The following is a 133561-nucleotide window of genomic DNA, read 5'->3' on the forward strand; positions in this document are numbered from 1 at the left end:
TCCAACTGGGCCCACAACATCTCTGGGGTCTGAAGAGTGGAGAGGAGGCAGCAGACAGACTGGTAAGAGTGGCAAGACCCCAGGAGTGAAACGGTGGGCATCAAAGGGGACCGGGTAGGGTACCTGGACTGCCCCATCCACCAGGCAGGAATGAGTCATACCCCAGCGATGCGTCAGGTAAGCCCTTTATAACAAAAGATTTTCATAAGACCCAGACCCTCACAACATAATAGCCAAAATGTCCAGGTCTCAGTTTGAAAACTCATTCATCAACACGAGAACCAGGAAAATCTCATCTTGAGTACTTTGGCCACCTGATGCGAAGAGCCATACACTGGAAAAGCCCCTGATGCTGGGAAAGACTGAAGGCCGGAGGAGAGGGGGCGACAGACGACGAGATGGTTGGACGGCATCACTGACTCTATGGACATGAGTTTGGGCAAAGTCCGGGAGATGGTGATGGACAGGGAAGCCTGGCGTGCTGCAGTCCCTGGGGTCGCAAAGGGTCGGACACGACTGAGTGGCTGAACAACAACAGCTGCTATCACTGAGATGACAGAGGTGTTGAAATTATCTGACAAGCACTGTAAAACAGTCTTGCTAAAAATGCTGAGGAGCAATTATACATGTGCTTCCAGTAAATCTAAAAAAGCTAGAAAGTCTCAGCAAAGAAACAGAAGACATAAAGAACTAGTGGATATTTCAGATCTGAAAGATGCAATAATTAAAACAGTCCCCGTGGATGAACGGGCTCAACGGCACAGTGGAGGTGGCCGGGGACAGGGGACGGAGGAGGCAGCAACAGGAACGCCAGTCTGAACACCAGGGAGCACAGACCCCGGAAGGGCATGGGAACAGAGTCCCAACAGTCTCTGGTCCCGGGGATCTGATTCCTAGAAGGAGAAGAGAGAGAGGATGAGACTGGAAAGCAATTCAAGAAAGAGTGGCTGGAATTTCCCCAAACTTGGCAGAAGTCGTGAGTCTACAGATTCATGAAACTCAGAAAAACCCAAACAGGATGAGCCCCAGAAATCCTTGCCAAGATGCATCACAATCCAACAAAAGAGGAAGACGCTCCCTGGACGCCGTGAGATCGAAGTGCCACCCACTCACATGACGGTGCACTTATCAGAAACTCAAGGGCAGGAAGGAAATGGTGCAACAGTTTCAAGAGCTGAAAGAAAACTGCCGATCCCGATTCTATAGTCGTGTCCACGTCTCAGCAACCCCACGGACTGTAGTCTGCTGGGTTCCTCTGTCCATGGGATTTCCAGGCAAGAAGCCTGGAGTGGGTTACCATTTCCTCCTCCCTTCCTTCAGAAATGAAGGGGGGAAAAGACACTCTCAGGTACAGGAAAACCGACAGGACTCTCAGAAGCACGGCGGGCCTAGATCAGGGGCCAAGGGAAGTTCTGGCCCCAGAAAAGGGCGGACTCTTGGGACATCAGGAAGCAAGAAGTAAGACTGGGAAAACAGAAACGTGGACGGGCAGACAGCAATGAGGACAGAAGGTCCACACCGCCCTGCTGTCTCCCCTCCGTGAGCACTAGTCTCAAATTCTGCGGCAGCAAAACCCAATTCACACTCGTTGTCCCCCAATGATATTGTCATCTTTCGTTTATCTACTAATGTTTTAAGAAATGTTGATAAATTAACATTGTGTTTCAATTCCTGGAGCCTGTACGGGGATGGGAGATGTTTGAATTCCAGGTAGTATAAAGAACTTATGCGGGTTTCCCTCGTGGCTCACCAGTAAGGAATCCGCCTGCCAATGCAGGAGACACGGGTTCAATCCCTGGTCTGGGAAGATCCCTCGTGCCACGGAGCAACGGAGCCCGTGTGCCACAACCGCTGAGCCTGCGCTCGAGAGCCCGGGGACCCGCAGCTACTGAGGCGCGCGCCCGAGAGCCTGTGCTCTCAGCGAGAGGGGCCCCCGCGCCACAGCCCCGGAGAAGCCCGTGCGGCCACGAGGGCCCCGCGCAGCCAGAAAGAGACACACGCAGAGAAGCCACACCTTCAGGGTAAAGCCAAACGAGCTCTAGAATATTCCCAAACAGGGGTCATTTTTAGGCCTTGAAAGGGTAGGCGGAACCAGTCATTTTATCCACCTCCAAAACATAGTTAGTTTCACTTTAAAGACAGGAAGCAGACTCTGTATACTCAACAGTATAACTTTGAGGACTTCCCTGGCAGTCGCGGGGCTAGGACTCTGTCCTTTCATGGCCCAGGGCGTGAGTTCACTCCCTGCTCGGGGAACAAAGATCCTGCAAGCTGACTGGCTGGAATGAAAAAGCGAAAAACGATGTAACTTTCCTATCACAGAGTGCATGGGCAATCAGAAGCAACGCCACAGGCAGGTGGAACGGCGCCGCCCGCAAAGACTCAGGTGGGTGGTGGGGCTGCCGCACCGCGCTCCTGCTCGGCCCCAGCCTGGCCTCTGCAGGCCTGACGGGTGAAGGTTGGTTGGCGGGTCGCAGACTTCTCGCAGCGCTAGCTCCCATCGCACCTGCTGTACGGGATGGGTACTTCCCCCAAACAGAACCCGGCAGCCTTGGCTCACTTTTACATAGGTGTGGATCTGGTAGCCAAGAAGCAGTTCGTGTTCACCCAGGCTGGACTGCAGTTCGCGTCCACACCTTGGCCAGACCCAAATTAACGCTCCCCACCTCGCAGCGCCGTCCAAAGGGACCCTCGGCTCCCTGACGTCGGGCAGAACACCCCGTCTGTCCGCAGCGCCGATGGCGCCCTGTTAGCTGGGCCTGCTGGGTGGGGGCGGCCAGTACTCTGGTAACCCGCGTACACACTATGACGGGTGGCAGCTGTCGTTTTGTTTCTGCTTTTTAAGATAAAAGAAATTCAGCGATCCAGAGCGTCCCAAAGCAGGGAGGTGAACAGAGGTCCTGTTCTCGGAGGCTGTCGAGACACTCTGTGTAGTAAGCCGCGGGTCACACCCCACCCAGAGAGAGAGGCACGGTTCTGGGTGGGCACCCTTGGCTTGCAGAAGCAGCATATGTCATCCTTGGGAAAACGAGTGACTTCTCATGTGACTGAGAAGCTGGCGGATCTGAGTGGAGCCCCAAGGCGGGGCTCTGCAGTGGCTTCACTCCCGGCACCCCCATATCCGCGTGTAGTGGAGGCCTCATGAATTTCGGCGAGCCCCAGCGGCAGAGGTGAGGTTTAGTCCTGTGGGCTCACACCATCACACCCACCATCTGCAACTGAGAGCCAGAGGCTACTTAAAGAATGGCCCCTGGGGCTTCCCAGGTGGCTCAGTGGTAAAGAACACGCCTGCCCACACAGGAGATGCAAGAGGTACAGGTCCCATCCTTGGGTCGGGACGATCCCCTGCAGCAGGAAATTGCAACCCAGTCCACTGCTCTTGCCTGGAGAATCCCAGGGACAGAGGAGCCTGGTGGGCTACAGTCCAGGGAGTCACAGAAGAGTCAGACACGACTGAGCGACTTAGCACCACCAAACGTAGACCCAGATGCTCTCAGTCTGATTAAAGGGCTTCCCTTCCCTCCCTACAAAGCTGGGCACTTTATTAATTCTATCAAACGGTTCTGATGCCCAAACCTATGTAATGATGTTAGTCTGTTAACATGGTGGACTAACCTTACTGGTTTTCAAATGCTGAACCAGCCTAGCATCTGATGATAAACCACACCTCGTTGTGATGTGCTATCCTTTTCAGACTTGTTTGGCTTTATCAATATTTTGGTGAGAATTTTTGTATCTATCATCCTGAGGTGTACTGTCTGCAGCTCTCTTCCCCTTTCCTGATTTGAGTTTGGAGTAACACTTACCTCATAAAATTGCTGCACAGTGATTTCTTTCCCTTCTATTTTCTGGAAGAAATTGTATAAAATTGTATTATTTCTTCCCTAAATGTTTAGTAGTACATGCCAGTAAACCCATTCTGCCCTGGAGTCTTTCTTCTTTCTTGGAAAGTTACTACAAAATTAATTTCTTTAATATTTTTAAGGAATATTCAGATTATTTCTTCTCAAGTGAGTTTTGGCAGCCTGTGTCTCTTAAGAGTTGCCAAGATTATGGGCACAGAATTGTTCGTTATCTTCTTCTTACGATCCTATTTATGTCCGTGGGGTCTGTAGTGATGACCTGTCATTCATTACAAATACTGGCAAATGGTGTCTTCCCTCTTTCTTCCACGGTTTCCCTGACTAGTGGTTTGTCAACTTCACTGACCTTTCTAAAGAACTGGCTCTGGGTCTCATTCATCCCTATTACTGCTTTTCTGTTTTCAGTTTCACGGAGCCCAGCCCTTTACTGTTTTTAAAGTGTTGTTTATTTCGTCATGGCTGCGCTGGGTCTGCATTGCCGTGCAGGCTTCTCTAGCTGCCGTGAGCAGGGCGACTCTCTACTTGCGGTGCGAGGGCTGCCCCTCACGGCGGCTTCCCTTGTTGCAGAGCAGGGGTGCCAGGGTGCACGGGCTCAGCGGCCCTGCGGCACGTGGAGGCTTCCCGGACCAGGGATCCAACCTGTGCCCCCTGTGTAAGCGGGTGGGCTCTTAACCACTGGGCCACCAGGGAATTCTTCATTATTCATTATGCTTAATTTGTGGTGAGTGTGCTATTTTTCTTGTGTCTTAAAATGGAAAGTTAGGCTCGTGATTAGAGACCATTCTTTTTTACAATATGAACACTTGCTGGTCTTACTTTCCTTCTGAACACTGCTTCACCTGCATCCCACAAGGATAGTGTACTTTCACTTTCATCCAGTTCAAAATATTTTTTCAATTTTCCTTGAGTTCCTCTTTGTGCCCTGGATTATTTAGAAGTGTGTTGTTTAATTTCCAAAGAGTTGAAGATTTACCAGATAGCTTTCTGGTGACAGATTTTAACTGAAATCCCAATAAGGTCAGAAGAGAAGTCATGAGTGACAGCAATTCTTTTAAATCTGCTAAGCTGTTTAACAACCAAGAATAAAGACTACCTTGGCCAATATTCCATGTACTCTTGGAAAAAAGTGCATTTCGCTACTGGTTGAATGTGTTCTGTGTGCCAGTTAGGTCAAGTCGGCTGGTAGTATGGTTAAGGTTTTCTATATCCTTGCCGATTGGCCATCTACTTACTCTAACAAGAGAGTATTAAGGTCCCTGACGATACCCGTTGACTTATCTATCTGTCTTTTCATCTCTGTCAGTTTCTGCTTTCAGTATTTTGAAGCTCTGCGGTTTTGTGTGCAGACGTTTGGGATTACTATGTCTTCCTGATAAATTGACCTTTTTATCTCCACCCCCAATAGTCTTCTTGCTCTAAAGTCTCTGGTGTGTTTTTTATTGTAGTCTCTCGCACAGCATAGCCACTGAGGAAGGTAATGACACCTCCTAGCTGTCCCAAAGATATCCAAGCCTTAGTCCCTGCGAACTATGAATATATTACCGTACATGGCAGAAGGGGCTCTGCAGACATGACTGAAGCAAGTATCTTGAGATGGGGACATTATCCTAGGTGACCTGGGGGAGCCCAGTGCATTCACAAGGCTTTGTGTAAGAGGGAGGCGAGAGGGTCAGAGTCAGGGGTAGGAAACCAATGGCAGAGGTTGAGTGATGGAAGGAAGGGCCCACAAGCCAGGCACTGCAGGCTGACTCTGGAAGACGAGAAAGGCAAGGAACAGAGCCTCACTGCAGAGCCACTAGAGCAACTAGCCCTGCAGACACCTCGGTTGTAGCCCAGCGGGGCTGGCTTTGTACTTATGACTGCCAGAACAGGAAGACACCACATTTGTGTTGTTTAAAGCCCCTAAATTCATGGCAATTTGTTACAACACCAATAGGAAACTAATGCAGCCACATAAGCTTTCTTTTGATGAATGTTTGCATAATACATTCTTTCACCCTTTTAACCTATTTACACCACTGTATTAAGGGAACCTCATGAGGTTAACTTGTTGGGTCTTCCTTATTGTTAATCCAATTTTACAATCTCTGCACTTAATTGTATTTTTGCCATTTATATTTAGTGTAATTACTGACAAGGTTCTATTTAGGTTTCAGTTCAGTTCAGTCACTCAGTCGTGTCCGACTCTTTGTGACCCCATGGACCACAGCACTCCAGGCCTCCCTGTCCATCACCAACTCCCGGAGTTTACTCAAACTCATGTCCATTGCGTCAGTGATGCCTTTGGTCATTTCCTTCTCCTCCTGTCCTCAATCTTTCCCAGCATCAGGGTCTTTTCAAATAAGTCAGCTCTTTGCATCAAGTGGTCAAAGGACTGGAGTTTCAGCTTCAACATCAGTTCTTCCAATGAACACCCAGGACTGATCTCCTTTAGGATGGACTGGTTGGATCTCCTTGCAGTCCAAGGGACTCTCAAGAGTCTTCTCCAACACCACAGTTCAAAAGCATCCATTCTTTGGTGCTCAGCTTTCTTTATAGTCCAATTCTCACATCCATGCATGAACACTGGAAAAACCATAGACTTGACTAGATGGACCTTTGTTGGCAAAGTAATGTCTCTGCTTTTCAATATACTGTCTAGGTTGGTCATAACTTTCCTTCCAAGGAGTAACAGTCTTTTAATTTCATGGCTGCAGTCACCATCTGCAGTGATTTTGGAGCCCCCAAAAAATAAAGTCTCTCACTGTTTCCACTGTTTCCCATCTATTTCCCATGAAGTGATGGGACCAGATGCCATGATCTTAGTTTTCTGAATGTTGAGCTTTAAGCCAACTTTTTCACTCTCCTCTTTCACTTTCATCAAGAGGTTCTTTAGTTCCTCTTCACTCTCTGCCATAAGGGTGGTGTCATCTGCATATCTGAGGTTATTGATATTTCTCCAGGCAATCTTGATTCCAGCTTGTGCTTCATCCAGCCCAGTGCTTCTCATGATGTACTCTGCATATAAGTTAAATAAGCAGGGTGACAATATACAGCCTTGACGTACTCCTTTTCCTATTTGGAACGAGTCTGTTGTTCGATGTCCAGTTCTAACTGTTGCTTCCTGACCTGCATACAGGTTTCTCAAGAGGCAGGTCAGGTGGTCTGGTATTCCCATCTCTTTCAGAATTTTCCACAGTTTACTGTGATCCACAGAGTCAAAGGCTTTGGCATAGTCAATAAAACAGAAATAGATGTTTTTCTGGAACTCTCTTGTTTTTTTCAATGATCAGAAGGCAATGGTAACCCACTCCAGTACTCTTGCCTGGAAAATCCCATGGGCAGAGGAGCCTGGTGGGCTGCAGTCCATGGGGTCGCGAAGAGTCGGACACAACTGAGCGACTTCACTTTCACTTTCAGTGGATGTTGGTGATTTGATCTCTGGTTCCAGCCTTTTCTAAAACCAGCTTGAACATCTGGAAGTTCACGGTTCACGTATTGCTGAAGACTGGCTCAAAGAATTTTGAGCATTACTTTACTAGCGTGTGAGATAAGTACAGTTGTGCGGTAGTTTGAACATTCTTTGGCATTGCCTTTTTTAGGGATTGGATTGAAAATTGACCTTTTCCAGTCCTGTGGCCACTGCTGAGTTTTCCAAATTTGCTGACATATTGAGTGCAGCACTTTCACAGCATCATCTTTTAGCATCATCTTCATCAGCTTTTGAAATAGCTCAACTGGAATTCCATCACCTCCACTAGCTTTGTTCGTAGTGATGCTTCCTAAGGCCCACTTGACTTCAGATTCCAGGATGTCTGGCTCTAGGTGAGTGATCACACCTTTGTGAGTATCTGGGTCGTGAAGTTCTCTTTTGTACAGTTCTTCTGTGTATTCTTGCCACTTCTTCTTAATATCTTCTGCTTCTGTTAGGGCCATACCATTTCTGTCCTTTATTGAGCCCATCTTTGCATAAAATATTCCCTTGGTATCTCTAATTTTCTGGAAGAGATCTCTAGTCTTTCCCATTCTATTGTTTTCCTCTATTTCTTTGCATTGATCACTGAGGAAGGCTTTCTTTTCTCTCCTGGATATTCTTTGGAACTCTGCATTCAAATGGGAATATCTTTCCTTTCCTCCTTTGCTTTTCACTTCTCTTCTTTTCACAGCTATTTGTAAGGCCTCCTCAGACAGCCACTTGGCTTTTTTGTGTTTCTTTTTCTTGGGGATGGTCTTGATCCCTGTCTCCTATACAATGTCATGAACCTCTGTCCCTAGTTCATCAGGCACTCTGTCTATCAGATCTAGTCCCTTAAATCTATTTCTCACTTCTGCTGTATAATCATAAGGGATTTGATTTAGGTCATACCTGAATGGTTTAGTGGTTTTCCCCACTTTCTTCAATTTCAGTCTGAATTTGGCAATAAGGAGTTCATGATCTGAGCCACAGTCAGCTCCTGGTCTTGTTTTTGCTGACTGTATAGAGCTTCTCCATCTTTGGCTGCAAAGAATATAATCAATCTGATTTTGGTGTTGATCATCTGGTGATGTTCACATGTGGAGTCTTCTCTTGTGCTGTTGGAAGAGGGTGTTTGCTATGACCAGTGCGTTCTCTTGGCAAAACTCTATTAGCCTTTGCCCTGCTTCATTCTGCACTCCAAGGCCAAATTTGCCTGCTACTCCAGGTGTTTCTTGACTTCCTGCTTTTGCATTCCAGTCCCCTATAATGAAAAAGACATCTTTTGGGGGGTGTTAGTTCTAAAAGGTCTTGTAGGTCTTCATAGAACCATTCAACTTCAGCTTCTTCAGCATTACTGGTCGGGGCATAGACTTGGATTACTGTGATATTGAATGGTTTGCCTTGGAGATGAGCAGAGATCATTCTGTCGTTTTTGAGACTGCATCCAAGTACTGCATTTCAGACTCTCTTGTTGACTATGATGGCTACTCCATTTCTTCTAAGGGACTCTTGCCCACAGTAGCAGATATAATGGTCATCTGAGTTAAAACTCACCCAGTCCAGTCCATTTTAGTTCGTTGATTCCTAAAACATCGATGTTCACTCTTGCCATCTCCTGTTTGACCACTTCCAATTTGCCTTGATTCATGGACCTAACATTCCAGGTTCCTATGCGATATTGCTCCTTATAGCATTGGACCTTGCTTCTATCACCTGGGTGTTGTTTTTGCTTTGGCTCCATCTCTTCATTCTTTCTGGAGTTATTTCTCCAGTAGCATATTGGGCACCTACCGACCTGGGGAGTTCATCTTTCCATGTCCTATCTTTTTGCCTTTTCATACTGTTCAGGTTTAACCTATTATTTGTCTTCTCTTTGTCCCCTCTAGTGTTTGCTCTTCACGTTTCCCTTTCCTGTCTTCTTTTGGCTTTTTGGAATTTTTTTTAGTACTCTGTTACATCTAACTGTACTCTAACTGTACTCTAACTGTAAATCTTCACATGTTGTTTTTTTAGTGGCAACTGCGGGCATTATAATGTATACACCTAATTCCACAGTGTCCACACATAGCTAATATTTGATCTCCTCAAGAGAAACATGGAAACCTTATAACACAGGTCCTTTAACCCTCACCTTCCATCATGCTGTAGCTGTTATATGTATTCATCTATTATATATATTAAAAACTCCACCAAGCATTGTTATTTTTGCTTTCAACAGTCACATATACAGGAAATGAGAAAAATGTGCTATTACATTTACCTAGATATTTACCACTTTTTGTTCTTCCTTTATTGTTGAATTCCCAAGTTTCCCTTGAGAATTATTTCCTTTCTGCCTGAAGAACTAGCCTTATCATTCCTTTAAAGGTCTACAGGCAGCACATTCTCTCAAGTGTTCTTTCCTCTCAGAATGACTATTTTGCTTTCACTCCTGAAGAATATACCCAGAAGAACTCCACGTTGGTTCTTCTCGTCTCTCAGAACTATCAATCTTAGACCATAGTGGCTTCTGGCTGTTCAGATTTCATAGTGGCATATGAAATCTGAAATCATTCAAATCATTTTTCCTCTGTATGTAACCTGGTCCTTTTATCTGGATGCTTTCAATTTTTTCCCACTGATTCCATTTTGACTGTGATGTGTGTGGACATGGTTTTAAAAAACTTTTCCCCACTGATTTGAATATGATTGTGTTGTTTGGGCATCGTTTTTGAAGGTTATCTGATGAGCATCTTGGACGTGTAAATTTATGGCTTTCATCAAATCTGTAAAATGATCAGTATTCCTCAAAATTATTTTTCTTCATTGATATCATTCTCCTTTGGCCGGGTGATCAATGACTGTCTCAGAGATCCTGGGTCTGTGTTCATTTTTAAAAACCTTTTTTTGCCTCCAGCCTGTGTCCTTCCCCTTTGCCTAGAGAAAGAATTCACAGAATGAGATGAAAAGTTCTGCTCAGGGTAAGAAGGGGCACTGAGGAGGCAGCAACGATGCAGGGGTTTAGAAGACGGGCAATGAGAAAAGATGGTGCTGAATTATAGAAACAAGTCAGTCAGTGCAGAGGAAAAGAGAATCCACCATCCCAGGTCAGGAGGGAGGGCTGCACTTTATGCTAAAGAACAGGGATCAGTGTTCCAAGCATCTCCCATGCACCTCTCTCTCCTGGGGTCATCCTATTTATGACTGCCCCATTGGCTCCTCTGGGCAACCGAGACAGACAGGGGAAGCACCTTCAGTTCCCCAGCCTCCCGCACTTCACACCCAACCCCCAGCTCCACACCCCTGTGCCCCTGGAGCCCTTGAACGAGGTCCCTGATCCGCCCCCAGACGTCCTGTCTGTGTTTTCCCATCAGCCTCCTTCCTGGTCCTCCAGTCCAGGCCCCGCCCCTTACTCCCGTTCATCTCTCACCACCTCCAAAACGACTCTTCCATCATCGTATCAGGTCTGAGCCTGCCCCGTTCAAAATCCTTTCAACAGTTTCCACCTTCAAAATCGTGGTCCAGGTGCACCACCCCATATTCCAGGCTGTGGCAGGTTAGCCCCACTAAACAGTTCTCCCTCCTAGACCAGACTCATCACACTTAACCACACATCCCCAAGCACCCATGTACACAGACCTGCTTAACAACTCTGTGCCTCCACAGACCGTCCCCTCAGCCAGTCTGAACAGGGCCCAGTCCCTTCCAACCTGCCAGACCAAGAAGCCTTCCTTTTTCATTCCACTGTAAATACGTGAAGTCACTCGGTCACGGCCAACTCTTTGTGACCCTGTGTACTGTAGCCTGCCAGGTTCCTCTGTCCAAGGGATTCTCCAGGCAAGAACATTGGAGTGGGTTGCCAGTTCCTTCTCCAGGGTATCTTCTTGACCCAGGGATCAAACCTGGGTCTCCCACACAGCAGGTAGACTTTACCATCTGAACTACCAAGGAAGCCCAGTGTAAATATATTTCGAATTATAGGTTCATGTAAGGTTTTTCTTCGTGAACGACTTAAAACACTGGTCAACACGCCATGCAGGAGCCGGATCAACGTTGGTGTTTTACTGTGAATGGGGTTCATCATCAATAGAGCCCTCCTGCGTTACACTCTCCACATGGTGGCAATCTTTCTAAACTAGAAATCAATTCATACTGTGTGCTACTGAAAACCTTCCCACTGCTTTAAAGATAAAACCCGAAACACATGGCGCTCAAGACTCAGTGTGGCAACGCCCCCGCCTTCGCCCTCATTGCTCTCAATTCTGAGAGCAGCTCAAGGTCTGTCTGGTTGGGATGCCGCCGCCTCCACCACCGCCCCTGAGTTAGTAGCTCCTGCTTGTTCACCCATCAGACACACGTCCCAGTCAGGACCCAGGCTTCATGATGTCTATCTATTAAAGATACTCATGGTTCCCTGTTTTCTTCCAACTCCTAACAGTCTCTCAAGAGTTAACTGAACTGTTTGCCGTGTAAATGCTTGTCATATCTGTTTTTATTCATCTGAGCCCCACGAGTCCAGGGAAGGAATTTGCTGGCCTCACCAAGGAAACTCCAGACTCTGTCACCACGGCTGAACATGGCCATTGCCCAACAAATACTGACGAACTGGACTAGCTGATGGAAGAAAGGAAGAATTTTGCAGAAGCTCAGGAAAGGGAAGCTACTTGCCCAAGATCACACAACCCTTGTGGGAGGCAGAGTAAGAACCAGGACAGGACTCAGACGGCTCCAGGGCCTGCCCAGCTTCTTGCAGACTCGCACTCTGGGGCGTGAGGTCACTCTCCGGATCTGTACTTGGCACAAGGAGGCGGCAGAACAGGCAGGCAGAGTGGTGGAGGGGAGCAGGTGTGCGGGCGGGTGTCAGCAAGTCTGATCTGGTCAGAAAGGCCCCCAGAGGCCACGGTCGCCTCAGCCCCACCCTTCAGTGAGAGCAGAGCGAGGCTCAGGAGGAACCCGGGACGTGGGCCACCGAGCCTGGACTTTCACGCCCAGTGCGTCTGTCCGGCCTGCGGGCTCTGAGCTCTCTGTAAGTCACCTGCTCTGCTGGGGACCATGAGAGGCAGCGCCATGACCCTGACCTTCATCGCCCTTCTCTGCCTCGGTGAGCTTCGGGGTAGGGAGAGTGTGGGGACCCCCTCCTCCCACATCTGGTCCCTGAGAGGCCCCAGGATGCAGGCGACTTGGTGGGGACAGACTTCCTTGGGGGAGAGGGGAATGTCCTCAGCCAGGATCTGACTCCAGCCCTCAGGGCAAGAGCAGACCTGGAGCGTCCAGGACATGTGGTGGAGCTGGGTGCTCACAGAGAGCTCTCTTCCAGGGCTGTGCTGGGGCCCGGGGAACCAGGGACAGCCAGGTGAGCCCCCAGACCTCCTGCTTCCACCCACCACCCCTGGTCACTGGGGAGCACAGCAGGCCGGGGCCGCTGGTGGCCCGTCTGGGAGGGGCGGGTGACAGCTGGGGAACCTGGGGGAGAAGGCGCCCTGACTCCTCAGGTCTGATTCCTTTCCAGAGGTTCTCCCCAAACCCTCCATCTGGGCTGACCCAGGCATCTTGGTCGCCCAGGGGAGCCCGGTGACCATCTGGTGTCAGGGGTCTCTGCTGGTAGATGTCTACCGTCTGTATAAAGAGAGCGGCTCTGGATCCTGGCAGGCTCAGGCCCCTCAGGGCTCCAGGAACAAGGCCGGGTTCCACTTCGGATCCTTGAGCTCAAGTGACGCCGGGCAGTATCAGTGTGCGTATCGTAGCAGGAACCGCTGGTCAGGCTGGAGTGACCCCCTGCCCCTGGTGGTGACAGGTAAGGGGGGGGGGAGCCTCCCCCGGGCAGAGGAGCAGAGTGTGGGCTCGGGGGGCCCCTGCCCTCCCGGCCCACACCTGGGGTCACTGGGGTGGAGGTCCCCCCTTAACACACCCCTCGCCCCCAGGAGTGTACAGGGCGCCCTCCCTGTCCGCCCAGCCCAGCCCCGTGGTGGCCGCAGGAGGCAGCGTGTCCCTCACGTGCAGTTCACAGTATGCAGCGGGCACGCTGCACCTGCTGAAGGAGGGAGGCGCTGACCTGCCCCGATACCAGACGTCGAGGAACTACGGGAACCAAGGGCGGGAAGAGGCTGTGTTCCCTGTGGGCCCCGTGACCAGCTCCCACGGGGGGACCTATAGGTGCTATGATGCTCCCAGCGCCCTGCCCTATCTGTGGTCACGACCCAGTGACCCTCTGCATCTCCAGGTCACAGGTGAGGCCCCAGGCCCCTCTATTTCCGAGACAGAGCCCTGACCTAAGCCTTGTGCCCATGAGCCCTGGGGGAGACGGGGGCAGGGACACTGGGCTCCTGGGGCAGGACGTGGGCGGTAGCCTCGGGAGGGAGCAGGGAGAGCTGTCTCTGCAGCCCCGGACGCAGTGCGGGCGTGCAGCCGCGAGCCTCCGCCCCATCTGCAGGCCTGTCCAGGGCGCCCTCCCTCTCCGCCCAGCCCGGCTCGCTCGTGCTCCCCGGAGACAACCTGACCCTCCGGTGTGGTTCAGAGGCCGGCTTTGGCAGCTTCGCTCTAACCAAGGATGAGTGGCTCAGCCCGCCCCGCCGCCTAGAAGGGCAGCAGAGCCCCGACTTCCCCCTGGGCCGCGTGAGCCGCGCCCACGGGGGCCGGTACAGATGCTACAGCGGGCACAACGTCTCCCATGCGTGGTCGGCCCCCAGCGCCCCCCTGGACATCCTGATCGCGGGTGAGGAGCCCCTGTCCCGGCCCAGGTCCCAACTGTCTGCTCAGGGTGCTGGACCAGGGTTGGCCCTGGTGGTGACGGGTCCAGGGTGAGGGTCCTGGAGCAGAGGCCAGGTGGGGCAGGGGTCTAGGGGAGCAACGTGAAAACAGGAGTGAGAGGCACGAAGACTATGGAGACCCACACAGACGGGCTGAGAGGAGCTGGGAGGGCTCACAGGGAGGCCCCACAGCTCAGGGTCCGGGGTGTGGGGAGGGGCTCTCTGCTCATCACCCCGTCCTCCCCCAGGAATGCACAGGAAACCCTCCCTCTCCGCCCGCCCGGGGGCCTCAGTGCCCCAGGGAGAGAACGTGACCCTGCAGTGTCGCTCTGAGGTCCACTCAGACACCTTCCATCTGTCCAAGGAGGGCTCGCTCGCTCCTCCCCAGCACCTGCGTCTGCAGGACACGGCTCCGCCCGTCCGGGCCAACTTCACCCTGAGAGCTGTGACCTCGGCCCACGGGGGGACCTACAGGTGCTACAGCTCACAGAGCACCGCCCCCCACCTGCTGTCGCTCCCCAGCGACCCCCTGGAGCTCCTGGTCTCAGGTGAGGGCCCAGCCCTGGTCCTCTGTGTCCTCCGGGGCAGGCCAGGGCCCTGTCCCCAGGGCAGCTCTGGGCTGAGTGGGAGTGGGGGGTCACAGAAGGGGGTATTCACCCTGAAGGGGCCGCAAAGAGCCAGAGGCCTCCCTTCCCTGCCCGTCCTCGCCCTCATCCCGGGTGTCCAGACCCGCTCCTGGTGATGGAGCAGAGCTAGAGAGGCCTCGGGGCCGACCAGCAGGACTCAAGGCCAGCGCCCCTGGGCCCATCCTCCTCTGGTCTCCAGTCCTCGTGGCCCCTCGCCCAGAGGGAGCACAAGAGAGGGGCTAGCAGAGCCCGCGGCCCCCAAGGAGCGAGCAGACAGGCCCTGGCTCAGCTGGTGTCCCGGGGGACCGACGCGGATGAAGGGTGGGGGTCATGCAGAGGGAGATGCTGGGGCCCAGCTGGGGGAGGGCAGCAGGGCTGATAAGGGGGAAGCAGGCCGCCGCTCATCTCCACCCTGACCCCCAGGAGGCTCCGGGAATCAGCTCCTCCCTGCCTTGGAATCAGGCCCGGGTGAGTCAGGCTCTGTGCGGGGCGGTGGGGGTGGGAGCAGCTCTGTCGGGGCTCCGTCGCTTCCCAAGGTAATGGCCTCAGGACAGCCCCTTCTCACTGGCATCAGCCTCAACGGCAAGGACAGGGACGCAGCGACACTGGATGGGACAATGTCTGAGCTCTCTGGCCCCCCAAGGAGCAGCCATGGTGCCAGGCAAAGAGTCAGGCGTGGGAGTCACACGGCTCCGCTACTTCCAGCCTTGGGATCGTGGACCCGTCATGCTCCTCTCAGGGTCCGAGGCCCACCCTCCACGGAGGGGGCCTCCCACCTCCTTCCTCAGCACGACAGCCCGCAGCGCAGGGCCTGTTTAGGCCTCAGGAAGGCCAGAGCCCTCCCTGCTGCCCCTCCCATACATACACTCCACATCCATGCAGGCCCCATGGTGGGGGCAGGCGAGGGGACGGGGAAGGGGGAGGCAGGCCTCTGCAGGGTGGGAGACAGATCTGGCTGGGCTGGCAGAGAGCTGGGCTTGATGCACGTGTCTCTGAACTGGTGTTCTGCCTGGAAGTGAAAGCACGAAAACTAACTCTAAAAAATACGAGGGAACCCTGGGTTCCAGTCCCAGCTCCGCCACCTCCAGGTTGGGAGACTTGGGGCCCGTGATCTCCGTCTCTGTGCCTGTTTCCTCGCCTGTAAAACGGGTGGGATGGGTTGGAGATGGAGGCACAGACCCCAGCACGAGTCTGCACACAGTAGGTGCTCAGTTAAACGGCATACCTGGCTCACTCAGACGTCTCTGGTGCCCCAGGCCTCGCCTGGTACCTGAGTGTCCTCATCGGGGTCTCGGTGACCTTCGTCCTGCTGCTCCTCGTCCTCCTCTTCCTCCGACACCGGGGTCAGGACAGACACAGGAAGTCAGGTGAGTAGTGAACGGGGTGACCAGGACCCCTGGAGGCGGCGGGCTTAGGGCACCAGCCAAAGGGAAACCTAAGAGAGGGGTGAGGTCCGGTCAGAACTGCTCTAGTGTCCCCCGCTGAGAGAAATCTAGAGACTAAATCTGAGTGCATGTGAGCATTCTAGAGTATCTGTTGATGTTTTCAAACTTACACAACGCTTGAGAGTACATGCAAGATTTGTATTTTATGGCTTAGAGCTCTCGGATTTTTAAACAATCTTTGAATCTCATTTATTGGCTGCTCTGGGTCTTGGTTGCTGTGCGTGGGCTTTCTCTGGTTGCCGGGCTCGGGCTTCTCGTTGCGATGGCTTCTCTTGCTGCGGCTCCTGGGCTCTGGGGTGCTCGGGTTTCAGCAGTCGTGGCTCCCAGGCTCCAGAGCACAAGCTCAGTAGTTGTGGCTTAATTGCTCCGTGGAATGTGGAGTCCCCCAAGACCAGGGATCAAACCCATGTCCCCTGCATAGGCAAGCAGATTCTTTACCACTGAGGCACCAGAGAGGCCCTTCTCTTGGATTCTTCATGGAGGAGGGAAGATATAATTTTTTCAGCCCGGAGACCCTTGCATATCTTCCTGTAACCCTAGAGAAGGGCTCTGGGGTGGGCTGGAGGCTGACTCCCGTCTTCCCGCAGCAGCCGCAGCATCAGTGCTTGAGGACAGAGGCCGGCAGAAGAGGTGAGACCTCTCCCACAGACTCCCACCCCACCGCCTGCCCAGGGCTCCCTCCACCCCAACACTGCTCTCTCCTCCCCAGCTCCAGCCCGGCTGCTGACGCCCCAGAGGAGAGCTTGTACTGTAAGAGGAAGGGGGGTGCTGTCCTGGGGGCAGGGCGGGCAGGCAGTGCACGCCAGGGATCGGTTGGCCGTGGTTCTGGGCTGGGGAGGAGAGAGCGCGAGTCTGACGCTGGGGGGCAGTGGCCCCATCACCTAGCCACTCTGGACATCTACTGTGGGAGGTGTGAGGGGATCTAAGCAGGAGCTGGGCCCCCCTTGTCCTGCCCCACCAGGTGCCATCACGGAAGACGCATGGCCAGAGCACGGCAGAGCGAGGGCCAGCCAGGTGAGACCCCCGCCTCCTCACTCACGCACGGAGGGCAGAGAACAGACCCCGAGGCCAGGTGGCCCCTTCTGCGAGCACCTGCTCCCTGGGCTGCCGCGCCCCACACCCAGCTCCTCGGACCAGCACGCTATTGAACGCTCAGGTTGGGCTGGCAGGGCTGAACAGTCTGTGCCCCCGAAAGGGGGCTACATGTAAGCCCTGGACCTGAGATCCTTGCTCAGCCCTCAGCCATCTGCCCCGGGTCGGGTGAACCTTGTCTGTTCACCACAGTGAGGACCAGCTCCCGTGGCCACCCTGGTGACCCCTAGCTCTCCTGCAGGGCGCAGTGGGGTCTGACTGTGAGGACTACCCCCAGCTCCCACCTCCAGCCCCGTCCTCCCCCAGCATCAAATTTAGCAACCCGTCACAGGATTTCAACTGGCTTCACTTCCCTCCTTCCCGAGGGCTGGAGCTACAGGGACTGGAGGACAGGGTTCAGAGACCGCCCCTCACTGTCTCTAGCAAAGCCCTAAGACCCCAAGGAGTGCATCCTGAGCTCCCAGGCCCCCAGGCTTTGCCCACCTCACACCCCTGCCCTCTCTTTACACCCCCCAAAGGCTGCCACACCTGAAGCCCCCCAGGATGTGACCTATGCCCAACTGGACCACTCAATCAAACAGGGGGCAACCGCGCCCTCCAACCAGCAGCCAGGGGAGCGCCCAGCAGAGCCCAGCGTGTATGCCACTCTCGCCTTGTACTAGCCCAGGACCCAGACCCCACCTCCAGGGGCCCCAGGAGCTGCCCACACGGACACTCAGTTCAGCCCCAGCCAGCCTGGACTCCTGACACCAGCAGCTCTGGGACCTCCCAGGTAGGCTAGGCTGCGAGCACAATGCTGCCGGCTTCACAGAACTTGGCAAATCCTGAGCTGTAACCCGCAGATTGGCAGAAGAGCCCCAGGCCCCCAGAGCATGCCTGCAGCTGCTGGGCTTGCTCAACCACTATCTCTCATTTCCTGAGACCAAGACAGAGAAAAGGGAAGCCTGCCTCCTGCCTGACCATGAGGTCTTCAGCAGGGGGGGGTTGGTGGCAGGGCTCCCCCTTCCTGTCTGGGAAATGGCCCCTCTCCGAGAACTGGTTTTGGCTGTTGGGTGTTCACTGGGAAGCAGGGGCTTACTTCCTCCACCAGGGGCTGACCGTGAACCCGCATCACAGCAGGGCAGGCGGGTTCACTGGGACCACCAGTGAATCTCCAATTTTGTCTTTGCCCGTACTGTGGGTCCCCTGGAAGTGTGACGGAGCGATGTGTAGATGTGTGTCAGGATACAGTAAACCCAGGCCTGAGGGGAACAAAGACCACCATCCAGCAACGGCTCCACGGGCGGGAACGAAGCTCAGCCGCCCCAACCAGCGCAAGGCGGCGGCTGCTGCCGAAGGGTGTGTGTCAGAGGGGGAAGGAGACAGCAGTAAAGACCAGCCCCACAGCGTGGATCTCCTGCTTTATTATCTGAGGCCCGCCAGCCGCTCCGCCAGCCCAGGGCGCTGCCCCAGCTCAGTCCTCCTCCTCATCGTCGCCGGCTCCCGCCCCGCCCTGGCCCTTCTTGGCGTTCTTCCTCTTCACGCGGCCCGGGCGGCCCCCGCCGTACGGGGAGCGCAGGGAGAAGTCGATGTGCTTCTGGGAGTCCAGGCGCACGATGAAGGACGGGATGTTCACCACCTGCTTGCGGACCCTGGGGGGGAGCGGTGGGTGAGGGCCGGGCCGCGGCCAGCAGGGCACTCCAGGTGCGGCGCGCGCTCCTGGTCCTCGTGTCCTGGACACTTGCCCACCACTCATGGAGGGCGGGGGAATCCCGGCCCAGAACGAACGCGGGGGTGGCAGCATGTTAACACTGAGGCCTGATTTTCAAACACTGAAGTGTGCCAGACAGCTCTGAACTGTGTGCCTCCCACTGAGCTTTCGTCTCCACCAGGGGTCCTCTGTCTCTCAAGCGGCACCCCACGAAGACCGGGGCAGTTTCATTTCAGATAAGCAGCATGAGAGGCTCCTGCCCATGAGTCACGGGGGCTCCTGAGAGATTACACAGCCCCCGTGACCGGGGCCTTATGTCCATGGGGTAAACTGAGCACCCAGATAGATCCATCTGGCCTCTGCTCTTCACCACGGCAGCTGCCAGGAGTGCGCGCTGTGTGATCACAAGGGCCCAACCCACCCAAGTCAGCTGAGCTCCCGGGATAGCTCTCCACGGGGCACCAAGAGCTGTTACCTGCCAGCTCCCGGCTCGCCGGCTGGAGCCTTCGCAAGGTGTACGGCTCCGGCCGCAGTGACCCTTGCGCAGGGCTCTGGGGGGTGAGGCTGCCCCCAGCCCCCCATGAGCTGTCTGTAGGGATCGCTATCCCCTTAAGGTGAGCTCCCACCATCACCTCCGAGGGCTGCACAGAAGAGGGGCAGTGGGCTCAGCGAGGGCGTCCCTTCAGGGGGCAGGGCGGGGGAGGCTCCGGGAGCCCTGAGGCGGTACCTGATGTGGCGCTGGCGGATGAGCACGCGGGCGTGGTGGATGGACTTGGCCAGGCCCAGCTTGAAGACCTGGGTCTGCAGGCGTCTCTCCAAGAAATCCTCAATCTTCAGGCCCAGGATGTAATCCAGCTTCATCTTGCCTTCGTCCAGCACCCCGATACGGACGAGCCGCCGCAACAGGGCGTTACCTGGTGAGGGGGCAGAGGCTTGTCTCAGCCTTCCAGTTCAAATCCAGCACCTCCACACCACGGCAGTGAGACCCAGCACGAAGGAGGGTTAGTTCTGATACAGGACTCAACACACTACTGCATGAGCCGCCGTGACTCCCGGAACCCTCACTACCCTGAGGCAGACGACAACCCACAACTCGTGTAACCCTCCAAGGCTCTGAGAAGAGCGCGAGTCCACGCGCCGCTGTGCCTCCACTAGCCCTCCCGTAACACAGCGTGGGGCTATGGGCTAACATGCTGGAGTCCAAAGCCCTACCAACCAAACGCACTCAAACCACCTCCCTCATCTGACACTGGAACAGCATCAGTACCCATCTGTTCAGCCTGGAAGAGACTCGGCATACCTAAGAACTGAGTACTTGTCATCCATTTCATCACTGAGATTTTCTACTAAGATGGTGAGGATAACCTCAATGCCTGGTAAAGTAAACTAGTAATGACTGTCACCTTATCCCTGGCACGCAACAACTCCAGGTTCAGGAGGCCTTGCCTGTGGGCGTCCAAAGCTCCACTCAGGTGAGCTCCTGGGATGCTGCCGGCTCGCACTCCCTGGGCTGGTTATCATCACAGAGGATTATAATTTATTAGCACCTAAAAGCACCATTACCACCACCCCGCTTCTTGCCCCCAGACAAAGCCTGAAGGAAAGCTGGCTGACTTGGTGACGACAGTCTTCCTAGCAGACTAGGAGCCAAGGAGAATCTAAATGGAGAAACATACTATACCTTTTCCAACACCCCAGGTACTAATTCGCACTGAAGAAATACTGAACACAAGTCAAGGATATTCTCCCATTTACAACTGCATAAAAATTTTAGTGAAAAGCCTGCACAATGAAAACTTCAAGACATTAATCAAAGAAATTAAAGACACAAACAGAAAGAAATTCAGTGCTCACAGACTGAAACAGCTGTTTAAAAAATGCCCATACTACCTATAGCAATATACAGATTTGAGGCAATCCCTATTAAAATTCCAACGCCATTTTTCACGGAAAAAGAACAAGCAATCCTAAAATTTTTATGGAACCAGAAAAGACCCTGAATAGCTAAAGCCAATCTTGAGGAAAAACGAAGTGGTAAAAAAGACAAAAACAAAAAGTAAAGAGAAAAAAAACCCCACAAAGTTGTACACATTATAGTAATCAAAATAGTATGACACTGGCATAAAAACAGAGCAAGGGAATAGAATAGAGACTAGAAATAAACCCATATATATAAATGGTCAATTAATTTACAACAGAGGAGCGAGAAATATACAATAAAGAAAAGTCTCTCAATAACGGTGTCTGGAAAACTGGACAGTCACATGCAAGAACAAGACTGAACCCCTATCTTATCCTGTACATCAAAGTTAACTCAAAATCATGAATTTCCAAAAGATCCAGCAGTGAGGACTCGGGGATGGGTGATTTCACTGCAGTGGCCGGGGCTGCTCCACTGGCTCAGTGGTAAAGAATCTGCCTGCAACACAGGAAATTCGTGTTCAATCCCTGGGAAGGGAAGATCTCAGGGAGAAGGAAATGGCAACCTACTCTATTATTCTTGCCTGGGAAATCCCATGGACAGAGGAGCCTGGTGGGCTACGGTCCATGGGGTCCACTGGGAGTTGGACATGACTTAGCGGCTAAACAACTGGCAAAGAAGATCCCTTAAGCTGTACAGCAGAGGGGAAAAAACTCCAAATGGATTAAAATCATGAATGTAAGACCCGAAACCATGAAACTCCAAGAAGAAAACTAGGCAGTAACCTCCCTGACCTAAGTCTTGGAGATGACTTTTTGGATCTGATTCTGAAGTAAAGGTAACAAAACCAAAAATCAACAAGTTGGACCACATCAAACTAAAAAGCTTCTGCAGAGCATAACAAAATTAAAAACAACCTACAGAACGGGAGAAAATATTTACAAATCACGTATTTCATAATGGTTTAACACCCCAAATATATAAGGAAATCATCCAACTCAACAGCAAAAACAACAAAAAACACTTCAATTGAAAAATGGGAAGATGATCTGATGTTAGCTAGACTTACCGTGGAGGTCATTTCACAATATACAAATATATCATTCTGTTCTGTACTAATGTCAAATTATAAAATTATACAATTTAAAAACTGAACATAATAATCAATTATTATTACAAATCATATCCAAAGGTAAACAAAAGTGAGTGTGGAATTATCTACCAGTTTGGACACTTCATGTCTTTTTGTCCTTACATTAGAAAATAGACACCTGACAATCACTCAACCTGTATTACTTCAAAAACATTTCACTTACTATTATTAGCCCACCTACATCCTTTAACAGTGGGGAGGGCCATCAATACAGGAAAAATCTTACTGGATATGAAGACAAAAATAAAACTGATAAACTTGCAACCTTCAACAACAGGAGTGTGTCCAACTACTAAAAATTGATAAATGGCTTTCATTTGGCCAAAAAATGAAATAACAATCAGAATCACCCAAATCAAAGTTTGTTTTTTAGAAAAAAACAAAACACTGTATGCCAGTGGGCATCTCAATGGCCAAGGGGCCCTAGTCTCATGGCATGAGGCAAGCATTTAAGTGGCTTGGTTTCTAATATGATGTATTACTCACTCAGTGTCCCAACTCTTTGCCAGGCCCCTCTGTCCATGGAATTCTCCAGCTAAGAACAGGCTGGAGTGGGTTGCCATTCCTACTCCAGGGATCAAACTCCCACTAAGGTGTGAGTCTTATCTGACAAAGAGTTACTGGTTCATTTCAGTTATTCACAGGTATCAACTCTCACCTCACACCAGCACAGGGTAAAGAATCTGCCTGCAATGGAGGAGACCCAGGATTGGTCTTTACCCTGTGCTGGTGTGAGGTTCGAGTTGATACCTGTTAATAACTGAATGAAATGAACCAGTAACTCTTTTTGTCAGATAAGACTCACACCTTAGCGGGAAAAGCTGGACCTCAAACAAGGCCAAGCTGCAGCAGGAGCAAATACCTTGGAGCTCCCAGGCTTCTCCTCTCCATCCCAGCAATCTGGCTTCACTCACCAAATCCCTGGACACCCGCTGCTCAACCCTGCCCTGTGCCATCTCTGTCACATGACTGCTTGCACCTAAGTTTCTCTGTGATTAACTCTTCAGCAAGTTCCTGAGACCAGAACAAGCTGAGGTCTGTCCCCCAAACTCTGGGACAGAGTTCCACCCAATACCAACATCCACCAGGGAGATTCCCAAATTCTCATGAGTGTCAAAAGAGCTTCCAAACTAAGAAAGGTTAAAAATGAAAACCTCTCACACCCTTGGAACTGGGATAGATCAAAGTGATGAACCTGTGTTAGTTCAACACCTCTCCAAACCTCTCTCAACCTCTCCTATGGATGACCACTCATGCTTAACAGAAGTATAAGAGCACTTCCATCCTTAACCATGGTTTGGGAGAAAAATCAGACTAGCCACTTCAATTGAACATAAAAAGCCAGCTGCCCAAGTGAGCCCAGTCCCTCCTAACTTTCACTAGCATCAAGATTTCCTAGGGTCAAACCAAAAGCAGCATCAAGATAATACCGAAGAAATGGCCAATTTTAGAGGTAACTAAAAACAAATTTTAGATACTGTGAGCACACTTCTTGTTGTGTAAAGTTTATCCTAATAAAAAGTGCTACAAAAAACAGAGAATCACCTACAGCCAGACTAACATCTGTTAGAATCACAAACTGTATATTAAGCTCTTCCACACCCAGGATACAATGTAGCACAAATGCTAACCAAGTTTACTGACTACTCTTACATTTAGGAATGGTTTCAACTTTTGGCATGTTACCTAAACATCATCTAAGAAGCCTCCTTCAACTCCCAACCCTGAGCTCACATGCACTCCAGTCCCATCTATTGCGGGAAGTCTCCGATCACTTGCTCATTTGAAGATTATGATCAATCAGTACCCCCGCCAATCTACTTGTGCTATAATGTACACCAAGAGCTTAGAAAAAGATATTCACTCAACCTTATAAAGTACCAGCTTTCTTAATATTTTCAACATCTTACAACCTGAGAGGTCCTACTAAAATATGAGTGATATCGTCCCTTCCAAAAGCCAATCAACGTCACATCTTACAGCAGACATTTAGACCTTGAGAGTCAAAAAGATGGCAGTTTGTAAAGTATACTGCACCATAATTTTTAAAATTTTAAACCATATGGTATCATCTGTATTCCCTCTAAGATCACCTGGAACCGTTCTTTCCTGTGAAACCCACAAGTCCTCTACTGTTCAGACCCTGAGTAAATGTCCTTCACCATCGTGTTAAAGAAGGTAAATAAATATACACACTCAAGTTCCACCCTGGGTGGAACTTCTCAAATTTCACTGTCTAGTCCCACCAGCAGGAAACAATAACAAGGAGCAATACTGTTCTGTTATAGATATATCCAGGAGCCCAATGCTTGGCATTGTTAGTTCTGATCCACTGGAAATCGACTCTCAGTGTTTGAATAAACCAGTCATAGATCAGAAAAAAGGTAGGTACTCGGATTCAGACTTATTTTCCTACTCCATAACTCCTATTAAAGGCTGGATACAATGTTGTGCTCCATGTCTCGCACAACCCTAAGAAGGAAGAACAGCAGCAGCTCTCCTGGGGGCTCACATACACACCTTCGAACAGACGCCGCGGGTCTTTCTCATCCAGCGTCAGCAGCTCCCGGGCAGCCTTTCGGATCTTGGCCAGAGTGAATTTGACCCTCCAGACCTCACGTTTGTTCCGGAGCCCATACTCGCCTGTAGAATGAGTGAAAACACTCAGTCCCCTGGACTAGTGAAAAAGGATTAGTGATTTCGGGATACAGAAAAAAAACAGACGATCCCGAAACTGGGTGAAGAGGGTGAACACACTGGAGATTCTTAAACAGAACGAGCACGTGGGGGGCCTCACCCATGTGTCAGCTTCCCCAGCCCGGGAAACAGAAACCTAGCTTTAGCCACTCACCGATCAGCTTCAGCTCTTGGTCGAGGCGGGACTTCTCGAAGGGTCTCCGCGGGGTCACATAGGTTTTGCGACAAACCCAGCTCCGGGCGACCGGCATGCTGGCTCTGTTTGCCCGTCTGCGCCTGCGCGGGAGGGAGAGAGAGGCCTGTGAGGACGGCGCCTGCGCAGTCCCAGAACTACGCTATGAACCTCGCGGCACCTAGGAAAGATATCGCGAGAACCGTCCCTGAAGAGTTTTATAACCGACTATCATTTCTACCACTTTCCAGTTACGCTCATTTCACCTCCAACTGCTTTAGCGTATTCATTAAAGGTCGAATAGCCCGCAAGATTTTACGACCCACACCCAAAATACAAAACACGGCCGCAGAGCTCACCTGAGCGAACGCTCTGGAAACCAAGAAAGAGGCGCACGCGTTCGCCGGCCGCGTTCTTATAGCAACGTCGCCCTCATGTGACGTCAGCACGCACAGCGCAAGTCTGCACCAATCAGGAAAGGCCTTTGGCGGGCGGCCAAAACTTTCCAGAGGAGAGGTTGGACTAGAGTGGCGTGCTAAACTGGGAGAACTGATGAGGGATTAGTGCTACGTCTGGTGCGACGTGAGGCCTCCTCTCCGCCCTCGGGTAGTGACTTACGTCACCACTCAGTTAACCTCTGAGTCGAGGTATAAAGTTGGAGTAGTCACTGCCACCGCCGCTAGACTTCAGCATGCTCCGTCTCTCTGAAAAGATCTCCAGAGGATTGGACCTATGCAAATTCAAAGCTCCTTCCAAGATGCTGTGTTATATCCATGAATAATAAAAAAAAATCATTTTTCATATCAGAATGTCTACCCTAGGCACAGCCAGAAGCCAATCTGCCCTTTTGAACCCATCAACAGCCCCTGTATTAGTGAAACTTTGAGCCTAAGGGAAGAGGGGGGAAAATAATAACAAGATCATTTCAGATTGCTGGTGTGAAGAAAATAAATTACTGATAATGACTGAGCTTCCCTGATGACTCAGTCGGTAAAGAATCCGCCTGCAATGCGGGAGACCTGGGTTCAATCCCTGGGTTGGGAAGATCCCCTGGAGAAGGGAACGACTACCCACTTCAGTATCCTGGCCTGGAGAGTCCATGGACAGAGGAGCCTGGCAGGCTACCGTCCACGGGGTCGCAAAGAATCGGACAGGATTGAGCGACTAAGCACATCTCTCAATGACTGAGGGAAAATGGTATTTCAGAAAGGATGGTCAGGGAAGCCTCCTTAAGAAGGTGACTGACGAAAACTGCGTGTGTGTGTGTATACGTAAAGGTAACTGACTTTTTTTAAAACTTGAGATCCAATGATTGAAAGACTTTGTGCCTCTTTGTGAAAGACAGCAGTTTATATCCTGAGGTTTCCTTTGGGTTTCCAGAACAGAGGAAATGTTCTGAAACCTCTTGCTATAAACCTGGAACAGTTTATATATATATATATATATATATATATATATATATCCTCTCAGACAGCCCCAGGATTATTTCCTCTAGTGCTTTTCTGTCTGGGATAATCCCATTCATACCAATGACTTTATCGTGGTTAGATAATATTTAACAAGCACTCTAAATGTCCTAGGCTTTGGGCTAAACACCTTACGGTTTGGGGGGGTTTTTGTTGTTGTTTATGTTTTAATTCGTGTGACCCATTATTTCTATCACTAAAAGTAGTAATAGGTGGCATTCTAGAATACTTAAGTACTATACATCAGGCCCCGTTCAAAGAATTGTACCCATGTTAATTTACTTAATCCTGGGCTTCCCAGTGGCGCTAGTGGACAGAGAAGCCAGTCAGGCTACAGTGGTGTGCATACTAAGTTGCTTCAATCGTATCCAACTCTTTGCAACCCCGTGAACTGTAGCCCACCAGACCCCTCTGTTCATGGTTTTCTTCAGACAAGATACTGAAGTAGGTTGCCATGCCCTCCTCCAGGGAATCTTCCCAGCCCAGGGATCAAACCCATGTCTCTTGTCCCTTATATTATCAGGCTGGTTCTTTGCCCCTAGTGACACCTGGGAAGCCCTATAGTTCCCTGTGCTATCTAGTAAATTCTTGTCTTTTACCTACTTTACATATTGTAGTGTGTATATATTAATCCCAAACTTATAATTTATCTTTCCTCCCCTCACTGTTCCCTTTGGTGACCATAAGTTTGTTTTCTATGTCTGTGAGTCTGATTGTTTTGTAAATAAGTTCATTTTTATCTATTTTTTTTAAGATTCCACATAAAAGTCATTACCATATAATACTTGTCATTGCCTGACTTCATTTAGTTATCATTACCTGTGATAATCTCTAGGTCCACTCATTTTGCTGCAAATGGCAATATTTCATTCTTTTTTATGGCTGAGTAATATTCCATTGCATATATGTACCAAATCTTTATCCATTCATCTGTTGATGGACACTTAGGTTGCTTCCATGTCTTGGTTATTGTAAATAGTGCTGCATGCATCTTTTCAAAGTATGGTTTTCTCAGTATACATGCCCAGTAGTGTGATTGCTGGGTCATTTGGTAGTTCTATTTTTAGTTTTTTAAGGAACCTCCATACTGTTCTCCCAAGTGGTTACACCAATTTACATTGCCACCAATAGTGTAAGAGGGTTCCCTTTTCTCCACACCCTCTCCAGCATTTATTACCTGTCGGGGTCTCGAGTTCTATCCCTGGTTGGGAACTAGATCCCACATGCCACAACTAAGACCTGGTGCAGCCAAATAAATAGATAAAAATTTTTTTAAAAATCAAGTTTCTTAAATATTGGACGTTGGTACTGGTAATGTTCTATTAATTTGTTAAGCAGAAAGGCAGCTCTGCAAATTGTTTTACAAGTGCATATTTCATACGTATGTGTTTTAGCTTTTGTAAAAAATTGTGGAATACAGCGTACATATAAAGGAGGATCTAGAATATAAACATACGGTGTAAAAAGTAATTCTCCCAACACCTGGATAAACAACACCCAATCCAAGAGGAAGGCCACCGCATGGATATTCCTCTCCCTACTCCTTAAAACTGCAACAGTTGCCCCTTTTTTTCATGAGTTATTTTTTATTTATGCCTTTGTATGCATCTGAAATGTCTTAAAGCTTTTCCAAAGTAAGTGTAGTGCAGTGGAAGAGCTGGGACTTCAGAGTCAGAAAGACCAGGTTTTAAACCCCAGCTCAGATGGTAAAGAATCTGACTGCAATGCAGGAGACCTGGATTTGATTCCTGGGTCCAGAAAATCCCCTGCAGAAGAAAATGGCTTCCCACTCCAATATTCTTGCCTGGAGAATCCCATGGACAGAGGAACCTGCGTTTAGTTCTCAGTCGTGTCCGACTCTGTGTGCCCCCATGGACTGTAGCCCATCAGGCTCTTCTGTCCATGGAGATTCTCCAGGCAGGAATACTGGAGTGGGTTGCCATGCCCTCCTCCAGGGGATCTTCCCAACCCAGGGATCAAACCCAGGTCTACCACATTGGAGGCATACTCTTTACCATTTGATCCACCAGGGAAGCCCATGGTCACAAAGAGTTGGACACAACTCAGTGACTAACACACCTGCTCCTTACTAGAGGTGGGACCTGGGGCAAGTCATTTCCCCTCCCCCAGGCTTTTCTTCATCTGCCCAAACACCTGCAGCAAATGCCCACATCTCCCAGGATTGTCTTAAGGATTCAAACCACAAACTCCACACTGATTCAACAAATTTATTGAGACCTCTTGGGACCTAAGCCCTGTAGAAAAGAGAGATGAATCAGCTTTCACACTCAGGAAGTTCATGGTTGGAAACTGGTAACTATAAAAACAACACAGCCACTAAGTGCTTTGGATTGGGAAGGGATATAAGGAGGATGTAGTGTTTATAAATCTGGAATCGAACACTAACCGCCAAGAGAGGCAGGAGGTTGGGCGGGACCTCCCATGAAGAGATGAACTTGGAACCATCTAGAAAGGGTCTTGCCACGGACATAGCCGAGTGCCCACAGGTCTCTGGAGCTCACTGCAGGCTGGCCCACTGCAGGGACGTGTAGACCACCTTACCATCGGGCTGCGGGGAGCAAAGCAGCAGTGTCTTTCTGACACTGGTGCCCAGGCGGCCAGCCGAAACCAGGTCCTGGAGTGGGATGGGGTCCCCGGGAGCCCAGCACTGGGCGATGTAGTGAGCGTGGAAACGCAGCGGGTCGCCTGGGTGAAGGAGAGAGGCAGGTAGCAGTTTCCACTGGTGGAGAACTGGAAGACCCTGGGACCTCCAACTCGGAGGGGATCTCAATGCATCCAGCCATCACTACCAATATTGCAAAAGACACCCTTGGGCCTGGGGGGCGGAGCAAGTTGACACATGATGCATATCTTATTTAAAAACAAGTAACTGAATATATCACTGTCAGTCAAAGCCATGAGGAACTCAAAGGGTATTATGTATATCGTATCATAAATATTCAATGAGAAGTGACTCAGACTAAAAGAAGAGAACGATTTACAACAGGAGGGCATAATAAAATAGAATTAAGGAGTCAACCAAATTTTTCTGAAAAGGGCCAGATAGTCAATGTTTTCAGTTTTGTGGGCCATGCTGCAAATACTCAATTCTGCCAATCTAGCACCATAGCATCCACTGACCATATGTAAACAAACAGAGCTGTGTTCCAATAAAACTTTATTAAAAAAAAAAAAAACCTGTCTGTGCCTCATTTGATGGGCTGGGGGGAGGGGGGCTACAATACTTTGCTCCCAGGTTAGATGAATCTGACCAAGTAGAGTAGGACCCTGAGTAAGGCACTATACAGAAAACTAACAGGTAACATAAATCTAAAAGAGCAAGTCTTCCAGCAATTCTACTCCTGGGTATTTATCTGAAAAAAAGTGAAAACACTAATTCAAGAAGATAAACTCACCCCTATGTACATTGCAGCATTATTTACAATAGCCAAGATATGGAAGGGCTTCCCAAGTGGCTCAGTGGTAAAGAATCTGCAATGTATATGTATTATTAAATATAGTAATGTACATAACACTACAAAATATGATTTACATTTTATTCTATATGTCTTCTGTGAGAGTTTTTTTCTCCCTCTTTGTTCATTTACTAAACTGCTCTCCAAAAAAGCTTGGGTTCCCAAGTGTTTCCTGTTTTTCCATGGTTTCAGAGGCTGAGAAAAGGAGACCAAAAAAGGGGGGAAATGCAGACCGTGGTGAGATTGTGAAGAAAAATGTCACCAGAGGTCCCAACACAAACTCACCGGGATAGACCAGGAAGTCGCCCCCAAACTTGCCAGCGGCACTGAGGAAGAAGCCTCGTTCCCACAGGTCTCTGTAGATGCTATAGCGAAGCTCGTGGGCAGGGCGGCCAGCATGGGGCCAGTCTTTGGACTGGACACGCCAGTCCAGGGGCCTAGCCTTGATGGGCCGCGGCCGAGCAGTGGCCAACTGGATAAGCAGAGCAGACCTCGGTAAAGGGGCCACTCCATTTGAAGGCCCTGGCTGGGGAGAGGAGCCTGGTGGGGAAGAATCCAAGAGAGTCTGATGAATCCAAGGGGCAAGGCTTTTTTCTCAGGCCCCAGGGAGGATCAGCTAAAAATCCCCCAAGGATCTCTTCCCTCTTTCCCCTGGTCCGTGGACTCCAACCCCCACCTTCACAAGCTTCCTCATGCTCTCCAGCAGCCTGGCCGGCACTGGCCTCATTCTCTTTGGCAGCTTGCTTCCCACCGGCCTCCTGGCTCCCACTGGTCCCTGATTCCTGTTCCAGCTTTAGCTTCTTCGCAGTCTGGCCCTCTGTAATCTTCTCTAGGAGCTCCTGACGACGGGTCTCTCGGGCCTCAGCTGCCAGAGCGCTTTGCTCCTGGAAACCCTGCTCTTGCTGGCGCTTGAAGGACGCCAGTGCCTGAGAAGTAAACTTTGCTGTAATATCAGGATTCAGACATGCCCTGCCTTAGAAATCCTAACTCTGGCCCCTCCAAACCTCGGGGAGTGAACCCAGGAATCCTACTATCCTACTCTCACAGAATTCCAGAATCCAGGACTCTCAGAGCCCTCCCACCCAGGAATCAGTCGTCCCCAGCCTCTCCTCCCGCAGGTCCCCGGGAGGGGCGCCCCTAGCCTGCCCCCACTTACCAGGCTGTGTTGGCGGGGGTCCGGGCGCGGGGCGCTGACTAGGGTCACTGCGCCGATCTCGGCCAGCAGTCGCGCCTCCTCAGGCATCAGCAGCAGTGGGAGGCCCAGGCGCGAGTTCTGGCGGGGCCCGCGGGGCAGGGCGCCCACCGTGCGGCCCCCCACGCCCAGGCGCTCCCGCAGCGCCTGCACCGCCTCGGCCCCCCACACCAGGGAGCGGCCGTTAGCCACCTCCACCACCAGCATCCTCCTGCGGGAAGCCAGGGGCACAACAGTCACCCACCGGGCAGCACGCCTCTCGCCGCGGAATTCGCGCCGCTGGGAGGGTGCCCACCGCCAAGCTGGGGGTCTCGGCGAGGCCCCGCCCCTGAGGCTCGTGGGGCGGAGCCTCGCTCCGAGCCGCGTTCGCCACCTGCTGAGCGGGAGCGCCAGTCCAGCTCCCTGGGCGCCGAGCTCCGCCCCCGGGCGATCCCGCCAGGCCCCGGGACTGACCCAGACGAGGCCCCGCCCCGAAAGGAGCGCCGGGGCCCCGCCGGGGCGCCTCGGACCCTGCGGTCAACATTCTGGCCAGGGGCGAGACTGGCCGCGCGGGCCCCCGCCCCTGGCGGCAAAGCCTGCCGTAGGGCGGACCACGCCCCCTCCGAAAGGTCCTTTCCGGCGTCGCCCTCCGGTGTTCCCGTCAGGTGTCGGGACCTCCGGAGGCCAAAGCCCCCCGAGGCCACGCCCCCTTGGGGGTTCCTCGGGGACCCTTCTTTCTGAGCCCTCGAGGTCCAGCCCCAGGTCCCCGATCTGAGTCCAGCTCGCAGAATGCGAAGCCCCGCCCCCGCCCGAGCGCGGCCGCTTCGTACGTTCGGAAGTCCTCGGCTCAGCCCGTCGCGGCCCCGCCCCCTCCCGAAGACTAGGCGTCAGGCGTTAGGACGGCCTCTGCTCACGTCAAGCCCACAGCCTGAGGCCCCGCCCCCTTCGGCCGCGGGCTCTCTCCCCGGTTGGAGTTCCCGCCACACGACCGAACCCACAGCCGGAAGCCCAGTGCGTTCTCCGCTCGGGCGGGCTCAGGCCGCTCGTGAGCGCTCCCTTCAGAATGTGGCACCGTCCTCTGACGGAACCAGCTATTCACCTCGTAAACACCAGATCGCAGTCCCGGCGGAGCCACCCCCTACGTAGCGCGCCACGCGGGGTTTCCTCCACCCCCCATGCCGACCCCCTGCGTCGGTGTCGTCACGCCGCCACCTCAGCGGAGCGGGAAGGCTGGGGCCCGCCCCGCAGGGCCAAAGCCCTGCCTTCCCCCTAAAGTGTAAATCCCTCGAGCCCGCCCCTCGAAGCGCACCTCCCGCCTCGGTTCCGGGACTAGGAAACCGGCAGCTCGCCACGCTGGCCCGCCCCTTGAGGTCGGACGCTGTTTGCCCCACCCTCTAGGGGGGCTTCTGGGCCCCGCCTCTTTCGTGTGGCCAAAGCCCGTGGTTCTGCCTCGGTCCTAAACCTGAGACTCCGCCTATGAGCCACCCAAGGTCGCATCTACCCGACTACCTCCGAAGGGAGCCGAGACTGTGGCCCCGCCCACTTCCGGCCGAAGCTCTTGGCTCCTCCCACAACCGAACCTACTCGACCACCTCCGAAAAAATCCGAAGCTTGTGGCCCCGCCTCCAAATCGCCCCCGGATTCTGGCTGAAGGAACCTGGAGCGGAGGCCCCGCCTCCCTCTGACAGCTCAGCTCCAGGCCCCGCCTCTTTCCGGGGTCCCGCGGCGCCCTCGGAGCCCGAAGCTTCTGGCCCCACCCCTTCCCGAGCCGAAGCCCCGCCCTTTGCGTGCTCGCAGCGGGGTAGATCCGAGCCTGGCCGGGTCCCGCCGCCGGGTAGTGCTCTCGGCGCCGCGTCCGCGCTCCTTCCCCGCCCAGCCCGGACACCGCTAGGCGCTGCGCGCACGACCCCGGACCGCGCAGCTCTGCAGGCCCCCCGAAAGAGGCTAGGGGGTGCGGGGGCGTGCTGGGCGGGGTAGGCGTGGCCGGACCCACGATAGCCCGCGGGCCAGGACTGCTCGGCCGCCTCTTGCCCTGCGGGCGGCTCAGAGCCGCGGGTCCAGGTGGGCCGGGGTGTGGAGGCGCCCAGGAGACCGGGAGGGGTCTGGACAGTGTGGGGTCGCTACGGATCGGCGGACTGATGGGGTGCGGGGGCGGCGCCGGGAGCGCGGCCGAGCTCCGGGGTGGCATGGTCGAGCTCCCGGGTGGCGTAACCGCCTGTGGCTTTGCCCAGAGCGGATATGAGCCGCGCTTGGTGATATGAGCCCCGGGACTCGGGCTGGTACTGGGGAGCGGGCCGGTTCTCCAGCTTCAGACAGGAGAAGGAACCCGAGCTCGGAGAAAGGTGGAGGCTGGAGACCTGGACTCCTGAGGCCGCCTCGAAGAACGGCAGGGGCTTTGGAGAGCAGTGTTTTCGGAGGAGGGGGGTGCCCAGGGATAAGAAGAGAGGGGCTGGTGTTGCTTGATCGTCTACGGAGAAGGGGGCCGCCAGGTTTGGATTCCTGAGTTCTCAAAGGAGAAGAGATCTGGGGGACCTGGATTCTCAAAAGAGAGGTCCTGGGGGTGACTTCCTCTATCCTCAAAGGAGGAAGGGCCTGGAGGTCGGGATTCCTGTGTTCTCGGAGGAGAGGAGCTGAGGGTAGGACTCCTTGATCTTTGACAACTGGGGATTCGGACGGGGGCAGATTCCTAAATCCTCTAAGAATGAGGGACTGGCGGCTGGACTTCTGGGTTCTCACTGTGAACGTCTGCCCCTTCCCTAGAACATGTCGCCCGAAGAATGGACATATCTAGTGGTTCTTCTTATCTCCATCCCAATCGGCTTCCTCTTTAAGAAAGCTGGTGAGTCAGGTTCCCTCCTCAGCGGAAAATAAGGGGGGCGGGCAGAATGGGGGACCCCGTGGAAAGTTCTACACTGATGCTGTGCCTTCTCCCTGCAGGACCTGGGCTGAAGAGATGGGGTGCGGCAGCCGTGGGCCTGGGACTCACCTTGTTCACCTGTGGCCCCCACACTTTGCATTCTCTGGTCACCATCCTTGGGACCTGGGCGCTCATTCAGGCCCAGCCCTGGTGAGGATTTGGTGGGAGGAGGAGGGGGAGCACAGAGCGGGTGGAGGATGCAACCTGTTTCCTCTTGGGGTCTTTCTCTGTTTCCGCCTCGGTCTCTGGATGTCTCTTGTGTGCCTCGAGATTCTCTGTGTCATGGGTCTGGTCTGTTCCTCCTCTCCTGCCTTTTTCTGGGTCTCATCCCTGTGTGTTTGGCCTGGCCCTTGACGTCCATGTCATGGATTCAGGAGAGAGGAGGGCATTACTGGTCTGCTGGCCTTGGTATTCTCTCTCGTTCTCCCTCCCTTCTCTCCCTCCCTCCCAGAAACAAATGGAGACGTGAAGGGTCTTCACCCCACAGCCTCTCTCTCCATCTCCTCCTTGTTCTCTGTTGCTGTGCGCTTCTCTGCAGCTCTTTCAGTCATGTTCATTCCATACAACCCCCTCTCCTGTCTCTGAAGGTGGGTGGAGGGGGGTGGGATCTGCAGCTGGAATCCAGGGGGGACAGAGGCAAGACCTCTGGCACCCAGCGCAACAGACCTCCTGTCTTGTCTCAGCTCCTGCCACGCCCTGGCCCTCGCCTGGACCTTCTCCTACCTGCTTTTCTTCCGTGCGCTCAGCCTGCTGGGCCTGCCCACTCCCACGCCCTTCACCAACGCCGTCCAACTGCTGCTGACGCTGAAGGTCAGGCTACCCCCACACCCCCAGCCCTCCCTGGGTGCCCAGTGAACCAGCCCAGCTTTACCTTCTCCTCCCTGGGGAGGCAGAGGAGGCGGGTCGGTCTCTCCCACGCACTCCGCTGAGGGCAGGACTTCACCTCTCAGCTCAGAGTAAAAAAAGTACCCAAAGCTATATAACTGTGGGTGTCAGTGGGTGGCTGGGCTAAAGTGCATCTTTGTAGCAAGCCACGTTGCAAAGGAGAAAAAAGAAAAAACAGCTTTGGGCGGAGAGCACTGAGCTGAGGGCACAAAAGCAGAACACCACTTCTGGCTTCCCATGACCTGGGAAGATGAGAGAAAACAGGTCTGCAGGCCCCACCGAGGGAGAAGCGGTCTCGCGCTCCTCCCAGGTGCATCCTCTCAGTGATCGGAAGGGTCAGGCGGCAGTGGCGGCAGGGTTCTTCCAGCATTCCGTATTCCTGGGCGGGAGCTGAAGGGTGGGCAGGAGTGGGTCAGGACTTGGAGGAAACCAGAGCCTCTCGGGACGCAGGGAGCAGCATGCTTGGAAGGGAGCCGGCCGCGTGCCGCCAGCCGTGTGCCAGCCACATGGACTGTCCATCAAGGGGAGACTGCAGCGCGGGCCAAGCCGGGCAGGGCCTGGCTGGCCCCAGTGAGGAGTTCCGACTTCTTCCTGTGGGGGCCCAAGAGCCACTACAAGAGGTTTTTCTGAAAACCTGTGAACAGGTTTACAGGTTTAAAAATACCTCCTCCAGACGGCTGAAAAAACTGCAGCAGGAAGGGTAAGGTGAGGTGACCTGGGACTCCTTTATCTAAGTCCAACTGACAAACTGGCAGCTTGAGACAGGCCTGGGGCAGCTAATCAGGGCCCCACCAGGAGGCCTGGCATGTAGGATAACCTGGGGCGAGTTTTTGTTGATGTTTACCTCGGCCAGGTCGGGATGAGGAAGGGTCCTGGGCCCAAGGGGCCGAGAGGAGGGAGCCCGGAAGGAAAAGGACTTGGGTAGATTCGAGAAGGTCGGTCAAGGGTCACGGCCAGGCCCCAGGCGGTCTTATCAATAAAGGGATTAAAAACACGGGAATACAAACCCAAGGTTCACTCCTGCGTGCCTTCGCCTTCTGCCAGCTGAACCCCGGCTGAAGCTGGAAGACACATGTCGGGGCAGCCTGGGGTCTGTGTGCAGAAGGCTAGAGAGCAGGCTGGGGGGCCAGGCTCAGCCTACTCAGCCCAGTGGTGGAGGCAAAGCGAAAGGGACAGACTCAGAGACTTCAGGGACTCGACCTGGGGAGCGAGGAAGGTTTCCAGTCTAAGCAGTTTATTGGATGCTGATTGGCGTTTGGTGGGGCTTCCCCCGTGGCTCAGCTGGTAAACAATCCGCCTGCAATGTGGGAGACCTGGGTTCGATCCCTGGGTTGGGAAGATCCCCTGGGGAAGGGAAAGGCTACCCACTCCAGCATTCTGGCCTGGAGAATCCCAAGGACTGGCATTTGACGAGGGGAGAGACCAGATGAACACCCACTTCGGGGAATGGCTAAAGCCGTTTTACACTTGGGATGTGTTAAATTCGAGGTGCCCGGAAGTCATCCATCCATGTATTAATGACAAGAGGCAGCTGCTTTTTTTTTTAATTTATTTTGGCCATGCCACATGGCTTGTGGGATCTTGTTTCCCAAGCAAGCATCATCAAGCCCGGGCCCTGGTAGTGAAAGCTACAGGTCCTAACCCCTGGACCCCCGGGGAATTCCCTGGAGGCAGCTTGGTGGACAGGCTTGGAGCTTGGAGAAGTCCCACCACGGTACAGCATGGGTGGTACCTAAAGCCATGAACTGCGGGGGAACATGGAAAGATGGAACTTAGAGAAAAAAAGACAGAAGGGCCCAGGAGGGAGCCCTTACTCGTCATTAGATGCTCAGAGCGCCCGAGGAGTAGCGCCTTGGCATCCAGCCCCACGGGGCCGCCCAGCACGGTCGTGAACGGGAGGTCTGTGTGAGGAGGCCGGGGTCTGAGCTGTCCTCCGCACGCCCCTTCCTCCCAGCTGGTGAGTCTGGCCAGTGAAGTTCAGGACCTGCACGTGGCCCAGAGGAAGGAAATGGCCTCGGGCTTCAGCAAGGGGCCCCCCTTGGGGCTGCTGCCGGACGTGCCCTCGCTGATGGAGACCCTCAGCTACAGCTACTGCTACGTGGGAATCATGACAGGTGAGCGTGCCCGCCCCGGGCCTGCCTCTGCCCGGACTCTGCTGTCTGTCCTGTGTTCCTGCCCCCCGCCCCCGGCCCCCGTTCCAGCCTCTGCTGCTCTGAGCGTGAGCCTCTGAGCCCCAGTCCATGTCTCCCTCTCCCACTGGCCCCAGGGCCCCTCCAGAGTAGACACAGATTGTTCTCAGCCTCAGTGATTCCTTGTAACTTACTGGGAGCACACAGGAGATTAAGGAGAAAGATGGATGTCACCCTAATGTGTCTGCCGCCCAGGCCACAAGGATTCACAGCGTATGATCCCATTTTTAGTTTCAGGACGTATTTTTCATTACCGTTGACCTCGTAGAAGGTTTTGACGTCTGTAACAACTGTATCGAGCTGTGATTACCATATTCACCCATTCACAACCACATCCAGTTTGCTGGGTTTGAGTCTCTCTATGGAGAAAGAAATGGCAACCCACTCCAGTGTTCTTGCCTGGAAAATCCCATGGACGGAGGAGCCTGGTAGGCTACAGTCCATGGGGTCGCAAAGAGTCGGACACAACTGAGTGACTTCACTTTCACAGAGTTTTGCAACATGACTACTGTGCAATTTCGTCACCTCAGAAAGAACCCCTGCACCCTTTACCATCGTCTGCCCAGCCTCCAGCTGCCTCCATTCCCTGGAAGCACTAACTGACTTTCTCTCTCTGTGTTTGCCTACCCTGAACATCTATAAATGGAATCATACAGCGTGTGGGCCTCTGTTAGACTTTCAGCACTTCTGTTAAAGCCCTCTGCTCCCTCCCCAGGCCAAGCCATCATTTTATCTAAAGTGTAGCAGTCCCCTCTTTTCCCTCTGCAGCCCCTCCCCGCTCAGTGACTGAGGGGTCTCCTGAAAAAGCAAAATAATAATCTAGCCCTTCCCTGGTGGGAGAGGCCTTCAGTGGTTACCCTAGCGCTGAGAAAAAAACCCCAGAGTCCTTGGAGAAGGAAATGGCTACCCATGCCAGTACTCTTTCCTCGGAAATCCCACGGACAGAGGAGCCTGGCAGGCTACAGTCCATGGGTTCGCCGAGAGTTAGATGTGACTGAGTGCATACACATGCATGCTCAACAAATACAAACAAGTTGGTGGTTTTACAGAAACGGAAACCATGCTTACAGTCAGCATCCCATCAGGTAATCTTCCCAGCACACCACTGGTCCCTCCTGCTCCCTTCTAGTTGCTGCCGCCCGAGAGCAACCACTCTCTGGACTAGTAAGAGCATAGGTTAGTGTTGTCTGCTTGGGGACATTATGTGAATAGAATCAAATACAGTATGTATTCTTCTGTACTGGCTTACTTGCTCAATGGTATGCAGGACTTGCTGCATGGACTTGTACCTGGTTTGTTTTCATGGCTGGATAGTATTCCATTGAGTGGATAAACCACAAGTTATCCAAAAATATACATATATATATATAAAGCCAAAGCCAAAGCCCTGGTCAGATCCCCCCGGGGTCTTGCCCCTGACACCCTCTGATTTCTTCTCAGGCCCGTCTTCCTCAAGGGATGCGCTGGTGCGCCTCCTGTTCTCCCTGGCCCCCAGGGCCCCTGCCCGCCTCCCTCCAAGTGTGCCGGGACCCCCTGGTTCTCGGACTCCTCTGTCCGAGACGCTCCCTAAGTGTCTGTTCCTCTTTCCCGCCGGGTCCCCTGTCTCCCCTTTGTCCGCGCTCCCTTGCTCTCCGCTCTCCTCCCTCCCTGGTTCCCCCGGGCTCCCTGGTCCCTGGCCCATCTCCCCCGCCCCTAGACCGGCGCTCTGCCCGCCATCCCCACGCGCACATGCGCCTGACCGCGGCCCGCCCTCCCGCCACAGGCCCGTTCTTCCGCTACCGCACCTACCTGGACTGGCTGGAGCAGCCCTTCCCGGGGGCCGTGCCCAGCCTGCGGCCCCTACTGCGCCGCGCCTGGCCGGCCCCGCTCTTCGGCCTGCTCTTCCTGCTCTCATCACACCTCTTCCCGCTGGAGGCCGTGCGCGAGGACGCCTTCTACGCCCGCCCGCTGGCCGCCCGCCTCTTCTACATGATCCCCGTATTCTTCGCCTTCCGCATGCGCTTCTACGTGGCCTGGATTGCCGCCGAGTGCGGCTGCATTGCCGCCGGCTTCGGGGCCTACCCCGTGGCCGCCAAAGCCCGGGCCGGGGGCGGCCCCACCCTCCAATGCCCACCCCCCAGCAGGTCAGGCGGCGGGAGGGAGGTGTCCCAAGACCCGGCCGGCCCCATCACCGAGGGCTGGCCCTGCCCCTAGCAGGGAGGAGAGTGGGGAGCAGCGGCGGGAGGGGGGGGGCTGGTCTCCCACCGGTTGTCAACAGTGTCACCCTTGGCCAGCACAGCCCGCCTCCCCTGTCCTCGGAAAATTCCTGAAACCTACAGATCGCCCCCTGTTGTGTGCTTGTCAGCCCCTGGGGTAGAGAATTGCTCTCTGTTGCTAGGAAAAGGAAGGTGTATTCTAGCAACCACCCTGCTGCCCCTCTGTTGCCATGGAAGTGTCAGCCCGGTAACCTGGTTGTTCCTGGTTGCTCAGGATGCCATCGCTGGGCAGTGAGGAGCAGCCCCTTGTTGCTAGGGAAACCATTCCCTAGCAACAGAACTGCCCCTTCTTGCCTTTGTTGCTATGGGAACGGCGTCCCCTAAACTGCCTCCTTCTTTGCTGGGAGCAAGCAGGCCCTCCCCCTGAGGCATCATCGCATAACGTTTAAATGGCATTCGCTTTATTTATTTCTGGCTGCTGGGCGCAGGCTTTCTCTGGTTGGGGCGAGCGGGGGCTACTCTTCGTCTGGGAGGCAAGGTTCTCCTTCCCGTGGCTTCTCTCCTTGCGGAGCGCAGGCTCAGGAGCTGTTGCCCACCACCTCAGCTGCTCCAGGACATGTGGGGTCTTCCTAGACCAGCGATGGAACCCGTGTCAGCCCCCTGCATTAGCAGGCAGATCCTTACCCACCTGGGAAGTCCCAGAAATGGCATTCTCCACCATGCTGTCCTCTGGCCTGGGGGTGGGGGGGCGGTGGTGGCAGCGGACACCATTCTTAGTAACCACCAGAAGCCCCAGTAACTGTGGATTAAGCTTGTTGCTGGCGAAGCTACTAGCCTAGTCCCTTCACCACGAGGCGGAGCACACTGCTAGTAGCCAGGACTCGCTTGTTGCTAAGGATATGTAGCTCCTGTGTTGCTGGGGAAGTGGCGCCCTGGCAGCCAGGAGTGGGCCCGCCCTCGGTTGCCTGCAGCTGTCCTCTGGCATTCAGGCTGGGGCTGGAAAAGCAGCCCCTTGATGTAAATTTTGAGTGACTCCTTACTAGGGTTGGGCCATCCCCTCGTAGTCACAACAGCCATTCCCTTGTTGGGGAAGTGGCGCCCCCAGGCAACATTTCCTCCTTCTGCCAGAGTAACCAAAGGCAGGCCTCCAGTTGCTAGCGGGTATCCCGCAGAAGACGTCAAGCAGGAGCTGAAAGCTTTTCTAAACCTTCTGGGCCCTGCTCTTAATGGAAGCCCCGCTTCCGTTATCAGAAGCAGCCAGTGGTTCAGGCAGCTCAGTGATAATCCCCCACTGCTCTGAGCGTTGGCCCTGGTGACCCCAGAACCGCTGTATTGCTGGAGCTGATCCTTCTAGAACAGTCCTACAGACTGATAGCCAGCAAAGGCCTCTTCAGGACGCTTTTTTTAAACATCCTAGGCTTGTTGCTAAGAAATGCCCTTTCCCTAGCAACAGAGACCATCTAGGTGACAGGCGGGCCTAGAACATCTCCCTAGCAACCATGGACCACCTCGCTGTTAGGGCTGCTGTTTCCCCAACCACGGAAGGGTCCGAGGAATTTAGAAAGGACTACTTGGAGGCTTCTCTGGATGTGCTGAACTTGGTTGCTAAGGAACGGCCTTACCCTAGCATCTGAGACCATTGGCAGGTCAGGTTGCTAAGGACTCATAGCTTAGCAACCGTCACGCTTGCAGACTTTTCTGGCTGTTGCAGGCCCCCTTCCTAAGAGAAGGAGAATCCTATTGCTGTGGATCTGTGCACGTCCCACCCCACCCCCCAAAAATGCACCCTCTGGACCCCCCCTCCCCTGTTGCCCTAGCAAATGCGACAGCCTGGGAGCTGTTGCCTGGCCAGACTCCCCTGCTTAGCGTCCGGGGCTGGGACAGGAGCCCGCGTCGGGAGGGGGCCCGGCTGAGCTGCATGTCTGTCCCCACCCTCGTCCTCCACCCCTCCCCCAGTCCGGAGACGGCGGCGTCCGTGGAGTACGACTATGAGACCATCCGCAACATCGACTGCTACGGCACGGACTTCTGCGTGAGCGTGCGCGACGGCATGCGCCACTGGAACATGACGGTGCAGTGGTGGCTGGCGCAGTACGTCTACAAGAGCGCGCCCGCCCGCTCCTACGTCCTCAGGTGAGCCCGGCGCGGGGCGGCACCAGCCACACCTCCCCGCTGCCCCGGGGCGCCCTGCGGCTCCCCGCGGGCCTCCGCCCTGAGCGCCACGGGAGCTGTAGTTCCCTGGCCTCCGGCTGCGGCTCGGACTGCGCTGCCGGGGTAAGCTCGTTCCTCTTTCCCTGGCCTCCGCTTCTGCTTCTGGCACGCCGGCCGCGTGGCGCAGCCGCAGTGTGCAGAGTCCGCTGGCCTCGACGGCTAGACCTTCCGGAATCGTCACGCTGCCCGTGCCTAAGAAACGTTAGGCAGGTGGTTGACCTCTGTTCCCTCACCTCTTTTTTTTCTCTCAAAAAATTGCCCTACATGCTTTTCTTTTTCTAGTTTTTTTTTTAATTGAAGTATAGTTTATTTACAATGTTGTATTCGTTTCGGATCACAGCAAAGTGATTTAGTTTTATATATATATTTATTTATTTATTTAAATTTTTCTTTTCTTTTTCTTTTTTTCTTTTTGCTTTTTCCCGCTGTGCTTTGCAACCTGCAGGATCTTAGTTCCCCAACCAGGATCTGAACCCACCCCAGCAGTGAAAGGGCAGAGTCCTAACCACTGGACTGCCAGGGAGTTCCGATCTATTCTTTTTCAGATTATTTTCCCTTATAAGTTATTACAGAGTATTGAGTAGAATTCCCTATACACAGTAACCAATACATTAAGTCCTGGTTGGTTATGTATTTTATATAGTGTGTGTATGTTAACCTGAAACTCCCAATTTTTCCCTCCCCACGACCCAGTGTCCCCAACTCTTAAATGGGAGTAATGCTGTTAACCTGTGTCATAGGTTGACGCGAGGAATAAGTGAGAGAAAGTGTTAAATGCACTTACTGTGAGGCCTGAGCAGCTTTTACTATCCTTCACTCACCTGGTAATTCCTGAGTGGAGACTTTCTGTAAACATAAGATAAACTGACAAATTTAGGAAGTAGGAAATCTTAAAGATGAAAAGATCTAGCCTCAGAGAGGTCAGGCCACCTGCCGAGTATCCTTCCGTCTTCCCCTCGACTCCAGGAGAGGTCAGGATACACCATAACGCGTCCTCGTGATGAAGCAGTTAATCCCGGCACCCCTGGAGCTAGACCTGCCTGGGTGTGCTGTCTAGTTTGGATTTAAAGACCCGCTCTGACTTTGTATGGGGAATGGAATAAAGGTGGGGAGGGGAGCAGGAGGTGAGGCAGGGACTGGCCCGGTGGGCACTGATGGTGGCCTAGAGTAGGGACCGGTGGCCTAGAAGTGGATGAACTGGAGAGGTGAAGTCAGGGCTCGGCCCCCACCTGGATGGGGGTCGTGAGAGGAAATGCAGCGGGGTGCCCAGGTGGTGGGCGTGGGTGATGAAGGAGAGGAAGTCTGCGCAGGAGGAGGTTTCAGAAGCCGGCAGGCCAAGGAAGCCAGACTTGGGTTTAGTCTCGTTGAGTTTGAGGTAACGGTTGGATTTCCAGTCGGGATGATTGGATAGACACCGAGTTGTGTGATTCTGGTGTGTTAGGGAGAGGTTGGTGTAAGTGGACCCGTGAGCATCGTCAGCTGTGGATGGTGCTTAAAGCTCTGGGGTCAAAGCACAGAGTGGACCCACATTTAGACCAGGGATTTTCAATGTCTGAGCTGCTCACTGGTATCTGACTCTCTCTGACCCTGTGGACTGTAGCCCGCCAGGCTCCTCTGTCTATGGGATTCTCCAGGCAAGAATACTGGAGTGGGTTGCCATTCCCTTCTCCAGGGCATCTTCCCGACCCAGGAATTGAACCCAGGTCTCCTGCATTGCAGGTGAATTCTTTACCGTCAGAATCACCAGGGAAGCTCCGGGACACTCTCAATGGGGGGTGGGGGGGTGGGCAACTGTGCTGCACCCCCAGGGGCATTTGGCGTGTCTGGAGATGCTTTATCATAAGTAGGCGGAGGCCTAAACGCCCACCCCCACCCATCCTGAGGAATGACCCAGCCCCAGATGTCTGTAGCACCAACAATGAGGGGCCCTGGTGTAGACTGGGGGCCAGAGGAGGGACCGGTGCAGACGCAGCCAGGGAGATAGGACAATGGCAAAGGGTCCTTCGTTCCCTTCAAACGAGCAAGGGTGTCAAGGAGGAGGGGCAGGAGGGAGGGTGTGTAGGAGGGAGGGTGTGTCTGCCCGTGCCAGGAGCTCCTGGGGGCGAGGGCAAGTGTGACCCTGGGTGGGGGGGGGGGGCATGGTGGGAGGAAGTCCCCCGCATCCTTGCAAGGTGAAGTGAAAGCAAGATTGGAGTGGGTTCAAGAGAGGATGGAATTGGGAGGCTAGAAGATTCTCAGGAGAGTGTTCACTGCATGGGGGAGGGCGGCGGAGAAACCGGGAGAGACAGTAGCTGAGGGAGGGGCCAAGAGCTGGCTGTGCACACACGGAGTTGGAGATGCTGGGCTCACAGTCACGTGCGTCCTCCTGTAAAGTCCTGTCAGTTCTGGCAGCGCACAGCATCGTCTCTCCGCCAGAGGTAAAAGAGAAAGGAAACAGTATTGGTCCTGAGTGAGCATTAAACCAGATTTCAATGCACAGCACAAGTAACCTCTTGCTGAGAAGTATCAGGATGGAAAGAAATCTCACCCTTTTAAAAAAAAAAGTTCATCCATTTTATTTTTAAGTTGGAGTAGAGTTGTGTTCGTTTCAGGGGTACAGCAGAGTGAATCAGTTATATACATATACACGTATCCATTCTTTTTTGGTTTCTTTTCCCATACAGGTCATCACAAAGTATTGAGCAGAGTTCCCTGTGATATACTGTAGGTCCTTACTGAAAGGGAAAGTGTTCGTCACTCAGTCATGTCTGACTCTTTGCAACCCCATGGTCTGGCCATGGAATTCTCTAGGCGAGAATACTGGAGTGGGTTGCCAATTCCCTTCTCCAGGGGGATCTTCCCCACCTAGGAACTGAACTCTGGTCTCTTGAATTTATTCACCAGCTGAACCACCAGGGAAGCCAGAAGAATACTGGAGTGGGCAGCCATTCCCTTCTCCAGGGCATCTTCCTGACTCAGGGGTCAAACCCAGGTCTCCCACACTGCAGGCAGATTCTTTAGCATCTGAGCCATCAAGGAAACCCGTGGTCCTTATTAGTTGTCTAGAAACCTCTCTTTTTTTACTATCCACTGCCACTTACAGCCCTTTACATAGCATGTTCTCAAGAGACACAGCACTGTGCCTGCTTCCAGGTTCATCTGAAGTTCACCTGGCAATTTCTTTGCCACCTGTGCTAGTTAAGGGTCTTTATCAACAAACCTCCTATCTCTGTCACCAGTGGGATAAAGCCCCACAGCTGCAGGGAAATGGCTCCCAGGCCCTCAAGGAAAACATTCCTGGACAGTAACAATTTCTCGAGGCCTCTTTCACCTTTTCAGAGATTGATATCTGCATCCAAAGAACAAAGGAAAGATGCTCAAACAGTAGATTTTTTTTTTTTTTTAATTCAAGGAACTGGCCTAAGGAAAGAAAAGGAGGGAAACATCTCCCCTGTCAACAACAGGGAGAATTTAGCCTTTTTATGGACATTGCGCCCTCCCCCACCTACCCCCACACAGTTCCCTTCACTGAGTTTTTTGTTGTTATTCAGTCACTAAGTCGTGTCCGATTCTTTGCCATCCCATGGACTGCGGCACATCAGGCTTCTCTGTCCTTCACTATCTCCTGGAGCTTTCTCAAACCCATGTCCATCGAGTCGGTGATGCCATCCAACCATCTCGTTCTCTGCCGCCCCCTTCTCCTCCTGCCTTCAGTCTTCCCCAGCATGGGGTCATATTTGTACTTTAAGCACCCAGACATGCCAGAGGCAAACCTTGGTGCCCGTGGGCAGGAACTCAGACCACAGTCCTTGGCCGACCCTGCTGTGATTTGTGGGCACCCCGTGGAAGTGGGGGTTGGAGCCTGAATCTGTGGGTCTTCAAGGGCTAGCATTTTTGGAATCAATAAGGAGAAGGGACCGTGGCTGGAAATGTCTGAGTCTTCGTGGATCAGTAATTATACTCCTGGATCCTCAAATCCTTAGAGAGGAAGTGGCTGGGACTTGATTCCTAGGTCCTGAGGGAAGAGTGTTGGGAGGGGGTTGCTGAGAAGACAGTAGAGACTCCTAGTTCTGAGGGAGGAGGCTGGGGCCTGGACCCCTAAATCTGAGGGAGGAGAGGCTGGGGGTCTGCACCCCTGGGTTTCAGGGAGAAAGGGCTGAGGATCTGGAAGTCTTGGGTCTGAGGGAGGAGGGGCGGGGGTCTGGACCCCCGGGTCTGGAGGAGGGGTGGGGGGCCTGGACCCCCGGGTCTGAGGAGGGGCGTGGCGTCTGGACCCCCGGGTCTGAGGGGGGAGGCCGGGCTCTGCACCCCAGGCCCTGATTCCCGTCCCCCCCTCCGCCCCCCCGCAGGAGTGCGTGGACCATGCTATTGAGCGCCTACTGGCACGGCCTGCATCCTGGTTACTACCTGAGCTTCCTCACCATCCCGCTGTGCCTGGCAGCCGAGGGCCAGCTGGAGTCGGCCCTTCGGTGGCGGCTGGGTCCCCGGGGCCAGAAGGCCTGGGACTGGGTGCACTGGTTCCTGAAGATGCGGGCCTACGACTACATGTGCATGGGCTTCGTGCTGCTGTCGCTGCGCGACACCCTCCGCTACTGGGCCTCGGTCTACTTCTGCGTGCACGTCCTGGCCCTGGCGGCCCTGGCGCTGGGGCTGGCCCTGGGCCGCGGCGGCCCCGGGCGGCGGAAGTCGGCGGCCCCGGCCCCCAGCCCGGCCTCGGGAAAGCTCCGGGAAGAGTGAGCCCTCGCCACACGCCCTCTGCCGCTCGTCCGGCCCCGGCGCTTTGGTCTGGGAATCCCGTGAGCCAGGCTGCCGCCGCCCTTCCCAGGAAGAGATTGGAATTTGGCCAGGGGCCTGGAGAGGATTCCCCGGCTCAGCGGCCTGCCTGGCAGACCAAGGCGGGGGCGCGCCTGCTTCCCTGGCTGCCACCACCCCCGCCCCGGTGATCAGTTTTCCCTCCCGTAAAAATCAAGATAAATGCCCAGAGAGAGTCTCCGTTGTCCCTGCCCAGGGCCTGCTGTTCAGAGAGCTGTCTCCCGCCCCACCGGGGCCGACGGGCCACAGGGCTTCTTGGGCAGACGGCTGCACGGTGTGGGGGTCGGAGCCTCAGGGCGGGTCCGGGAATCGGGTGGGGGGAGGTGGGCGCTTTCTGGCCGCTTTCGCTCCACGTCCTCTCGGTAGACCCGCACGGAGTGTGACCCTCTTGGAAGGGAGAAGCCGCGGTGCGGACGTCCTGGCCTTCCTGGGCTCCATCTGAGCCAGCCAAGGGTCCCCGCGCTCCTGTAGCCTCCTGTCAGCCTCGGGCCTGGGACAGGGTCAGAATGTGTAAATCTTTCCCAATAAAGTGTCACGCGGAGACTGTGGGATGTCTGTGGACGGTCAGCCAGGGTGGGGGGGCCGCATACCTCCAGCATCCCGCCGCGAGGTGTCACCGCCCGGGCCTCCGTGGGCCCCGGCTCCCAGGAGGCCTGCCAGCAGCGGCCCTGAAGTTTCCGGGAAGGAGCGGGCGCTGCCTCCGGGCCACCTGGCGGCCAGGTGCGCGCCCGCCTCAGGCCCCGCCCTCGCCCGGGGCGGTCCCCGCTCGGGGGGGCCCTGGAGACGGAAACGGATCGGCGGCCGGGCCATGGAGGAGCGCCCGCAGTGGGACCCGGAGGCCTGGGGCTCCGCGGAGGGGCGGCCGGCACCCCGGGCGGCCAGAGCAGGTGGGGGGCCTGGAGAAGGTCGGGTCCGGTCCGTCTGGCGGGGAGACGGCCTGGGGGAGGCGGAGAACCGGGGCCCCGCCCGGGGCAGAGGGGACCCAGGGGCCGGGACTTCGAGCTCCCCGGAGGAGTGCGCAGACCCAGAGCCTGGGAGGCGGAGAGCGCTAGGGGCGGGAGAGGCCCGACGAGTCACGGGGAAGGAAGTCCGGAGCCCACCCCTCAGCCCGAGGTGGGAGCGGCCTCGCTTGGGTGCTTCGAGAGCGGGAGGCGGGAAGGGGCGGTGTCTGGGGCTGGGGGTCCAAACTCCCGGGTCTGAGGGAGGAGCAGATGGGGGCCTGGACCCCGGGTCTGAGGGGGGAGGCCTGGGGCTGGACCCCCGGGTCTGAGGGGGAGGCATGGGGCTGGACCCCCGGGTCTGAGGGGGAAAGCCTGGGGCCTGGACCCCCGGGTCTGAGGGGGGAGGCGTGGGACTGGACCCCCGGGTCTGAGGGGGAAAGCCTGGGGCCTGGACCCCCGGGTCTGAGGGAGGAGGCGTGGGGCCTGGACCTCCTGGTCTGCGGGAGGATGGGCGTGGGGCTGGACCCCTAGGTCTGAGGGGGGAGGCGTGGGGCTGGACCCCCGGGTCTGAGGGGGGAGGCGTGGGGCCTGGACCCCCAGGTCTGAGGGAGGAGGGGCATGGGGCTGGACCCCCGGGTCTGAGGGGGGAGGCCTGGGGCTGGACCCCCGGGTCTGAGGGGGAAGGCCTGGGGCCTGGACCCCCGGGTCTGAGGGGGGAGGCGTGGGGCTGGACCCCCGGGTCTGAGGGGGAGGCGTGGGGCTGGACCCCCGGGTCTGAGGGGGGAGGCCTGGGGCTGGACCCCCGGGTCTGAGGGGGAAGGCCTGGGGCCTGAACCCCCGGGTCTGAGGGGGAAGGCGTGGGGCTGGACCCCCGGGTCTGAGGGGGAAGGCGTGGGGCTGGACCCCCGGGTCTGAGGGGGAGGCATGGGGCTGGACCCCTGGGTCTGAGGGAGGAGGGGCGTGGGGCTGGACCCCCGGGTCTGAGGGGGAAGGTCTGGGGCCTGGACCCCCGGGTCTGAGGGGGGAGGCGTGGGGCTGGACCCCCGGGTCTGAGGGGGGAGGCGTGGGGCCTGGACCCCCGGGTCTGAGGGAGGAGGGGCGTGGGGCTGGACCCCCGGGTCTCAGGGGGGAGGCCTGGGGCTGGACCCCCGGGTCTGAGGGGGGAGGCGTGGGACTGGACCCCGGGTCTGAGGGGGGAGGCCTGGGGCTGGACCCCCGGGTCTGAGGGGGGAGGCGTGGGGCTGGACCCCCGGGTCTGAGGGGGAGGCATGGGGCTGGACCCCTAGGTCTGAGGGAGGAGGGGCGTGGGGCTGGACCCCCGGGTCTGAGGGGGGAGGCGTGGGGCCTGGACCCCCGGGTCTGAGGGAGGAGGGGCGTGGGCCTGGACCCCCGGGTCTGAGGGGGAAGATCTGGGGCCTGGACCCCCGGGTCTGAGGGGGGAGGCGTGGGGCTGGACCCCCGGGTCTGAGGGGGGAGGTGTGGGGCCTGGACCTCCTGGTCTGCGGGAGGATGGGCGTGGGGCTGGACCCCTAGGTCTGAGGGGGGAGGCGTGGGGCTGGACCCCTGGGTCTGAGGGGGAAGGCCTGGGGCCTGGACCCCCGGGTCTGAGGGGGGAGGCGTGGGGCTGGACCCCCGGGTCTGAGGGGGGAGGCCTGGGGCTGGACCCCCGGGTCTGAGGGGGAAAGCCTGGGGCCTGGACCCCCGGGTCTGAGGGGGAGGCATGGGGCTGGACCCCCGGGTCTGAGGGGGAGGCCTGGGGCCTGGACCCCGGGCCCTCCCAGCACCCCGTCCTTGCCCAGGCCCGTCGCTGTCCTCTGTGCTGAATGAGCTGCCCAGTGCTGCCACCCTTCGGTACCGAGGCCCTGGGGTGCTGCCCTGGGGGGCTGAGGAGGGTGAGGATGAGGAGGCAAGGAAGAGCATGCAGACCTCCGCCGACGCCGCACATCAGGAGCTGCCGGAGCCCGGCCCCTCCCGGGAACTGCCGTGGCCCATGCAGGCCAGGCGGGCACACAGGTGAGGTCACCTTCCCGTCCCCGCCAGGCCTGGGTCTCCTGCCCCCCGGCTGGCCGCTCCTCCCCCTGCTCCGGCCCTCCGTCGGTCCCTGCCGCTCACCCAGCCGCCCCTCTGGGTCTCCTTGCCCCCCCGGCTGTGTTGGAGCTTCTCGGGCTCCAAGGAGTCCTGTCTGCAGGATCCTGGTGCTCTCTCCCAGCTTCCAGTGTCTTGTGTCTTTTTCCCTCCAAGCCTGACTGCCTCTGTCTGAAATCTGTGGTTCACTTTTTCTTTCTCTCTCTCTGAGCTTCATGTCGGTCTCTGCCTCCTGCCACTCTGTTAACGTCTTTCTCTCCCCTCTCCGGCTGCATAATTGGCAGGACCCAGTGAAAGCCGGGTCTCTCGTTCCACAGTTACTATGCCTATGGCACAGCAGTGCAAGTCAGCCCGAGGCCCTTCTGAGAACAGGGGCCTGGCTGCTCCTCAGGTGACCCTTGACACCGATCCTTGCTCCTTATATAATCTGGGCGCAGTCCCGAGGTGTGGGGAGGTTCCCTCATGCCAGGCAGTGCTCTGACTCCGGCTGGGTGTCCAACAATGCAGCTCAAGTATGACACTATCTACCTGGGGACATAAAAAGGACACCTTCATCACTCTCGCCACTTAGGAAATTCTAGGCTTTAGGAGCCCTGTGCCAATAGGACAAAGCCCAAATAATATAGTTCTTTTTATTTTATCTTAACCACTGGGCCTCCAGGGAAGTCCTCCTTGCCCCCTGCTTTATTTCGATACAGTTGACAGATAGCATCTTATAAGTTTAAGGTGTACAGTGTTACATAAACACTTATATGTTGTAAAATGATTACCAAAGTGGTGCTAGCTGACATCTCCACCGCTCACATAATTACTGTTTGTTTTTCTGTGATGAGAACAGTTACTCTGTTGGCAAACCTCAAGTATACAGCGCAGCATTATGAGCTATGATCACCCAGCTCTACATTAGATTCCCAGAATTCATTCATCTTTTAACTGGAAGTTCGTACTCCTTGACCAACATCAGCATTTACCTACTCTACCCCCTGGTTACCACCATCCTACTCTCTTCTGAGCTCGGTTTTTTATTTTACTTCATTTCATTTTTTGACCGTTCAGTGCAGCTTCTGGGATTTTTAGTTCCCCGACCGGGGATTGAACCTCCGCCCTCAGCAGTGAGAGCGCAGAGTCCTAACCACTGGACCGACAGGGAACTCTCAGTTCAATTTTTTTAGATTCCACATGGGATATCATACACTAGAAAATATGTTTCTTAAGTCACAATATCACACCTCCCTCTTTTTTAACTTTATGATGATATTTGCTGACAGAAAAGTGCATGAGACATCATGCAGAGGCTTACAGAGTTTTCCCAAAGCAAGGATCCAGATAACTTCCACCTGGGGCACCCCCATCTCCCTCCCAGACTTTTGCAGAGGATCACTTCCTTGCTTTTCTTCACAGCTTCGCCATCTGTGTGTGCATCCCTGAACACTTTGTGCTTGCTCTGGGTCCTTAAACTGAACCCTGCAGTCTGTATTTTCTGTCTTATGCTTAGCATTAGATGTGTTTCTTTTTGTTGCTGTGGAGTATCCCCTGTTAGGGATACACAGAAACCTACCTCCTCCTGCAACCACTGGGTTGCCTCTCCCTGTCGATGGCTTCCATCTGGGGCGGCTGGGCCCCTGCTTTTCTCTCTCTGACTCTGTCCCCGCCCCCCCACCCCCCCAGACAGAGACTAGCCAGGGACCGAGTGGCCCGGGGCGCAGGGTCCACAGGGGCCCAGTGGACTCGGCTGATTCGGAGGTCCAAGGAGAAGGTGCGGGAAGGCCTGCGCTCCCTGCAGCCCTGGGCGTGGACGCTGAAGAGGATCGGGGGTACGGGGGATGGGGCTAGGCTGGCGACTTGGGGCAGAACTGGACTCCTGGCCTGAGGGAGGCGGGGCTGGACCCCCGGGTCTGGGGAGGAGAGACTGGGGGCCTGGACCCCCGGGTCTGGGGAGGAGAGGCTGGGGGCCTGGACCCCCGGGTCTGGGGAGGAGAGGGTGGGGGCTGGACCCCCGGGTCTGAGGGAGGCGGGGCTGGACCCCCGGGTCTGAGGGAGGCGGGGCTGGGGGCTGGACCCCCGGGTCTGGGGAGGAGGGGCTGGGCCCCCGGGTCTGAGGGAGGCGGGGCTGGACCGGACCGGGAGCGGAGCCCGCGGCCTCTCTGCTGCCCCCTGCAGGACAGTTTGGCGCCGGCACCGAGTCCTACTTCTCGCTGCTGCGCTTCCTGCTGCTTCTCAACGTGCTGGCCTCGGTGCTGACGGCCTGCATGGTTCTGCTGCCCACCTGGTTGGAGGGGACTCCCCCGGGCCCCCCTGCCCTGAACGCCTCCTCACCCTGCGGCTCCTACAACCCCGGCTCCCACGGCCTGGTCACCTTCGCCACCGAGCTCTTCAACTTGCTCTCCGGAGAGGTGCGTGCCTGGGTCCCGGGACCCTCAGGGACCCCCGACCCTGGTGGCCCCGCTCCCTGAGCCCCCTCGTCCTGCCTTTCCTTCCGCAGGGTTTTCTAGAATGGTCTCCTCTCTTCTACGGGTTCTACCCGCCCCGCCCACACCTGACCATCACCTACCTATGTGCCGCCTTTGCCATTGGCCTCCTCTACCTGCTGCTCATCCTTCACCGGTCAGTGACAGCCCTGCACCCAGACCCCCTGGACCGTGGCGGGGAGGAGCGATGGGAGAAGCGGTGGGAGGAGCGCCCTCCCCCATAGGCCTGAGTCTCGCTCCAGGGTCCCTTTCTCTCTGCTTGAATTGCAGTCAGATTTTAAAATGCTTCATGACTGGCTCCAGGCCAAGGATAAAGATGGGAGATGTCTCCCTGCTGCGACTTAGTCTAGTGGGGAGGGTAAGATATTAAATAAACAAGGAAATTAATTGCATCTTTTCTGGAGGGGAGAGTGGCTGAATAGGAAACAAACGGGTGATTCATTCACTCAGGGATAGATATTAACTGAGCAGGTACTATGTTTCAAGCATTGTTCTAGGCATTTGACAAAACATAGCCAAAAAAAAAAAAAAATTCAACAGTCTGGTTGGCCCTGGTGGAGCTGACATTTTAGCAGGAGAGACAAGTAATAAGCAATAGACCATAAAGAGTGGATTGTATGGCATGTTAGAAGGTGATCATCCGAGCTGCCCAGCCCCCAACCACTGTCATTTGTATTAACACTATAGCTTGCTTTTGGCCCATTTTCTTCTTTATATAAAGGGAGACTACATATGTTGAGACTAAAGCCCACAGGACTCCCTAATAATTGGATGCGGGGTGTGGTGAATGATGGAAGTTCAGAATGACTCCAGGTGTTGGGACTTCCCTGGTGGTCCAGTGGTTAAGACTCTGCCTTCCACTGCAGGGGGCGCAGGTTCAACTCCTGGTCAGGGAACTAAGATCCTGTATGCCTCAGGGTACAGCCAAAAATTAAAGAAAATAATAAAGAATGACTCCAGGTGTTTGCCATTTGAGATTGGGGGGGGGGGCTGTAGAAAGAGCAGGCTTTGAGCGAGGAATATCCTGGGTGCAGTCTTGGATCGGTAGATTATGAGGGAATATTGAGTAGGCATTTGCATACGTGGGTTCTGCAGAGGAGTCTGCTCTGAAATTACAAATCTGAGACTCCCCGGCACTCAGGCAAGCCTGCGAGACTCCCAAAGGGAGGGACTAGGGTCAAGGAAGAAACACGGCGTGTATATATATGTAGTGTTCTCAGAATGCCAGGCACTGTGCTGGGGTCCCGGGACACCAGGGGGGTACAGCTTACAGTCAAGCAGGGGAGATAAATTTCGAGACTGACTGTTAAATAAACAAGCCAATCAGTATTTGCGGTTTGGGAGCTGTACTATATGGAAAACAAATAAGAGGATATGAGAGAGCTGCTGCTGCTGCTAAGTCGTTTCAGTCGTGTCTGACTCTGTGAGACCCCATAGATGGCAGCCCACGAGGCTCCCCGTCCCTGGGATTCTCCAGGCAAGAACGCTGGAATGGCAGAGCAGGGATCAACAAATTTTTTGTTTTCCTGGTAAAGAAGGGAAGGCCAGGTAGGAAGTAGTTGCATCTTTGCAGGTCACGTGATCTCCGTCTCCACTACAGTCTGCTGGGCAAAACCAACTGTGGACAGTAGGAAAATGAGTGGGCATGGCTGTGTGCCAGTAAGACTTTATTTACAAAAAGCAAGACTTGGTCTCAGGGCCATAGTTTGCTGGCCCTCTTTGATACAGAGTAACGCGCGGGGACCGTCTTTACCTGGAGTGGCTGTGCAGACTCTCTGAGGAGGTGACCTCTAGGCTGGAAAGGTGGCAGGGAGGCAGCCAAGTGAACAGCCAAGATTCAGGCACTTCAGACAGTGTAGGCTGTGACTGCAAAGGCCCCGTGGTGGAAAGAGGTGGAAATGAGAGGCGGGGAGGGGGAGGAGGGACAGGGTTTGAGCTTGGAGAAGTAGGTGGGGTCGTCTCAGGGAGACTGTGCTATGAAGGTGCCCAGGATTCAAGAACCAGGAGAAGCTGTGGAGTGGGTTTTAAGTGGGAGTGCCATGGATCTCCATAAAAGGAAGGTTGGACTGGCTCACGAACAGGGGCTGGGCGAGAGGGCACAGGTGGAAGCAAGGAGTGCAGGTGGGCGCACTCAGGGGCGATGGGGCTGGCAGCGGGGATGATGAAGGTGGCCGTGGAGTCTTTTTGCCCCGTTTTCTGTTCTAGTGCTTTTCTCAGGTTTTCTGTCCCCTCCCTGGGTCTTTATCTCCACCACCCCCCCAGTCTCTTTACCGGCCCCCTCCTTCCTCTGGGTCGCTGAACCCAACTTCCCATCTCCTCTCTTACTGAACCTTTGTCCCCTTTCTTGGACTCTCTGCCACTTTGGGGTCTCAGCCTTCCGTCTGCATCTCTCTCCGGGGTCTCTGCTCCTTTCTCTCAGGAGAGCTGGTCTTATCTCTTAGGGTTCTGTCTCTCCTTTCAGGTGTCTGTCCTCCAGGTCTGTTACTCAATCCCTTCTTCACTCTTTGGCATCAGTGGCTGGACGTGTCTCCATCAGGCAGCTGCTCTCCAAATGCCCTGTGTCTCAGAGTTCATCTTCCCTATTTACCCCATCAGAGGGCAGGGCTGTCCCCCTGCTCACGGATGTCTTGCCTACACTCCATCTCCCGGTCCTCCCCTCTCTTAGCTCGGTGTCTGGACTGAAGCAGACGTTGTTGGCTGAGTCAGAGGCCCTGACCAGCTACAGCCACCGCGTGTTCTCTGCCTGGGACTTTGGACTCAGCGGGGAGGTCCACGTGCGACTCCGCCAGCGCCTGATCCTATATGAGTTGCAGGTGCGCTTAGCGGTGGGGCCCGGTGAGCTGGGGGCACCCGAGGGGGCGGGGTTGAGAGAGTGGGCGGGGCCTGGGCCAGGGACGGGGCCTCCAGAGAGACACTGGGCGGAGCTTTCTTCTTAGGAGGCGGGCCTTGAGGGAAAAGGGCTGAAGGCTACTACAGGGATGCCTGAGGTCAGGGGTACAAGGAAAAAGCTAGATCCCTTCGCAGTTAAGAGAAGGGCGTGTCCAGAAAAGGCTGGGTAGAGTAGAACCGAAACGCCAAAGGCCAGGCAGGAGTGCTGGGCGGGCCCTAGGAGGAGCTTGATGTGTTGGGCGGGGCCTTAGAAGGGCGGAGTCAATTCTAAATTGTCAATCTGGAGGGTCTGGGGTGGGCTGGGACAGGACCATAGATGTTCTTAGAGAGTCGATGCAGCATCAGTTCCCGTTGAGCGTGGACCGCAGGCTGGACCTGGGGCACTGGAACACGAGTGGGCGTCTCTTCCGGCCTTAGGTCGAGCTGGAGGAGGCCAGAGTGCGGCGCAAGGCTGCGGTGCGGACCCTGGGCCAACAAGCCAGGCTGTGGTCGGTGCGCCTGCTGCTCAACCTGGTGGTGCTGGCGCTCCTGGGGGCAGCCTTCTACGGCATCTACTGGGCTAGCAGGGCCACTGTGACGCTGCAGGTGTGGAGGGCCCTGTGGGAGGAAAGGCCCCGGAACCTGCCTTTCCAAGGGTGGAGGAGACTGAAGCCTGTGATTCTTGGAATCTCAGAGAGGAAGGATTGGGGTCTGTGTGTGTGTGTGTGTGTGTGTGTGTGTGTGTGGTGGTGGTGGTGGTTATGATTGGACTGTGGACTTTCAGGGTGCTGAAGGAAGAAGAGGCCAGGGGAGGATAGTGGTAAGCATGGCCCCTGCAGGACCCCAGAGCCTCTTCTCTTGGTCCACCCTCCCTCCTAGGACAAGCCTCTTATCCAGCGGACACCAGTGCTGAAGCTCATAGTGGATTACCTTCCGTCCATCTTCATCTCCGGGGTCAACTTCGTGCTGCCGCCTGTGTTCAAGCTCATTGCCCCTCTGGAGGGCTACACCAGGAGTCGCCAGATCGTTTTTATCCTACTCAGGTTCTGGACTCCTGGTGTGGGCTGGGTCTGGCTGAGGGACATTGGTTCTACCAAATAAGAGGCTGACATTGTCAAGATATGGGATCGGGTGGGATCTGGATTCAGATCCCGACTCCTCCTGTCACTGAGCCTCAGTTTTCTTCTTCTGTGAAGCGGGGAGGACTGTGAGCACGCTCCACACGGGAGAATCCGGGCACGTGGTGGGCGCTCCGTCAGTGTTGATGCCCTTTTTCTCTTTTCCCCTTGCCAGGACAGTGTCTCTCCGCCTGGTCTCCCTGCTGGTCCTGCTCGTCTCTCTCTGGAGTCAGATCACTTGCGGGGGCAATGAGGAGGATGAGAGGTGCAAAACCTGTGGCTACAATTACAAAGAACTTCCGGTGAGGATGCGGCGGCGGGACGGGGGAATCCTGGGTCCTTGAAGGAAAGGAAGAGCCCGGTGGGTTCCGGATTCTTGGTTTGGGAGGAAAGAAGAGCTTGCGGTGCTAGAATACCTTCCCCGTGAGGACAGCGGTATGGATTTTTAAAGAGAAGAAAGAACCCCCAGATAAAGTATTAGAGTCTCATGCTCTTGCAGTTTGGAGACTCAGCTGTTTGGGTCTACAGGGTCCTGCGGTCCTTCTGACCTGTCCTTCCTCCCTCAGTGCTGGGAGACCCGCCTGGGACAGGAGATGTACAAACTCCTGCTGTTTGACCTGCTGACCAGCCTGGCCGTCATCCTGCTCATCCAGTTTCCTCGGAAGTGAGAGTCCCGCCCCTTGCCGTGGCCCCGCCCAGCACCCGTATTCCCTTTAGCCCCGCCCTTTCTAGCCCCGCCCCTGCCCTAGGCCCGCAGACCACGCCCCCTCCACGGGTCTGGTAGTCCGGTCCCTACAGCCACGACTATTACCTCTACTCAAGCCCCGCCCCCTAGACGCACACCCTCCCCGCCCCCCTCCGGGCCTGGGAAGTTTCGCCCCGCCTCCAGATATACTCACTTCCCATTGGTGGGCGGGACGGTGAAGGCGGGGAAACCCGTGGCCCGCCCGCCTCTGATTCCGTGGGTCTCACCCTGCCCCTCAGGCTGCTCTGCGGCCTCTGTCCCGGGGCGCTGGGCCGCTTTGTGAGGACCCAGGAGTTCCAGGTGCCTGACGAAGTGCTGGGGCTCATCTACGCACAGACAGTGGTCTGGGTGGGGAGTTTTTTCTGCCCTTTACTGCCATTCCTCAACACGGTGAAGTTCCTATTGCTTTTCTACTTGAAGAAGGTGAGAGGTGGGGAGCAGCCTTGGGTCTGAGGCGGGGAGGTACTGGGGCTTGGATTTCTGGATTCTGGGAGAGAAGAATACTTAAGGATGTGACTGCTGGATCCTGGTGGGAGAGGATGCCAGGGTCCCTGACTACGAGATTCTGATAGAGGACGGGTCTGGAGGACAGACCCCTGGATGTGGGAAGAGGGGTCCAGGGCATCCCAACTGTTAAGTCTGAGGGAAGTGGGGGACCCGGACTCGTGTGTCTGATGGTGGAAAAGAACTGGGGTTCCTGGCTCCTGATTGAGGAGAGGAGGCCAGGGATTAGGGCTCCTGGATGGTGGAGGAGAGTCTGGGGCTCAGATTCCTGTGTCTCATATTCCCTTCATCCCCTCCTGCCAGATCACCCTCTTCTCCACCTGCTCCCCGGCCTCCCGCACTTTTCGAGCCTCCACTGTGAATTTCTTTTTCCCCTTGGTCCTCCTCCTGGGTCTGGCCATCTCCGCCGTTCCTGTGCTTTATAGTATCTTCCTGTAAGTGTGAGAGGTACCGGCCCCTCTCTCCCACCCTTCACCCTCCTCTGTCCAGGGTTCTGACTTTGGGCCATCCTTGAGCTCTGCCTGTCTCCGACTCCAGGATCCCACCTTCCAAGCTGTGTGGTCCATTCCGGGGTCAGTCGTCCATCTGGGTGGCGATCCCCGAGTCTATCTGCGAGCTGCCTCAGATGGCCCAGAATTTTCTCTTCTTCCTGGGTACCCAGGCTTTTGCTGTGCCCCTTCTGCTGATCTCCAGGTGAGGGCGCTAGACTCCTGGGTCTGAGTCTGAATGTCTGGCCTGGGGTCCCGCCGCCTGCTTCCCGAGAGAGAAATGGGCTGGGGGCCCAAACTCTTGGGTCTGAGGGAAGGAGGGGGCGGGGATGCTTCGACTCCTTGAGTCTGAAGGAGGAGGTCCAGACCCCTGGTTTCTAAAAAGCCCTACGTGGAAGATATTCTGAGAACGTTTGGGGAGTGGTTTCCGTTTTATCTCCTCTAGCATCCTGATGGCGTATACCGTGGCCCTGGCTAACTCATATGGACACCTCATCTCTGAACTCAAACGCCAGATACAGACGGTGAGCCAGGCCTGGCCCCTGGGAATGGGTCCTGGAGAGTATGAAAAGGAACACAGGGGAGAGACTTGTCTCACCTCCCCTTCTCTTTACCCTTTCCCTCAGGAGGCGCAGAATAAAGTCTTCCTGGCACAGCGTGCTGTGGCGTTGAGCTCGGTCAACAGAGCTCTTTGACCTCTCCAGCCTGGCTTGGGGTGACGTCCCACTTCCAGCCCCAGACCTGCCCCCAGATCCTTTTTTAGCTTCGTCAACATCATTTGGAAAATGAGCGAACTGGAGAAGACCCCGTGTTTTTCCAGCCCTGGGATTCCCTGCTGAGTCCCCCGACCCTCCAGTGAACCTCTTTATAGTACTGTATCAATAAATCTAGTACTGTATCAATAAACACAGCGGAGGCCGCTAAGTGCTTTTTGAATCTCGGGTCCAGAAGCTAGGGGAAAGCCTTCAGCGGGACATAAACCAATCAAATGTGTGGGTCTGAGAGCGTGGCCGACTCTTCCGCGAGAGAACCCGCTCCAGCCAATCAGCGGCTGCGTTCAGGAGCTTCAGGGCGGGGACACGTGATTGAGTCAGAGTCATGAGAAGCGGCGGTCGCTAGGCGACGCCACGCGCGATTCTCGGCGACGGAGGACGTGGGCCCTGCAGCCAGTCACCTCTCTCTACAGCCCTCTGGGGGCGTGTCAGGCAGCGCAGAGCCAATCCGTGGCCGAGGAAGCAGCAATAGGGCGGGGCCTTCCCCTCGCCAATGGGAAGTGCCAGGAGGTGGGCCTATCGGTCCGCGGACAGCTGAGGCGCCATGAATATTTTACCCAAGAAGAGCTGGCACGTCCGGAACAAGGACAATGTCGCCCGCGTGCGGCGTGACGAGGCCCGAGCCCGGGAGGAGGAGAAAGAGCGTGAGCGGAGGGCGCTGCTCGCTCAGCAGGAGGTGAGCCCCGGGCCCGGGCGGACGCGGCGCCGCGGCTCAGCGCGCAGGCGCCCCGGGAGGCGCCGGGAGCCGGGCAGTGCCAGACGCGGGGCGGCGCGCAGGCGCGGGGCACCCCGGGCGGACCTCGGGCCGGGCTCCCGGGAGGTGCCTGCGGACCGTGCCGACGCCCGCCTCGGTCTCTCCTTGGTCCTCTTCGAGGGCCGGAGTAGGGGCTCGTGAATAATCGGAACCCTGGGCAGCTCGCGGAAGTTCGGGCCACTTGTTCGTTTACCTGTACAAACACCCAGTGTAGTGAGCTCCTGCTGTCTCCTGGTGGCTCAGACAGGAGTCTGCCTGCAGTGCGGGAGACCCGGGTTCGACCCCTGGGGTCGGGAAGATTCCTGGAGGAGGAAATGGCGACCCGCTTCAGTATTCTTGCCTGGAGAATCCCCTGGATGAAGGAGCCTGGTGGGCTACATACCATGGGGTCGCAAGGAGTCGGACACGACTGAGCGACTTCACTTTAGCTTTTCACTGTTGTTCACCCCGTGCAAAGTGCTTGATTTGCAAAGTTTATCGAGCCCTGTTCGTTCTTAGCGGGGCAGTTCTCTCCCTTCGGCGGAGAAGTGAGATGGCTTCAGAGGAGAGACAGCGAAGCGACAGTGGTATTAGTTAGTCCCGCTGCACCGGGCGCGCCTTTTGCCTGCACCGCTGCACGCAGACACTAGAAGCTCTGGTTGTAACTCCTCACCTGTTTGGTTTACACCCAGCTTCCAGTCCTTTGACTAATCCGATCATCAGCACTGGCTGGGAGGTAGTCAGGGTTTTTAAAGTTCACATTTATGGACTTCTCTAGTGCTCCAGTGGCTTCCAATGCAGGGGGCCCAGGTTCAGTCCCTGGTCAGGGAAATAGATCTCACATGCTATAACTAAGACCTGGTGCAGCCACAGTAATATTTTTTAAGTTCACGGTTATCAGTAGAAATTGGAAATCAAATGGGCATAGTGACTTGGCGCCCTGCCTGTCCTAATAGATGTTTTGGCTGCCTTTATGGCTGTTTTCATTGTGTCAAAGATGAAACCCCCTAGTTTAGGAACCCCCTGGTTTACTGTTTGGAAGGTGGCTTACAAACCACACCTTGCCTCATTGCTCCACCCCCTCCCCAGGAAGGGTCAGGTGCCTCTTCTGGGTTCCCAGCACCCCTGCTCCCTTCCTTCGAGCCATTAGCACCACGGCCTGTGATTTTCCATGGTCGGCACCAGGCTCAAGAGTCCCTTGGGTTACAGCTAGGTTCTCAATGTTCTGCCTGTGACTTTCTTTTCCTCCAGGCCCGCACAGAATTCCTACGGAAGAAAGCCAGGCATCAGAACTCACTTCCTGCACTTGAAGCAGCAGAAGCGGGAGCCCCAGGCAGTTCTGGCCCTGTGGATCTGTTTCGGGAGCTGCTGGAAGAAGGGAAAGGGGTGACGAGAGGCAATAAAGAGTACGAGGAAGAGAAGCGACAGGAGAAGGTAGGTTGGTCTCACCCTCTTCCTCAGATCACGGGTGGAGCTGGGGGTGGGGGTGCACCTTGTCCTCAGGTGTGACTGCGGGAGTGTTTAGGGATATGGTGGCGGTTAAACAAGCTAGAGAACTCAGACCAGTATTAGAACATAGCGTGTAAGAGGTGCTGGTTATTGCCAGGTGCTAGGTACTCTCTAGCCTGAAGTGCAGACCCTTAAGAGGTTTGGGAAGTTTAGCTTTTAAAATGTAAATCAGCCGCTGCCCTCACCTGCCCTCAGGGATTTCCCATCAGATGGAACTGCCTCCGCCTCAGTCACTCCTCTGCCTGGCTTGCTTCCAGGTTTATTATCTCCCCAAAGATGCTGCCTTTGAACCCTAACATAAACAGCTCCCTCCTTCCTGTGCTGTTTGCTGCTGAAGCTGCCCTTGTGCCCCAGAGCGGGGCGCCCCAGGGACTGGTCTGTTTAGCCCTAGCAGCTGGTGGAGTCGGCTCCTGACAGGCTCTGCTGGCTGAATGTCTGGTTCTGCCTCCGCGGGAACCTTGGCTCCCTCAGAGGGAACATGTTTCCTGTTCTTTCACATCTTCTGTCTCCCTCAGGAGAGGCAAGAGAAAGCCCTGGGCATCCTGACATACCTGGGCCAGAGCGCAGCGGAAGCCCAGACTCAGCCCCCATGGTACCAGCTGCCCCCAAGGCGGGGCAGCGCCCCCTCTGGTCCAGGACCCGATGAGAGGATCAAGAGCCGCCTGGACCCGCTGCGGGAGATGCAGAAGCACTTGGGGAAGAAGAGAAAGCACAGCGGAGACAGTGGCGGTCACAGCACCAAGGAAAAGAAGGGGCTCGAGAGACAACGACCCAAAGAGTGAGGAGCCTCCCTCGGCCGCGGCCACCACGGGAGCTCTGGTTGAGGCGGGGCTCTGGGGCCTGCAAGGTCAAGCCCGTTTTTGTAACTCCTTTGAACGTTTCCAGCCTTCTTCTCGGGTCTGCAGACTACGTGATATTATAAGGCCGCTGCTCCGGTGGCTGGGGGGACATCTGCTCAGCTGCTTGCTGAGACCTGTCGTTCACGCTGTATAGGTTAGGTCCTGACAGATGAAATTCAGTGAGAGGGAAGCTCTGAGGCTGTTGCTGAGACCAGAGTCTGATGAGCAGAGGTCCAAGTAAACAGGCGTGCTTGTGTTCCTAGGATGCTAGACCCCCGAGTGCAGGCTGGCACCCCGCCGGGCCCTTCCTCCCACAGAGGAGGGGGTGAGCCAGGCAGTGCGCGGGGCCGCCCAGCTGAGGACTGGCGGGGGTCACTGCCCGTCGGGACAGCGAGGCCAGCTGCCGGGTCCCAGCGTCAGACCCCTGCCTCCGAGGAGCTGGGCCTCCAGCTTCCCACACTGACTGTCCTCTCCCCCCAGGCCTCCGTCCCTGGAGCAGCTCCGAGCGGACCGTCTGCGGCGGGAAGCGGCTGAGAGGGCGCGGGCAGAGGCCTTGCTGGCCCGGGTGGGCGGCGCAGCGGCCCCGGAGGAGCAGCCGGAAGAGATGGACGAGCGGCGGAGGCGGTACAACTCGCAGTTCAACCCCCAGCTGGCCCGGCGCCCCCGCCTGCAGGACCCACCGGCGGCTCCCTGACTCTCAAGGGGGGACAGGAGAGGCCGCTGCTGCCAGCCGTCATATAAAACTATTTATTCATAAATATTTTCCAAAATGAAAATAGGTTTACCAAAAAATGTCCCTCACTGGGGAGGGGAGGGGGCGGCCCTGGCCTGGGCCCGGGGCGGGCTGGGGGAGCCTCTGGCTCCCCGCTGCCGGGGGCGGGGCTGCCAAGGCCGGGCACCGTCCCCAGGGCGGGGCCCTCACCTGGGCGGGATCGCATGCGGGGAGGGGAGGCGGGGCCGGTGTCACTGGAGGTCCCGGTCCTCCAGGTAGCGGTACTCAAAGGTGAAGCCTTCCTTCTTCCGCTGGCCCCACTTCTCGTAGTCAAAGTAGATGTAGGTGCCCTGGCCGGGGGAGAAGGCTGTCAGTGAGGGCAGTGTTGGGGTCCGGCCAGAGGGCTGGCGGTCAAGGCCCGGTTCGCGCGTGCGCCCCCTCCCTGCATCCACACGAGGCTCCTCTCGGGCGGGACCGTGCTCGCCCCGCGGTGGAGCCGGGGCCTGGCTCCCGCCGCTCCTTGCGATGGCTGTGCCCTTGGAGCACTGATCACTGCTGAGTGTGAGGCACACCCTCGAGGCCTCAGAACAGGCTGGAGCCTCCGTCCAGACACGCTGCCAGGACAGATGTTGTATTGCAACCGCGGTGTTGCGGGAACTTCTGAGGGGCTGACAGCCTAGAAACACTCCCTTCAGAGGGTTATGGCCGAATGGGCAGGGGACAGGGCTGCAGTCAGTGTCCGGGAGACACCATGGGGAGGGCGGGTTCTGAGTGAATGGTGGGCGTGCTTCAGAGAACCGGCAAGAACCAGAGGGAGGCCCTCGTTCAGGACCCTGGGCTCTGCGGAAGGCTTGGCGGAGAAGCCGCCGTGGGACACGCCGACTAAAGCTGGAGCGAAGCACGTCACAGCCAGGACGCCACACAGCAGGCACCGGTACTACTCACACGTGACCAACTCATTTAATCCTCACAGCAGCTGCGTCAGGGGGCCCTGTCACCCCATCGTTACAGATAAGGACGTGGAGACACGTTCACGTGAACCGCCCAGTCACCAGCCAGAGCTGGGTTCAAACCAGGTGGTCTGGCTCAGTGAAGTGGAGGCGCTCCTACTTGTTAGAACGAGGACACCTCCCCCTCCGTGTTGCTGAGCCCCTGCCCTGCTGGGTGCGGGGAGTGTCGCGTGCGCCCCGATCTTGGGTGGGAGACCCTGCATCCCCCACCTCCGGCCAGAGGCGGGGCGGGGTCAGGCTGTGCGGGGCGGGAGGCACCTCGGAAGCTGGCTCCTCTGGCCTGACCCGGAGCCGGCCAGGCCGCCCGAGGGGCGCTACGTGGACTCAGCCCGCAGGGCCCAGGCAGACAGGGCGCGGGGAGGGGCCCTCACCTGCTCAAACTCATCCGTGATGGTCTTGGGCTCCTCGTGCCTCTGGAACCACATCATGTACTTGGTGTGGAACCGCCAGGACTGCTTCTTCAGGGCCTTGGCCGCTAGGTACTGTGCCTTCGTGCCCTGGGGAGCGGAGGCGGGGGGCTCAGGGCTTGGGGCTGGGGCAGGGCGGCAGGCTGAGCCCCGGCCCCGCCACAGACCACACCAGCGCAGCTCAGAAGGGAAAGGAGGCAGGAAGTGGGAAGTGTTTTCAGAAACGCCCTGAGGAGAGAGACTAATCGTGATGAGAGCCGAGAGCAGGCAGTTTATAGAGACTTTCCCAAGGCGGGCTGAGGGCAGAGATCACGGCGGACTCACTGAGGTCGCAGAGGGGGGACGGCTCCCTGCTGGTCCCCAGGGAGGCCTGAGAACGTGCCCGCAGTGCCGGGCCGTCGGGGCGGGTGGGCGGGCGCTGTGGGCCGTGCCCACACTACTGGGGCGGGGCAGGTTCCCTGCTGCTGCCCTGGACGGGCCAGCCCCGACCTCAGCAGCCCTGACCCTCCTGCTGGAGCGAGTAGGGGCGGGCTGGGGGGACTGGGAGGGTGCGGTCCCGGAAGCCGCAGAGGGGCACCCACCTCACCCCTGCAGCCCAAAGGGCGGTAGGGCTGGCGGGGAAGCTGGGGGGCCCTGCTGTACCTCCAGATAGTAGAAGATGAAGAAGAGCGTCTCGGTGGACAGGCGCTGGTAGAACTCCACGGTGTCCGAGTGTGGGGGCGGCATCTGGTGGTGGTAGGGGGGCGTCGGGCAGGGGTTCCGGGGCAGGTACTGCCTGTGGGGGCGGGGGAGTCAGGGCCAGTCGAGGGCAGCGGGCCGCGGCCCCGCCCCTGCGCGCGCGGGCCCTCACCGGATGCGCTCCGAGTCCGAGGGGTGGGGCATGTGGTGCCAGGCAGCCTCCTCCATGGCCTGCTGGTACAGCTGCTCCTTGGTGAGAGGCACCGGGCCCAGCGGGCACACGCCCAGCGACAGCGGGATGCTCACCTCCGACAGCTGCAGGGGGGGCTGGGCTGAGGCCGGGGGCGCCGCGCTGCTGCTCAGGAGGATGTCTGCGGGGCGGGGGGCAGAAAGCGTGAGGCCGCAGCATGCAGCCGGCCTGGCGGGCCCGCCCCAGCCCCAGCCGCTCACCTCGCTCGGTCAGGTGCAGCGTGGGCACGGGGTCCTCGATGCCAGAGCTGATGGCCGCACGCTCCGCCATGGACTTCAGGGAGCTCAGGGGCTCGGGGGCCTGGGGAAGAAGGGTGGCTGGCTGAGGTTGGGGCTGCGGGCGGGCCCTGGTCCTCGCGGTTGGCACGCCCGCCTCTCCGCTGGGGTTCGGCTGAGCTGAAGCTGTCCGTGTAGGACAAGGGCCGGCAGCGCTGAGCGGTGGGGAGAAGACCCGAGCACAGCCAAGCGCCCGCCGACCGGGGCGCTCCCGAGACCCCACACTGCAGATGGTCAGCACTGTGGGAGTCCACTGGGCACCCCGCATGCCGGAAGGGCCCACTCAGTGCCCGCGCCTGGCCGGCAGGACCCCCACTCAGCCCCCGCAGCTGCTCTGCCTCCTCACCCCACGCCGGCAGTGACGAGGCTCCGCCCTGCTGCTCCGGCTCCCTTACCCCACAGCGTGCTGTGCACACAGGCCCCATGGGGACCTTTCCACCGGGGTCTCTCCTGTCATCTCTCCTCAAAACCTTTCTACCCGTCCCCACCGCTCACTCAGTAACCGGAAGAACCAAAATGTGGCCAGTGTCAGGAACCTCAAGACTTGTTTTTCTCCAGAGAAATAAATGCACACACGGCGTTTCCTGTGTGTTCATTGTACGTCTCTGGGCGAAAGACAGTTCTGAGTGTGTCATGAGGCCCGTTCCAAAGAAGCCCTCACGCTGGAGGAGGGACTGTGAGCCCTTCTGTTTTCCGGTTGAAGGAAGGAAGGGGCAGGGGACAGTGCAGGCCTGGGCCTCCCGAGGAGCCGAGGGCAGACTCGCCAGCCCAGGAGGCCAAGCCTGGCCCTGCTCACACCCGCCTAGTGAACCCGCCCAATCCGCCACTGGGTTCTGGCAGCTGCTCCTGCGGCTGTGAGGCCGCGCGCCCCTGCCTGGGTATGAGCCCTCCCCTCGCCCCAGCCCTTGCTGGGGGCTCCCCAGGTTAAGGCAGCTGTGCCTGCATGGTCCGCAGCACCCCGTGCCCCACCCTGACCAGACCCGCCCCAGCATCTGCAGGGAAGGTGGGAAGCGAGTTCAGCCAGCACAAAGTGGCTCAGAGCAGACAAGTCTGAACTTAAAGTGTTGTTCATCTTCCAAGGGAAGGAGACTGAGCCCCGGACAGTCAGTCGCGTGAAAGGACAGGCTTATGGGCCGAACTGGGGACAGACTGACGGCTGGAAGGAAGCAAGTGACAGTCGTCACAAGGAGTGAACACATACAAGCAGGAGTGAGGCAAGGGTCCAGGGGGACAGAGACCCTGGCGCGGAGCGGCAGAGGCCAGAGCCGAGGTGACGGGGCAGGTGTGCTGGAGAGGAGCTTGGGAGCCGCGCCCGCTGGAGGAAGGGCCCCAGGGGGTGTGGGGAGCTGGGGCGGAGGCGTGGGCCCACCTTGATCTCGGGTGCGGCGCTGAACTGCGGAGGCCCGTTAAGCAGGCTGCCAGCTGCCTTGGCCTCACTGAAGCTGGGTGTCGGGGAGCTGGGGGGGTTCACAGGGAGCGGCACCAGGAGGCTGGGTCCCCCTGCATTGTTCCCTGAGCCTGGGGCCACGCCCCCGGCACCCGCTGGGGCTGTGGCGCTGGGTTCCTTCCTGCAGAGGGGAGCAGACGGGCGCAGGCTCAGGGGAGGGTCCCAAGTGGGGCGGACAGGGAGACTCAGGGGTCAGGAAGGTCACAGAGGGAGCACGCACAGTGGCGCCGGCCGGGGGGGTGCGGTCAGCCCAGGACAGGGGCGCTACTTGGGAATGCGAATCCTCAGGAGGCCTCCTCAGCAGTGGCCGGTGCAGGAGGGGGTGGGGAATGCCCACCCAGAGCCCGGGGAGGCACTTGGGGTCAGCCCACGTCCGCCACGGGAGGTGAGCACGCACTCCTGGAAGGAGAACCCCGCGGGGGAGGGGGGCTGCCCTGAGACCTGGAGGAGTGCGGAGAAGAGGGGGGTGGGGACCCGCACTTGGAGAAGTGGACGCAGACCCGCCCACGGAGCTGGGCCCTGGGGCAGGACACAGCCTAGGAGAGGCAGAGCACCCAGCAGTGTGGGGCCCTGGGAGTAGCCCTGCTCAGCCGGGGGCTTCTGGGGAGGGCCCACTGGCGCGGACGGCTTGTGTCTGCGCCCTGGGGCAGTGGTCGTGCTGAAGGCTGCCCGCCCCCTGGACACTCACGTGGTGCTGGGAGGCGGGTTGTGGGGGCCGGGCGGGGGGCCCAGGGCCTGGCCGCCCGCGCTGCCACCCCCCGTGCTGTTGAGCGCCGCCTCCGCCGGGCTGTCCGCCACCACCGAGCTGTAACCTGGAGAGCGAGAGGGGTCAACAGCGGCCTCCAGTGCAGCCCCCCAGGTCTCCCCCACCGCCCCCACTTACTGGTGGCGCCGTTCTGCTTGCCAGCGCCTCCGCCTCCGCCGCTGTTGCCCCCACCACCTCCGCCGCCGCCTCCCGCCCCAGGCTGGGCGCTGGGGGGCCGGGGCTGGGCGCTGCTGGGCCCGCTGGGGGCTGGCGGGGCCACAGCCTGGGCGTAGGGTGCGGGGGTGCCCGCGCTGTGGCTGGGCGCCGGGCTGGCCTTGGCACCCAGGGCACTCGTGGGGGCGGCTGCAGCCGGGGCGCCGTTGCTGCCAGGGGCAGCGCTCAGGGCAGAGGCGGCGGGTGGGGGGCCGGGCGGGTAGCTGGCCGGCACAGCCGGGGACTGAGGGTGCTGGCTGCTGTGGACGGGCTTGGAGCCGTTTTTGGCTGGAGACTGTGGGTAGGAGGGAGGAGAGGGTCAGGACCCAGGGGGCCGCCTGCACACCCTCCCCCCAACAAGGCCCATCCTTGGCCTTGGCCTTGCCGCCCCGGCCCTTACGGGGACCCGGTGGCTTCCAGGTCCACGCTAACAACACTCACACGTTTCCAGCCTGCATCCAGCCCACCACATCCTGCCTGGACAATGCCCTGCGACCCCATCTGAGACCTGAGAGCCCGTCTGATGATGGCGGACACCCCCACGACGTCCCATGGGGACCTAAGACCCCATCAGACGATGGGGGGACACCCCCACGACGTCCCACAGGGACCTGAGACCCCATCTGAGACCTGAGAGCCCGTCTGATGATGGCGGACACCCCCACGACGTCCCACAGGGACCTGAGACCCCATCAGACGATGGGGGGACACCCCCACGACGTCCCACAGGGACCTGAGACCCCATCTGAGACCTGAGAGCCCGTCTGATGATGGCAGACACCCCCACGATGTCCCACAGGGACCTGAGACCCCATCTGAGACCTGAGAGCCCGTCTGATGATGGCGGACACCCCCACGACGTCCCACAGGGACCTGAGACCCCATCAGACGATGGGGGGACACCCCCACGACGTCCCACAGGGACCTGAGACCCCATCTGAGACCTGAGAGCCCGTCTGATGATGGCAGACACCCCCACGACGTCCCATAGGGACCTAAGACCCCGTCTGAGACCTGAGAGCCCGCCCGTCTGATGATGGCAGACACCCCCACGACGTCCCATAGGGACCTGAGACCCCGTCTGAGACCTGAGAGCCCGTCTGATGATGGCAGACACCCCCACGACGTCCCACAGGGACCTGAGACCCCATCAGACGATGGGGGGACACCCCCACGACGTCCCAAAAGGACCTGAGACCCCGACTGAGAGCTGAGAGCCCGTCTGATGATGGCAGACACCCCCACGACGTCCCATAGGGACCTGAGACCCCGTCTGAGACCTGAGAGCCCGTCTGATGATGGCAGACACCCCACGACATCCCATAGGGACCTGAGACCCCATCTGAGACCTGAGAGCCCGTCTGATGATGGCAGACACCCCCACGACGTCCCACAGGGACCTGAGACCCCATCAGACGAATGGGGGGACACCCCCACGACGTCCCACAGGGACCTGAGACCCCATCTGTTGATGTGGGGACAGCCCCAAAATGTCCCGCAGGGACCGACACCCCATCAGATGATGGTGGGGACACCCCCATGACATCCCACATCTGATGACCCAGGGGGTGGGGGAGGTAGTGGGAACCACAAATGTCCTCAGGATGAGGTGGCTGGATCCAACATGCTGTGTTTAAAAACACAACAGGAATTCTCAATTTACCTGTCCCTAAAATAACTTGGGAGGCCACTGGCGACCCCCACGCCACAAAGTGGAGCCCGGAGCCCAGTGCCAAGCCCATCCCGCCCTGAGGCTGAGCTGCTGCCGCCCGCGCTCATGCCCCGGGGCAGCTGGCCCCACCGCCCACCCCTGATCGCCCCGCTGCCTCCCAGGCCCTTAGGCCCACTGAGCGGGGAGCAGGACTCACGACCCAGACTCTGCCTCCGCACTCATCACCCTGTTCCATCCCAGCTTCACCACCCCGGCCTCAGGGTTCCCCTGGGGACCAGCCCTCCCAGGAGCCCACACTCCCCCTGCCTAAGACCCTTCGGGTGTGACGGGATCCCTGCAGTGTGCCCCCGTCCAAGCAGAGGCTCGGGAGGGGAGGCCTGTGGGGCACACGGCCAGGGCCCAGGGCACCCCCAAGCAACGCAACCCGCGCGGTTCCTGGCCTCTTGCTGCTCAGGCGTGCTGGGCAGCTCCACCAGGAGAGCTGCTCCACCACTGCGGACCCCTCAGCCCCCAGCCTGAGACCCCGTACTCCGTGAGCCCAGCGCACCTGGCCGGCTCCCCACCACGCTTCCCAGCCCCATCACGACGGGCCTGCTCCCCGCCGCCGCCTCACGGGGGGATCCTCCTCTAACGCCTAGGCCCGCCATCTCTGCAGGGAAGCACCCGCCGACCACGCCCTGCTGCTGCCGCAGGCCTCCCCAGGCCCGCCCAGCGTGTCCCTGGAGCCCCGCATGAGGGCCACGCTCGGGTCTCAGTGAGCCTCGAACGGGTGAGCGCCGGCCCACCAACGGCCAACCCCAGCCACACCCACCTGGCTGACTTCACTGTCTGTCGAGCGCCCCCTCTTCTTGTCGTCTTCCGAGTTTTCCTGAGGTTCGAGAGGCGCGGTCAGAACCTGTGAGTCTCTAGGGCCCGGACAGAGCCGCCAACCCCTGAACCCCCGGATCTGACACCCGCAGGCCACTTCTGGCCCCAGAGCTGTTCAAGCCCCCATGACCTTCGTCTCCAAGGGAACCTACCTAACCCTGCTACCCAGGGCGCCTGTGTTCAGGGGCCAGCACCCTCGCCAGCCTCTCAGGGACCCAGGAAACAGCTCTCCTTAGGGAGTCCCCCCTCCCCCTCCCAGGGGTCCAGCAGCCTAGGCACACTTCCCCCGTCCTCCACACCGGGACCCATAGCAGCCCTGACTGCCCTGCCAGTGATCTACGGCCGAGGGCTCAGACCCAAGACACGGAGGCTCCTGGCGGGACACCCCTGAGACCCCACCTCCGCGTCCCCAGTCCTGGAGCCTCCCGGCGACGCGGCCCCCAGGCCTTACCGTGGTGCAGTTGGCCGGGCTGGGTGGGATGGGGGAGCTGGAGGTGGTCGAGGTGGGCGTGCTGCTGGACTGGTTGAAGATCTCGTCCTCCATGTGGCTGTGGCTGGGGGGGGAGGTGGCGACCAGCGCCTGTGCTGTGGGAGTGGGCAGGCGCGTCAGCAGGTGGCCCCCTCCCTGGGCCCCGCCACCCCCGCAGGCCTGCACTGAGCTCACGAATGTCCTCGAGGTCCAGGTCGTCGTAGAGGAACTCATTCTCCTCGAAGTCGGGGTCCTGGGACGAGTCCACATAGTACTCGACGTCATCCTTGATCTTGCGGATGGCGTCCACCAGGATGGAGTCATTGTCCAGCATGCGCAGGATGGTTTCCAGCATCCGCACGTGGTAGCGATGTTTCTCGATGTGCCGCTTCAGGCCCTCAATCCGGTCCTGCTTCTGCTGGCGAGCCCAGGGCCAGGCTCAGGGGCTGCGGGGCCTAGCGGCCCCCCTGCCCCACAGAGCCCGGCCTCAGTCCCTGGGCCCATGGAGACCCCGGGCCCACCTTCAGCGCTCCCAAGCCCGCAGGGGCAGCACGCACCTCCCACCCCGAGAGCGCTGGGAACGGCAGGGAGAGCCAGGGATCCCCGCAGCTCCCTGCAACAGTCCCCATCCCACCCACCCGACCACCTGCCTCTCAGCAGCAGTCCTCACCAGAGCCCACCCACCAGCCGTGACCACCCTCTGGAGCACAGAAACCCCCTCGCCCCTGCCTCACTCTAACAGCATAACGGTCACCCCCACCTGGGGGTGCGTACTGTTCATAACTGGGACTGTTTCTGTCACCACGCTGACACCCCACCCTCATCCGTGGACCCCTAAGAGGGGCCGGGATTCAGAGGCCTGCCGCAGAGGCCCCATCACCTTCAGGACCTGATGTCTCAGTTCTCACATCTCAGAGCCAGGTGCCATCCCTCCGCTCTGCAAGGACCCGCCTCCCTCTGGCACCCGCCCGCCCCCGTGCCGTCCTCTGCCCTCCTCTGCACACAGACAGGGGCACCCCTGGAACGCAGACCCGGTGGTCCTGGCTCTCCGGGACTCCGGCCCTGGGCTCTGCCTTTGTCTCGGAGCACACCTCTCCTCAGGCCAAACCAACCATTCCTCCATGTCGTGCTGTCCCCACACCTCCTGCCCTCCTCAGGTCCTGGGCCCTCAGTGGCTGGGAGGCCACAGCGGCAGCTCCCCAGCCTCCTGCCCTCGGGTCCTCAGGCCTCACGCTTACCCTCCACCCAAGCCGAGCTCAGCACCTTCCCCCAATCTGCCCCTCCTGGCGGCCCGCTGTTCACCCAGACGCCAGAGGGCACCCAAGGGACGGCCTTCCCCTTCCCCGCACCACCCCCACCTGCCCACCTGCCAGCACGCCCCTGCCCCTGCCCCCTGCTTTCTGTGCTCCAGGCCCCCCGCCCCCGCCCCCTGCCCCCTACCCTCTGCACTCCGGGCCCCCCACTCACATCCTTGTCACCCTTCTTCTTGCGCGTCTGCACCGACAGGGACTCCACTTCGCTCTCAAACTGGTCCACCTGCATGTTCAGGGTGTCGATGGTGTTCTGCACGCGGAAGGAAGGCAGCAGTCAGCGGAATCCTCGCTCCGCAGGCTTGGGGCCCTGGCTCGCTCAGCCCCGCTCTACCCCAACGCACCGTGAGCCACTGGCCGACCTCCTCCTTCTCCTTCTGGGCAGGGTCCACCTTCTGCGCCAGGCCCAGGCCCTCCTTGCTGTAGGCTTTGGTCTTGGTCTCTCGCTCCACGACTTTGAACCGTTCCATTTGCTGTGGAGAGCGCCGTTGGCGTGGGTCCCGAGGGCAGGAGAGCAGCTGACTCAGGGCTGGGGAGCTCCCACTGGAGCCCCAGGGGCCGCCGCCTGCCTCCCCCAGCCACCTTACTCTTCTCAGGGCCTCTGTGGCCCCAGGACTCCTGCCACCCCTGCCTCTCAGACAGCAACCCCGGGCTCCTACCGTCTCAATGAGCTTGCGGTTGTCTATGAGCTGCCTCTTGTCCTTGATCTCGTTGGACGCTACCCATGTCTTGATCTGGTCCCTCAGCCGCTGGAGAGGGAAACGGCAGGATGGTCAGGCGGCCGGCCTCAGGGCGGCCTGGCCCCCAGCTCTCCAGCCCTCAGCTCCCCGGGACCCAGCAGTCCACGCTCCCTGTTCCCGCCGCCCTCAGGACACAGAGTCCAGGCCCCAGCCCCCTCACTTGAAGCTTCTTAATCTCCTTCTTTAGATCAGCCTCATACTTTTCTTTCTGGTTCGCGTTGGCTGCATTGTGGAGCTGCAGGACGGAGAGAATGCAGGCGTCAGTGCGGTTCTGGCTGCCTGACGGCCCACTGCAGGGCAAGACTCCAGCCTCTCTGCGGGCCAGGGACTCTGGGGGACCCACCCCCCCGCGCCCACCAATCAACCCCAGAGCGGCTTCTCTGAGGTCCTTAGCATCTGGACAGGCTGGCCCTCTCCCGGTCCACACTCAGGAGCTCCTCAACCTTGTCCTGTTCCCCCATCCCTGGAGGTGCACCTGGATTTTTAGGCCCAGCCCCTGTACCTTCTGCCAAATATCTTCAAATTGCTCCACGCCCTCAGACACCTTCTTGAGGCAGCGGTCAATCTCACCTGGCAGGGAGGAAAGGAGACTGTGAGCGTCCTGCCAGAGGCTGCAGGCGCCCGAAGAAGAGTTCCGAGGAGTGAGCACGCGGCACGCCGGCGCGAAGCCTGGTACCTTGGAGTTTGCGCTTGTCCGCCATCTTCCCTGCCCTACAGACACGCTCTCTTCATACTCCCCTGGAGACGGACGCTGCTGGGACAGAGCGAGAGGAACACACGTTTACTCCCTGGCTGATGAGGGCCGCGAACAAGGCCGGGAACTGCAGGGTGCATGGAGGGTGAAGGGGGAGATGCAGTAGCTATCTGGTGACGGAGATCAGGCTCAGTTCTCCTCCTCCGGCCTTGACTGCCCAGCACAGGTCTGGCCCATGAGAGGACTCTAGAAGTTTCTGACCAAGGAAATAGACTTTTTGCATGCCTCTGACCCAGGAAGTGGAAAAGTCCTAGGGCATGAAGCACCTTCTCCCCCAGGTGACACTCAAAAGGATTTCTTGGAGCAGGAAAATGGCACGCGGCCAGGTCAGGCTGACTGCTGGGGACAAGGCCTTAGAACCAGACCACGATTCCCCCAGAGGAGTCACGCACACAGGTGACCAGAATCCTAACACAGGGAGAGGTCACTCCTCAGACAAGTCAGGAGAGAGAGACCGCTGCATCCTACGGAGAGGAGTCGGATACCGTATACACACGGTGAAGTTGTAAGGAACAGAGGGCAGGTGTGGTAGGGGCAGACAGAAGGTGCCCACAACTGAGAGAACTAAACCCACCCCCCTACAGAGGGCTGGACCCCAAGCAGAAGACGGCCTTCGACCTCTGATAAGTTTACTCCAGACGAGAATCCTTAAACCAAAGGAGATAACGCTACTAACCTATAGTGCCAACACCAAAAAAGCTTAGAGGCGTGGGGCACCGAGCGCCACCCGAGAGAACCTGGAGAGGCAAGAACTCCGACAGAGATGAGGGCGGAGGGAACCTCGGCGGAGGCGGGGCTATCTGCACCCATGCAGGAAGGAACTACAGGTCAGGTGCAGGGGTGCTGCAGACTCAGGGACACCTAAGCCCTCCGACAAGCCTCCTCTACGCAGAGATGGGCATTTCCAGCCTACAGCAAGTGACACGCAACCCAGAGGGACTGAGATCACAGGAGAGCCACCAGAAGCTTTCCCTGGGGGGACGCCGCCCCTCAGGACCCAACCCCAAGCCCAGGAGAGATGGCGAGCCTCAGGGAGGGAAGTCCCTGCAGAGGTGGGGAGGACCCGAGCAGCCCCAACTGCCCAGGCAGAAGGAGCAGGTCGAGGAACCTCGACCCAGACAGAGGTCACGCCAGGAGGGCCCCCAACACAGAGAAGGGAGCCTCCAGGAGAGTCCTGTGCCCCAGAACTTTCCACGGGGACAGGAGCATCCTGCATCTGTGCCGTCCGTGAACGTGGCAAAGGCAATGTAGAACGCAGCTACAGGCTTTGCTACCTGGTTGAGATTCCAATAAAACGTGCTAGTAGCCACCGGAGGAACAGTGTCTCAGGGAGCACGCCTTCGAACCAGCAGCAGCCTGGGACGGGCCCGCCCTCCAGAGGGACCCACTCTGGTGACACCGACCTCTGAGCGGTGGGGGAGAGGGCAAAGCGAGAGGAAGAGCAGCACCCTCAGCCAGGGCTGGCTGACACGACAAGGCGGGGAACACGGGGCAACTCCAGCTCCAGGAAGGCGGGGCAGCCAGAAAAAGCACCCAGGAGACAGTAGCACAGAGGGGCTCAAAGCGAGGTGAGGCAGCACCTGGATCGCCACGAGGCGTGCAGGGGTGCGTCTGAGCCAACACCCCGATGCTGGAGCGCAGCCTCCTGCCCGGGGGTGTGGGGGCCTAAGAGAGAGACAGAAGCCTCTGCTCCCCGCCTCCACTCCAGAAGCCCCACGTGGGGCACGGATGGGCGCTCCAACCCGGAGGGTTTACACCCCGAATGAGGCACTGCAGGCCTCAGGGAGAGGGGTCCCCACACTAAATGGGCCTGGGCACCCAGCCCAGGAGAGGAGTTGATACCCTCTGGAGGGGGCAACAGACTGTGGCAGCAGAAGTCCTGAAGGAAGCAAGGTGACAGGGCCAAGGAGAGCCTAAGCCGAGAAAGCGATGTTTCAGACAGAGCCTCCAAGTGGGCAGGGCCGAGTCTGAGAGAAGACCCCACCTGAGCTGGGGAAGGCAGCAGTTCCAGAGGAGGTGCTCGCAGCCCAGGGCGGGTCGGTACTACAGGAGCTGAGAGCCTTGGCTGCGGAGGCACCGTGCTCCCCCCCCCCCCAGAGAACCCCCACAGCAAGGGGGAGCCTGTACCTCAGACCCCCACGGAAGGCCTAGAAAGTGGGCTGGAGCCTGAGGCCCGAGGTAGAGAAGCCTCCTCACAGAAGAGCCCCAGGCTGACAGGACTTGGGTGCTGCCACTCTCAGCGGGGCCGCCAGGGAGCTCCGGGGTAGGCAGGCGTGGCAGGGGTCTCGGGGAGAGGTGCAGGTGCGCTCACCGCCCCAAGTCTCAAACGGCACCCAGGACTCTGGGAACCCTGGCCCAGGAGACTTAACCAAAACACTCCATCCAAGAGGAAGGCACATCTCCACGAGTCAGGAGCCTATACTAGGGGTAGCGGGTGAGCAGTGAGCCAGACCCACAGGAACCAACAACCACTCGAGCGGGGCTAAAACTCACACAGAAGAGCCCCCCAAACCATCACTTCACGGGAGATCACTCTGCCACACACAGGCCCGAAGAACTGAAGCCTTAGTCCTGGAGAACTAATACCAAGCGGTCCCTAATCCTGGGGGCTGCCACGTGCCATGGGGTGAGGCGCCCTGGCCTGCTGGGGAGTGGTGCTGGAAGGCCTTCCTTAACCCGGGAGGCCACTGACACCAGGAGGCGGACGCACTAGGTCCTGGGGTGGAGGGGGTTATCTCCCCGCTGCAAGGCCCGGACCAAGGCTGGGGGACTGGGAAGCCCATCCCGGGGTCTTCAGTCCTGCGGAAGTGATGACAGGGGGTCTTCCCTTCAAGTCTCAGGCATCTTGCCCCCCCCACAACAAGGAAGCTGGGCCTGAGGAGAGAGCAGACGCTGAGTTCCGTTGCTTGTGGGACATCACCAGAAGGACGGAGGCGTTAGCCCTGGGCACCAGCATCGGGAAGGGTCCTCAGTCCCACGGTGGGGGCACACAAAAGGGCACAGACACCTCAAGTCCCACAGTGGTCCATGCCAACCCAACAAAGACAGGACCCTACTCCTGGAGAAGGCAGCAGAGAAGTTCCTCATCCTGGGGAAAAAGCCCCACTGCGGCCCCCAAACCCCGCACCGCACAGTACAGGAAGCTCAGCTTGAAGAAACCTTACACCCCGAGGGGGCTCCAGAAGGGTGGTCTGGGCAGGCCTGGCCCCGGGTTCCAGGACTGCTTACACCAAGAGCAATCTTTTGGGCTGGGGAGCTTCCACAGCCACAGTGAGGAGCCCGAGATGAACACCCAGGGCCTGGGGGACCCTTGTCCCCTGGCAGGATCACACCCCAGTGGAGGGACTGATGGGAATGGAGGCAGGAGCCTCAGACTGAGGGAAGTGACAGTAGCCAAGATGAGGGCAGGGAGGCAGGGAAGGAGCCAAAACAACCAGCACCAAAGGACGGAAGCAGCAACCGTGCGGGAGGGGATCGCCCCTGGGCTGACAGGCAGGTCCTACTCAGAAAGAGAGGTGCTGGTGCTGCCCGCCAACAGGAGATCGCTGATCTACAGGAGCTCAACAGTCCCACCAAAAAGACCCTGAGGCAAGAGTGACATCAAGAGGAAGTCCACACCCGGAGCGGGCTGGACAGAGTCTAGATCCAGGAGAGAGAGCGTCCAGAAGAGCCAGGGACAGATACTCAAAAGTAACAGCCGAGGCCCAAGTGGGCAACACCGAGGACAGTCGTGACACCCGCGGGGGGAAGGCCTGGGCCGAGGGCCGTGCAAGCCTTAGATCTGGTGGACTTGTCAAGCCTTAGACTTGGGGGACTTGTTACTACAGAGGCAGAAACTTGGGCTGAGACTCCAAGCTCTGAAGCTGATGTCTTCACTCCAGGGAACTGACACCCACCCCCGCCCCGACCCCTTCCCCAAAGAGAGTGGCGCCCGCGGTGGGAAGGGGGCGGGGAAGAGGGATCCCTGGCCCCGGGAAGGGTGACCCCCCCCCTCTCCTCGTCCGGGGGACTCGCAGCCCTACACCCACGCGAAGGGGGCAGCCTCGCCCGGAGACCGCCCCCCCCGCAGCACAGGGGCTGCAGCCGAGGGGTGGGGGGCAGGCACCTGAGCCCCGAGAGGGCGGGCACCTGCGGCCAGGGGCGCCTCCATCCTTCCAGCGAGGAGCCAATACCGACGCGGAGAGGGGCGGACACCTCGCACCCTCACACCCCACGGGGGCCCGACGCGGACGCCGCGCGGGGCCGGGGTCGCGGGAGGACCCCCGGGCGCGGCTGAGGGGCGTGGAGGAGGTGGGCGGGCGTGCGGGGGCCGCGCACCGCCCGGCTGACTGCGAGCGGCAGGGCCGCGCGGGGGCGGGGGCGCCGCGCCGGCCATGTCGCGACAGGCGGCGGGGTCGCAGGGGCGGGAGGCGGCGGGGAAGGCGGCCGACGGCGCCGAGGGAGGAGGGGAAGGGGTCCGGCCCAGTCGAGCCTGACGCTCTCACCACAGGAGCTGGCGCCACCGCTGAGGAGCGTATCGCGACAGGCGGGGGAGGCGAGCGCCCGCCGCCTTATTCTCGCGCCCCGGGCCCGGGCGCTATCGCGATAGCGGCGCGAAGCGGAAGTGGGGTGGGGGGATGTGGGCCCGGGGTTGTTCTGACGACGGGGTCGGGGCTCAAGGGAGGCCGCGGCGTCTGCCGAAGGCTCCGCGGAAGCTGACCGGGCCCGGTCCAAGATGGCGGCGGCGGAGGAGGCCTCCCCTCCTCTCTTCTCGTCTCTGGCGCCGACCCGCCCCCGACCCCCGAATATAGGCCTATCATTGCTCCGGCCGCACGTCGCTCTTGCCCGTCGGGCTCGCTCTATTGGTTCTTGTTGGGATGCGGCCGGCCCCATCTTGATGATTGGACAATCGCTGCAAGGCGCGGCGTTCCATTGGCTTCCCGCGCGGGCTGCTAGGATTGGCTCAGGCTTTCTTCCCCGCTCCGCCTCCTCCTCCCGCCTCGGGGCACAACACGCCAGCGCGAGGACTTGTGCGTCAATCCAGATGCCTGTGTCGCCCTGATTGGGTACACCCGCCCCCCTCTAGTAACCCAATTGGTCGGGGGGAGGAGCTAGGCTAATCAGGGGCGGGAAGTCGTCCGTCAAGTTTGGAGCCGTCTTCCATTGGTTGTGGGGGGATATTCTGCCCTGAAGTCATTGGCTGGTTCAGAGAGTGGGTGGGGAAAGCGGAGGAAGGCATGGCGAGTAGGCGTTAAAGGCCGCGTACCTAATCGGAAACAGACAGGTGCCTTCAAATCGGGGGCCGGGTTGAAGGTACCTGCCAATCAAGGCAGCCCCAGGGCGGAGCCAGGCAAGATCGCCCACCCCCTTCCCGTTCGTGGACCCGGCTGTCGTTCATTTCTGGCCGTCCAATGATGTGACGAGTGGGCGGTACCCGCTCCTGGAAGCATGTGAAACCGGGCGTAGCAGCCAGGCTTGGGACTAGCGCGCATCCTCCGCCTGCCTTGTGTCTTAGCCAAGCGGACAGGTCTCTCAGTTGCACGGTCTTTCTCCAAGTGCCCGTGACCCATCTTTGAGACTCAGAGGATGGAAGAAAAGGAAGGAAGCAGAAGACAATGCCCCAAGTCACTGACATCACGCATAGCTGCATTGTCTGGGAAGCGGCATGGAGGCATGGAGTTTTTGTCCTTCCTCTGAATGGTGACGTGACTGTGGGACAGGAACTCTCCTCCGCACCTCCGTTCGCTTGTTATCGTGAGGACGCCGCAGAAGGTACAGATGGGACTCCCTGTCCACCCCCGACTCCCGTGCTCACCTCCCCCCACCCTGATTGTCGCCTACTGGTCCTTAAGATCTCAGCTCAGTGGTCTTCTCTTGGAGGGAAAACTTCCCTGACCTCCCGTTCTGAGTGGTCCCATGAGCCCTGTTCATTAGAACCTACTTTTGCGAGTATGCCATCCTTTTGCTAATGATTTGAGTCTTCTTCTCGCAGTAGAAAGCAGTCGCTAACCATTTGCTGAATGAATACATGGATGGATACGGGGAATGACTTGTGGTTAAGACTTGCTAGGTACCGGTGCTTCTGCAAACCAGGAGGCATTTGCCCTGGGTCACACAGTGGAGATGGGAAATCAGGTCTGCCTAGCTCCTCTAGGAGGAGGAAAGTAAGCTAAGTCCAGTGGAGATGCAGCTGAGAACATTGGAATCACCTGTGGCAAGGCAGGCGCTGCTTTTAGGTTCGCACAGACCTGGGGAGTGAAGCCTGGGGATCTCTGTTTTTACAAACGTCCTGGGTGAGCACTCAAGTTGAAGAGTTACTGATCCAGAACAGCCTTGTTATTCAACATGTGGCCCCTGGATGGAGTAGTGCCTTTAAGATGGCTCAAAAATCCCTTGGGGATTTGTCAAATGCAAATTCTGATTCAGGAGGTCCCAGGCCTTGCTTTCTAAAATTCCCAGGCGATGGTGATGGCCCACAGTTCACACTTCGAGTAGCAAGGGTCTAGAGCAGTGGTTCTCAAACTTGGCTGTACATTAGAAGCACCTGGGGATTTAAAAAATTTCAGATACTCAGGCCTTGTCCTAGATCAATTAAATCAAGAGTTTCTTGGGATGGGAACCAGATATTGGTAATTCAGACTCTGAAGATGATTCCAACATGCTGCTAATCTGGTAGAGAACTTTCTAGAGCAGTAGTTTTCAAAATGGATCCCGGCATCAGCAGCAACAAACACCAGCTGCGAAGTTGTTAGTCATGTGTTTGAGCCCCACCACAGACTGACTATGTGTTTCCCTGGTGGATCAGCAAGAAAGAATCCTCTGCCAGTGCAGGAGACGCAGGTTCGACCCCTGGGTAGGGAAGATCCCCTGGCAAAGGGAATGGTCACCCACTCCAGTATTCTCTTCTGGGAAATCCCATGGACAGAGGAATCTGGGGGGCTACAGCCTATGGGGTCACAAAGAGTCGGACATGACTGAAAGACACACAGGTACACATAGGCCAACTGAATCAAACTCTCCTTCCAGCTGATCCTGAAGCGTACTCAACTTGGAGAAACTGTTCTAAGAGGATGCAGCACTGTCAGGTGACTTAGATTCCTTCTTGAGACTCGCACCTCCATGCCCCCATCCACTGGTTCAACAGTTCAGTCTGGCCAGCCGGGGATGGGGACTCTGACAGGTGGCTTTTCCCTGGCACACCCACAGGCAGAGGTCAGCAAAGGTCGTCAACTTTCAAGCAAGGCTGATCTACATAGTTCCAGGGTAAGTCTGGGAAGACAGTTTTGTGGCCTGGGGTTATCTGACCTTTGGAAAGAACCTCCCAGGCGTGCAGACTCTCTCACAGGAGGGAGGGGAAGAGAGTAGCCCTGGGATGAGGGGGAGACTGGAGTCCAGAGACACACAGAGCCCCGAGTGGTGACGGGGGAGTCCCATGGAGAGAGATTTCAGCCAGGACCCCATGAGCTGGGGAGAGAACCAGAGAAACTGCGAGCTGGAGAGGCCTGGCTTCCAGCGGGGCTGCTCCCCCAGTATAGCTGAGGATGGCTGACCTCGCAGGTCAGCAAGTAGCTCTGAAGCCAGCTCCCAGCACAGAGCAGGTGGCCCCTGGAGGCACAGCACTCCCCTTACCTGGCAGGTGCTCTCGGAGTGCTGGGTCCCCCCCAGGGCAGGGCACCTGTCTGCCCCGCACGGGCAGGGCTTGGCGCACCAGTGTGGGAGCGGGAAGTCCTCAGCCAACACTGGAGTAATAGCAGTGCCCCTGTCACAGGGCCCTGAGGGTGAGCCCGGTGCTGAGTGCTTCCTGAGCATCCTTCTGTCCTCACGTGTGCGCCTGGTGATGTCAGTGGGGAGGCCTGGAAGGTGGAACAACCGCCCAAGATGCCACGAGCAGCCACGTGGCCTGTGCTGGAAGCTGGGGCCTCGGAATGAGCGGGGTTCTCGAAGGGGCCTGGAGATGGAGGGTGCTCCTCGCCCCGGAACCGCACGAGGAGGAGGTGACAGGCCCAGGGGTGGACCTGGGTCCTGTGGGGCCCGAGCTCTGTTCCCCAGACCCCAGGGCGCTGACTCCTCAGCCACCCGGGTGACTGACAAACGCTCACTCGCCACGACTGGATCCTGATGATGTGCTTTTAATTACATCCATTCCAAAGGTACCTCCTTTCCCAGTTAAAATAAAGACGACACGTGATGAAGCCTGGCTGTGTGTCTGTGGAGGGGGCGGCGAGCTCCTCACGGGGGCCGGCTCCTCCCAGGCCTCCTGGCCATCACGCCACAGTGGCTGGCCTGGGTGCCTCTCCCTGCCAGCACCCCCAGCCCCTGCAAACCCTGACCCCCTCAGACAGGGGGGCCCCGTGTCCCTCCGGCCGGCGACGGCCGGGTGCCCCCCTCAGGTGGACGTGATGCCGCTCTTCTCGCCCTTGACCTTGAGGAATTCGGCCATGCTGGAGAAGTACTTCTGGCTGGCCTCCGCCACCTTCTTCTCCGCTGCCTGTGGGTTCACAATCTCCAGGCCCTGGGCAGGGGAGGGACACAGGGCGGGGTGGGGAGACGGCCTGGTCTTTAACAGCCTCCCCGTGAGGGAATCGTGGCGTGTCAGGGGCCCACAGCCCTTCCTGATGGGCCTGAGGTTCTGGGCAAGCATGTGGAGGGTGTGCCAGCCTCCAAGTGTCCCCCACCCTGGGAGATCCTCTGTGGTTCTGGGGGCGAGGGGAGCAGGGAGGACCTTGATCCCTGAATTTGTAACAAGTTCCCCAGGCGATTTTAAAAACACCATCTGAGAAAGGCTGATCCCGTTCGGTTCCTGAATGAGGAAACCGAGTCCCTGAAGTAAGAGGTTTGCCTGCAGTCCCAGCACGAACCGCACCAGCCCCAGCGAGGATTTAACAGCCAGCTCTGGGGGTCTGACATGTGGCCGGCGTTGAACCAGATGTCTTACACCCAGAGATTCCCACCTCACTGAGGCTGTCCCAGAGGCACCGTCTCCTTTGGTCCTCTCGGTCCCCAGCACCTCCCACCTCCCGACCCACTGTGTATCTTACTCGTTTGACCCTGAGAGAAACTCCAAGAGGGCAAAACTCCCGTGTGTGTCTGCCTATCTCAGCGCCTGCGACAGTGCCCCCGGGATTCAGCAGGCATTCCTCAGGGGTGAGAGCAGCCGGGCCTGCTTGGGGCCACAGAGACTCAGCGGTCCCTGCGAACCTCGCCGTGTGCTGGGAACCCAGACACAACCTCGGGGGCTTCTTTGGAGCCCCCCCAAACCCATGGCAGCCCCGAAGAGGGGCACAGGTAAGGAAGAAGCCCAGGATGGGGAACACAGCTCTCCCCGGGCCTCCTGCCTCCAGAGGGCCGGTACCTGGAGTGGAGTGAAGGCCACGCTGGAGGCGGTTCCCGACGAGCGGTCGCGGATGGTGGACTTCCCACCGTACACCACGCTCTGCTTCTGCAGGGTCCGCTATGGGGAGGGCAGGGCACTCAGGGCTGTGGCCTGCGTCTGCACGCCCAGGCCTGCCCCCATCCCCGGGGCCTGGCCCGTACCTGCAGCGTCTTGGAGATCCTGGCTTTGGTGGCCTCGTTCACCTGTGTCTGCCGCACCCGCCCGCTGCCCGACTTGCCCAGGTGGCCCAGGCTAAAGCCCAGGTCCTCCTGGTAGGCGTCCTCCTCGATCTGGTGGGAGGGGAGACGTCCAGGTGTCAGCCGCCGCTCAGTCGGCCCAGGGCTCCATCCCATCGGCGACCGCCTGGGCCCCGAGTGCAGTGAGCCTTGCTGGGGCCCCGGTGAGGAGCACGGGTCCTGTTACTACTGCTTGAGTTGAGAGGGAATGTGCGTGTGTGTCTGTGCTGTGTGAAGAACCGAAACAGTTCTCACTGAGGACACGTGAGCTAGTTCTGGCAGGACCAGCGGGGTGATGCTCTGGTAGCAAGGGCCTGGCAGGAGTGGGATCTGGGAAGGCCTGGACAGCACGGCGGTGGGGGGAGGTGAGCCTGGGGGCCTGCGCTGTCATGGAGATCCCTCTGGGGCTGGGAGAGAGTGGAGGCCAGCGGACCAGGAAAGAGGCTGAGGTGCTGCCATGGCCACAGGAGAGGAGGGGGTGGGGGGGGGCGCGAGGTAGGGGGGTGTGACCTCTCCGAAGCTCATGCGGTTGGCCTGCTTCCGGATCTCTGTCAGCCCCAGCCGCTCCTTCATCTTGCGGTACCTGGGGCAGGGCAGGGGGTCAGCGGCGAAGGGGGAGCCTCGGCCCTTCCCGCCTGGCTGGTCCCGTCCCCGCCCCGCCCCGCCCCGCCCCGCCCCGCCCCGCCGGTCCCTGGGCCCCCACCTGCGGCCGCCTCGCTTCTTGCGCTGCCCGTCAAGGGGCGCCGGCAGCGGCTTCACCTGCTTCACAGGCGGCGGCTCCTGCCACTTGTCGAACTTGCGCTCGATCTCATCCTTCAGCTCGTAGCCCACCTGGGGAGGGCGGGCTGGGGTCTGGCAGCGGCTCCCACGGGCCTGGCCTGCCCCCTGCCCCAGCTCCCCTCTAGTCAGTAAGGGGGACGCCCTGGAGACCGCCGCACCCGAGAATCCCGCCCGGCTCTTCCTTCAGGAAGGACCCCAATCGGCCCCCGTCAGCTCCTCTGAGGAGCCAGGCTCTCCCCAAGGCGCACAGGCTTGATGTGACCCCCCGTCCCGCCAGCTCTGCCCCCCCCCCCCCCCGCCCCGGGGCCCGCTGGGCTCTAGCCTCGACCTAGTGCTGACGGTTCTGCTGCTTCAGACCCCGTCCCCCAGCATCCAAGCGACTCGCCTGCTCCCTGTGTTTAGGTCCATGTTAACCCTCACCTCCTCAGAGCAGCCCTCCCCGCCTTCCAGGTTCCTCAGTCTAAGCTCCCTCAGCACCTCCATGCCCCCCTCTCCCCCCAGCCTCTACCTGGTACACCAGACGCCCTGCACATTGACCGGCGTGTGTCTCCCCATCACTGCCCGCCCCCAGCCAGAGTGGAGAAGTCACGGGGGTAGGACTTTCATCTGGGCGGGTCACTGCCGTACCCCATGGTCAGAGAGCCCCAAAAGCTGTGCCAGGCTGGGCGCCTGGAAGACCGAAATGCATGGGATAGACACATCTCTCACAGAACAGGTCTGCCCAGGAAGACAGGCTGACGGAATAAACACCAGCACGGCGATGGTGCTGGCAGAGGACACAGACCCGGTGCAGCAGAGAAGTTCCTCCCCCGCCCCAAGGTGTCCAGAGAGTGACCCCGGTGCAGCAGAGAAGTACTTCCCCCGCCCGAAGGTGTCCAGAGAGAGACCCCGGTGCAGCAGAGAAGTTCCTCCCCCGCCCCAAGGTGTCCAGAGACCCCGGTGCAGCAGAGAAGTTCCTCCCCCGCCCCAAGGTGTCCAGAGAGAGACCCCGGTGCAGCAGAGAAGTTCCTCCCCCGCCCCAAGGTGTCCAGAGACCCCGGTGCAGCAGAGAAGTTCCTCCCCCGCCCCCAAGGTGTCCAGAGACAGACCCCGGTGCAGCAGAGAAGTTCCTCCCCCGCCCCAAGGTGTCCAGAGAGAGACCCCAGTGCAGCAGAGAAGTTCCTCCCCCGCCCCAAGGTGTCCAGAGACAGACCCTGGTGCAGCAAAGACGTTCCCCCCACGACCCCAGGGTGTCAGCGGCCCTGGTCCCTGTGAGCTCGTCACCACCTGACAAGCGGGGCTCTGCAGGTGTGACTGGGCTGGGGATCTCGGAACGGGGAGTGAGAGCTCAGTGGTGTGTGTGGGCCCAGTGGGATCACCGGGGTCTTAAAGGGTCAGAGGAGAAGTGAAGACAGAGGCAGAACCAGGGGGAGCGTGCAGAGGCTGTGCTGGCTCTGAAGATGAGGCAGGGGCCCCGAGCAGGGGGCGCAGTGGCCCTGGCGAGCTGCAAAGAGCGGGGAGCAGCCCTCCCCCAGCTCGAGCCTCCGGAGGAGCAAACTCGGGCAGCGCCGCGGCTTCAGCTCGGGGAACCCCCGTGGGCTTCTGACCTACAGGACCCTAAGAGCGCAACCCCGTGTCCCTTTAGGCCACTGCATGTGAGGCCACCGTCATGGCAGCATGGGGGAGGGGGCGCCACCCTGGGTGGGACCCGACGACACCCCCGCCCCACCCTGTAAGTGCCCGTGCGGGGGGTCCTCTGACGGCGGCCCTCCTCGACAGGCCACAGACCACGCGGACACCACTGCCGCCCTCACCTTCCCTTCCGTGCTCTCGTGGAAGCTGTCCACGCGGGCTGCCAGCGTGCACTTGGCGGCCACCAGCCGGGCTGCTTTCCGCCGCAGATCCTGGAGCAGGACAGGGAGGCGGGTCAGAGCGAGGCAGCAGCGTCAGAGTCCAGGCTTCCCAGAACTGCCGCCTTGCTGCCCTCTCTGCCCGCAGCCTCCACCTCCACTGCAGCTGCGGGCCTGCACTGATGTGTTACAGTAACCAGTGATCAACGCTGGTGTATTCTTCCTCCTCCTCTCCCGTCTGCAGATGAACCAGGTCCAGTTCGCCCACATACAGACGGGGAGGCCAAGGCTCAGAGCTCGGGCTCTGTGCCCGGCTGGTAGGTGGCGCAGACCAAACTCCAAGCTGGCCTGTCGGCTCCGGCCTCCTAGTGCGCCCCTGTGCGACCCGCCCTCCAGCTCCCGACGCCTGCCGCCAGCAGTGACCCCAGGCCCTGGGGGGCGCTCACCGGGGGCAGGGACTGCACGATGTCGCTGTGGTAGATGTAGCCGGTGTGGGGCAGCACCGAGGTGGATGAGAAGCCCGACAGCGTCTTGCGCTGCGCCCCAAGCAGCATGATGTTGCAGGCGGGCATCTTGGAGAGGTTGGTCAGGCCACCGGCCACCCCTGCGGCGGGAGGGGGGTGGGCGTCAGTGGGGGTGGGGGGTGTCTGCCAAGCGCTGTGCCTTCACAAGAGTTTCCGGCCGCAGTTCCAAGGGGGCCTCCGCCAGGGAGCATCAACATGTCCCATCTCAGGGGGACTCAGAGGGGCTCCGAGGGGCGAAGCGACGTGCTGGAGGGCGCACAGTGAGCCACTGGTGAACCAGGAGCCCGACCCCGCGTCTGGGAAGCCACGCGGGCCTGTCTGTGCTTCAGGGGGTGGTCACCGCGCGGGGGCCCGGGGTGAACTGCCTCTGGGTTCCGAGAGTGTGTCTGCAGGTGCGACCAACACCTCCCCCCCTCCCCCAGTCTGCAGGGAGGAAACCAAGGCGCGTGACATGGTTTGCCCAAAGATGTGAGGTCAGAGGTGGTGGGGAGTGGGGGAAAAAGCAGTTCATCCTTCCCGCAACCCCGCACATGCCTGCCTCACGGACTGAAGTGTCCCCCCCACAAATACACTCACTTAAGTCCTAAGCCCCCACCACCTCAGAGTCTGGAGACAGGGCCATTACAGAGGTGAGCCACGTGAGACGATGTCCCAGGCTGGACCCCAGCCACGAGGCAGGTGCCCTGATGGGAGGAGGATCCGGGACGTGTAGAACATCCCCCGATTCACAGGAAAGGGACAGGCGTCCCCGAGGTCGCGTGGTGTGGGGCCGGGCCTCACCCATGATCTTGGCGGCGGTGGAGGCCCCGATGATGATGGAGAGGTTGGGGGCAATGAAGGACATCCGCGACTCCACGTACTCGTAGATGCGGTGCTTGGAGGCATTGAGCTCTAGCGCCATGTCGCAGGCCTCCTCCAACCGCTCCAGCTCCTCCTCTGACAGCTGCTGCCTGCGGGGTGGGGGTGCGGCTGAGGCGGACCAAAGGACCCCAACCTCCGGGGCTCCTGAGTGGTGAGGGGCCCCACCCTCCCCGCCGTGTGTGCGTGTGTGCACGCATGTGTGTGCATGCATGTGCACCTTCAGGACGATTACTAGCCCTGACAGCCCCGAGGCCTGGAAGCAGGGGCCGCAGGGAAGCAGCCCGTGGTGGCACATCCCCGCTGGCCCGCCCCGCGGCCTTGTCCTCCGCTTTCCCTTCTCTGCCTGGGGGAGGCAATCTGGCCCCGGCCAGGCTGCAGCCGGGCTCTTTGCGGGTGTTTCCTCTTACCGAAATGCTCCCCCCAGCTCCCCAGACCCTGCAGGTCTCGGCCTTGCCGACCAGCCGGGCTCTCGTCCAGCTGCTCCTCTAGGAGCACCATTACCAGCAGCCGTTGACCTGCCCGTTCACGGCTTGTCTGGTCAGAGCCCTGTTGTGGGGTGACACGCCTCTGCCCTTCTCTCAGGCCTGCCACAGACGCTGAGGGGCAGGGGGAGACCCGCGTGCCCCTCGTGAGGGGACGGCACCCCAGAAGGACGCCACTCCTAATTACAGGCCTGTGCTCCGCCACACTCCTCGGGACCACAGGCTCTGGGGGGACCCTGAGCCCAGAGCCCGGCTTGCAGGAGGTGCTCAGCGAACATGTGGAACTGCAGCGACCGGTCCTCCTGACACTGACACCCGTGCCGCAGGGGCCCCGCGACCGTCATCTGTCGAGTGGACCGCCGGGTACGCACCCCTGGGTGGTGGAGGCGGTGACGCTGACGACCATGATGGTGGCGTTGGTCAGGATCTGCTGCAGGTTCTCGTTGTTCTTGCACTTGTCCAGGCTGTTGCCCAGCTCCTGGGGGAGGAGGGGGCGAGAGGGGGAGGCTCGGGGACTAAGGAGGCCCTAGAATCTCTCCTGCAGGGACAGTGGCCGCCCCCGTCTGCCCCCAGTTCCCACAACGCCACGGCTCAAAGCATCCACACTGTCTGCCCAGGGCGGGCTGACCCGGAAGCACACACAGTCCACCTGCGGAGGATGGGCTGCCCCCACAGGCCTGCTGCCGCATCCACTCCCAGTGCGGGTCTGACCGCGTCTCCTCCCCGCCCCCATCTGCTCGACTCTCGAGGGAGCCTGGGCGCTGGGTGGTGTCCTGCCTTCACGTGCCTGACCCTCCCGCGGGGACCTTCCCCTCAGACCTGGAGCCTCGGAGACCAGGTTGACCTGATGACCTCTTACACTCGCCTCCTCCCTCTCCCTGAACGCTCCAGGGCCTGTTGCCATCTCGGGGTCTTGGCTTCCCCCAATCTCTGTTCCCTGTTTCCCGTCCTGTCTCTGGCCCAGAGCTGAGTGACCCCCCAACTCACTCTTGGACCCGGAGGGTCCAAGAGCAGGGCACTCTCAACAGGTGTGGTGGCTGGGGGCCCCTCCTCCGTGCTCACCTTGACCGTGCGGATATAATCCAGGGCGTTGGGGACCAGGGACTCCAGCTCGGGGAATCGCTTTGAGTACTTATCCCGGATGAACTTATGGATGATGTCTGGGGGCACAGGGCGAGCAGGAGCCCGATGAGGGGCAGGCAGATGCCACTGGCTCCCCCAGCACCCATCTGCCCTTCGTCCTGCAGTGAGGGAGCCCCTCATGGCAGCTGGGCTCACAGACACACAGCACAAAGGCTGCCCCACTGCTGGGTGCGGCTGTGTGGATCAGTTCTGGTCCACAAGGCGTGAGTGCAAGTCACACGGGCAACCTCCAGGTCACTCTCTTACAGGAAAAAATGTGCCCTCCTCCTCCTCTCCCAACTTTTTTTGCTGATGGGGATGTGGAGGTGATGGCTGGAGGTGGGCAGTCACTTTGTACCATGAAACAGGTGGCAGATCAGTAAGATGCAGAGAGCCTGGGCTCCTCCAGACTTTCCCATGAGAGAAAAATACACTTCCTTCTCATGTCACCACTCTGTTCAGTAGGTGAATTTACATCTGAACTAACACAGGGGCTAGGGGCAGGACCCTGGGAAAGGCCAGTGGGGAAGGCAGCCTGGGGTCCTGCCCTCCAGTGGGGGCGGGAGAGGCTGTGGGGGACACTGGGCAGGGCTGTCTCTGCTTGCCCTTCCCGGGACTCACTCAGCTCATTCTCAATCTCCACTGTTAGGTTGTTGGCGTCCACAATGACCCGGTACTCAGGGGCCGCCTCCACCGGTCCCATCACTGTGGGGATGACAAACAGCCTGGTGTGGGTATGTGTCTAAGCACCCACCGCTTCCGGGTCCCACAGCTGGGCAAGGCAGGGGATGCGGCTAGAGTGGGGCACGGAGGAGCTGAAGAGGAAACTTGGGAACAGGTTTGCGTGTCTGCAAGCCTCCCGTCTTTCTGACCTGGCCAGTCTAGATTTGACCTTCTCTCTCCTGGAACTAAACCCTCGTGCCCTGAGGACTGAAAGCCGTGCCCCCCAAAGGCTGGAAACTCCGGGGTGGGGCACCAGCGCTGTGTCTGTGGCCAAGCTGCTCCCTGGGGTCTGGCCCACGGCCCCCTGTCCCTGGCGCAGCCCTCCCCCGAGCCGGTTCCTGCTCTCAGGCGCTGGGCGCGGCGGCGCGGTCCGGGCGGGGAAACGGCACCTTCTGAAGCTCTGGCCTGCTTACTGATGTACTCCTCAATCTTCAGCATGATCTCGGCGAACTGCGAGCGGAGCGGAGGGGAGTCAGGGCCGGGCGCCGCCAGGGACAGGGGGCTGCTGCCCGCGTCGGCCTGCCCGGGACCTCCGCTCACCATCTTGCTGTCCCACAGCTTGGCGATGCTCTTGACCGAGTCCCCGGAGAGATCCAGCTGGGTCTCCTCCTGCACATCCTCGATGGCCGGCTCCTCCTCCTCCTCCCCATAGCTTCCTCCCTCCTCCTCTTCTGCCGCCTCCTCGAGGTCAGCCAGGAGCTCGTCGGCCAGGGACATCCTGAAGCCTGTGGGGAGGGAGGGGTGGGGCTCCCCCTCACTACAGGGAGGGGGCTCCCCTGGCCAGAAGGCCCTGGTCCTTCTTGATCAACCCCACTGGCACACAGGCGACGCAGGGACAAGGAACGTTCATGTGCTTTGCTCTCCGGCTCCGAACGGTGCCTGGCACATCAGAGATGCTCAGCAAACACCTGCTGCGTGTGAAGCGGCCTCCCAGAACCAGGTGGTCTCCAATCACAGCTCACCCTTCCCACCCTCACTTCACGGGACAAGACACCACACACCCTCACACCAACGTCTCCAAGGCTTCTCAGGAAAAGGTACACCCCGTCCTCTTAATGAGATACGACCTCTTCTTACATCCTCCTTTTCCTCCACCCACTGCAGAGGCCCCACCCCACCAATAGATATTCTGAAATACTGCTCTCCTCAGGTGTCAGGACAGCCAGGCAGGGCCTAAAATGTCTAGAGCCTGAAGGCCAATCACCTCGCAGGCGGAGCAGCACCTCATCCACCCCAGGGTGCTGTACAGACTGTTTTTGTGAAGCCCACGCAAAGCACTATTCTACAAGGTACAGTCCCCTCACTCTGTCCTCCCCAGTGCTTTCTCTTTTGTTTTTTTAATAAGAAACTGCTCCCTCTTCCTGTTCTTTTTCAGTAAGACGCATGTATCATATACATGCTGCTGCTGCTACTATATATAAAATAGGTCACCAACAAAGACACGCTGTATAGCAGAAAAAACTCTACTGAGTATCTTCTCATAATCTCTAAGGGAGAAGAGCAACTGACAGTTCAGTGGTTAAGACTCCGAGCTGACACTGCAGGGGGAGTGAGTGTGATCCCTGGTCAGGGAACCAAGACCCCACATGCCCTGCAGCTTGGCCAATAAAGCAGAAACACAACAGTCAGTCAACTATACTAAAAAAAAAAAAAAGATAAAGTTTGAAAAAAACTTTAGGGAATTTCCCAGCGGTCCAGTGGTTAGCACTTCATGCTAACAAAACGTCTAGTATATGATAGGTATTCAAGATATATTGTGCAAATGAAAGAATGAGTGACTAAAATCCTTATGCTAACCACATCTGGTTTTCTTTCTCCAGTCTCTGAATATATTATTTTTTTCATTCCTAACGCAGGGACACAAACAATATTTCTTGCAGCGTGAATCTTCCCAGACTCCGAGACTGGATCCTATCCTGTTGCTGCACAACTTGTGAACCAGTCTGTTTACTTCAACACTTGAAATTCTCTAAACTTCTAACATTTTGTTTGATGTCCACCTTCCCTATTAAGCTAAAAGTTCCATGAAAACAGGGCCGTGTCCATTTTGTTCACTGCATCGCCCAGCTTAGCACCTGGCACGGAGTAGGTGCCACGACCTCGCTTGACGCCAGCCCACCTTTCTAGCCTCAGCCCCTGCCCCTATCCCCCATACCCCACGAGTCCTCACATTTCTTTCTCTTATCCACTTCTTCCCCTCGCTTTAGGTCTTCATACCCTCCCTTTTTTACCAGCTCAACACCTCCTTATCCTTCAGTTCTCGTCCTCTTCCAGCTCCAGAGCAGATAGCTTGCTTGGTAATACACACAGCACACGCCCTGTGTGTACCCTAAGGCGCGTCACACATTACTTATTCAAGTAATGACTTGATTAAGCCTGTCTCCCCAGGCACCACCACGCAGAGCGCTGACACCCAGGAAGGTTTTCTTGCTCCCGCTTACACCCCAGAGATGTAACCCTGAAGGCGCTCTGAGACCCTTGGGTCGTCGGCCTACGAAGGCCCGGGAATCCGACCTCCAGCCCTTCCCTCATCTCCATCAAGCTCACCTCTTCCCTCCTCACACCACGGTTTCTAGGAAGATAGCTTCCCAACAGCGGTCGACGCTCACTGATGACGTCTCACCCTCGCGCCTTCGTCTACGCAAAGCTGCGCTCTGATTGGCCCCCGCCCCGCGTCTTTCCGGGAGCGTTTGGAACAACAACTTTATTAGCACCTGACGCTAGCGGAAAAGGGGTGAGCAGGGAAAGGAGAGGCGCCTTATCCAGCTCGTGGCCTGCTGTGGACTGAGCCCGATAAACGGAGACTTGCCGCAGTCTCGCGACAGGGTGTCACGACAAGAATAAAGGGCAACTGGGACGAACGGTAGAGGCGTTCAACGAGAAAACAAGCCTTAGTATAAGCCGGGAGTCGGGGTGGTGGAGGGGTTACGGAGCGGAACCGGAAATAGGAAACTACCGCCCCCAGAAGGCGTGGCGGCAGAGTCCTGGATGTTGGGGCCGCGTAGCCTGACGGAACGGGTAGTTTTGCGGACCACTTAACCTACGGAGATTGCCGAGGTTGGAAGTTCTGGGGCCTGGGGCTCCCCGAGCAGGTGAGATGGAACTGGAGCAGAGAGAGGGGTGAGTGATTTTGAGGAAAACTTCGAATCGCAAAAGACGTTGTAGCTGCATGAAAGCAGTCTGCGCTGAGGACTGACGCGGGGCTGCAGTTCCTGCGGTTGCTTTAGCTTAGGACTCTTCAGCGACTGGGGTCCGTACTCAAGCATCCTGAGGCAGAAGGCTGCGGGTTTAGACTCCTGGGTCTGAGGGTCGGGGAGGTCGGAGGCCGGGACTCCTGGGTCTGGGTGAGGGGTTGCGGCTTGAGCAGTCCGATGAAGAGATGTGGATCCTGGGAAGGGGTGGGTTAGGGGCCTGGACTCCTGGATCCTGGGAAGGGGTGGGCTAGGGGCCTGGACTCCTTCCTAGACCTCAACGAGGAGGGACTAGGAGCCGGGGCGTCGGGGTCCCTGAGTCCCACCCCGACCTTACAGGACTATGGCAGCCGTGGGCTTCGAGGAGTTCTCGGCGCCGCCAGGCTCGGAGTTGGCGCTGCCTCCGCTCTTCGGTGGTCACATCCTGGAGAGCGAGCTTGAGACCGAAGTGGAGTTTGTGTCCGGGGGTCTGGGCGGCTCCGGGCTCCGGGAGCGAGATGAGGAGGAAGAGGCAGCCCGGGGCCGTCGGCGGCGCCAGCGGGAACTCAATCGCAGGAAGTACCAGGCGCTGGGTCGGCGCTGCCGGGAGATCGAGCAGGTAGGTGAGTGTGGATCCCCCGGTTTGGGGCTCCTCTGGCCTGAGTTAGTAATCCTTCCCAGTGTTTGCCTGTCTAGGTGCCCAGCCGTCCTTGCCCGGGTGAATGAACCTTCCGTCTATTCATTCATTCATTTATTTAGCACTTAGTGTGTGTCCGGGCACCCTGCAAGACACCTTGGAGGGCTGTTTCCTCTAGGAGCTTCATTTGACAACCCAAAGCAGCTCCCTGCTGTCTCACAGGTGCCTCCGTGGCTCCCCATTGATCTGACTTTTCAGATCTCACACCCCTGACATCATTTGCTCAGGTCCTGTCCATTCTGCCTCTCTCAGCTTTCTCTCAGCTTCCTCTCCTCCATTCCCATAGCCTTTGCCAAGACTCAGGTTCTTTCCGCTGAATCACTGCATTAGCCTCCTTGGTGAGAATGAGAATGGAGCAGAAAGCCGGGTCCAGATCTTGAAAGGCCACGAACACGACAGCAAGAAGTTTGGATTTTTTTTTTTTTTTTTTTTTTTTTTTTTTTTTTTTGAGAGTGAAGGGAGCCATCAAAAGTTTCCAGATTGGGAGGAACAGGGTCAGGTCCCGGTGTTTGAAAGACTCTGTCTTTGGTTGGACTCATTTCCTAGGGCTGCTGTATTGAGAACCACAGACGGCTCAGGGACAGAAATGCACCGTCACAGGGTCTGGAGACTAGAAATCTGGGCTCAAAGTGTCAGCAGCAGTGCTTCACCCTGAGCACTGTGAGGGAGAATCTGCTCTGTTCTGGGCACCTCCCTGGCTTCCAGTGGCTTGCTGGGGATCTTTCGTGTGCCTTGGCTTGCAGATCTCAGCTTTCAGCATCACATGGCATTCTTCCTGTGCTGTGGGGGGGGGTGTCTGTGTGTGTGTGTCCCCGCCATATTGGATTAGGACCCGCTCTATAATCGCCTCATCACTTAGCCTGATTACTTTGTGAAGAGCCTTTGTCCAAATAAGGTCCACATTCTGAGGTCCTGAGAGTTAGGACTCCCACACACCATTTTTTGGGGACAAAGAGTCGGACTCGACTTAGCGATTAAACAACAAAAATCTAGCCCACGACAGTGGTGTTGGGTGAGTTCCGGAAGAGGGGGGCAGCTAGTGTAGTGGCCCAGGCAGGCGAGGAGGCGGCCTGCACTCGGGTAGGAGCAGAGAGGAAGAGGCAGGGATGACAGAGAACTAACGGGAGCGAGGTTTGAGCCGAGGCTTAGGGTAAGCAGGAGCACGGCAAGCTGGAGAAATACGTTCGGGACGTCACATAGCACGGGGCTTGCTCAGGACTGGAGAGCCATTTGGTTTGACGGGCATGTTGGGGAGGGGATTTGAAGGCCAGGCTGAGGGCAGCAGGACCAGTGGCGTGCTTGGAGCAGAGTCAGCTCTGGATATTAAATTATATACATTCCCCTAAAGCGCACGAAGGTTGAACCTAAGCATACCCTGTGGCCAGCAGTCCCAGTCCTCCATAAATACCCAGCAGACACGCAAGACAAATGCGCCCCACCGACAGTTACCAGACATTCCCAGAAGTACTCTTTGTAATATGGTTTTATGTCTGTGTATAGATAGGAAGTCGGTAAGGTAACTACGAGTGAGTGAGTGAAAGTCACTCAGTATGTCTGACTCTTTGCAACCCCATGGACTATATGGTCCATGGAATTCTCTAGGCCAGAATACTGGAGTGGGTAGCCTTTCCCTTCTTCAGGGGATCTACCCAACCCAGGGGTCCAACCCAGGTCTCCCACATTGCAGGCGGATTCTTTACCAGCTGAGACACCAGGGAAGCCCTAATACAAGTATACATGAAACCTAAAATAAGTATACATAATATATATAAACCAGATCCACTTATTTTTATTATTATTGTTGTACAGTTGCTCAGTCGTGTCCAACTCTCTGTGACTCCATGGGCTGTAGCCCACCAGGCTCCTCTGTCCATGGGATTCTCCAGGCAGGATACTGGAGTGGATTGCTGTGCCCTCCTCCAGGGGATCTTCCCAACTCGGGGATTGAACCCACGTCTCCTGCATTGGCAGGCGGGTTCTTGACTGCTGGGCCACCTGGGAATATTTTTCACCAGGAGGCTTTCGGCTCCACTCCAACCTTTAGCTCCCCTCAACCTCTCTTCCCTCCGCGACCACGCGTCTCTCTTTTCTCCCCCAGTGATTTCACGGCTCCTCGTGTCCTTCTGTTCACAGAGTCTTTCAGTGCAAGGGTGGCGCTGGCACAGTGAGCACTCTCCCGAGAGCACCCACTCTATGCCAGGCCGGGAACTTTCAGCCCACAGCCCCCCGCCCTCCCCCCAAGCAGCAGCAGGTATCCCGGGCCCTGTTTAACAGCTGGATGCTGGGTTCCAGAGACCCACCATTTGCTCAAACGGAGCTGCATTTGAGCTTCTGCTCTTAGCCCAACCCCAACCAGGAATAAGTTACGTTATTATTCTTTGACCAGTGCAGAAACTTAAGGCTCAGAGAGGTTAAGTAACTTACCCAAGGTCACACAGCTGAGAAGGGGGCAGGTTGGTATTCGAACCCAGGTCCTTCTGACCCAGGAGCAGAACGCACTTGTTCACACCTTGTCCACACATCTCCTGTGACGGCCCTACCTAAAGCAGCCACCTCCTGCCCTAATCTCCAGCCTGTCTCCCAGTCTGGGGTCCTTGAAGCACTCTATCACTCTGCGAATAAGTCCTCTGGTTGGCAGGGTTTAGGGAGCACCCCCCAGCCAGGCTCTGCTCCAGGCCCTGGGGGCAGGGGCACAGATCTCAGTCCGTTGGAGCTTCTGTCCTGGTGGTGGAGACAGTGAGGATGCTGAGTAGAGGCAGAAACTAGAAGGCGGTGGAAAAGCGGAGCTGAGCAGAGTGGACGGGCGGGCGGGGCTCTGGCGTGGGAAGTGGGGGAAGCCTGAGCAGGGAGCCTTTGATGCAGGTGTTTTTCTTTTTTTTTTGCCCACACTATGGGGCATGTGGGATCTTAGTTCCATGACCAGGGATCGAACCTGTGACCCCTGCTATGGAACTGCAGAGTCTAACCTCTGGTCCTTCAGGGCGGTCCCTGAGTGCAGTCTGGAGGAAGTGAGCTGCACAGGCACCTGGGGAGGAGCACGCTGAATGCCCCCAGGCCCGGCCCGTGTCAGGGGACTCAAGTGTGAGCGCAGCGGACAAGGCAGCGGAACCGGAGAGACAGTGAGCAGGGGGAGCGGTACACATGCGGGCCCTGGAGGCCCCGGCCTGTCTCCCTGGTGCCCAGGGGGGCCCCACTCACCGCGTTGGATGCTCGGAGTCCAGCTGACCTGTGCTTTCTCCACCTCCCCGCAGGTGAACGAGCGGGTCCTGAACAGGCTCCACCAGGTGCAGAGAATAACTCGGAGACTCCAGCAGGAGCGGAGGTAACCCCCTCCAGCCCGCGTCACACGTCTCAGCCTTTGTCCCCGCCATCTGGGGCCTGGGCAGCAAGCTGAGTCCCAGGCCTGGGGCGGCGGGTGTGCCCCCAGTGAATGGGGTGGGCGGAGTGCAGGAGAGCAGCCTGAGGGTCACAGACTCAGCCTCAGGGTCACAGACCCAGCCTCGAGCCCTGCTCCGCTGGGTGCCTCCAGGCCAGCCACACCCCCTCTCTGAGCGCCAGGCTGCCAGGCAGGGCAGTGGATCACACTGGATCACAGGGCTGCTGAGGACCCAACGGGAGCCCTCAGGGCGTGCACTCTTCAAACTTATTCACCTGAAGTTGAAAGACGGGTTCCTCCGTGCGTGCTTAGCGGTAACCAACCACCAAGTTGGTTCACTAAGAAGTGAACTTAGAAATTCACTCCCTCGGTCCCACGAGTCTCATTTCACATGCTTGGTACCACTTGGTTCCGATTTTCATCCCAACTAAATAAAAGTAACCGGAATTGACCATGTTTGCACGTCAGTCACTCTCGCCACGTGCCAGGTACCCGAGGAGAGGACAGGTGGCCCGCGGCTTCCGTAGCGGACAGCCCCCAGAGCAGCTGGCACGTGCTGGGAGAAGGCGAGGTCGTGCATGGAAGAGGCTCCGCCCAGGCGCTGGCTTACGGGGCCCATCTGATCAGAGCTCAGCAGAGACAGAAAACCAAAAAGCTTTCAGGAGCAGGGAGAGAAGAGAAGGCAGGGTCATGAGCAGGGGTCCTGGGCCCGCCTCTCAGCTACCAGTGAAAACGACACTGTGCGTGTGACCAGTCAGTGAGCCGACAACCCACCGGGCCTGGGGCGCCATCAGGCCACCCCGTTGTGGGGGTCACCCTGGGTTCCAGAGCAGGAGCTGAGGTGCAGAGGCCCCCGTCCTGCCCTAAGTCCACTGGCTGCTCAAGGGCTGGGCACCCGAGTGTCTCAGACCTTCAGAATCAGAGCTGGGCTGCGGCCCCTTCCCGCCCGCCGGGTGGAAGGTAAAGCTGCCCCCTGCCCCGGCGGCTTCTCTGCAGGTTCCTCATGAGAGTGCTGGACTCCTACGGCGACGACTACCGCTCCAGCCAGTTCACCATCGTGCTGGAGGTGAGCTGGGGTCGCGGGCGGGGGGCCCAGAGCCCAGGACATGGCCTTCACCTGCCCCCCTTCTGTCTGCCAGGACGAGGGCAGCCAGGGCACAGATGCCCCCACCCCCGGCAATGCTGAGAACGAGCCTCCAGAGAAAGAGGGGTTGTCCCCACCTAGGAGGACGCCCGCACCCCCGGAGCCAGGCAGCCCGGCCCCTGGCGAGGGGCCCAGCGGGAGGAAGAGGCGGCGCACACCCCGTGACGGCCGGCGAGTGGGGGCTGCGCTGACCCCGGAACTGGCCCCGGTGAGGGGAGGGCAGGAAGGGAGGGGGGCGCAGGGGAGAGGAGAGGAGAGGGGCGCAGGGGGGGAGAGGAGAGGGGCACAGGGGAGGGGAGAGGAGAGGGGCGCAGGGGGGGGAGAGGAGAGGAGAGGGGCGCAGGGGGGGAGAGGAGAGGAGAGGGGCGCAGGGGGGGAGAGGAGGGGGCGCAGGGGAGAGGAGAGAGAGGGGCGCAGGGGAGGGGAGAGGAGAGGAGAGGGGCGCAGGGGGGGAGAGGAGAGGGCGCAGGGGAGGGGAGAGGAGAGGGGCGCAGGGGAGAGGAGAGGGGCGCGGGGGGGGGAGAGGAGGGGGCGCAGGGGAGGGGAGAGAAGAGGGGCGCAGGGGAGAGGAGAGGGGCGCAGGGGAGGGGAGAGGAGAGGGGCGCAGGGGAGAGGAGAGGAGAGGGGCGCGGGGGGGGGGTGGAGAGGAGGCGGCGCAGGGGAGGGGAGAGGAGAGGGGCGCAGGAGAACGGGGGAGTGGGGAGAGGCCAGGGAGAGAGGGCCTTGCAAGGCGGGGGAGAGAGGTGAGGCTGGCCTAGGAAGGAGAAAGAGCTGGAAAATGCCAAGCGGGGTGGAGAAGGAAGACCTGGAGGAGGTTCTGGGGAGAAGGGAAGATACCCAGGCGGGCAGCAGAGGAGGGAGAGCTGGCGGGTGGGGCGGCAGCTCTGGGGATCTCGGGTGGGGCCGTTGGGCCAGGGCCTCCTCACACCCCTCTCTGTATCCCCCAGATCAAGGTCGAGGAAGACTTCAGCTTTGAAGCGGATGAGGCCCTCGACTCAAGCTGGGTTTCCCGGGGGCCAGACAAGCTGTTGCCCTACCCCACCCTAGCCAGCCCCCCCTTTGACTGACTCCCCCCAATAAACCAGCCCCCGCTCTCGCCTTGGCCACTGTGCCCACCGCTGCCCACACACACTCAGGCCTGGGGTGGTTTTCATGCGTTTATTGGGGCCATCGGGGCGGGGGCCGCTCCCTGGCAACGGAGGCGCTCACAGTCTCTTCAGCCACTCCAGGCTCGGGCCCTGGGGGTCCTGGGGGTGGCTGGGCACGTCGGGCATGTTCCCATCGTCTCGGAGGGGCACTGTGGACAGGAGGGGGCCGCTGAGACCAGCAGATCACCAGGGCCCCCAGAGGAGGACTGGCCTGTCAGCCTACATTCAGACAGAGAAACAGGACCCCAGGGGAGAGATGAGAAAGTAAGGGTCAGAGAAGACTTCCCTGGTGGCCCAGGGGCAGAGAATCTGCCTGTAATGCAGGAGACAGGTTTTGATCCCTGGGTTGGGGAGATCCCCTGGAGGAGGAAATGGCAGCCCACTCCAGCATCCTTGCCTGGGAAATCCCATGGACAGAGGGGCCTGGCAGGCTATGGTCTATGGAGTCACAAGAGTCGGACAAGACTTAGCCACTCAAGCACAACCACCATGGGTCAGAGTCAGAGACGTAGGGAAGCAGGGAGATAGAGACCTAGAGACATGAAAAATCAGAATGATGGACACAGAAAGGAGCCCCAGGGAAAGACCCAACAGAGATGGGGAAGCAGGCCAGGCCTGGAGAGGCGGAGACTCAAAAAGTCAACAGTCGGGAAAGCAAGAGGCTTGGAACCCAGACAAGGACATAAATCTGAAACTACCACAGAAACTCACAGAGTGCAAAGACAGACAGGAGGGGCCTCCCCGCTGGCCCAGTGGCTAAGACGTGGTGCTCCCAAGACAGGGGGTCCGGGTGCAAACCCTGGTCAGGGAGCTAGCTCCCACGTGCCACACATAAAGATCCCACATGCTGCAGTGAAGATGACGATCTCGAGTACCGCAACTAAGACCCGGAGCAGCCAAATCAATGTAAAAAAAGAAGTGAACTTGATGGCATGTGGAGTCTGTCTACTGAAGGATGAGAGGACAGTCCAGACTGCACTGCAGAAGCTTGGATCCCTGCGGACAAAGCGCCTGCCCGCGGTTGCCCTCCCCCAGCACAGGGAGGCCTCACTCACCTGGGTAGTTGTACGGTGTGGCCCGGTTGATCATGAGCGAGTACTTGGTGTAGGGGCTGAGTGTGGGCACGATTACAGCTGCGGAGAGATAACAGGCGTGAGGCCCAGGGGAAGGAGGAGATCCCCGCAGACAGAAGCTGAGCTTTGGCCAAATGGGGGTCAGTGCATGGAGGGGAGGAGGGAGGGGGTTCAGCACCTCCAGGACACCCCTTGGCACCCTGGGAGTCCCATACATCAGAAGGGTTTATAACACTTTTCAGAGGTTGGTGAAAGCCAAGTACTCACAGACACGTGGGAGCTGGAGGGCAAGGGAGGGAAGAAGGGTGGTCACTGAAGGAGTACATTTGAGTCCTGGAGCATATTGGGGGGTATGGGTCCGGGGGTGTCTTGGGAATGTTCCAGAGGCATCAGAACTGTTACAAACTGAGGGGGAGTGGGAGGTTCAAAGAACAAAATCATTGAGAAACCACAGTCCCTCTGGGGTGGGAGCTGGGAGTCATGGGGAGGTGGGGTAGGGCGTATAAAGGAGTGTTCCAGGCCAGCACTGTCAGACAGGAAGGTAAGAACCAGCGATGCAATTTACATGGACAGGGAGGCCTGGTGTGCTGCAGTCCATGGGGTCGCAAAGAGTCAGATACGACTGAGCGACCGAACTGAATAGCCACATTAAAAGGCACAAATTTAAAAAATGAACCAGGTATATCCAAAATATTATTTCAATATATCAAGGTGGAAAAAAATGGGTATATACTTTTTGTTATAGTAAGTCTTTGAAATCCAGCACATACCTTACATGAGCCTTACACCGCCCATCTCAGTTCATACCAGTCCCTTTCAAGAGCTCTGGGGCGGAAGTGGGCCATGGCTGCCGGACAACTGTGGTCCGGAACCTCACCCAGTGTGGGGCGTGCCCGCCAGCGCTACTTAGGCCTGGGAACTTAGCGCAGCAGCCCGGGTCGCTCCTAGCCCCACTCCCACCCCTGAGTCTGAGCAGTCCAGTTCAGGGCTGAGGTTCTCCATCAGGGAGGCACGTGAGAGTCACCGGAGAATTTTCACGAGATACCAGATTCCCGAGCTCCACCTCCCCTCCCCCCTCTCCCCCCCACCACCACCCCTCGCCCAACTCAATTCAGAATCTGGTGGTGGGGGGATGAGGGGCAACGGGGAGGAGATGACATTACTTTTCATTATTTTTTTAAAGGGGTTAAGTATTTATAATGAAAAACTAGGATTGAGAACTTCTTTCAAGGGATTATAGAACTCTTGGGTGGGTGCATATGGGGTGAGGAGTGATGGGGTGGTGGAGGGGTCAGAATATTAGGGGTTGGGGTGTTGGATAACTAGCGGGGACACGGGATGTTGAGGGCGAGGGTGGCGCCACAGGATGGAATGATGGGCGGGGAGCGATGGGACCTATGCGGGATGGAAGGTAAAGCTGGGGCGCCGGTTGCGGATGATGCACATTCGCAGCAGGGACACTCACGCACCGAGGCCCGCAATGGCGAAGGATGCCACTAGCACAGGTTCCTTGGCCCAGACATTCTTGAGGAAGGCTGCGACTCCTGTAAGGAGGGGTGAGAAGGGTCACCCTCGCAGGCGATGCCTCCGGTGACCTCTATCCCTCTTGCGTCAACACCGCCCTGGAGGAGACCCCTCGTAACCTCCGCACCCCCCTCCGGCCCGGACCCCACTGGCTCCACAGGGGCTCCGCGTTGCCCTAGCTCCGGCACCACCCGGGGTTCCTAGAACCAGCTTCACGCGCCGGCAGACCCCGAACTCACTCCCAGCCATCTTGGTCGCGGCGGCGGCGGCGAGGGCGCGGAGCGCTCTGGGAGTTGTGCTCCCTGAGCACGGCCCCCGCAGTCTGAGTCCGCGCTTGCGTAGTGACGCAGATAGGCTATCCGAGGTGGTGGCGGCGCGGACTACTCTGGGAGTTGTAGTCCAGACCCGCGAGCCTCCACGGGCTGAGTCAGCGCGTGCGTAGTATTGCAGAACAGCGGTCGGTGCAGAAGGCTGTAGGAAAGAAGGCGGCGCTGTGGATTTAAACTCAAGCCTGTCGCCGCACACCTGCCGCGGTTCGCTTTTCTCAGAACGTCGTTGCGGAGGAGTAACTTCCAGTCCTCCTACTGCAGCCCAGCTAAAGCGGAGTGCACCAGTCCTCATTTATAGTTTACTTCTGAGAGCCCATTTTACAGATGGGCAAACGGAGTCTGCGAGAGGACAAATGATCCATCTATCAGTTGAGGTCTTAGCCCAAAACCAGTTCGTCCTGCAAACCCTAACTCTCATTCCTGAAGGGTTAGGGACCTTCTGTGGGTCTCACAGTGCCCCGTGTGATCTCCATCCTGAGAAAACGTAGTGAAAGTGTTAGTAGCTCAGTCATGTCCAACTCTTTGCGACCCCATGGACTGTAGCCCGCCAGGCTCCTCTGTCCATGGAGTTCTCCAGGCAAGACTACTGGAGCGGGTTGCCATTCCCTTCTCCAGGGGAATCTTCCCTACCCAAGGATGGAACCCAGGTCTCCTGCATCGCAGGCGGATTCTTTGCCGTCTGAACCACCTGGGAGGACCCCCATTCTAGCGCACATCTTTTCGTTCCGTTTTAACTAACCTGGTCGGGATGTGGCTTTCCTGATAGCAGGCTGGGAACTACTGGAGCACAATAACGGGGTCTGACTCTCCTCTGCCCCCTCCACCGTCCGCCCCCCAACCAACAGTGATGACCGCCCAATCTCCTAACTTTTCCCGAAGCACCATAAGGCCATGACACAATCACCCAGGGGCCCCCACCTCGCTCCTCCTCCCTTCCCTGAGCACGGCTCTGATTTTCTGAAGTTGCCTCACTTCCCGGTAGGTGACCGGGCACGGCTGAGCCCCGGCTACTCTTCCCGCTCCAACCGAGAACTGCCCGCTATGGCGGAGGTGCTGAGCCTGCAGCTGCTGACTCTCTGTGAGACACCCACCCCCTTCCCCCTGGGTCCCTGGCTGGGCTGGGTCTCCCTGAGGGCAGGTGCGGGGTGATCAAGAGACCCTAGCTGAGGGTTCAGAGGGAATTCTAGGTTAAAATGACAGGACGGGGGCGCCGTCCCCTGGAACCTAAGGTAAGAGGACAGGGGGATCCCAGATTCCTGGGCTCCTGGGAGAGGAGGAAGCTGGGGAGCAGGATGCTCTAGATCTCGAAGCAAGAGAGGGCTAGGGACCTGAATTCCTGGGAACCGGGACTGTCCAGTCCTAAATCTTGATGTAACAGGGAGATGGCAGCTGAGACACCTGGGTCCCTGGGAAAGGGGGAAACCGGGGACCTGGACCCCCACACCCCAGAGAGGAGAACTGTGCGCTCAGATTATTGTCTCCTGAAAACAGGGGAGTCCAAGCACCTGAATTCTTGGGTGTACAGGAAAGAGGGGTTTGGGTCTAGGCTTTGTTTTGTTTTTCTGGCTGTGTGGCGTGGCTTGTGGGAGTTTAGTTCCCCAAACCTGGGATCGAACCCCAGCCACTGGCACAGAGAGCGCTTAGCTGTACCCACTGGACCGCCAGGGAATTGCCTGGGTCCGGGCTTTTGGTCTCTAAGAATAAGTGGGCATTGGAAGTCTGAGGTTACGGCTGCTGAGAGAGGAGGAAGTTTGGGCAAGATTCCTGTTTCTCGGAGGAAAGGGAGCCCAGGGACTTGGATTCCTGGGCGCGCAGGGAGGTAGGGCTGGGAGCAGGTGAAGGCTCTGACAAGACCAAGCCCTCCCCCGCCCCGACCCTCTATAGGGCTGGTGTGTCCTGCAGACATCACTCCAGCTGGTGAGTAACACCCTCCCCCCATTCTCCCACGTGTTTCTGACATCCCATTTCCAGCTACTCAGCCTTTATTTTGGTGCCCACCCTCACCCCAGATTTCCTTACTTCCCTGTCCCCTCTTCTTCCTCTCCCTCCCCCCTTCCTCACTCACTTTATTTTTATTTACTTTTCGCCGCGCTGGGTCGTGGTTGCTGCGCGTGTGTTTTCTCCAGCTGTGGCCACAGGCGTCTCCTACCGTGGCTTCTCGTGTTGCGAGCCCAGACTGTCAGTGCGCCGGCTTAGTAGCTGCAGCACACGGGCTTGGTTGCCCTGTGGCATGTGGGATCCTTCCAAACCAGGGCTCGAACCGGTGTCCCCTGCACCGGCAGAAGGGTTCTTACCCACTGTGCCACCAGGCAAGCCCCGTATTCACTTTAGTGAGCAGTGCAGAGAAGCAGGGAAGGTCATGCACATTGGCGTGAAGGAGACCTAAACGGGAACCCCGGTTTCACCCTCGTATTCATTTATGACCTTGAGCAAACCACTGCATGCTAAGACTCAGTTTTCTCTGTAAAATGGGCTGTTGTGAGGATTTAACAAAATCACACGGGGCTCAGCAAATAGGGTCTCCGGCAAAGCCCGTTATTATTCCCTCATTTGGAAAATGTGGTTCTCCACCCTGAGATGACTCTGGGTTTCTTTCCAGGGTTTCTGATGAGGGAGATCTCGTCTTCCTCTTAATTTCCCCCCCAACTACGCTCCAAATAAGAGTCGCCTAGAAAACCATTAATACCTTAGTTATCAATTTTTAAAGTTTTAAATGCTAAAGCTAACATATATTCATAGTTTTAAAAATCAATTATCATCAGGCTTCCCCGGTGTTCCAGTGGTTGAGACTCCATGCTTCCACTGCAGGGAGCATGGATGGGTTCGATCCCCGGTGGGGTAAGGGTCCACATGCCACACAGCGAGGCCAAAACCCCCATTAATTACTATTAAAGGATGTATAGCAGCTGCTGTGGTCCCTTTCCTCATCTTCCTGATATAATTTCTGAATCCTTATAAAAAAAGTCCATGCATTCTAACACACACATGTATTTTTGTGCTTCTTTTTTTTTTTTTTTCCCCAAAGCAAAACTGGTATTTCGTGACTCACGGTGTTCTACATCTTACATTTCTCACTCTGTAATTGCTCTTGAATACATTTCCATGTCCTTATAGATGGTTCTTCTTTTTTTTCTCTCTCTTTTTAAAAATTGCTCTCTGGCATTTGCCATTGTAGCGATGGGCTCTAGTTTAGTCGGTTCTCCTGGTGTACATTCGGGTTGCTTCCAGTGCTCAGCCTCACATTCATCGCTGCAGTGTGCATTTCAGTGAACGTTTCATGTTCACGTAAGTGCATTTGTCTAGGGTGGACTTATTGAGTGGCTGGTCGTATCCTTTGTATCTTGATAGAAACTGACAAACCGCTGTCTCAAAAGGTGCGGTTGAATGCACCTGAGCACCTGTTTTACTACATATTCTCCCAAACACAATGTTAACCATTATTTTATTTATTTATCTATTTTTGACAACCTGAGAGGCAAAAATGTCTTACTATTGTGTTAATTTTTTGAAAAGTAGTATTACCCTGGAGTGACTTTCACATTGTAACCCCCAGATGTATTTTGGTCAATTGGACTTCTTCCTCTGTGAATTGCCTGTTCATATGTTTTGCCCGACTTTCAGTGGAATTGGCTCTAAGATTTCTTTTGACACTCTTTTTTTTTTTTTTAATGTGGACCAGGTTTTTGAAGTCTTTATTGAATTTGTTACAATATTGCTCCTGTTTTATGGTTTGTTTGGGTTTTTTTGGCCACAGCCATGTGGGATTTAACTCCCCCAACAGTGATGGAACCAACACCACCACCACCACACCCCCCCGCCCCCTGCGTTGGAAGGCAAAGTCTTAACCACTGGTCCACCAGGAAAGTCCGTCGACACTCTTAATCTGTGTGATTTGTGAATAAGTCATTTCTGACAGTGCTGTCACTTGTCTTCTAGCTTCATTAACACGTCTTTCCTCATATACAGCTTTAAAAGGTTGAAATGGCCAAATTAATTAACCTTCTCCCTTCTGAACTTCTCATTTTACATTTTGAGACAGCCTTCTCAACCCCAAAGACAAATACATTTTCCTATATTTTCTTCTGATACTTTTATAGCTTTTAAAAAAAAAACACATGTAATTCTTTACATTAATCTGGAATTTGCTTGGGGGAATGGTGCGAGGTAGGGACCCAACACATTTTTCCCCCCAGATAGATGGCAGGTTTGGGCAACTGTTGAAATATGTCATATATGTTACAAGTATTCTGAAGGGCAATTTGAGTTCGCAGGTTTCTGGGATCCAATCCCTTGAAGTGATATTTGAAACAGGAGGCGATGCCTCGCTCCTCTGATGTACAGCCAGTTTTGAAAGCCTTGGTTGGGGTCCAGGGTCTCCCCATTTTAGGAGTGGGGATCTGAGGCTGAGAAAGGGGCAGTGATTCTCAAGGAGCCTCTCCTCCTCCTCCAGCTGCGCGCGCATCTCCTTGGGCTCCCGGGAAGTCCGAGGACCCAGGCGGCCGCTTTTACTCAGGCTCCCCAGCCTCCAGCCCCAGGCCGTGGCTGGGCGCTCAGCCCGCTGCAGTTGTGACCCCCGGGGTCAATGTCACCTTGAGGTGCCAGGCACCCCAGCCCGCCTGGAGGTTTGCACTCTTCAGGTCTGCAGAGCTCACTGCTGTGATCCACCGGGATGTACCTGCGGAACTGGCGGAGTTCTTCCTGGAGGAGGTGACCCCAGCCCAGGGGGGCAGTTACCAGTGCTGCTACTGGAGGCGAGGCTGGGGGCCAGATGTCTGGTCCCACCCCAGTGATGCCCTAGAGCTGCTGGTGACAGGTGAGGTCCCAGGGGAGCAGGCTGCAGAGAAGGGACACGGGTGGGATGGGGGGCAAGGAGGGACCCGCCTATATATGGAGAGGAGCTTGCACAATGAGACATACAAAAAGAGCTACGTGGAGACAGAGAGAATTCTCAATCAGGGGTGATTATGCACCTCCCCCCCGCCCCCCTCCCCGCCCATTTCCCCCCTCCCCTCCCCCGGGTCTGGCAATATTTGGAGACATTTCTGCTTTTCCTGACAGGGGAAGGGTGTGCTATTGGCGTTACATGGGTTAGAGGCCAGAGATGTTCTAACACACCCTGTGTACGGGACAGTATAATTCCCCCCCAACACCCACCCCCAAAGAATCATCCAGGCTTATCCAAAAAGGTCACGAATGGGAATCTCCCGTGGTCCAGTGGTTAGGTTTCCAAGCATTGACTGCCGAGGGTGCAGGCTCAAGTCCGACGGAGAGCAAAACGCGCACGACGGGGAGGTTAAAAGCAGAGCGTTTTAGTGAGCACAGGGACCGTGGGAAGAAGTGGGGGGGAGAGGGAGGCAGACACACAGGGGCTGGGGGAGACCACGGAGAAGGCGGAGGCGTGCAGACACTGGCCCGGACTGCAGAGAGGGATGGGCCGGGAGCCAGGGGCCCAGAGACTGGGGTGGGGGGGCGATGGGGGAGGAGAGTGCTGAAAAGAGGAAGGAGGGGGTGGGGAGAGGGGAGGGGAGGGGAGAGAAGGGGGAGGGGAGGGAAGAGGGGAGAGGGAGGGGAGGGGAAAGGGAGGGGAGGGGAGGGGAGGGGAGAGAACGGGGAGGGGAGAGGGAGGGGAGGGGAGGGGAGAGGGAAGGGAGGGGAGAGAAGGGGGAGGGCAGGGAAGAGGGGAGAGGGAGGGGAGGGGAGGGGAGGGGAGAGAACGGGGAGGGGAGAGGGAGGGGAGAGGGAGGGGAGAGGGAGGGGAGGGGAGGGGAGAGGGAAGGGAGGGGAGAGAAGGGGGAGGGCAGGGAAGAGGGGAGAGGGAGGGGAGGGGGAGGAGCGGGAAGGAGAAGGGGAGAGAGTGGGGGGAGGGGAGGATGAGGAGGGCGTGGGGGAGGGATGAGGAGGGAGGGAGGCGGGCCCCCGACCCTCCCGCCTCCTCGTCCCGCAGACGAGCTGCCGCGCCCGTCGCTGGTGGCGCTGCCCGCGCCGGTGGTGGCGCCCGGGGCCAACGTGAGCCTGCGCTGCGCCGGCCGCCTGCGGGGCATGAGCTTCGCGCTGTACCGCGAGGGCGAGGCGGCCCCGCTGCAGTACCGGGACTCGGAGCAGCCCTGGGCCGACTTCCCGCTGATCGGCGCGCGCGCGCCCGGCACCTACACCTGCTACTACCACACGCCCTCCGCCCCCTACGTGCTGTCGGCGCGCAGCGAGCCGCTGGTGGTCCGCGCCGAGGGTGAGCGGCCGGCCCTCCGCCCGCAGGCCCGGGGTCAGGACCCGCACCTCCGCCCCCAGACCCGGGGTCAGGACCCGCACCTCCGCCCGCAGACCCGGGGTCCAGACCCCACACCTCCGCACCCAGACCCGGGGTCCAGATCCCAAACCTCCGCCCCCAGACCCTGGGTCAGGACCCACACCTCCGCCCCCAGACCCGGGGTCCAGATCCCACACCTCCGCCCCCAGACCCTGGGTCAGGACCCACACCTCCGCCCCCAGACCCGGGGTCAGGACCCACACCTCCGCCCCCAGACCCTGGGTCAGGACCCACACCTCCGCCCCCAGACCCTGGGTCAGGACCCGCACCTCCGCCCCCAGACCCGGGGTCAGGACCCACACCTCCGCCCCCAGACCCGGGGTCCAGATCCCACACCTCCGCCCCCAGACCCTGGGTCAGGACCCGCACCTCCGCCCCCAGACCCGGGGTCCAGATCCCACACCTCCGCCCCCAGACCCTGGGTCAGGACCCGCACCTCCGCCCCCAGACCCGGGGTCAGGACCCACACCTCCGCCCCCAGACCCTGGGTCAGGACCCGCACCTCCGACCCCAGACCCGGGGTCCAGATCCCACACCTCCGCCCCCAGACCCTGGGTCAGGACCCGCACCTCCGCCCCCAGACCCGGGGTCAGGACCCACACCTCCGCCCCCAGACCCTGGGTCAGGACCCACACCTCCGCCCCCACTCCCGGGGTCCGGACCCCACACCTCCGCCCCCACACCCGGGGTCCGGACCCCACACCTCCGCCCCCACACCCGGGGTCCGGACCCCACACCTCCGCCCGCAGACCCGGGGTCAGGACCCGCACCTCCGCCCGCAGACCCGGGGTCCGGACCCGCACCTCCGCCCCCAGACCCGGGGGCCAGACCCCGCACCTCCGCCCCCAGACCCGGGGTCAGGACCCACACCTCCGCACCCAGACCCGGGGTCAGGACCCACACCTCCGCACCCAGACCCGGGGTCCAGACCCCGCACCTCCGTCCCCAGACCCGGGGTCAGGACCCACACCTCCGCACCCAGACCCGGCGTCCAGATCCCACACCTCCGCCCCCAGACCCTGGGTCAGGACCCGCACCTCCGCCCCCAGACCCGGGGTCAGGACCCACACCTCCGCCCCCAGACCCTGGGTCCAGACCCGCACCTCCGCCCCAGACCCTGGGTCAGGACCCACACCTCCGCCCCCAGACCCGGGGTCAGGACCCACACCTCCGCCCCCAGACCCTGGGTCCGGACCCCACACCTCCGCCCCCACACCCGGGGTCCGGACCCCACACCTCCGCCCCCACACCCGGGGTCCGGACCCCACACCTCCGCCCGCAGACCCGGGGTCCGGACCCCGCACCTCCGCCCGCAGACCCGGGGTCCGGACCCCACACCTCCGCCCGCAGACCCGGGCTCAGGACCCGCACCTCCGCCCGCAGACCCGGGGTCCGGACCCCACACCTCCGCCCCCACACCCGGGGTCCGGACCCCACACCTCCGCCCCCACACCCGGGGTCCGGACCCCGCACCTCCGACCCCAGACCCGGGGTCCGGACCCCACACCTCCGCCCCCACACCCGGGGTCCGGACCCCACACTTCCGCCCCCACACCCGGGGTCAGGACCCGCACCTCCGCCCGCAGACCCGGGGTCCAGACCCCACACCTCCGCCCCCACACCCGGGGTCCGGACCCCACACCTCCGCCCCCACACCCGGGGTCCGGACCCCACACCTCCGCCCCCACACCCGGGGTCCGGACCCCACACTTCCGCCCCCACACCCGGGGTCCGGACCCCGCACCTCCGACCCCAGACCCGGGGTCCGGACCCCACACCTCCGCCCGCAGACCCTGGGTCAGGACCCGCACCTCCGCCCCCAGACCCGGGGTCAGGACCCACACCTCCGCCCCCAGACCCTGGGTCAGGACCCACACCTCCGCCCCCACTCCCGGGGTCCGGACCCCACACCTCCGCCCGCAGACCCGGGGTCCGGACCCCACACCTCCGCCCGCAGACCCGGGCTCAGGACCCGCACCTCCGCCCCCAGACCCGGGGTCCGGACCCCACACCTCCGCCCGCAGACCCGGGGTCCGGACCCCACACCTCCGCCCCCACACCCGGGGTCCGGACCCCGCACCTCCGACCCCAGACCCGGGGTCCGGACCCCACACCTCCGCCCCCACAGCCTGGGTCAGGACCCACACCTCCGCCCCCAGACCCGGGCTCAGGACCCGCACCTCCGCCCCCAGACCCGGGGTCCGGACCCCGCACCTCCTCCCTCAGGCCCGGGGGTCGAAGCCCTGCTCCCACGCAGTCCCTCCAAGGGTGACGCTGGAAGTTCAATCCGCAGCTCCGCCCTGGAGGGTAGAGACCCAGAGGGCGGGCGGGGATGCAGGCCTGGCGGGGATGCAGGCCTGACGGGGACGCTGACCCGCCTCTCTCCCTTGCTGGCCCCGCAGGCTCGGGCGCCCCGGACTACACCCAGGGCAACGTCCTCCGCCTGGCGCTGGCGGGCCTGGTCCTCGTCTCGCTGGGCGCCCTGGTCGTTTTCGACTGGCACAGCCAGCATCGCGCCTCTGGCAACGTCTGAGCCTGAGCCCGGGCGGGCAGAGAAGACGTCCCAGAGAGGAAGGAGAAGACGCTGGGGTCCCATGGCTGGACCGGCCCTGCCAGCAGCCCCACAGCCCAGCTTCCCGAGTAATATTGACCCTGCCCCGCGCCCTGGATCGTCCTTCTGGGCCATATCTCCAGGACCTCCCAGATCAGTAGAAGGCACTGTCGATGGTTAAGCCTTCCTAACCAGTAAGTCCTGAGATGGAATCCCAGTGCCGCTACTCACTCCTTGTGGGATGTTAGGAAAGCGACACTTCCCAGCCTCCGCCGCCCTGGCGGGAAACCTGAAGCTTTGGAAATACTTGATTACGTGGACAATGCTCAATAAATGTCAGCTCCTGTATAAGAGCTGCTTCTCTCAGACTCACAGAGTCAAACGAAATTCTCGTTGTGATTGTTGCTTTTCACTTGTTCATGCTCCAACTCACCTTTTATTTTTTATTATTAATATATATATTTTTTATTTGGCTGCTATGGGTCTTGGTTGTGGCATGTGGGATCTAGTTCCCTGACCAGGGATCCAACCTGGGCCCCTGCATTGGGAGTGTGGAGTCTTAGCCACTGGGCCACAAGGGAAGTCCCTCCAGCTCACCTTTTTAAACAAGTCACCATCATCCTCTTCATGACATCACTCTTGGTGGCCACACAAACCTCTTCCAAAGTCCTGTGCAGATCTTCCCCAGAGGAAGACCAAGTTCAGACCCTGCGGAATTTCTTCTCCGACTACAGATTCATGAGCTCACAGCTACTTTCCGAGCCCACCTTATCAGTAAGAGGCGGGGTCTGTTGCCCAGGCAACAGCCAGTGGAGTCTGTGCAGTCGACCTTTGACCTGGACCCTAAACTCTCCCTTCTGGAAGCCCTGGCTACTCCCATAGTTTCTCCTGAGTTTATTAATTTAATTCTCATTTTATCTGGCAATCTGCCTTTCTCATGCTCATACACATTTTCCATTCCTAAGCAAGTCTTAATCACTCACTCATGTGTTCTTGATTTATACCTAATTTTGGTGGATCACATCCTCTTCTGTTTTTACTAAAATTCTCAACTTCTCCTTTCTCTCTTCCTACTTTACGGAGGAGAAGATGACTTCCTTTTTGTTTGTTTGTTTTTTATTTTGGACAACCACAGCCCCACCACTCACTGGGTGGATAGCTTTGAACAACCTACAGATCCTTCTGAGATTGCACCTGTGAAAGGAGAAACTAAAAACATCTCCCATGTCAATTCTAGAGAGAATTAAAGCAGGGGTCCCTACCCTGTGGGATCTAATGCCTGATGATCTGAGGTGGAGCTGATACAATAATAATAGAAATAAAGTGCACAGTAAACGTAATGCACTTGAATCATCCTGCAACCATCGTAGCCCCCTCGGTCTGTGGAAAAACGATCTTCCACGGAATTGATCGCTGGTGCCAAAAACTTTGGGGACCGCCAAATTAAAGCAATCCCTTGTCCCCAACACGTGAAGAATTGAAACAAAACAGGACCGAATGGTCACTGCCCTGCCCCCATGTCCTCTGCCTGCTTTTTGTCTGTGGGAAATGTTAGTCAAAGACTAATTTTAATCAGAGAAATGAGAACGTGTGAAAACAAAGGAAAGCTGTCAAAAGGAGACCAAATAATAATAATAATGTCCTTAAGCATAGTCGAGGACACTTAGTTCTTTCTCAAGGGCTGTGGATGTTATTCTGAGCCATATCCGTGAGCTGTCTTATAGATACTGAAACCCCAGGTGGAGAAGTTAACTACGTGATGGCCAGACTCTACCCAGGACATGAGCTGCCACGTGGTCATGGCATGTGGTCAGCTGAGAACTGACCACGAAGAAGTGGGAACAAGTGGACCCTGGAACTGAAGATTCAGTTCAGTTCAGTCGCTCAGTCGTGTCCGACTCTTTGCGACCCCATGAATCGCAGCACGCCAGGCCTCCCTGTCCATCACCAACTCCCGGAGTTTACTCAAACTCGTGTCCATTGAGTCGATGATGCCATCCAGCCATCTCATCCTCTGTCGTCCCCTTCTCCTCCTGCCCACAATCCCTCCCAGCATCAGGGTCTTTTCCAATGAGTCAACTCTTCACATCAGGTGGCCAAAATATTGGAGTTTCAGCTTCAACATCAGTCCTTCCAATGAACACCCAGGACTGATCTGCTTTAGGATGGACTGATTGGATCTCCTTGCAGTCCAAGGGACTTTCAAGAGTCTTCTCCAACACCATAGTTCAAAAGCATCAATTCTTTGTCGCCCAGCTTTCTTCACAGTCCAACTCTCACATCCATACATGACCAGGAACTGAAGATTAGCTGTACCTAAAACAACCAAGATGCTGCTGCTCAGACCACTGATGGCCAGTTTTAGAGAGGACTGTGCTGTTTCTGCATGTAGCCCCCCTCCCCCCCCCACCATCTGTCTGTAAGAGCTATCAGCCCCTGCTTGTCGGCGGAGGGAGGCGGGGAGCTGGCTCTCCACTCAGTTGCCGGCATCTGAAATAAGGCAAACTTTCCTCTCCACCAACCTGGCCTGTTTATTGGCTTTTGAGTGGCGAGTAGCCGGATCCACAAACTCCTTTCAGTAACAGGTGTTGGTGCCCAGCATGGAGCGGGCTGCAGCTGCCTCCTGGGCTTTCACAGCGCCTGGCTCTCCTGGGTCTTCCAGGGGAGAGCTGTGGCCACAACAGCATATCGACCTGCTGCTAAGTGGTTAGCTAGCCCCGAGTAGGAGATCTGGGGGACGTTCCCAGCAGCTGCCAAGACCTTTTGCTTTGAGGATCCTCCCTGTTTCTCCCCTGTTCGGCACCGGCTGCCAACTCAACACTTTTCTTGGTGGGATGAAAACTTGCATTTGGGACCAGCAGACGAGCTCCAAGACCTGATAAGCCCACCGGTGTGCACACAGCCAGCCTTCCCATTTGTGAGTGCTAGCGCTATTTGGTGGAGAAGGGAATGGCACCCCACCCCAGTACTCTTGCCTGGAGAATCCCAGGAGCGGCAGAGCCTGGTAGGCTGCAGTCCAAGGGGTTGCTAGGAGTCGGACACGACTGAGTGACTTCACTTTCACTTTTCACCTTCACACATTGGAGAAGGAAATGGCAACCCACTCCAGTGTTCTTGCCTGGAGAATCCCAGGGACGGGGGAGCCTGGTGGGCTGCCATCTATGGGGTCGCCCAGAGTCGGACACGACTGAAGCAATTTAGCAGCAGCAGCAGCGCTATTTGGGCACTTTGCCAGTTGATTCTGACCTGTGTCTGATGTTGATGATCATTTGTGAGCGCTGACTGCGATCTGGGCATTTTTGCCCATTGGTTCTGACCCCTGTCTGCTATTGAGGGCCATTTCGGGGACGGGTTTGTTTGCAATTCTACGGGTCAACCTCGGAGAGAGGTTATGACTGATCTGTCGTTTGGCGTGTGAGTGTGTATTCCATTTGGGTGACTGGTACTCTTGTTGCCTTATGTAAAATGGGAGATTCAGGTTCAATTCATTAAGAAAAACTTCAGCTGTAAAATTATGACTAAAGAATGATTTTTTTGGACAATGTATGGCAGCAGTATTCTTCAGGCTCCAGAGAAGACTGGTTAAGATGAAACTCTTGAAATTCCAAAAAACCAGTTCTTTCTGCATATGCAATTACAGAACTCTAGTTTGATAAAACTCTTTTATCAGACCCTGGGAAAACAAAAATGTGCCTAGGAGAAAATTTGAAGTTAATGGTTATCATGTCCTTGAAATACAAGCACAGTCCACTTTGCCTGGATCTTCAGCCTTGGGTTAAATATAAAACTTCAAGTCAAGGAAAAAGAAAAGATAGAAGCCTTTTAAAACTGAGAATGTAAATTTTACTATTCTATTATCCATAAATTGGTAAGTTTAATTGCAATGCCGAATTCAATAAACGTAAAAAGATGAAGCAAAGAGATCTCTGTCTGGAGGTTTGTATGTCTCAACATGTGTTTTTGCCATTATATAACATTGCTGAGGTTTATTTGTAAAGGGGCTCTATTTAATTGGTCTTAAAAAATATAAGTGCTTACAAATCAAACAAATCTAAATTTACCTACTTTTGTCTTCTCATAAGACCAAGAGGGAAACTAAAGATGTTTGGGTTTATTAAACATGCATGATATACCATTAAAGAAAAATTATGCTGTGAAAAAATATATACTTTTAGAAATATGAAATATGTTCTTCAAGTTTGCAATCAGAAAGTGCTGGCATATCATTTCAATCACTTGGTTTTGTTAAGGTTTCAAGGGTTAAAATTTGTGATATAAGAAAATGATAAGGGAAACATTTCTATGTGTAAAACAAGTAGGACATGTGTTGTTGGTGAAGAGAAAGGATAAAGAACAGAGGTATTTTTGATTGGAAAAAAAAATTATAATTATTTTGTCCTACAGTTGTTTGTTTCTGGATGAGAAAATACAGAACAAAGTTGTTTGGATCCAGAAAATGATAAAAGATTTATGAAAAAGGAACTTTGAAAAAAGAATTTTGTATGTTGTCAGGATTAAGATTAGACTGAATTTAATTAGGTTTATGAATGTCGTTATTAACAGTAAAATGATACAAGACTGAGTTTATTTTGTTTTGTCTCTGTTAAGAAAGCAGAGTTCTCCTAGAATATTGATCTGATTTTGATAACAGAGACTGCTGATGGGAAGTAATTATTTTGTTTCTAATCCTACTTCTGACCCCAATGTTCAGGATAGAAAAATTGCCCAATAAAGTTGTCACAGAGAATAACTATTTATGATGTGCAACACTGCTGGCTTTAAGTTGTCTGCTTCAAGCATATGTACAATGTTTGCGTGATCATTGGGTATAGATGATAAAATGAACAGCCTTTAAAACATTTCCCTGTTAGCATACCTCGGAGCCTGTTCATGATATCTGATGAAATTTCATGGACAACTAGGCATTGTATAAACAAAAAGTGGGCCTAGCCTCAAAGGAGACGGCTGGACCCAGAGCAGGCAGAAAAAAGAGCCACACTCTTAATGTTGGGAAAATACATTGATGATCAATGATTCCTGTGAAAGGAGTCACAATTAAAAGGGGGAAAGGATGGAAGAAATGTTCACATATTGAGGTATGGGGAAGTCATTCTGGCCTCTACATGGTTTAATTTAAACTTTAGGTTAACCGAAACAGCCTCTTGGGGACGCCAACAGTGAGAATGAGTCCTAACCACTGGACCACCAATGGGTTCTAGCAATCTAATTTATCAACTGAATTCTCATTGTCACCGTTAGTGAAATAACTTGACAACAGCCAGTGGGCATGTCTACCAGCCAACCGATGCTTGCCGGGAATTTCCAGTATCCTCAAGGGCGAACGAAGTGCCGTCACCTCTTCAGGAATCCTTCAGGCTCATGCCTAAGGCATCTGGAGGGCTACCTACTTGAAGCCTGAAATCTGCCCGAGGCAGGTGAGGATTTTTTGTGAGCCAAGTTCTTGTGCAAGAAACGTGTTGCAATTGGCATCCTCAACACGTTTCCGGAACGTGTGGGGAGAGGGAACTGAACTGCCCGAGGAAACTGTCGCTGTCGTCACTCTGGAGCGGGGGGCGGGGCGGTGAGGCGCTGGTCCCTCCGGCTTTTCCCCCCTCTGTGGCTGCAAAACCGAAGGACCCCTGGACGAGCTGACATGCCACGATGCTCTCCATGCTGCTTCTCCTGCTCTGCGTCAGTAAGTCTCATAGGGCCGTACGTGGAGGACACAGAAAATAAGGCAACTGGCAAGCAGTTTACACCGGGCTTAGAGACAGAAAGGACATCAGCTTTAGTTACTGAGTGCGTATCATGTGTGGGAAATCGGAGCGCAACATACACCTTCCCTCTAAACCACTGTTTAACAAACTGGGATTGCTCTTGTCTCAACTCTGTTTGTAACAACTCTGTTTGTTAATCCCATGCCTGAACTTTATAGGCTTTGTGCTTTTCTTTTTTTCTGGCCTTGTGTTTTCCTTAAGACTGACTCACACTGTTTTGCTCACATAAAAATATGTAAGTTAGAGGCTCTATATCAATACCATTAATAAAAGTCCAGTGTCACATAGAAGGTAACTATAAAAAGATGCAACGAGATAATAAACATTAGAAGATGCTAACTGTGTACTGTTCCATGTTAGGTTTCTCAGCCTGAAATACACAATTTCTTTATTAGAAAGGCAATCAGCCATGATCAAGATACATTGGAGGCTAGTTTCAAATAGACTTTTTGTTGATATCATCAAAGGCAATATGAGAGTACTTATGGCACGCTGTCACGCAGGGATTTTTTTTTTTTTTACTATTTTTTAAAGAATATTTTTATTTTGATTTGGGGTATAGCCAATTAACAAGGCTTCCCAGATGGCTCAGTGGTAAAGAATCCTCCTGCCAATGCAGGAAGCTCAGGAGACACGTGTTTGATCCCTGGGTTGGGAAGATTCCCCTGGAGAAGGAAATGGCAACCCACTCCAGTATTCTTGCTGGGTTAATCCCATGGATGGAGGGGCTTGGCGGGCTACATACCGTCCATGGGGTCACAAAGAGTCAGACACGATTGAGTGAGTGAGCACGTATAGCCTATAAACAATGTTGTGATGGTTTCAGGTGAACAGGGAAGAGACTCAGTCATACATATACACGCACTCATTCTCCCCCAAACTCCCCTCCCATCCAGGCTGCCCCATACCACTCAGCAGAGCTCCCTGCGTCTACGGTATGTCCTTGCTGGTTCTACAGTTAAATAGAGCAGTGTGGGCATGTGCATCCCAACTCCCTAACTATCCCTTGTCATGCGATGCTTTAACCATCCTTCCTTCCACCTAAAATCATCACATGTAACGCCAGTGGAATATATTCCACATTTGGGAGATACCACCCTGATCCTTCCCCAACCAACCAACCAACCAGCCAACCAAACCAAAACCCTGCAAGAGAAGATCAGGTAGGTCCGCGTCGACAGCTTAGGACTCGGATGTGAGTTTGCAGAACCAAGGGGCTTGCTTCAGATTGCACAGGTGGTATGTGAGGAAGCCAAATTCAGCCTAGAAAGGTCTAGCTCCCCAAACGATTCCACTCAGGCATGACGTTCAATTAAGAGAACGTACACATGGGGTCTTCGGTATGGAAGCACCCTGGGCATGCCTGATGGGACTTATGGGCTGGAAAATGCCCGAGGAGGAAAAAGATGCATGGTTCAGAATGCCCCCTGGCCTCCAGCCATGCAGCTAGGAGGTGACACACGATGAGTATTTCCAGAAACCAACAAGGCCTGGTATTCACGGCAAATCTGGAGAGGAGAACTCGCCTCCACGAGGACCTTTGCCCTTGGCTTTCTGCTATCATGGCAGCCCACTCCAGGATTCTTGTCTGGAGAATCCCACAGACAAGGAGCCTGGCGGGCTGCAGTCCATGGGGTCACAGAGAGTTGGACACGGCTGAGCGACTAACGCTTGAACTTCCTTCACTTCTCCTATCATCAGACATGTCTGATGCCCAAACCGCTCCTCATGTTCCTTGCGTCAGAGGCTGTTTTGGAGACCTGTCTCAGCCATGTTTTCAGAGGGAAACTCAGGGCTGCAGCACGTTCGCTGGAGACGCAGCTCCTGCCCACGCCCTCTGCGGGAGCTCTGGGAAAACCATGCCAATGTCTGAACGTTTCCTCCTCTTTCAGGGTTACCTTCACAATCAGGGTCAAGCATGCATGGCATTCTTGGGCGGGCATCAGCCCACGGGGTCACACAGAGTCGGGCACGGCTGAGCGGCTGACACAGCACTGCATCTGCTACGACATAACACACACAGTCCACGCTCAGTAAGTGCTAACTTTTTAATTAAGTAATTTTTAAATTCTTGTCTGCGTTGGGCCTGCGTTGCTGCGTGTGGGCTTTCTCTGGCCGCAGCGAGTGGGGGCTACTCTCCGGTTGTGGTGCACGGGCTTCTCACCGCAGTAGCTTCTCTTGTTGCCGAGGATGGGCTCAGTAGTCATGGCGCACGGGCCTAGGTGCCCCGCCGCCTGTGGGATCTTCCCCGGCCAGGGGCCGAACCCGTGTCCCCTGCACTGGCAGGAGGCTTCTTTTTTTGTTTGTTTGTTTATTTTAACTGGAGGCTAATTGCTTTACAATATTGTGGTGGTTTTTGCCATACATTGACATGAATCAGCCATGGGTGTACACGTGTCCCCCATCCCGAACCTCCATCCCTCACGACTGTCCCAGGGCACCGGCTTTGAGGGCCCTGCCTCATGCATCAAGCCTGGACTGCCGATCTGTCTCACACACGGTAATATATGTTTCAGTGATTTTCTCTCAAATCATCCCACCCTCACCTTCTCCCACAGAGTCCAAAAGTATGTTCTCTCCATCTGTGTCTCTTCTGCTGTCTTGTATATAGGGTCGTTGTTACCATCTTTCTAAATTCCATATACATGCGTTAATGTACTGTATTGGTGTTTTTCTTTCTTACTTCACTCTGTATAATAGGCTCAAGTTTCATGCACCTCGTTAGAACTGATTCAAATGCGTTCTTTTTAATAGCTGAGTAATATTCCAGTGGAAACAGTGTCAGACTTTATTTTGGGGGGCTCCAAAATCACTGCAGATGGTGATTGCAGCCATGAAATTAAAAGACACTTACTCCTTGGAAGGAAGGTTATGACCAACCTAGACAGCATATTAAAAAGCAGAGACATTACTTTGCCAACAAAGGTCCGTCTAGTCAAGGCTATGGTTTTTCCAGTGGTCATGTATGGATGTGAGAGTTGGACTGTGAAGAAAGCTGAGTGCAGAATTGATGCTTTTGAACTGTGGTGTTGGACAAGACTCTTGAGAGTCCCTTGGACTGCAAGGAGATCCAACCAGTCCATCCTAAAGGAGATCAGGCCTGGGTGTTCATTGGAAGGACTGATGCTGAAGCTGAAACTCCAGTACTTTGGCCACCTCATGCAAAGAGTTGACTCATTGGAAAAGACCCTGATGCTGGGAGGGATTGGGGGCAGGAGGAGAAGGGGATGACAGAGGATGAGATAGCTGGATGGCATCACTGACTCAGTGGGCATGAGTCTGAGTAAACTCCGGGAGTTGGTGATGGACAGGGAGGCCTGGTGTGCTGCGATTCATGGGGTCGCAAAGAGTCGGACACGACTGAGCGACTGAACTGAACTGAATATTCCACTGTATCTATGTACCACAGCTTTCTTATCCATTCGTCTGCCAACGGACATCTAGATTGCTCCCATGTTCTGGCTATTGTAAACGGTGCTGGCAGGAGGATTCTTAACCACTGGATTTCCAGGGAAACCCAAGTACCTCTTTTTTATGTTTTCTATTCCTTTTCTTTTTGCAGCCACGCAGGGCTGCTTGTGGCATCCTAGCTCCCCAACCAGGGATTGAACTGGTGCTCCCTGCAGTGGAAGTTTGGACTCTTAACCACTGGACTGAGAGGGAATTCAACATTTATTATTCCTTTTATCATTCAGTCCCCTCTGACCTGGTTAGACATTGCTTCCATTAACAATCGCTTCCAGAGATTTTTTAACCTTTAAACTTTTAAAACCTTCTCCTTTCAAACATTTGCAAGTACGTGCTTCAGAGGTATTCCGGGCATTCACAACGTTGTGCAAAGCGTCAGCCCACACTTTTTCATCATCCCCGACATAAACTCTACTTGTTAACCAATAACCTGCTTCCTCTTTCTCCTCAGCCCCTGGTGCCTTCTACTGTACTTTCTGTCTCCAATGAATTTGCCTGTTTTAGGTATTTAAGTGGAGTCATAATAGTATTTGTTTTTTCGTGTGTCTGGCAAGTTTCACTTAGACTAATGTTTTCAAGGTCCATCCATGTTGTAGCGTGTATCAGAACTTCATTCATCTTCATGGCTGAATAGTATTCCATTATGTGTATGTGCCTCATTTTTGCAATCCATTGATCTTTTGATGGACATTTGGGTCTTCTCACCTTGTATTTACTTTTCTGCTTTTTTTCAAAACATGAAACATAATATTTTTGATTGACTCATGCAATTTTAGCACAAAGGCTTGGTAACTTCCCTCTTTCATTGCAAAGACACAGAACTGTTTAGTCCACACAGGGGTAAAAAGAGGAAATCTCTTAGCCACACAGACCTAACCAACATCTGTTGAGTTAGATCAATCTCTCTCTTATAATAATGTTGGAAAACAGGCTTGATATTAGTTTTAAAGAGATGTTAGCACTCAGGTAAACCTGTATCTACCATGTCCAGGCATTAACACTAGTATGTGTGTATATACAAACATATGCACGCTTTTCAGATTGTTTTCCCTCACAGATCATTACAAGATATTGAAAATAGTTCCTTGTGCTATACAGCAGGTCCTTGTCGCTTATTTTATATACAGTGGTGTGAACCTGCTCATCCCAAGCTCATAACTTATCCCTCCCTTCTCTTGCACCTTTGGTGATCACAAGTTTGCTTTCTACCTCTGTGGGAACTAGGAGCCCATGGGCAGCACAGCCAAAGAGAGAGGGGGAGAGAAAGACGTGTCAGACTAAGCGTGGCTCAGGTAGAAGGAGAGGGTGAGCGGCTCGGGGGGATTCTGCGGAGCCGGGAAAGGTCCTGGGGCCTGGGGGGTGAGCGCAGCCCAGGAGAAGCCCTGAGGTCGGGGTGGGGGAGCTGGGAGCAGAGCAGGGCCCAGGGTCCAGCCTGGGCACGTGCGCGCGCCCGCGGGCTGGAGCCCAGGACGGCCCCTGGGGGCCAGGAGGTGACGAGGCGGGCTCCGAGCTGGTGTCTGTGTCCCTCCTTGCAGGGCTGTGTGTCGGCCAAGCAGACGGAGGAAGAGCTGGTGAGTGGTTCTCCATGGACCGTCCTGATCCTCCCCCCGCAGGGACCCCCCACTTTCCCCTCCCCCCCATGGGCTTCCCGAGAGCAGGTGGGAGGGGCGCCCCCAGACCTGAGACCCGCTTCCTTCCAGAGGCGCTTCCCAAGCCCTCCCTCGGGGCCTGGCCCAGCTCGGTGGTCCCCGCCCGGAGCTCCGTGACCCTGCGATGCGGGGCTCCCGCCAGGGACGTAAGCTTCGCTCTCAGGAAGGGGGGATGCGTCTGGGAGATGGTCCAGTCACCCAACTCCACCGAGGGCCGGGCTGAATTCCACCTCCCCGATGTAACGTCCAGCCACGCGGGAGAATACAGCTGCGAATACCGCGGGACGGGGGACCCCCGCGTGAGCTCACGGCCCAGTGAGGCCCTGCTGCTGCTGGTGGCGGGTGAGGGGGCGCCCGGGAAGGCCGGCCGGCCCGGGGCCAGGGGACAAGGGAGGGGGCGGACCAAGGGACGGAGAGCGGGTCTCCCCTCCAGGGTTGTTGGGCGGGGAGATGGAGAGAGGCGGGGACCGAGGCGAGGCCTTGGCTTGATCCAGGGCTTGCAGGAGGGAAACCTCCTCGTTGGAGTCGGGCAGAAAGAGCAAGAGGTCGTTTGCAGTCCCGCAAGAAGCCCCTGCCGGGGACCAGGGCAAGCGGGGCACCCAAGGCTCCCCTCCGTGACCGCGGGGTCCCCCTTCTCACAGGGTATCTCCCTAAACCTTCCCTCCAAGCCCACCGAAGGGGCGCTGTGCTCGAAGGACAGGAGGTGGCCCTGCAGTGCCAGCGGCCGGCCGCGGACCGGGGCACCGTCCTGCTCGCTCTGCTCAAGGCAGGAAGCGCGGCGCCGGTGCAGGTGCGGGCGCCGGCCGGGCGGGAGACCGACTTTTCCCTGCGGAGCGTGAGCGCCAGCGCCAGCGGGAACTACAGCTGCGTCTGCTACCAGGCCAGGGCCCCCTTCCGGGCTTCAGAGGCCACCCCCGCCTGGAGGTCTGGGTGGCGGGTAAGGCTCCGCGCGACTGGAGGGTTTTTTCAATGGAAGTCAAAGTCAGGCATTTACTTACCCCTTGGCTCTCGTTTCTACACCACTTGGCTTGTTTCTCTAAGGTTGATTCGTTTATCTACTTTTGGCCGCACTGGGCCTTCGTCGCTGCCGCTGGGCTTTCTCTGGTTGCCCGGGCGGGGCTCCGCCGCAGGGGGCGGGCTTCTCTCCGCGTGGACCACAGGCTCTCGGGGCTCCGGTTCAGTAATTGTGGCGCCGGGGCTGAGTGGCTCCACGGAGTGTGGGGGTCCTCCTGGACCGGGGATCGAACCTCCGTCCCCCGCATTGCAGGGCGGATTCTTACACCCTGGGCCACCAGGGAAGTCCGCACTATCTCCTCTTTTTAATGTCCTTTCCTTCCTACTTTCTACTCCTTTTTTGTTGCTGTACATTCTTGGTCAATTTCTCCTGCTTTTCTTCAAAGCGATCAAACTCAGCATCCTCAGAATTCCTTCTACCACTCTCGCATCTCTTAAAGGTTGGCTTATCCTGGTGATCTTGATTTTATTCTCAAGAGCAGTTTTTGTTGTTGTTCTCATCATGTGGTGATTTCTCAATTTAGAGAAACGGATGCAACATCTTTCCGTATCTCAGGTCACTTACTGTTTGAATTTGTCTGGGATGATTTTTCTTCCTGGTGGAATTTTGTTCCACCGAATGCTACAGGCTTTCCTTTTCTCGACTCTGTCAACTTCTCTCTCTCTCTTTTTAAATTTATTTTTATTATTTATTTGACTTCATTTAGTTGCAGCACACAGGATCTTTAGTTGCAGCGTGTGGGATCTAGTCCTCTGATCAGGGATCAAACTCAGGCCCCCTGCATTGGGAGGGCATAATCTCAGCCACTGGACCACCAGGGAAGTCCCCCCACGTGAATGTTTATGATTAGAAATCAGGGTCTGTGCGCTTAACCCAAGATGGGGAGAGGGCTTACTGAGCAAGATGGTGTCATCTGAATTTCTCCCAGGGGCTTTTGCCTGCAGGGAACACTACTGGGGACGGTTTAGAGAAGAGCTTGCACTGACTGGGGTGTGTAGGTGAAGACACGAACACAGGCTTCTCTTTAGGAACCAAGACCAGTTCCTGGCCGGAGCCCTTCTTGACTGAAGCGGAGATCCTCCAAGGCCCAGATGCGGAGCTACTAAGCTCAGTTTTCTAGACTCACTGGAGGCATGGAGGTCTGTGCGGTGGAGGGGGACGCAGATGAAGCTGCTGAATTATTGCAGTGCTTTGTGGAGCGTCTTCGGTTTTCAGAGTTATTCCTAAGGCTGTGTGTGTGAAGTCACTTCAGTGGTGTCTGACTCTTTGCGACCCCATGGACTGTAACCCGCCAGGCTCCTCTGTACATGGGGGTTCTCCTGGCACGAATACTGGAGTGGGTGGCCACTCTCTTCTCCAGGGGAATCTTTCTGATCCAGGGATTGAGCCCGCATCTCTTAATTCCTGATTCATGGAGGTAGAAGGGCCAAAAGGAAATGTGGGAAAGTGGAAATGTGATAAAGAACCAATAAATGGAGACTTCCCTGGTGGGCCAGTGGCTAAGGCTCTGCAGTCCCAATGCCGGGCCTGGACTTGGTTCCCTGGATCCTACACCCAGCAACTAAGATGTAACAGAGCCAAATAAATATTTAAAAAAATAACAAATAAATGAAAGATAGATGACAAGGCAGAGGGAATACAAAGAACAGAGGAGGCAGGTGGAACCACTGCACTGTTTATTTTTTCCATGATTAAAACCTAAATGCCGGTACAGCTGACCACTGGTCAGGAAAACCGGGCGGGTGTATGGGAGTCACGCTGGGTAGATGACACCCTGGCATGGTCCGTGCTCATCCACTTCTCTCTTTTAGCTTCCCCACCTTCCATAATCTCGGATTACACCACGGGGAACCACATCAGACTAGCTCTAGCCGCCGTAATTATGTTTACCGCGGGGGCTTTCCTGCTGGAAGCCTGGTGTAGGCAGAGGCACGTCGGCGGGGAGTCAGGTAAAAGCAAAACAGTCCAGAACACCTCTTTTCACAGGTTGCTATCATGATACAGGGGTTTTCAATCTCCATAGTCTACCATAGAACTTATTCTTTAAAAAATTTACTTATGTGTCTGCACTGGGTCTCAGTTGTGACCCTCAGGATCTTTAGCTGCGGCCAGGGGGGCTCTAGTTCCCTGACTGGGGATTGAACCCAGGCCCCCTGCATTGGGTAGTGGGGGTCTTAGCCACGGGACCCCCAGGGAAGTTCAGATGGTGGCTAACTCTCTACAGTCAAATATTCCTACAACACTTGCTCCTTTTCTCCTTGTTTACCTTCAGGATGAAGGATCTCAGGTCCCCAGAGCTGGAGAAGCCTGTGGAATGACTTATGCTGAACCAGACAGCAGAGACCTAAGTGAAGGTCTTCCCAGCCAGAGAAGGAAGGGAGAACTTCCGGCAAGGAGTGGATGATGACAGAGAGGCCCTCAGGGGATTGGGCAAGGAGGAGGCTCCTTCCTCAGATCGCCAATAAACGTGTGTTTCCTTCTTCTAAAGAATCTCTTTTAAGTGAGAGGTATTATTCACATAGAATTAAAGGCACACATCTCAAGGGCACAGCCTCCATGACTCTATCTATTTATCTATCATCCATCCATCCTAATCTGTCATCTATCTGTATATCCATCCATCATTCCATCTATTTATCTATCACCTATCTATCCATCCTAGTCTATCATCTATCCATATATCCATCCATCATTCCATCTATCTATATGTACCTGTGGTCCGTCTCTGATTCTGTGATTCTTACCCTCATGGTCTGGTCCAGTGGCTCCATGGTGCTTCTCCTGCTCAGACACCGCCAGAGGGTGCAGTGTATTCACACCCCCAACTGGACACCACAAATGCCCCCTGGAGACCAGAGCCACCCGCACCATCCTGATGCTGGTGGTCACCTTCGTCACCTTCTACCTGCTGAATTCTGTGTTTTTTCTTTATGTCACTGCCTTTTTTGATATTCATCTGTGGTTGATACAGACCTCTAATGTCTAGGTTTCCTGTTTCCCCACCATTTCTCCTTTCCTGCTGCTCCTTAGGGATCCTAGAACTGCTAGATTCTCCTCTTGAATTGATAGCAAATATGATTAAGGTGATAAATATTTAGTAGACTGCTGGAATAATGACAAATTATTCTGTGACTACTCAGTGCCAAGTGTTTAAATTGAGTTATAACTAATATATAATATTACATTAGTTTTAGTTTTACGATATAACGAATGGGTACTTGCATGTGTTGCAAAATGATCCCCACAATTCTCCTTACTATCTGTGCACACACACACCCACATTGTACAGATCCCTTCTTGTGATGGGAACTTGAAGTTTCAGTCCCTCAGCATTTTCAAAAAATGCAACAGTGGAAACATCTATTTCTGCTTTATTGACTATGCTAAAGCCTTTGACTGTGTGGATCACAATAAACTGTGGAAAATTCTGAAAGAGATGGGAATACCAGACCACCTGACCTGCCTCTTGAGAAACCTGTATGCAGGTCAGGAAGAAACAGTTAGAACTGTACATGGAACAACAGACTGGTTCCAAACAGGAAAAGAAGCACGTCAAGGCTGTATATTGTCACCCTGCTTATTTAACTTATATGCAGAGTACATCATGAGAAACGCTGGGCTGGAGGAAGCACAAGCTGGAATCAAGATTGCCGGGAGAAATATTAATAACCTCAGATATGCAGATGACACCACCCTTATGGCAGAAAGTGGAAAGGAACTAAAAAGCCTCTTGATGAAAGTGAAAGAGGAGAGTGAAAAAGTTGGCTTAAAGCTCAACATTCAGAAAACTAAGATCATGGCATCCAGTCCCATCACTTCATGGGAAATAGATGGGGAAACAATGGAAACAGTGTCAGACTTTATTTTGGGGGCTCCAAAATCACTGTAGATGGTGAATGCAGTCATGAAATTAAAAGACGTTTACTCCTTGGAAGGAAAGTTATGACCAACCTAGACAGCATATTAAAAAACAGAGACATTACTTGGTCAACAAAGGTCCATCTAGTCAAGGCTGTGGTTTTTCCAGTGGTCATGTATGGATGTGAGAGTTGGACTGTGAAGAAAGCTGAGCACCAAAGAACTGATGCTTTTGAATTGTGGTGTTGGAGACGACTCTTGAGAGTGCCTTGGACTGCAAGGAGATCCAACCAGTCCATCCTAAAGGAGATCAGGCCTGGGTGTTCATTGGAAGGACTGATGCTGAAGCTGAAACTCCAATACTTGGGCCACCTCATGCGAAGAGCTGGCTCATTGGAAAAGACCCTGATGCTGGGAAAGATTGAGGGCAGGAGGAGAAGGGGACGACAGAGGATGAGATGGCTGGATGGCGTCACTGACTCGATGGACCTGAGTTTGAGTGAACTCCAGGAGTTGGTGATGGACAGGGAGGCCTGGCATGCTGCGATTCATGGGGTTGCAAGGAGTCGGACACGACTGAGCAACTGAACTGAACTGAACTGAAATGAACCAACAATAGTACTATGTTGGACATCACATCCCCATGACTTGTTTACCTTATAACTGGCTGTTGATACCATTTGACATGTGTACTCAACACCATTTTTTAGTAAAATTCCATGAACACAAAAGGTCAGCTTAGGCAGGGGCTGCCTTGGGAGATCTGAAAGCCAATCCATGAAATTACCAGCTCAGAGAAGACACAGCTTCCATCTTGGCATTGTCGCTTGCATATTTAGTTTTCATCACTGCAAAATGGAAACTTGGCATTTGTTTTCTGTTTGTCCTGTTTCTTTCTGTTTTTTTTTTAAATTTTTTAAATTTTGCCTTTAAACACTAAGGAATTAAATGCCTTTGTGTTATTTTTAGCTTTTAAATAATTGATTAAAATAATTTCAGGAATAATATATTTTCTTCCTCACTTAAATACTACTCCAATTATTAACACTTTAATACATTTCATTTATCAATTACTTTCTCTATATTTGATCCCTTTATCACTAGATTTTTATCCAGCCACTTCAGAGCAATGTGTGAACATGATGAATTCCACCCTTAGCTGACTAGCATGGTTTTACCTAAACAAAGACACCCTCCTACATGACCAGCACACTGCTATTTGATTTAGAAAACCGACGTGGATACAGCATTACTACCCATAGGTCCTGTTCAGAGTTTCTAAACGATCCCAAATATCTCCTCTTCTTTCCTGGTAGAGATTCCAACAAGATGTGTGTGCTGCATTCAGTTCTCACGCCCTTTCTTTCTTCCCCAGTCTCAGTCTTTCTCTGTCTTTCCTCTTTTAAGCCTACATTTGACCTACTTATAGTGACCCTCCCCTTGGTGCTTCTGATGACTCCTCATGACAGGATCAGTTTACATTTCCTATTCTAGTTCTATGGAAAACGCCATTGGTAATTTGAAATGGCTTGCATTGAACCTGGAGATTGCCTTGTATAGTGTTGATACAGAGCAGGACCCTGTGGTCTTTGCTGAGTCCTCACAATGTCCTCTACCTGCCTTTCGTCTGTGGAATAACTTTAGCCAAAGAATAAGTTTAATCAGTTCAGTTCAGTCGCTCAGTCATGTCCAACTCTTTGCGACCCCATGAATCGCAGCTTGCCAGGCCTCCCTGTCCATCACCAACTCCTGGAGTTCACTCAAACTCATGTCCATCGAGTCAGTGATGCCATCCAACCATCTCATCCTCTGTCGTCCCCTTCTCCTCCTGCCCTCAATCTTTCCCAGCATTAGGGTCTTTTCCAATGAGTCGGCTCTTCACACGAGGTGCCCAAAGTATTGGAGTTTCAGCTTCAGCATCAGTCCTTCCAATGAACACCCAGGACTGATCTCCTTTAGGATGGACTGGTTGGATCTCCTTGCAGTCCAAGGCACTCTCAAGAGTCGTCTCCAACACCACAGTTCAAAAGCATCAATTCTTTGGTGCTCAGCTTTCTTCACAGTCCAACTCTCACATCCATACATGACCACTGGAAAAACCATAGCCTTGACCAGACGGACATTTGTTGGCAAAGTAATGTCTCTGCTTTTTAATACGCTATGTAGGTTGGTCATAAATTTCCTTCCAAGGAGTAAGCGTCTTTTAATTTCATGACTGCAATCACCATCTGCAGTGGTTTTGGACCCCTCCCCACCCCCCAAAATAAAGTCTGACACTGTTTCCATTGTTTCCCCATCTATTTCCCATGAACTGATAGGACCAGATGCCATGATCTTAGTTTTCTGAATGTTAAACTTTAAGCTAACTTTTTCACTCTCCTCCTTCACTTTCATCAAGAGGCTTTTTAGCTCCTCTTCACTTTCTGCTGTAACAGGATAAGTTAAAACATGCAAAAACGAAGGAAAACAGTCAAACGAGTCCAAACAACAATAATGTAGCTATTAAGCAAAGTCGAGGACCTTTAGTTTCTTTTCAAAGGCTATAGATAATATCTGAGCCATATCTTGTGCGCTGTCTTGCAGACACTGAAACCTCCCACTGGGTGGAAGAAGTTAACTACATCATGACCATACTGTAGCCTCACAAAAGGTGCCACAATTCCAAGAACTGGCCTTAAAGAAATGGGAACAAACCATGGAACTGAGCACTAACTGCACCTAAAACAAGACGACACTGGTCAGACCACCAAGGACCAATTTCAAGATGACCGTCAGAGCTGACGGTGCTGTTTCTGCATGTAGCCCCTCGCCCCTGTCTACAAAACCTCTCACCCACTGATTGTCAGTAGAGGGACTTGGCCATTGGACAGACATCACCCCACACCCCCATGTCACCTGCATCTAAAATAAAGCAGACGTTCTTGTCACCAACCTGGCCTGTAATGGCTTTTGAGTGGTGAGCAGTTGGACCCCATTTTCGGTAACAGTATAATCATCTTAACAGTATTGATTCTTCCATCTGAGAGCTGAATATATCTGTCCTTCCTTTGTGTCACTGCAGTTTCTCTCATCAGCATCTCAGACTTTTCAAGTATAGTTCTTCTATCTCCTTCAGTAGGTTTATTCAGAGATATTTTATTCTTGATGCAATGGTAAATGGACTGTTTCCTTAATTTCTTTTTCTGAAAGCTTGTTGTTCTAATGTACATACAGAAATGTGAGAGATTTCTGTGTATTAATTTTGTCTCCTGCAGTGTTACTGAATTCATCAATGAGCTCTAGAAGTTTTCCGATACACCTTTAGAATTAGTTATATATAACACTGCATCATCTGCAAACAATGACAGTTTTAACATTTCCTTTCAAATGTGGATTTGTTTGATTTCTTTTTCTTCTCTGATTACTATGGCTAGAAATTTCAAAATTAGGTTGAATAAAAGTGGTGAGATCTAGTTGGTTTAATGTGTTTTTTTATTTATTTTCTGTCTGGGTGATCTGTCCATTGATATAATTGGGATGGTGAATATTTCCCTTATATATTGAGGTGCTCCTCTGTTGGGTGCATATGGATTTACAATTGCTATATCTTCTTTTTAAATGTAACCTTTGATAATTATTAGTGTCCTTCTTTGTCTCTTGAAATAGTCTCCATTTTAAAGTCTACTTTGTCTCCTTTCCAGTTCGAATGACCCAGCACCTGGAGATGGCCTGGTGGTCCAATGAGAGACCCAAGGAAAAGGATCTGTGGGTGACTTAGGGCAAATTATAGTCTCCTTGCAGAGTATGTGGATGTGAGGGACATCTGAGTTTTCTAAGGAGGGAAATACTGCCTTCAGAGTTGTGTTTCCAGATAAAATAGACCTGAGAACATAAATAGAACGTGCTGTGGGCCTTAGGAGAAAGCCTAGCCTCCAGATCACATGCGATGATCAGTGAGAACACACTTTGGAACAGTGGAAAAGTGAGACCGTGAAGGAAAATGCCCAGCAGGAAACAGTGAAGGGAGCCCTGGTGCACTGTGAGTGTCCCTCCCCGTTATGACTTTCACTCTAAACTTGGGATCTCCCACAGGGAACACAGAAAACTCTGCCTGCCCTCTGCTCAGCTGCCCTTGTGGACCTTCTCAACAGTTGCCAAGAGTCGTCACTAGTCCCCAGGCGTGGGTGAGAGTGATGAGCACTGGGGGTAAGATCTGCTCCTCCCTGGAGACGGCCCAGACTCTCCATGCAGACAGTGTCACCTCCGCTCCAGATGACATGATAATGGCCCCTCTGTGGGGAGATCGGGCCCAGGGACCCCGTCCCTATAACTGGGGCCCGTCCTGACTGACACTCCCTGCACAGAGTGTGGAGCCAAGTGCAGGCAGGTGAGTGCACCCTTGTGTTCAGTCTCAGGGCAGGAAACGGGAGAGCAGGCTCTCCAGCAGGAGAGGCGCTCAGAGCTGTGCTGTCAGCACCTTGGACAGAACAGGTGCCCCCGGCCTCGCCCTGAGCTGCCCCGTCCGTGCCCTGGAAGGACGGGTGGACAGTGGGAATGTGCTGGGGTTGTATCTGAGTGGGAGCAGAGTCACGGCAAATCCTGTGTCCTGGGGCCCCTGAGAATGAGGGGGACAGGTAGGGGGGTCACCGTGGATGGAATCTGTACCAAGTCCTGTGTGACCAGAGAGCGAGCTTCTCAACCTTGTATAAAAGTGTCTACTGACCTTGGACCTAATTGATTAGGGCTGGGTGTGAATATGGTGGAATAGGTTGATATGCAAGAGTTTGGGTTAGAACCTGAGAGTCCTGAAATAAGATCCAGTGAGAGACACATATAGACAGAAACACAGAGAGAAAGGCCGCCCTGTAACCACACTGCCATTCTCCTTCACTGCATGAAGTCGGCCCAGTAATTTCTGCCATGATTTGCCTTCACGATTCTCCCTGTGTTTTATGTTATGTATGTCAGTGTGGCTCATGTCTTCCTCTCTCTAACTGAATGGCAAAATGCCCTCAGCCTTATTACCGTGAGCAGCAGGGGAAAGAAAAAAGAATCTGTATTGAGACGGAATTCAGTTAACTTTCCAACCAGCCATAGTAGTGTAAATGTTAGAAAATAAGTATTGTTAGATTTTTTAAAGATTGGAATTAGGGATTGAAGGAGTACCCTCTGTGATGATTCATGTTTTATATTTGGAAATACAGTGAAATGTTCCCTGGGCCATGTCACAAATTGATGTTTGGGTCCCACAAATATTCATATGTTGAAATCCTCTACCTTAAAGATGAGGGTGTTAGAAGAGCCTTTGGAGATGCTTATATTAAGTGGGAGGCCCTTTGTGAATAGGATTCCCACCTTGTCCAACCTGGGCTTCTCTGGTGACTCAGACGGTAAAGAAACTGCCTGCAAGGCAGGAGACCCAGATTCAACCCCTGGGTCAGGAAAATCCCCTGGAGAAGGAAGTAGCTGCCCTCTCCAGAATTCTTGCCTGGAGAATCCCATGGACAGAGGATCCTGGGGGGCTACAGTTCATGGGGTTGTAAAGAGTCGAACACAACTGAGTGACTAACTTTTTTTCACTACCTGTCCAAATTCATGGACACTTCCATGCCCAGGCTGGTCCGCCCACACCTGTGGGTGCAGAGAGGCCCCCGGGGGCGGCAGGCACTAGAATGTGTCAGCCCTTCTGTGGGTTCACTTCTGACCCTGGCTGTGATGGTGCCTCCCCGGCTGTGACTGTTTGCGGCTGGGGGTCATGGGTCGTGTGGTGGCAGGTGTGTCCTGCAATTCGGGTGATAACTGTCGGTTTCAGGGAGGCACTTCCCCTGTGAGGTGATCTTTGTGTGGCCCACAAAATGGACAAGCAGTAGCTATGGCCACATCACTCACCCCAGCAAATACTCAGCCCAAGAGGAAAGAGGTGATGGACCATCATCGATTACTGAAATTGCAGTGAATCTAAAATGTACATCATGATTTAATATAAGTACACATTGTGAAGGAGTCCGCAGCTGACTGAACTGATGCATCCGCTGCCTCACATACTAGGTGTCATCACCTGTGGTCACCAGGTTCTATGTTAACCCTCAGACCTTGTTCACCTTATAACTGAAAGATTGTACCCCTTTACCATCTTCTCCCCTTTCCCCAACCCCATTTCCCAGGCGGCCACCATCGACTCTCTTTCTATGAGACTGATTTTCTTTTTTTTATGATTCTATCTATAATTGACAGAAATGGAGAAGGGAATGGCAGATATCTATGTCTGGATATTTCACACACCAAAGTGTCCTCGAGTTTTGTCCATGCTGTTGCAAAAGGAAGGATTTCCACCTTTTAAAAACTGAGTTAAATTCCTGTATAAAACACCTCAGCTTCATAATCTGTTCATCCATCAGTGGACATGGGCTGTTTCCACGTCTTGGCTCTTGTAACAGTGCAGCGATGAACACAGGGGTCCAGAAAGTGCTTCGGGATCTTGATTTCATCCCCTTGTACATATGTACTAGAAGCAGGACTGCTGGGTCGTATGGCAGATCTCGTTTTAGTTTCTGAGGAAATTTAACATTTTCCGCAGAGGCTGTACCCATTTATGTTCCCACCAACAGTGTGTAAGTGTTCCTTTTTCTCAACATCCCTGCCAATTTGTTACCTCTTGTCTTTTGGGGAACAGACACTAACAGGCAAGAGATGCTATCACATTGGCATTTTGATCTGATGACTAGAGATATTGAGCACCTGGCTCTTTGTTTGCTGTCTTTGGGAAAATGTCTACTTGAGTCCTTTGTACATTTTAAACTGGGTTTTGGGTTTTTCCATAAACTCTTTTTATATTTTGGATGTTCACTCATCACTGGGTATGTGGATTGCTAATATTGTCTCCTACTGCATAGCTGCCTTTTCATGGTTTCCTTTGCTCTGCTGAGGTCTTGTGTGATACACTCCCATTTGTTTACCTTTGCTTTTGTGGTTAAATTCAAACCATCATGACCATGAGCAGTGTCAAGGAGCTCACTTCTTTCCTCTCAGAGTTTCACGGTTTCACTCTTACATCCCAGTCTTAGCCCAGTTGAGGCTATTTTTGTGTGTGATGTAAGATAGTCTGCAGCTTTTCTTGTAGTTTTTAAAATTAGGCCATAACTGACATAATATTCTATCAGATTCATGTGTATAAAATAATGATTCAGTATTTATCTACGCCACCAGTTGGTTACAGTAAGCCTAATTAACATCTCTTACACATGCATTACATTTTTTTTTCATTCAGTCAGAATTTGGTGGGTTGTTTTTTTTCATTTCTTTTTATTAGTTGGAGGCTAATTATTTCACAACATTGCAGTGGGTTTTGTCATACATTGACATGAATCAGCCATGGAGTTACATGTATTCCCCATCCCGATCCCCCCTCCCACCTCCCTCTCCACCCAATTCCTCTGGGTCTTCCCAGTGCACCAGGCCCGAGCACCTGTCTCGTGCATCCCACCTGGACTGGTGATCTGTTTCACTTTAGATAATATAAATGCTGTTCTCTCGACACATCCCACCCCCGCCTTCTCCCACAGTGTCCAAAAGTCTGTTCTGTACTTGTGTCTCTTTTTCTGTTTTGCATATAGGGTTATCATTACCATCTTTCTAAATTCCATATATATGTGTTAGTATGCTGTAATGATCTTTATCTTTCTGGCTTACTTCACTCTGTATAATGGGCTCCAGTTTCATCCATCTCATTAGAACTGATTCAAATGTATTCTTTTTAATGGCTGAGTAATATTCCATGGTGTATATGTACCACAGCTTCCTTATCCATTCATCTGCTGATGGACATCTAGGTTGTTTCCATGTCCTGGCT

At 56.2% G+C, this 133561-nt stretch overlaps 12 protein-coding genes across 24 annotated transcripts; 7 read left to right on the forward strand and 5 right to left on the reverse strand.

Moving 5' to 3' along the window:
* Positions 1–12240: 12240 nt before the first annotated feature.
* LOC136161776 (leukocyte immunoglobulin-like receptor subfamily B member 3) lies at positions 12241–18470 on the forward strand. 5 transcript variants are annotated; one of them, XR_010661776.1, is made up of 13 exons: positions 12266–12379; positions 12596–12631; positions 12788–13072; positions 13200–13505; positions 13709–13990; positions 14273–14572; positions 15074–15118; positions 15907–16017; positions 16683–16725; positions 16805–16845; positions 17057–17109; positions 17706–17959; positions 18380–18470. XR_010661776.1 is itself a non-coding variant. In XM_065926862.1 (12 exons), exons 1-12 carry the CDS (start codon positions 12331–12333, stop codon positions 17847–17849), a joined length of 1695 nt encoding a protein of 564 aa, XP_065782934.1. In that variant the 5' UTR covers positions 12266–12330; the 3' UTR covers positions 17850–18421. The 5 variants fall into 5 exon arrangements, 4 of the variants coding, with proteins under 4 accessions (XP_065782933.1, XP_065782934.1, XP_065782931.1 ...); XM_065926862.1 differs by having other exon boundaries at positions 17706–18421; XM_065926859.1 differs by lacking the exons at positions 17706–17959; positions 18380–18470 and having other exon boundaries at positions 17057–17429.
* Positions 18471–18555: 85 nt separating this feature from the next.
* RPS9 (ribosomal protein S9) lies at positions 18556–25216 on the reverse strand. The gene is made up of 5 exons (XM_065926865.1): positions 25180–25216; positions 24803–24924; positions 24472–24594; positions 19605–19791; positions 18556–18818 (listed from the first exon to the last, which is right to left on the reverse strand). The coding sequence occupies exons 2-5, from the start codon at positions 24897–24899 to the stop codon at positions 18641–18643; spliced, it is 585 nt and encodes a 194-aa protein (XP_065782937.1). The 5' UTR covers positions 24900–24924; positions 25180–25216; the 3' UTR covers positions 18556–18640.
* Positions 25217–28500: 3284 nt separating this feature from the next.
* TSEN34 (tRNA splicing endonuclease subunit 34) lies at positions 28501–32390 on the reverse strand. 3 transcript variants are annotated; one of them, XM_065920820.1, is made up of 5 exons: positions 32243–32390; positions 30919–31165; positions 30439–30688; positions 30048–30302; positions 28501–28992 (listed from the first exon to the last, which is right to left on the reverse strand). In XM_065920820.1, exons 2-5 carry the CDS (start codon positions 31159–31161, stop codon positions 28805–28807), a joined length of 936 nt encoding a protein of 311 aa, XP_065776892.1. In that variant the 5' UTR covers positions 31162–31165; positions 32243–32390; the 3' UTR covers positions 28501–28804. The 3 variants fall into 3 exon arrangements, with proteins under 3 accessions (XP_065776892.1, XP_065776891.1, XP_065776893.1); XM_065920819.1 differs by lacking the exon at positions 32243–32390 and adding an exon at positions 32033–32182; XM_065920821.1 differs by lacking the exon at positions 32243–32390 and adding an exon at positions 31408–31726.
* Positions 32391–32721: 331 nt separating this feature from the next.
* MBOAT7 (membrane bound O-acyltransferase domain containing 7) lies at positions 32722–46666 on the forward strand. 2 transcript variants are annotated; one of them, XM_065926851.1, is made up of 8 exons: positions 32722–32994; positions 33694–33772; positions 33871–34000; positions 34534–34660; positions 36690–36849; positions 38687–39047; positions 41076–41252; positions 45659–46666. In XM_065926851.1, the coding sequence occupies exons 2-8, from the start codon at positions 33697–33699 to the stop codon at positions 46044–46046; spliced, it is 1419 nt and encodes a 472-aa protein (XP_065782923.1). In that variant the 5' UTR covers positions 32722–32994; positions 33694–33696; the 3' UTR covers positions 46047–46666. The 2 variants fall into 2 exon arrangements, with proteins under 2 accessions (XP_065782923.1, XP_065782924.1); XM_065926852.1 differs by lacking the exon at positions 32722–32994 and adding an exon at positions 33031–33569.
* A 191-nt stretch (positions 46667–46857) lies between these two features.
* Positions 46858–58277, forward strand: TMC4 (transmembrane channel like 4). Its single transcript, XM_065926846.1, has 15 exons — positions 46858–47008; positions 48862–49075; positions 50816–50961; positions 51308–51540; positions 51630–51751; positions 54281–54428; positions 54922–55089; positions 55363–55526; positions 55777–55903; positions 56168–56265; positions 56586–56769; positions 57154–57284; positions 57388–57543; positions 57784–57862; positions 57965–58277. Exons 1-15 carry the CDS (start codon positions 46930–46932, stop codon positions 58031–58033), a joined length of 2118 nt encoding a protein of 705 aa, XP_065782918.1. The 5' UTR covers positions 46858–46929; the 3' UTR covers positions 58034–58277.
* A 321-nt stretch (positions 58278–58598) lies between these two features.
* Positions 58599–61968, forward strand: LENG1 (leukocyte receptor cluster member 1). Its single transcript, XM_065926853.1, has 4 exons — positions 58599–58787; positions 60096–60278; positions 60869–61131; positions 61673–61968. The coding sequence occupies exons 1-4, from the start codon at positions 58656–58658 to the stop codon at positions 61884–61886; spliced, it is 792 nt and encodes a 263-aa protein (XP_065782925.1). The 5' UTR covers positions 58599–58655; the 3' UTR covers positions 61887–61968.
* CNOT3 (CCR4-NOT transcription complex subunit 3) lies at positions 61926–77486 on the reverse strand. 4 transcript variants are annotated; one of them, XM_065926850.1, is made up of 18 exons: positions 77226–77486; positions 72664–72738; positions 72490–72557; positions 72148–72222; positions 71907–71996; positions 71592–71720; positions 71405–71500; positions 70133–70352; positions 69920–70053; positions 69413–69469; positions 66855–67224; positions 66660–66783; positions 65894–66092; positions 64450–64549; positions 64172–64370; positions 63964–64096; positions 63286–63411; positions 61926–62254 (listed from the first exon to the last, which is right to left on the reverse strand). In XM_065926850.1, exons 2-18 carry the CDS (start codon positions 72686–72688, stop codon positions 62156–62158), a joined length of 2244 nt encoding a protein of 747 aa, XP_065782922.1. In that variant the 5' UTR covers positions 72689–72738; positions 77226–77486; the 3' UTR covers positions 61926–62155. The 4 variants fall into 4 exon arrangements, with proteins under 4 accessions (XP_065782922.1, XP_065782919.1, XP_065782920.1 ...); XM_065926847.1 differs by having other exon boundaries at positions 70133–70355; XM_065926848.1 differs by having other exon boundaries at positions 70133–70355; positions 72664–72741.
* A 3343-nt stretch (positions 77487–80829) lies between these two features.
* PRPF31 (pre-mRNA processing factor 31) lies at positions 80830–91260 on the reverse strand. The gene is made up of 14 exons (XM_065926854.1): positions 91198–91260; positions 89191–89375; positions 89040–89100; positions 88549–88632; positions 87868–87965; positions 87177–87283; positions 86243–86412; positions 85385–85542; positions 84903–84992; positions 83033–83160; positions 82840–82912; positions 82255–82383; positions 82073–82171; positions 80830–81232 (listed from the first exon to the last, which is right to left on the reverse strand). Exons 2-14 carry the CDS (start codon positions 89365–89367, stop codon positions 81107–81109), a joined length of 1500 nt encoding a protein of 499 aa, XP_065782926.1. The 5' UTR covers positions 89368–89375; positions 91198–91260; the 3' UTR covers positions 80830–81106.
* A 131-nt stretch (positions 91261–91391) lies between these two features.
* TFPT (TCF3 fusion partner) lies at positions 91392–98136 on the forward strand. 2 transcript variants are annotated; one of them, XM_065926855.1, is made up of 6 exons: positions 91392–91770; positions 92181–92439; positions 95769–95839; positions 96890–96959; positions 97033–97245; positions 97985–98136. In XM_065926855.1, the coding sequence occupies exons 1-6, from the start codon at positions 91748–91750 to the stop codon at positions 98102–98104; spliced, it is 756 nt and encodes a 251-aa protein (XP_065782927.1). In that variant the 5' UTR covers positions 91392–91747; the 3' UTR covers positions 98105–98136. The 2 variants fall into 2 exon arrangements, with proteins under 2 accessions (XP_065782927.1, XP_065782928.1); XM_065926856.1 differs by having other exon boundaries at positions 91392–91742.
* Positions 98137–98180: 44 nt separating this feature from the next.
* Positions 98181–101113, reverse strand: NDUFA3 (NADH:ubiquinone oxidoreductase subunit A3). The gene is made up of 4 exons (XM_065926858.1): positions 101022–101113; positions 100728–100802; positions 99241–99318; positions 98181–98334 (listed from the first exon to the last, which is right to left on the reverse strand). Exons 1-4 carry the CDS (start codon positions 101029–101031, stop codon positions 98243–98245), a joined length of 255 nt encoding a protein of 84 aa, XP_065782930.1. The 5' UTR covers positions 101032–101113; the 3' UTR covers positions 98181–98242.
* A 990-nt stretch (positions 101114–102103) lies between these two features.
* OSCAR (osteoclast associated Ig-like receptor) lies at positions 102104–110389 on the forward strand. Of its 2 annotated transcripts, XM_065926863.1 has the most exons (5): positions 102104–102189; positions 102996–103028; positions 105562–105924; positions 107056–107337; positions 109818–110389. In XM_065926863.1, exons 1-5 carry the CDS (start codon positions 102153–102155, stop codon positions 109946–109948), a joined length of 846 nt encoding a protein of 281 aa, XP_065782935.1. In that variant the 5' UTR covers positions 102104–102152; the 3' UTR covers positions 109949–110389. The 2 variants fall into 2 exon arrangements, with proteins under 2 accessions (XP_065782935.1, XP_065782936.1); XM_065926864.1 differs by lacking the exon at positions 102996–103028 and having other exon boundaries at positions 102112–102189.
* A 5154-nt stretch (positions 110390–115543) lies between these two features.
* TARM1 (T cell-interacting, activating receptor on myeloid cells 1) lies at positions 115544–128417 on the forward strand. The gene is made up of 7 exons (XM_065920822.1): positions 115544–115661; positions 120747–120782; positions 120912–121202; positions 121502–121797; positions 123687–123824; positions 124148–124342; positions 128317–128417. The coding sequence occupies exons 1-5, from the start codon at positions 115628–115630 to the stop codon at positions 123702–123704; spliced, it is 675 nt and encodes a 224-aa protein (XP_065776894.1). The 5' UTR covers positions 115544–115627; the 3' UTR covers positions 123705–123824; positions 124148–124342; positions 128317–128417.
* Positions 128418–133561: the final 5144 nt, after the last annotated feature.

Source organism: Muntiacus reevesi, chromosome 2 (genome assembly GCF_963930625.1).
Source record: "Muntiacus reevesi chromosome 2, mMunRee1.1, whole genome shotgun sequence".
Lineage (NCBI taxonomy): Eukaryota > Metazoa > Chordata > Mammalia > Artiodactyla > Cervidae > Muntiacus > Muntiacus reevesi.

Excerpts from the sequence above, each read along its gene's own strand:
- TMC4 (XM_065926846.1), top strand. The coding sequence starts at position 46,930 with ATGGAGGAGCGCCCGCAGTGGGACCCGGAGGCCTGGGGCTCCGCGGAG. Across the intron at positions 50,962-51,307 it reads GACGCTGAAGAGGATCGGGG|GACAGTTTGGCGCCGGCACC; the intron begins GTACGGGGGATG and ends TGCCCCCTGCAG. Across the intron at positions 51,752-54,280 it reads CTGCTGCTCATCCTTCACCG|CTCGGTGTCTGGACTGAAGC; the intron begins GTCAGTGACAGC and ends CCCCTCTCTTAG.
- PRPF31 (XM_065926854.1), bottom strand. The coding sequence starts at position 89,367 with ATGTCCCTGGCCGACGAGCTCCTGGCTGACCTCGAGGAGGCGGCAGAA. Across the intron at positions 82,913-83,032 it reads AAGAAGCGAGGCGGCCGCAG|GTACCGCAAGATGAAGGAGC; the intron begins GTGGGGGCCCAG and ends GCCCTGCCCCAG. Across the intron at positions 82,384-82,839 it reads ACCGCATGAGCTTCGGAGAG|ATCGAGGAGGACGCCTACCA; the intron begins GTCACACCCCCC and ends CCCTCCCACCAG.
- TARM1 (XM_065920822.1), top strand. The coding sequence starts at position 115,628 with ATGCTCTCCATGCTGCTTCTCCTGCTCTGCGTCA. Across the intron at positions 115,662-120,746 it reads GCTTCTCCTGCTCTGCGTCA|GGCTGTGTGTCGGCCAAGCA; the intron begins GTAAGTCTCATA and ends CCCTCCTTGCAG. Across the intron at positions 120,783-120,911 it reads AGCAGACGGAGGAAGAGCTG|AGGCGCTTCCCAAGCCCTCC; the intron begins GTGAGTGGTTCT and ends GCTTCCTTCCAG.
- NDUFA3 (XM_065926858.1), bottom strand. Across the intron at positions 99,319-100,727 it reads CTTCGCCATTGCGGGCCTCG|CTGTAATCGTGCCCACACTC; the intron begins GTGCGTGAGTGT and ends ATCTCTCCGCAG. Across the intron at positions 98,335-99,240 it reads CACACCGTACAACTACCCAG|TGCCCCTCCGAGACGATGGG; the intron begins GTGAGTGAGGCC and ends TCCTGTCCACAG.
- MBOAT7 (XM_065926851.1), top strand. The coding sequence starts at position 33,697 with ATGTCGCCCGAAGAATGGACATATCTAGTGGTTCTTCTTATCTCCATC. Across the intron at positions 36,850-38,686 it reads CTACGTGGGAATCATGACAG|GCCCGTTCTTCCGCTACCGC; the intron begins GTGAGCGTGCCC and ends CTCCCGCCACAG. Across the intron at positions 39,048-41,075 it reads CAATGCCCACCCCCCAGCAG|TCCGGAGACGGCGGCGTCCG; the intron begins GTCAGGCGGCGG and ends CCCCTCCCCCAG.
- LOC136161776 (XM_065926859.1), top strand. The coding sequence starts at position 12,331 with ATGAGAGGCAGCGCCATGACCCTGACCTTCATCGCCCTTCTCTGCCTC. Across the intron at positions 13,073-13,199 it reads CCTGCCCCTGGTGGTGACAG|GAGTGTACAGGGCGCCCTCC; the intron begins GTAAGGGGGGGG and ends CCTCGCCCCCAG. Across the intron at positions 13,506-13,708 it reads TCTGCATCTCCAGGTCACAG|GCCTGTCCAGGGCGCCCTCC; the intron begins GTGAGGCCCCAG and ends CCCCATCTGCAG.
- TFPT (XM_065926855.1), top strand. The coding sequence starts at position 91,748 with ATGGAACTGGAGCAGAGAGAGGG. Across the intron at positions 96,960-97,032 it reads AGTTCACCATCGTGCTGGAG|GACGAGGGCAGCCAGGGCAC; the intron begins GTGAGCTGGGGT and ends TCTGTCTGCCAG. Across the intron at positions 97,246-97,984 it reads TGACCCCGGAACTGGCCCCG|ATCAAGGTCGAGGAAGACTT; the intron begins GTGAGGGGAGGG and ends TGTATCCCCCAG.
- OSCAR (XM_065926863.1), top strand. The coding sequence starts at position 102,153 with ATGGCGGAGGTGCTGAGCCTGCAGCTGCTGACTCTCT. Across the intron at positions 103,029-105,561 it reads TGCAGACATCACTCCAGCTG|CTGCGCGCGCATCTCCTTGG; the intron begins GTGAGTAACACC and ends CTCCTCCTCCAG. Across the intron at positions 105,925-107,055 it reads CCTAGAGCTGCTGGTGACAG|ACGAGCTGCCGCGCCCGTCG; the intron begins GTGAGGTCCCAG and ends CTCGTCCCGCAG.
- CNOT3 (XM_065926847.1), bottom strand. The coding sequence starts at position 72,688 with ATGGCGGACAAGCGCAAACTCCAAG. Across the intron at positions 67,225-69,412 it reads CAGACAGTGAAGTCAGCCAG|TCTCCAGCCAAAAACGGCTC; the intron begins GTGGGTGTGGCT and ends TCCTACCCACAG. Across the intron at positions 64,097-64,171 it reads TCGGACTCGGAGCGCATCCG|GCAGTACCTGCCCCGGAACC; the intron begins GTGAGGGCCCGC and ends CCGCCCCCACAG.
- RPS9 (XM_065926865.1), bottom strand. The coding sequence starts at position 24,899 with ATGCCGGTCGCCCGGAGCTGGGTTTGTCGCAAAACCTATGTGACCCCG. Across the intron at positions 24,595-24,802 it reads CCAAGAGCTGAAGCTGATCG|GCGAGTATGGGCTCCGGAAC; the intron begins GTGAGTGGCTAA and ends CTCATTCTACAG. Across the intron at positions 18,819-19,604 it reads ATCCGCCAGCGCCACATCAG|GGTCCGCAAGCAGGTGGTGA; the intron begins GTACCGCCTCAG and ends GCTCCCCCCCAG.
- LENG1 (XM_065926853.1), top strand. The coding sequence starts at position 58,656 with ATGAATATTTTACCCAAGAAGAGCTGGCACGTCCGGAACAAGGACAAT. Across the intron at positions 58,788-60,095 it reads CGCTGCTCGCTCAGCAGGAG|GCCCGCACAGAATTCCTACG; the intron begins GTGAGCCCCGGG and ends CTTTTCCTCCAG. Across the intron at positions 61,132-61,672 it reads GAGAGACAACGACCCAAAGA|GCCTCCGTCCCTGGAGCAGC; the intron begins GTGAGGAGCCTC and ends CTCTCCCCCCAG.
- TSEN34 (XM_065920820.1), bottom strand. The coding sequence starts at position 31,161 with ATGCTGGTGGTGGAGGTGGCTAACGGCCGCTCCCTGGTGTGGGGGGCC. Across the intron at positions 30,689-30,918 it reads ACCCCCGCCAACACAGCCTG|GCACTGGCGTCCTTCAAGCG; the intron begins GTAAGTGGGGGC and ends TTTACTTCTCAG. Across the intron at positions 28,993-30,047 it reads CGACTTCCTGGTCTATCCCG|GCGACCCGCTGCGTTTCCAC; the intron begins GTGAGTTTGTGT and ends TCCTTCACCCAG.